Genomic DNA, 144,179 nt, shown 5'->3' on the forward strand with positions numbered 1-144,179 from the left:
CCCACTAGGAATAGTACATGCTGAAGCCTGTGTCCCACATTCCGAGCATTTTCCTCTACTTTTGTAAAGCCTGAATCCCAACTACTTTCCACGCCTTCAGTTTCCCAAAGCATTGCTGTAATATTAGTATTCAGAAAGTCACTTTTCAAAATGTCAATTCAGAATAGGTTACAGAAGTTTTACATGAGATCTTAATTCCTGTAACTCATTTCTTGCTTTGATTAAATCTAGTTCTGATGGGTCTCAGTTTCCCCATTGCCTTCTGCTATTTTTTGCCCTCATGAAAGTAAATTCAAATTGTCAGGATGCAAACTATGCAGAGTTGAATCATCCTTGTCCTTCTGCATCTGGGCCTGGCCCATGAAGTCCTAATGTCTGAAGAGGGAATAACCAGCAATTTTTGTTTCTTTGCAATAGACAGAAGCTTTTCTAGCCTCTGACATTATCTGTTCATTCTTTCTATTTAAGACAAAGAAAACCTATGTAACAGCCATGAAACATCAAGGATAGGACACTGCACATATAGGTGCTCTACACCTAACAAATCATTTTTTTTCACTTTGCTTAGCAATCTGAGACCTCTAGTTTTCTGCTTGCCCATCACTGAAATAACTTGAAAGTTCTGTATAATGTTTGCAAATAAGCATCAACTAGACACAGGAAAATAAGGTACAGTGAGAACAACAGTGATCTGTCCCAACTTACTCAAAGCAATGGCAAAAGTCATGGAAGAAACTAGGAACCTCGAACTCCCATTCCCCTGCTTGTCTTCATCATTTATACGAAAAGCTGTTCCTGTCTGCAAAGCTCCTGCCAAAGAGGTGGCTGCACATGGGCCATTTCATACTGAAACAAGCAGGGACCCTGACTGCCTCCAGTGTCCCCAGACCTTTTGCATTCTTCTCATGGCTTCACCTAGTGCCAAGCTACAGAAAACCTGCTTGTGACTTAAAGCTCAGGAATCTCAGTGTCAGCTCACTTCTGCTTAGCTTAACAGTCACATCAGGATCTGCAGGCTCTGCCTTCCAAACCAGTGCCTGTATCTATTTGATTATGGAGATAAATGCAGAGGTCCTCTTAGGAAAAAATCCTAGCCTGTCTGGCATATTCATGGAATAATCTGTCTACCCTGGGAGGAAAGCATTCAGTAAAGAGTGATTTCTAGATATTCAATAGTTTTAAGCCTCAGTGGTGATGCGGAAGTCAAGGCTTTGTATTGGATGCATCTGCTTCAAATCATCTCACCTAGTCTTACAGGCTGCAGTTGCAGAGATGTAGGTGAGCACAGACAGGATGCAGCACAGCAAAAGAGCGAGCGTGAGACAGAGAAATCAAACGTGATCTGAGATCTGCTTAAAGCCATCGAAACTTCTCTCTGAGCACTCTCAGTCTGGAAGAAATGATGGTCTGGGAGGGGTATAATACAGAAATCGGGAGTGGTATGAGGAAGGTAGATTAAGGCTGAATGCTCCTAATCTCTTCCACCACAAGAACTAGCAGACAAACAAGGATCCTAGGAGCCATGTTCAAAGTAAACACAAAGACGTGGCTCACTACAGGTGGCAGATCTTGGAATTACTGGACAAAGGGGGCTGAACTGATGCTAGACTTGTATTTGTGCTAAATGGAGGGGAACTGTTCGAAAGAATACATCCTTAAGGTTTAGGAAATGCACAGAAAAAATGGAGTCCGGTTGTAAAGGTAACCAGAGAAAAGAAACAAGGGTAAGAAGTGTTAAATATGTTCTTGCTCATTCATAGCTACCTTATACAGCTACAGCTGCTTAGTTCCAGCTAAAAACAGTCTTGAGTGTCTGAACATTTTGTTAAACCAGTATGGCCATTCTGTTTCACTCTTATCACAACTACAGTTTTCCTACCCAACCCTGCCAAAAACTTACCAGAAATAGTTTTTCTGTAACAGGACAAGCCCTGTTGGTCAGGTCTGCAACTGGTGTAATAAGGAGAGCATCACTTTCACAAGTCACAGTGCAGAACACAGAGACCTCACATTTTGTTAACCTGAATATTTGTCTTTGTGTGGTCTCATCACCCACATTGACCACATGACTCCAGGACCTGCCCCACTGCTCAGGGATGTGGAGAGACAGACAGACACCATTTAGGCTTGATATTGATGCACCACCATTCAGTCATGCCCAATAACTAGTTCTCTTCCACAGAAAAATAAATATATTTATTTAATATAGGACTCCTGTAGGCAAACCAGTATGACAAATCAAGAGATCAATATTGACTGTTGATGTAAAGGCAACAACGATGCAGGCTCTTGCATTCCTGCATACACCTACTTCCTAGCTAATGTGCTTTAACCGGATTGTTACTAGCAAAGGAGAGCAATTCATTTTTCATAGTCTCCCTCACCTCTTGGCCTCTTTACTGAGTTTGGCAACCAAGGAAGACAATTAGCAGCTATGGTGAGGTGGATGCATATTTTATGAGTTCAGTGGCAGAGAGGACACAGTCAATTTTCTTTAATGTGTTTAAACAATGAGCTGGGTTGGACTTGAACTGCTGACCCTGTGCAATAAACGACTGTGTGGTATTACCACCCTCTTGAGCCAGCTACTGCCTCAGGAGATTATTTTTATAATGTGACTAATAGAAGTTCTTTGAGAACATGGCTGCTACTATATCATTAATACATGTTTAATCTCTTTGTCAATGATCTGGATGAGAGGATTGAGTGCACCCTTAGTAAGTTTGCAGACAACATCAAATCAGGTGAGAGTGTTGATCTGCTGGAGGGTAGAATAGCTATACAGAGGGATCTGAACCAGCTGGATTGTTGGGCTGAGGCCAATTGTATGAGGTTTAACAAGACCAAGTGCCAGGTCCCGCACATGGGTCACAACAAACCCAGACAGCGCTACAGGCTCAGGGAAGAGTGGCTGGAAAGTGCCTGGCAGAAAAGGACCTGGGGGTGTTGATTGACAGCTGTCTGAACATGAGCCAGCAGTGTGCCCAGGTGTCCAAAAAGGCCAACAGCATCCTGGCTTGTATCAGGAATAGTGTGGCCAGCAGGACCAAAGAATTGATCATGCCACTGTACTCAGTGCTGGTGAGACCCCACCTCAAATCGTGTGTTCAGTTTTGGGCTCCTCACTACAAGAAAGACATTGAGGTGCTGGAGAGAGTGCAGAGGAGGGCGATGAAGCTGCTGAGGGGTCTGGAGCACAAGTCTGATGAGGAGCAGATGAGGGAAGTGGGGCCTGGAGAAAAGGAGGCTAAGGATAGACCTCATCGCTGTCTACAACTACCTGAAAGGAGGTTGTAGCATGGAGGGTGTTGGTCTCCAAAGTAGCAAGTGATAGGAGAAGAGGAAATGGCCTCAAGTTGCACCAGGGAAGGTTTAGATTGGATATTAGGAAAAAATTCTTCACAGAAAGGGTTTTCAGGCATTGGAACAGGCTGCCCAGGGAAGTGGTGGAGTCACCATCCCTGGAGGTGTTTAAACGGCATTTAGATGAGGTTCCTAGGGACTTGGTTTAGTGCTAGAATTAGGTTATGGTTTGACTCCATGATCCTGAGGGTATCTTCCAACTGAAATGATTCTATGATTAAAGCATTAAGAGTGAATCTAAATGACAAGGCAAGTTGCAGAGTATCAAAAACACATTAACATCAGTAGATGGTGTTCAAATGGCATGAGCTGCCTTTTAGCCCCATGATGTAGAGATACATACAATACCTACATGTGTAACAGCCATGTGAGAGTTGTTCTCCTTACACAGCTGTAATGATGACATCGACCAGTGACAAGACAGCTGCATTTCTAGTTGTACCTGGATGAAGACATACAAAATGCAACTGGAAAAAAGCTATAAAACCAAGCTCTTGTACACTGCAGTAAGAGAGTATGAAGCCTTGAAGCAACAGGCTATTTTCACTAATAGGACTGCATGTTATGCTCTCAATTTCATCTTTCATCCTAAATAAATTATTTTACCTTACAAGACTAAGAGTACATGCCATAGCCATCATACTAAGTTCAATTGAATGAGATATTGACTATTTAAGAAGTAACTTTTATTGATCACTTAGAATAGAATATGTCCTAATGATACCGTTCAAGTCACTACTGACACTTTGAAACCTACTGTCCCCTGAACAGTTCAGGTGACTAAGTCTGGATCCTTGGTCCAGTCTGATGCATGTGGGTTTGGCTGTGTCTACAAATACCCATTTGGTAAACTCTAAGACGTAAAATTAGAAGCATTGCATCTTTATTTCAAGATTATTTTAATTAACTAGAACCTTCAGATTTCCTTGAAAACAGCTTCAAAATTAATTTTAAATATGGGGCTGAATCCAACCAACATGAACAAATAGGTCTAATCCTTGAGAAAGTACAGAATTTGAAGCAAACTCTGCACACAGCTGTGCTGTTCCTTTTCCTCCTTCTTACCTATCCCTACTTCCCTTTGATTTTTCATCTTTCATGTCTCCAAATGAGATTAAACAAGATTTAATAATATTATAGGGAATAATCTTAACTTGTCCCCTAGGGCTAGTCTGGGTGACTTAAAATAATTTCCATCTTTAAAAATCTACAAAAGTAGAAGAGATCAGCAGAATAATGTGCAAAAACCACCTGGGGATCAGAATAATTGACCTAACAACATTGACCTTTAATGCTATTTTATTGACAGCAGCTACTGTGTACCCCTTCATACAGCAATATCTAAGTAGCATTGCATCTTTGCAATGGCAGCAGCAACTCCTGGCCAGTGGGCCTCTTCCAAGTGAGCATGAAAGAGCTCAGGATGGCAGGTAAATTACTTGCTGACATGTTCCTAATTAGTCCCGGCAGACTGTTCCAAAACTTAAGCACTGAATAAGATGAAAGGAAAAGCAAAAAAGAGTTAAGGATGGGTGGGAGAAGAGGTGACCTTAATGACAAAAACTGTTTTGAAAGCCATTCCAAGTGGCCAAAGGCCTAAGAACAACTGGGCCAAGAGGTCCTTCTTCAGTTATTTCCATTGTGATGTCCACATACTAAAGAGATAATTCTTACTAAATCAACTTTGTGTTACAGTCAGGGAATTATTAATAACTGAGTCTTATTTAAAGTCCATAGGAGTTTAGCATGCAAACATGGGTATGCATTTATTTAAATGCCACACTAAGCAGAAGTTGTTACCTGAATGATAGCGTCAGAGTTTATAGAATCATAGAATGTCCTGAGTTGGAAGGGACCCACAAGGATCATTGAGTCCAACTCCTGTCCATGCACAAGACAACCCCACAGTTCACACCATGTGTCTGAGGGCTTGTCCAGTCTCTTCTTGAACACTGTCAGGCTTGGGGCTGTGACACCTCCCTGGGGAGCCTGTTCCAGTGTCCACCACCCTCTGGGGGAAGAACCTTTTCCTCATGTCCAACCTAAGCCTCCCCTGGCACATCTTCCTGCCATTCCCTCGGGTTCTGTCATTGGTCACTAAAGAGAAGAGATCAGTTCTTACCCCCTATAGTATATAAGGGTGTAGCTATAGCAAGAAATTTCACAATCCAGCTGACCTTTCCATGCAGGAGAGGGCAGTTATTCGTTAGTAATCTGTGAGAACAGTCCCTGACATGCTGCTGACCCATGGCAACTACCCTGTTTCCCCAAAAATAAGACAGTCTTATATTAATTTTTGCTCCAAAACTTATTCTTTTTTTTTTACATGTATAGCTGCCTGAACACTATTTAAATTGACCTCTTTTTTTAATGAACTGTAATTAGGGCTTATTTTTGGAGTAGGGCTTATATTTCGAGCATCCTCAAAAATCCCGAAAAATCATGCTAGGGCTTATTTTTTGGATAGGGCTTCTTTTGGAGGAAACAGGGTAGCTCTTTCACATATGGAACCCAAGTTTTGCTCAGCCTATACAGTATCTGAGGGATCACTCCCAACATGCAGTCTCTGCACACTGCCTATGCAGGGGTGTAAAAGCACACGTTATTCTGATTGAAATTCATTCCCTGCCAGCTGAACTCCCTGCCTGCAAACATTCTCAGGCTTGCTGAATTCATTACAGTGCACACAGCTAGGCAGCCCTATTGAATTCACAGGGGTTTGCTCCAGAGACAAATGAGGAATAAGTTAACCCACCTGACCTTGCATGGGAGAAGTTGAGGAGAGCTCCCATTAGCTGAACTAGGAAGCACTAACAGAAAACTTGGGAGATTCAGGAAAGGATGGCCCCCTAAATTAATATATCTGTCAAAATTACTTGCCTGGTTTAAATCACATGTGTCAGCATGTTGAAGCTGACTATATGCTAGACCTCTGCTCCTTCAACATCAGAAATCCAACTCATGCCAATAGAGAACCACCATCCCTACCCACCATTCTCCTTAGGATTCCAAAGGGTACTTGCTTTTCTGCTTTTTGCTATGAAGTAGAATGACATGTTAGCAAAAAGCCAGAGAAATCTTTCTACCCCTTGAGGTCTCTGCTTTATTTCTTCTCTTTTAAAGATCTTCAGAATAAAAGTAAAGGCAACCCAAGAGGCTTCAAGTGGTTTTATTTTCATTCACTCCTCATCCTTATTTTCTTGACACAGCTGACAGCAGTTTTCATAAATTAAGAAAGCTAGAGGTCAGTCAAGGCATCAGATAAAGGCTCCTAAAAGCCAGAATTAAGACAGCAACTGATTATATTCTCCAGGTAAATGACAGAGAGATCCTCATCACAGACATTCAAGAGGTTAAATGGCTAAATATGACATCAATGAAAATATGTCAAAGACAAAAAGCTCTGTGACATGCAGAGGGCTGACATCTGGTGACCCAGAAGGCCTGTTTTTTTGTTTGTTTGCTTTTTGTTTGGTTCGTTTGGTTTTGGTTTTTGTGGTGTTTTTTTGTTTTGTTTTTTAATTGCACCAACTTCAGCTTTTCTGTGGAACTGATGTGCCCAGAGCATTTGGCAGGCAATAAGCCACAGCATGGGTCAATCTGAACTGGTACAGGGTAAAGTAGCAATACTGCAACAACAACAACAACAATCTTCCCAAACATTCATTTTAAAATAAAGTTTCATGCACGGCCACTTGTTCTAGGTGAAAGGCAATGAAAGAAACTTCAGCCTTATTCCACCCTCCTTTCCTCAAATGCTCTACCAGCTGCCAGAACTACAGGCAGGACAGATTGCCACTACAGACAGTATCTCTACGGACTAGTGGCATTTGAGGAAAGGCAAGGGGTTTGTGTTTGTTCATTTGTTTTTCCTCTAGTTTGCCAGGTGGGATAAGATGTGTCTGATTTGGCAAAAATAAGCTGGCCATCAGGTCTTATATTTACACAGATAATTCCCCTCTGCCTCCCAAAAAAACTACACAGCTTGTTTATCTGGTTAACGTACTAGTGTCAGCTTAGAACATTATTACTGAGCACTGCAGTCAGGACCCAGCAGTAAGGATTAACTGAAAAGCAACGTGAGAGCTGGCAGAAAATGAGCATAATCCAACCTCTATCAAGAAGCTAAACTTAAATGTTTTTAAACTTTCAGGTTGTTTATTTAACTTTGGCAATCTTTTATTATAATCAGTCCCCCAGACCCTAAGCCTTATGACTCTTCTCTGCCTTCCTTGAAATCATGACACTGACTTACAGGCTGTGAGACACAAAATATAAATCAAAATGGATTTGGTTTTGACTCCTGCTTTCTACTCCTTCAGCCAATGCACCAGCTCCAGCTTCAGATTTTCCTCTCCTACAGCCATGGGCAGCAACTATAGTTCATTTACTTATTTGTTTTTGAAAGGTAGGAAATCACATTTAATCACATGCCTCCACATGTCAGATCTTCAATAAATGAAGGAAATAATGTGAGATGGGACAATATGGTCTCCTTCCAGTACCCAGCCCTTGCTGTTGTCTTTCCCCTAGTTTGCAGCTTAATGAAACATGCATCACAACTAAATCCCACATGCAGAAAACTGCTTTACTGAACTGGATGGAAATTTTTCACGTGGTTAAATGCCTTGATGACTGGTACCATAAACGACATGTCATGGAAAGGAGAAAAAGGCAGCAGACTATGGCTTTTCAGAAACCTGCTTTTCTATATCTCTGGCCAAAGTCTTCACTTCCTCACCAGGCACCCTCTTAGAAACTGTACTGGACATAATTAAAATGCCCTATCAAACATTTTAGGAGATACCTGACAAAATTAAAGATGCTCACTATAGTGATCTGGTGAAATATCTATTTAGAGAATTAAAATCACAGTTCTGGCAAGGTGTATGTCAAGGGAGGACATGGCATCTGTTGTTAAGAGAAGGCTACTTCTCTTAGCAAATAAGAATTAATGCTCTTGGATCATTTCATACCACATTTCACCAGACACAGCCTACTTCAGGTAATGACTTTTGAACATAAGTTATATGCTGAGTATCAACACTTCAGCCTATCATGATGGCCCCAGGTACGCTGCACAGCTAGCTTACTTTAATGGCAGCTAAAAGGATATTTGGTGGCTCACAGTCAGACACATTGCTCAGTTAGGACAATCTAGAAGTGTAAATCACTAGCACAAGCTGTTGTCCTTTATGTTTCCTCCTTGTCCCTCAAAGAAAGAGCATCCACCTTTTTCACTTGTTAAACTTAGAAATTGAGATATCTGGCACTGGCCTAAACTCAGGGACCTGGTTTCCTCGAGAAGTTCACCAGCACCACAAATCCATGGCAGGTGAAAGGGACACCAGCCAAACAAAAGCAAAGGCAGTAGCATGGCCTCTAGAACATTCCCCATACCTACATTTTATCAACCTTCTCAGATATAAGCCAAAAATAAAGATTTTTCCTGATGCCTTACACTTAGCTCACAAAGAATAAAAATATATCAAACATGATGGCAATATGTCTGGCTGAAATACGTGCTGTCATGTTGCATCTCACATACATGGAAAGCCTTGCCTCTCCCAAATTCTATACTGGGTATTTCATTTTCTTTGGTGAAAGGTCATGGCTCATGAATTGAGATGCCCTTCTCCCCTCAGAAACAGTGAAAGGCTCTTTCCCTTCCTTAATCTGTTAAGTGCAGGCTCAACAGAATCCTTAAAGGCGAGAAAAGCAATACCAACCAGGAGGATGGGACGAGATGATTTAATGGGTCTTCACCATCTTTATTTCTCCCAGCTAACCCAGTAGGTGAAATCTATGGGACTACATACACACCTTGGTGATGGGATGATGGGATGCTAATGCTTCATGGCAGATACTGTCTCTATAATTAGAATACAAGCTAGAAAAGAGCCAGTAGACTAACTAATTATGGCAGGAAGCACATGCTTCTCCATTTCCTAGTAATTAACTGGCACTGAATCTTTTTTTTTTTTTTTTTTTAAACAACCTACTTTTAAATTAAAACAAACAAAAAGTTTTTAGAAATCTCACAATTAACATGAACTGCGACAGAATAAATCCTCCCAGAGTAAAGGATGCTGTCAAGCACTCGGGTAACTTTGCCCAAGTCTGAATGCAACATAAGCAAACAACTACTCGTTCCCTTACAAATATAATAACAAAGACTCCACAGAGATTTTGCAGATCCCAGGTCAAGAAGAGGAAAATGGCCAGAAAGTCTGGTTTTGAAAAACTTTCTGACTTAACAGGATTTTAGGTTGTGCAGACACAGGATTTACTTTGATGAGGAATGGTTACAACTACTTATAGTACTGAAAATTTGCTATATATGGATAATAGATACACCGTGATCTAAAGGAAAATAAAGGCTCTTCAGCTCAAAACTTGCAATATAAAGAAACCCGCAAATAAGCATATGTAATAAAGGAAAACACAACCACATGATGGACGATTAGAAACTTTCAGAGCTGGCCTATAGGACATTACCTAAACCACTTTGATTTTCAATTATTTTCTTTCTCATAGAAAAAACCTCTACAGGTGGAAGGAAATAGGACATTCACTGATGACAATAAGGCTATTCCTGGATGAATAAAGGTGATATTTTGCCCACTGTTGAAATTCATCCCTGTTCACCAGCTGCCTTTTTAGAAGTCATGAGTCATACTTGTGCTTGCCAAGAACTGACATAACCAAACAGCTTCCCATTTTTTCTATAATTACTTGGACTCTGAAAAGGATAAGTAGAAAGAAGGAAAGGTACTTTTCCCTCTCTACAGTTCTCTAGGGCACACACCCCAGAGGGACACTCCAGTATGACCAAGAAGTTTGCATGCTCAGATATTGCAGCTATTGAGAAAAAAAAGTCCCAGAGGGCTTAACTCAATGCTTTGAAAGCTTTGTATTTGCTTTAAAATGCATTAATGCTACAGCTGAAATCCACCTGGGTCCTCCCGTGTGTTTCTTGTGGCATGTGAAGCAAACCTCCCAGAGGGAGGCTGGCTGCTGACCTCAGCTACAAGGTGCATCCACAAAGACATGTTCAAGGCACAGGCAGAATGAATATACACAAGTATTGCTGTAAAATCCTTGAGCAGCAGGGATTACCCGTGTCTTGGGAAACCAAGGCCAGTATTGTATTTTGCTTATAATTGTCTAGGTTAGTTTGAGCACATTCATCTGGCTTCAGACTCATAGTAGAGACAGTATCCTTCTGTCTTTATTAACCCAAAAGTTTACAAGTTAGACATTTCCCCGTGTATGTAAAACTTCTTGAAACACAAATAAAAGTGTCTGGTCACCTTGCCCCTAAGTATGAACTTAGGGTATCTTCCTTTTCTCTCCATTTTTTTTTTCTTTTTCCTTTTTCCTTTTTTTCTCTTTCCTTTTTTCCCCTCTATTTTTCCCCTCTTTTTTCTTTCCTTTTTTTTTTCTTCTTTTCTCCTTCCCTTTCATTTTTCTTTTTCCTTTTTTTCCTAGTTTTTCCTTGCTTTCCTAGTTTATTCTTCCTTTTTTCCCTAGGTTTTCAGAGCCTTCCTGCTTTCTGGTGTCATCTGATGGGTGAAGTGTTATTCTTGTGTGCAGGAAGCTGAGGGTCCACTGCAACATGCAGAGCTCACTCATTTTCCACCAGGACTCCAAATCACAGGAATGATATTGCTATGCAGCTGCTAAGCACAGCCCCGCATCTCACGTAGAATAAAACTCTTTGTGCTCTGTGTGTGTGTGTTCTGCCTTTGAAATAAAAATGCTCTGCCCAGTGTTTCAGCATTACGTATCATACCTGCTAGGATGATTAAGGGAGTGGATCATCTCCATTATGAGGAAAGGCTGAGGGAGCTGGGGCTCTTTAGCTTGGAGAAGAGGAGACTGAGGGGTGACCTCATTAATGTTTACAGATATATGAAGGGTGAGTGTCACAAGGATGGAGCCAGGCTCTTCTCAGTGACAACCAATGATAGGACAAGGGGTAATGGGTACAAACTGGAACACAAAAGGTTCCACTTAAATTTGAAAAGAAACCAGGGATTTTCCACCCCCCTTCTAATACACCCCAGGCCTTCCTGGCCACAAGGGCACAGTGCTGGCTCATGCTCATCCTGCTGTCCACCAGGACCCCGAGGTCCCTTTCCCCTACGCTGCTCTCTAATAGGTCATTCCCCAACTTACACTGGAACCTGGGGTTGTTCCTACCCAGATGCAAGACTCTACACTTGCCCTTGTTATATTTCATTAAATTTTTCCCCGCCCAACTCTCCAGCCTGGAGAGCCTGGTCTCGCTGGAAGTTAGGTAGTATGTGTGGTCTTGCTAGAAATTTAGTGTAATGCGATAGCATTTTAGTTTTTATAGGAAATTTCAGCATACAATTTTAATAATAATATAGTTACTGCATTTAATGAGCTGCATTTTTATACAGCTTAGTATGACATCTATCTTTTTCTATCTATGCCTTAGGAAAATTAAGTTTAAATCCCTACTCAGTCATATTGCAGTTGCAATAGATATAGTAAAAGAGCAGATATTGTCATTTCCAGCAAGGGCCCAGGTGATTGTGGTAAGAGTGGTGAGTGGGGCCTGAGGTATATGAGCCACAGCCTCTCAACATTCTGCTCCTGGGCTGCTCTGGTGTTCTCCTGCTCTTTTGTTCCTGTAGTGGTTTGCAGCTTTTGAGGTGTCTGAGCTAGAGAAGCAGAGGCATCTCTTTGAGGTAAGAGCTTCAGGACCAGTTGAGGTTCAGCAGTGTATATTATAGGAAGTATGCTTGTAACTAGGTTTGGTCTGGCTTTTACTTTGCTTAGTAGGTGTGTGTAGTTTTTGTTTTGTTGTTTGTTTGTTTTTCCTTATTGCAGATGTTGAAGAGGAACCTGGTGACTACAGGAAGATTCCTGTTAGCTGATGTGGTGTTTTCTTCTGCTGAGGGTAGAGTAGAAGATGCTCAACTCACCACAGTCAGAGGGACTGTGACTACAGCTGCCAGTAGCTGGCTGGTTACTGGTTAGTCATGGATGTCAAGAGGATTCTCCAAATCTGATGTTGGTCTTGTGTGCTGCTCTTCTTTAATACTGTTCAAAAAACAAATGTTCCCACTGTAGCAGCTGAGGACCAAGATGACACAAGAACTGAACTTCTTGTCAGAGTAGTGGCAGTTTCTGGAAGTTATATTTGGGGTGTGCTCACAGTGGTCTCGCTTGTGATTATTGATATTCCCTACCTCCACTACCTTTTAAAAGGAGTGAACAGAAATGGTGCCCAAGGTTACTTGAGAAGAGGTGCAAGCTTTGTAACTTCTCTCTGATTGAGCTTTCAAAATGTTTCAAAAATGCTTGGATGTGGCCAGTGTTGTAGATTCTTCTTTAGAGGAATCCTAAAGCTCATAATAAAGTTCATCTTCATGGTTGGGCTTCCTTCCAACCTAAAACTAATTAGATCTTGTATCATTTTGTTTCCGTCCAGTAACGTAACTTTGGCAGCCTGTGAACTTCTAATTCAGACAAAACCTCCAAGTAGCCACTAGATGGTGCAACAACGCAAGAAAAACATAGGGCAAGGGATGTAGAAATTTGGGATCCTCTGAGAAATAATTCAATGTTTGAATCACTCTGCTACAAAATCGATGTCCCCATCTTTCTTATAGGCTCCTTTTAAGCACTGAAAGGCTGCAATGATGTCTCCCCAGACCAGTCTCTTTTCTAGGCTGGACAACCCCAACTCTCTCAGCCTGTGCTCATAGGAGAGGGGCTCCAGCCCTCTGATCATTTTTGTGGCCTCCTCTGGCCCCTCTCCAGCAGGTCCATGTCCTCCCTGTACTGAGGGCTCCAGGGCCGGATGCAGAACTCCAGGTCTCCCCAGAGCAAAGAGACAGAATCACCTCCCTGGGCCTGTTGGCCACGTTCCTTTTGATACACCCCAAGATACAATTGGCTTTCTGGGCTGCAAGCACACAATTGCTGGCTCATGTCCAATCTTTCATTCACCCTCAAGGCCTTCTTGGCAAGGCTGCTCTCAACCCCTTCATCCCCCAGCCTGTGTGGATACTGGGAGTTGCCCTGACCCAGGTGCAGAACCTTGCACTTGGCCTTGTTTGCACGGGCTCACTTCTCAAGCTTGTCCAGGTCCCTCTGAATGGCATCCTGTCCTTCAGGTGTGTCAACTGCACAACCCAGCTTGGTGTCACCTGCAAACTTGCTGAGGGTGCACTCAATCCCAATGTCTATGTAACTGATGAAGATATTAAATATCTGTGTACAATACAACACAGCGTACGGGTTCACACTTCTGAATTAGCTCAGATTACCTTTGTTCTTATGAGTGCAGTGATCCAGGATAGAAGTGAGAATGCATGGAGTAAGGCAGCATGGTCCTTGCACATTGGCAGTCAGGCACAAGGGGGTTCCAGCCTCCAGTGCAATTTACTTGTCTGACTCTGGATGTGCAATGCAAGCTCTAGGGGAAAAAAAAAAGGTAGGCATATTGCTACATTGATAGGAAAGGTCATATATATCTGTCATTGCATCTGAGCAAAATAAATATAATTCTTCCTGAATTTTGACAGAATTAACAAGACTTACACATCTATAGCTGGAAGGGATTTCCTGGTATCATTTACTCCATTCCCCAGCACCAGCTATTCCTGACAGATGCTTATTTCTTAACAGCTTCCAATGAAGGTAATTCCACAATGACAGAAGGTAGCATCCCCTCACACTACTGCATTCCCCTTCTAAATATAATTTTTTTCTAATTGTTAATGTAAATATCTCTTGTTACAAACTGATGTAATTGCTTCTTAATTTTATACCTGCACTGGACATAGGCAACAGTTTAATCAACTTCAAGACAACTGAAAATATGCTCAGCAGACTACTTTATTTCCCCTTTCCACTATTTCCTCTTTTTTTTCAGCCTAACTTCCTTCTGTCTTTTCTCAGGACTCAGGATTTCTGAACTGCCTGTCATCTCCATGGCTTTTCTATCAGGTCTCTCTAGCTTTCCATTCTTTTAAAAACACATCACCCCAAACTGGACTATTCCAAAAGTGGAAGAAAACTCAAATGCTAAACAGAAGCCCAGAAATTATCTTCTTTGGCCTATGCCCTGTTATTAGCGCCTTCCAGAACACCATTTGTCTGGTTTGCAATCCTGACACATAACTGACTCACGCTCAGCTTGTGACCCAGGTAACCCTGGTCTCCTCTGCAGCAAGGACTGTGGTGAGCCCTGTGTGAGGGTCTTGAGCTGACTCTGAGGGACAGGCGAGGGTAGATTGTGTCATGCTGTGACAGCAGAGGAAAGTGCCCTGGGGTCTCTATCCACCATCCACAATTAGTTTGCACAGAGACCTGGGTGCAATTAGTCCCCAGAGAAAGGCTTGATCCTACCACTGGTTTTATGAGTAGATCCTTGTATTCATTGGATCACTTAATACAACAAAAAACGGACTGAAACAAATGTAAATGGAGTCCACAGGCAAGGCAGTGGAGACCAGAGATGTCAGACTCATGCAGGTCAGTTTATACACGTAGATGCAGGGCATGGGTCTCAAGACTGTCATACCTATTGCTTTTACCCTCAGTATGCTGAATAAAATACAGAGAAGAGGGTTCACACCACTAATGGTGTGCCTTTCTTCAGATGTCTTCTCCTTGCCTTGCTTGTTGCTCCGACTTAGCAGAGGAGTCATGCCAGTTACTTAACTGATCTTAAACTGGAATCACATATAATCCCCTTTCAGCCTCCCCTACAGTCTGGGAAAGAAAGAACTACCTCCTGAGCTCTGGATTTGCCCCATTTTGAAATAAATGTCTTGGAGACGTAGCATGAATCACCTCCTGAACGTGCAGCCTCTCTCCATTGACCAGCAAGGGAGTCATCAGGACAGCCTGAGGCCAGATGTCCAATTCTTTGATTGCCATGGAAATGCAATCACAATTATTTCCTTAATGATGGGCCAGGCTCTCTAGTCCAGCTGATTACTTTTCCAGGAAAGCACTCATAAACTCTTCTATGCATAGTCAAATTCAGTATATGTATGAAAATCGATAAAGTTTAATTTAAATGCTGAATATCCTCTCTGTTCTCTGTCTTCCACACATCCTCTGCCTCTAGCTCTAGTTATCTATAGCAGATTGTCTTTTCCCAGACATTCCTGGCAATACCTCAATAACCAGCAGCTGGGTCACATTCATGGAGTCACAAGAATGAGACAAAGCTATCAGTTAAAAATGAGATCTCCTCTCCCTGGCTTTCACTCAGCCTGGCATAAACTGACAAAGGGATGTCATTTTTTTTTGCCTGGCCACATTTCTCACAGCACGTAGAAGGAAGTGTAATTTGCTATCACAGCAATTTTTTCCCATTCACACTTGGCTAACCACACTGTATATTTCACACAGATCTTTTCACTCAGCTGCTGCAAGTAGCGGTCCTGAGGTACCAGAAATCAGAGACTATGCTGTCTCAGCCTTTTCAGAAGCCATAGAAATCTATGCTAAAACTATACATGCTTTACTTATCTTATTAAAACAAATGTTTTGGTAGCAAGCTCATGAAATACAAACTGTTGACAGAACAGCTTTGCTGGTAGATTTTTTTGCAGAGTAGCATATGCAATTATACAGCACATATATATATATATATATATGTAATTATTGTTCTCTTTCTGCAGAACTCCATGCAAGAACTGGAGGATCAACGTCATTCCCTCAAAAGGGGAATGTTCAACAGCTACATCTGGGATGCAAACAGCTGCTCTTATGGTTTGAGTCAGAAGATGTCATTATCTAGAACAGGAACAGAAAGCTATTTTATCCATCCAAGCTGTGCTTGACAATTTATCTAACACCACCCTTATTTCCATGAAAAGTACTGTACTTTTGCCACTAGTGGACACACAGTTGTCCATTTCTGACACTGAATTGATCTATTAGTTCCAGTGTAACATAATGAGACAATGGATTGGAAATCATAAGCATGGAAAGGCTTTTGCGTATCTTGCTCTGGTATATTTGTATTTTGTAACTGGAAAAACTAAATTGTGTGAAATTCATTAGGTGATGGCTCCCAGCACCACTAGCTTTTACTACGGCTGAAACCTTTCTGTAGGGAAGTTCTGTGCTCAGTGGTCTAGATTTGGTCTACATTTTCAAACACTAGATGGAGCCAAGGGTCCACACATGAAGAAAAGCTGTCTTTAAAAGGAAAAAAACGTTCTGTGTAATGGCAATACCGGCATAGCTTGGTCTTTGTGCAGTTCTGTGAATTAGTTGAAACGTCTCATTTCTAAGGAAGTGATGGAAAAAAAATCTGTACAAGAAGACAGTAACCCAAGTAAACTCAGAGGTAATTTGGTAGTGGAGTCCACGGGGAGGATAAAAATTCAGAAAAGAACTTTCAATACAGAGATGTTACCAGCATGGGCAGGTCCAGATTCCTTCAGTTCAAAACCATTTATCTGACAATGACTGGTACAAAATGCTTCAAAGAAACCTCCAAGAGCCCCATGGCAAGCAGATTGTACCCTTGTATCAAACTTTCAAAAGATGTGTTTCTAATTCAAAAACGGGTTGAGATACAAAAATACTAGTTGACCTATTTTAACAAATGCAAATGGCTGCAAACTGTATCTGTGCCCACATAATAAGAAAGATGCTAAAAATCTTTAACTTTTTCTAGGTCTAGTGCTTGCTAGAATAGAAAATATGTTTGTCCATATGATAGCCTTACTGGTCTCGCTATATGACCAAATTCTAGGGAATGAAAACCAAATTAGCATAACTGTAAATGAGAAATGCATAATATCCACTGTGTTCTGCTTTACAGCAATATTTGCAGAAAAAATCTGTAGCTATTCTGCAAGCCCGTATCATACTTTCCAGAGGCAGTTTGTATGAGACTGTTATCTGTGAGATACTGATCTTGATAGTTTGCAGGAAGACTGTTATTAAATTACTAGCAAGAAAGGGCAGAAAAAGAAGGGATACTTGACAACTCATTATCATTCCTATTCTGATACTCTTATTGTTTCAAGTTATTGATGTTGTTCTCTTTTCCCCATCCAGACTCTTCTGTTTGCACACAGTTGGAGTTCTGTGGGTAGAGGAATTTCTGTCTGTCAAGGATATGCAAGAGGGTGCAATTATCTTTTTCTAAATCTTGGGGGAAGGGCTCAGTTCACGTAGTTATTTGTCAATACCAATGCTAGATGCTGGTCCTGCTATCAGAAGGGTTATTATAGGGAACTTCTCATACATGTCAGTGTAGCTGGACAGAGAGTCTCTTTTCTCAGTGGAGAAGTAAGTACCAATTCTTAAATCCTTCTGACATGAATCTTTAAGAAGGTTTCTTGGATCCACTTTTGATATAAAATTGTTCCCTGAGAACTGGGCTGTGATGCCTACACAGTTCTGTGTCTCTGTGTCTTTTGTGTCAGCAGCATGTGTGTAAATAAATCAAGTTACTTTCAGGTGACTGGTCTGCAAGACTACTTGTGTGAAATTCATTAGGTGATGGCTCCCAGCACCACTAGCTTTTATTACGGCTGAAACTGCAAGTATCTCTTACCAGCACGCTTACAGAGTGAGGCTCAGTCCATAGGCAACAGAAATGATGTGATGTAGCCCACCGTAAAGCAGACTGAGCAAACAGAAGGTACCATGTCCATGTTGTTTTTACATCTTGCATTTACCAGAACTATGCTGCCTCAGGAAACTTGTGTGCAGAAGCTGTGGTGGGAGGATGCATAGGACAGACAAACATACCGAAGGGAAAGCACAGGATACCTATGCCTAACTGATTATAACATTTAGAGACACCACAAAAATTACAGGAGTTGTGAAGAATGAAGAAAGGTCACTAATACAGAATAATCTGGGTGGCATGGTCAACTGGAAACAGACAGAAGATGACAATCAAACATAAAGTTACAGATCTAAGATTAAAGGATGCAGATAATATTCAGACAACAGGTGAAGGCTGGAAGATTTGTCCTCTGAAGATGTGACACTGGAAAGAATTTGGCAAGGAGTGAGACAGATTGTCTGCTGAGCATTCAGCTTCTGATCTGATTCTGTAGCCAAGAGCACTAATGCAATCCATAAATGTACTTATAAACCAAAAGTGAAGAGGCCTATTTGACATTTGTGTGATTGAACTCCATTAAGTTCAGTGTTGAGACACCAAGCATGTTTAGAAAAGACAATTGCCATTAAAAATTGGAAAATATTTTATAGTGAGTATTTCAGGAATTCGCTTTGTTTTGCTTATGAAACCAATGTAACTCCATAACCTTCAGTGCAGTTCCTCTGCAGATTAACATTACTTCACATGCCCACTGTGTGCACATTTTCAATATCATTTTGACACCGTTACATTTTGCAAAGTTAGGTTAAATATTCTTAAAGAGAGAGAGGGCCAGTGACAGGATGAGAACCTATTACACTTTCATTAGGGATCTAATGGAAATAAGGCCTTTGATTAAAAAACCCGTTGTGAGAATCAGATGCCTCAAGGCTCAGGTCACATCTGCCTGAGCAGCCAATTGCTGTGACATGACTCCCCAAAATCCAGGGAAGCCCTGAGTACATGGGCAAGTAATGCTGACACATGACTACGATACATGTGGTCTGGGGATGAGCACAAGCTGGAGGGTCTTACTGCATTTGTGGGCCCAGTGCATCCTTGATGCCCAGACATGGAGCAGTCCTGCCTTAGGCCCTCCTTCACAGACAGAGTCTCATTTCCTAACATTGTAACTGGAGATCATCTGCCAAAAACTGATTAGCCTCAAAAGGCTAACTTCAATTTCTAGGTGTCCTTACAAAACTACCTACGCAGAATCAACTCAAGTTCAAAGATAAGAATCTGCAAACTAAATGACACTGCTGCAATGCTCAATAAGCAAAACCTGGCCACTAGCAAGCAAAACATCAAATAAATGGTTTTAATTTAACCCTTTTACACTGGAGACAAAAGGTAAAATAACTACATATCCACTAGATATGCCTGAATAGTACATAATGTACAGGTCAACCACATCACTGCCAATATGAGGCTGGAAATAGATTCATCAAAATTCTCCTCCAAAAGCTATCAGGAATGGCTGAGGTAAACAGCGACTGCTCACAGTTCCATGTTCAGGCTCACAAGGGATGAACTGATGGATGCATCTATGAGCAGCCTGTAAAAAGGATGTTCATTCTCTAGACTTGGCAAGCAGCTTTCAAAAATAAAGCATTTTGTGATACAGACCACATGAGTATTTTCAACCTACAATACAGAACTATTATAGAGCATTAAAATGGCTATGAGTGCCAGAACTGTGTTTCCTAACTTTCCCAAATTAAAACTAAACTTGCTATGTGATACAGATCATGCTGAATTTTCATCTCCAAATGTGTGAGTTTTACACACATGTTCACCTAGGAAACTCTGCTTATGTGCTAGTAAGTAGGAGTTAAGCTCAAATTAAGGAATAATGAGATACTGAATCAGATTACATCTCATTTACCAGTTTATAACTATTGAGACATTTTAAAAGTTATCCACATCTGAATTTTTTATTTGAAAAAACCCTAGAGATCTTAGTATTTGCATGCTTTATAGTGAAGTTATAAGGTCTAATCTATTAAACTGTAAAGTGTGATGAGATCCTCAGCTACAAGATATTAGGAACAAATAAGATTTATTTGCAAGTAGAGAAAATCATCTGAACAAAAAACAGATTCCGGTAAATTAATAGGAGGAAAATATACTCAGTTTCACTCTATTAGGATGAATGGCATTCTGCCTGGAATATGAGTCATGGAGAACACTATATTCTGAGTTCAAGAGATAGCTAGGCAAGAAGGAAAGGGGAATAATAATCTGGAGGATGAATTGCGGGAAGAAATATGTGGGAATACACAGTAGTGATATCAATACTGCATAAAGAACTACTTTAAGATGAAAAGCTAAATTGTATGTTATCACATTGTAAGCCACGGAAGTTATAAAAGGTTCAAGGCTTCTGCTGATAGAACGAACCAGATCTCAAAGGCTGGCTACAATGCATGAAAGCGCAGGATGAAGCGTCCTCAGTCTGGGAGACCTGGCTCTGGAAAGAATTTTCAGTAGAGGTTAGATGAATCACGGTCTGAGCTCTCATGAGTCATTGCAAAACCTTCATTAACACTTGTAGACACGAATAAACATTTACAATACTAACTGAAACTCTCAGCTCTCCCACAGAACAATGAAGGATTTGCAAAACAGCCTGGCCCAAAACAAAGCTTTGAAGAAAGTGAAATGTGAGGAAAGCCAGAGACTCCAAATTGAAACATTATTCATTGATTCTATAAAGAATCACAATCACTAAAAAATTAGTGATGCCATTTCCATCTTCTCTGGTCACATGTAGACATTTTATTGGTACTCAGACATTTTGGCAAAATGACAGTAGCAATGCCGGCATCTATCCCCACACACAGCAGTATCTCAGCTTGTGGTGGTGGCAGTTTCCTTTGGCACTTTTTTTGTGGACTACGGTCACTTAGACCTCATCTGCACTAGAACCGTGTGGCATTACTGTCATCATCACCAGCAACTCTACTCAAAAGTAAGGACACCAGAAAGGCAAAAGCATGTCAGGACTGAAATGAGGAAAGATGTGGGGATATCTGAGTGACAGCAGGACAAAGCAGACAAACCGCCAGTGAACAATTACGATAGTACATTTTATCTGTACTGCTTGCCAAATGCAGTCCTATGCAGTGTCATTAACAGAATCCAGTCTTAATAAATGTCATTTGTGTAAAGCATTTGCAGGCCCTGATTTGACACATCTATTACTGATTCTACACAAGTCCTGCTTTGAGTCATCTTTGATTGAATGTGCTCATACAGGCTGCAGTCAGAGCTCCAGATTGTTACTTCCACAGGATTTTTGGAAAAGTATTTCTTTGCAGCAATAACCCGGTCAAAAGATCTATCTAGTACTTTTACACATTATATAGCCTAAAAATATGTTTGATAATGTGAGTTTGATTTGCTGCTATATTTAAATCTGTTCACTTATGATTTCAGCAACAAAGCGATTCCCCTACATACTTCGATGCACTTTGCCTAAATTTTTGGTATCGCAGTGCACATGCTCTCTGAATTTTGGCTTGGCAATGTATGAAGCTTATTACTTAGCACCTCTCTTGAGGCTATCAATTTTATTTAGATACCATTCAGATTTTAAATTTATGGCTAGGCTTTGATTTATGTGGCTTGATTCAATGCCCAATGAAGTCAATGAAAAGTTCCTATTGATCTAAAAGGAAGCTGATTCAGGCACTTTCGTGTGCCTGGTTTGATCTGACATTGAAGTTATTTTCTTCCGTTTGGTTGTTCGCCTTTAAAATGGATTAGGAACTGTCACAGAGTACTCAAATATTTTCTGAATGCAGAGATGTGAAAAAAAGCATTGCTCAGGAAGGTCTGCCCCAGCTCTCATTGAAATCAGCAGAAGCTGTTTCATTTACTGTGGTGGATGCTGAGCTAGAGCTGAACATCAGAACTACATTTACTCCAGGATTTATTCCAGAAAGTGAAAACCTAATGTAAAAAACAGATGGTTTTGCCCTTTCTGGGTCTTTATTGAGTTGGACAGAGGGTAGGATCCCGGTGCTGTTCACAATTGCATTGATTTTGTGAAATGCAATTTGTCGATTTAGGTTTCCAGAGTTCTGTGAAACTCTCAGATTTCATCTTAAAATAGAACGAAAGGAAAAAAGTAAGTTAACTCCTTTTAAGACTACAGAAAAAGGTGGAAAACCACAAATCCTAAAAGCTCAAAAATAAGAAGGCCAAGTCCCTCTTCCCAAAATGATTTGTGGTAAAATGCTCTGATTTTTGAATCAGCTTCTTAGTTTTGAGGTCTAGTCCACTTTGAAATACTTACTATTGTTAATGGCTTTGTTTCACTGGATAATTATTTTTTGCGCCATGACATTTCCCAAAGGCTCTAAACAGAGTCAGCACTCCCATCATGCCAGAGGCTGTCCAAAAAGCCAAAATTTAAAAAGGGGAAAAGTTATATAGCATGTCAGCAAAATTAATTTTACCATGAGCTATTGTGCAAATGAATTTTAAAATGCTGTTTAAACTACAGCATTATTGTCTGCCTCGATCCTTGTATAAAATCAAACTGGAATTGATGTTAGAAGACCTCCTGCAAAAATATCTAAGAATGCATCAGGTTATTTTTTTTTCTAGAGGGAACCCTGTGTCATATACAGAACATAAAATAGCTTTGGCAAACATTTGTATATGCAAATGCTTATGCATATATGAATAGTTATTTGAAATTCCAAGGGTTTGTTACTGGTACAAAAATTATTATTGACAGCACTATCAAATTCTATATATGATCTGTTGATCATCTGCTGCACCCACGTTTCTTCAACACTGAAACTATTGCAAGAACAACTACATAATACAGACTCCTCACCAAATCAGAGGAGCATGGATGAAATTTCAAGGAACTTCTTGCATGTTATTTATTATTCTTTATTTGTCTGATTAACGCCTAAGTCTGAAAGTTGTAATACAATATTTTAGGTTCATCTTTGCTGGAAAATCTTGATACAAGACTAGTAGGAAAAGGAACTTTTGTTTATGGCACCTAGCCTGTTTTGTGATTGGGGGGTTTTCATTAATATTTTCAGCTCTGAAGTTCAGAAGAGGTAACAGTCAACATATTAGAAATCCATGTCTACAGCCCACTGCCAGCCGATTTCACTTGCTACACAACTGATACATGCATTAAGTATGGCAGTACTATCTAAATTTCCATCCATGATTTACTTTCATTTTCTGTACATCTTTACCTGTCATCTACAATCTAAAAGGCATCCGGTTTTATTTCTCAAGATTTTTATGGAGATCTGTGAAAGCTGGTGCAAGTTCCATGCTGTGGAATAACTCTATTCCCATTTTGTAGGTTTTATGAGACAGGAAAATTTTCTGTGCCCAGCTTGAATCATAAGTGGATGGATGAAAGGTTGTAGGGAAACTTTGTGAGAATTAGAACAATTATGTTTTCCATAGCATGCCAACCAGTTAAACCCAGACTTTTGCAAAAACGTTGTTAATACTATTGCATTAGCTAAATTACAATAAAGCATCACATGCCAAAAAACAAAAAAAAAAAGTATACAGATTAAGATACTGTAATATAGAGAAGATCTGTAGCTGTATACATCCATACCAGAAAATACAAACAAATTAACATAAATGCATATCTTACTTTGATGACCATCCTAGGTATATTTCCCTTACCTTTTCCAGTGTATTACTTGTCATGACATTAGTTTTTGTGATCTGCAGCATTAATTCCTGACTACTCTCTAGATAATTGTGCAGATGTACTATATATGACACGACCACTTCAGACATCGCACAAACACAATGCTGACATACCTCAAGAGTCTTCTGTCTAAAAGAAACCTTGGTGTTTTATGCCAAAACTTGCAAGGGCATGAAGTTTAAGCTGATGAGTCTATCATTTCTGACTTCTCTTTGGAGCTGAATGCAAACCATTTCTCTTTTCCAAACCTTGTAGGTATCTATGAGATGATTGCAAATGGTTCAGAGATTAAGTTCAGCTAATTGCTTGAGTAAAAGGAAAATCAATAATGTCATATTTCAGGCGAATGGCAAAATCAGAGAGCAATTGCCGATTACCTGCTGTTTGATGCAGAACAGCCACTGCTGTGCATGAAGATGTTGTCTCAGATTTATAGATATGAACAGATTTTACCTTGTTCTAATTTGGCCAGTAAAGAGCCTGACAGGTTTCCCTGTACACACCAAGCAAGGCAAGCCTGCCTTGTGCTAATTGCTGTGAACACAACTCACGCTGGTGCTGGGAACCCTACGCCAGTTCTGTTAGCATTACAATTTCCTCTGTAATGAACATTTTCCAAACACAGTACAAGATTAATTTCATAATAGCATGGGTTAAAGTGCCAATGTGTCATTAGGGAAACCCTGGATGCTTGATGTGGCCAGATACATAATCAAGACTCAGGAAAACAGGCTGTTTAGCATTGCTCAAAGGCAGCTTCATTTGGACAAAGGATGTAGGGAGGGGCAGCTGGGCCAGGACTGGATTGGGCAAGGATGGGGTCTGTGAGTGCCAGGCAGTGTGCAGACAAGCTGAGGGGCAGGTGGCTTTGCCATGCCACATCAAGCCATGCTGTGCTGGGCCACAATGGCCCAGCCCATGCCATACCATGCTGGTCATGCCATACCGGCTCATTCTGGGCTACACTGGGCTGATAGCCCCTGCCACCTCACTAGCAGGCAGGGGGGTCACTGGGGGAGGGAGGTCTGCCCCAGGAGTGGCAAGCTGTGCTTCAGGCAAGACACCTATGGGGCAGCATAGCCATTTCTCAGCTGCAGGCAAGTCTGTCTGGCTGGCACCATGCTGCTCTTACCTCTGCTACTTTTTGCTCTCCCACTGGTGATTAAGTACTCCTTCCCTAGATTTCCATCTTCCTAATTTCTCCATCCTAGACAGTATTGGAAGAAAGTGTTATCTGTAATGGGAAATTAGTTGTTGAGATCAAGGGTGCTTGGATTTTCCTGGCTCAAATCACTGCATAGAGCCAGGTTTCATTCAGGAAGTTCAGCACCTTCTGATGGAAAGTTTTGAGAGAGTTGTGTATAGACAGCCTTTCCCCAAAAGCGATAAATTTCAATACCAGTCATCTACAAGAAAACTGCGATAATAGGATTGTTTTCTACTTGCTCTCTTGCTAGTCAAGTTGCTCTAAACAGAGGCCCTTTTCCCTGTCAGAAGGTCCTAAACCTAAGGACATCCTGTTCCAGCAGGGCTGCGGAAGAGGACTCTCAGAGCCTCCTCTTGCGCCGGTTTTAATGTCAGACGCAAAGAGGAGGGAGCCATCTGGGCTGCTGGTGCCACTGTCCTGGGGATGCTCTAAGGCCCAGCAGGATCTTCAGGCCAGTTGTATCCCCATCCTGCGATGGGGCAGGAGGGCCCCTGGGCAGTAACCGTTATTTCCTACCTATGAACCTCTTCAGCACCTTCTCTGCCCACTGTCTCCTGCAATATGTGAAATATGCCCTACACATCTGAGCTGTAAGAATTTAGCATATGCCTCCCAAGGTCAGGAAAACCAGCCATTCCTGACACACAGGATGCAGTCAGGGGTTGGCTCATCTCCTCTTTTTTGAACAGCACCCTATTTCGACTTCTTGAGAAATCATTTTTACTTGTTGAGGTACTCTCTTGCTATAATGGCTTATAATAACTCATGGGTCTGCCACATCAGATGCATAAAGAATCTATTTAATGGAAAAAAAAATGTTTATTTTTAAAAACATCCTACTTCCAAAACTGCCCAGGCTTTTATTTACTTTCATCCATTTTTAACAACATGGATCATAAATAATCTGAACTTTACTTCCACAGATTACATTTGAATGCTTTAAAATCTTAATTTGCCTTTGGAAATCCATTCCACACATTAGTTCTACCATTGCTATTGCTAGTTTTTAAATTCTGGATATTCACATAGTAGTAGGTTAGAATTCCTCCTGTTACTTCTTTTGTTGAAAGTATGTCAAAGATAAGCTTTTTAGTAGGGGTCCTTTATGAGTCATTATTTAAAGACCAACTAAAAAAGCTAAAAAGCTATCTCCATGCAAAGAGAAAAATCAACAAGTAGTTACAAACATATTTGTCATTAATGAAATTGAAATAAGAACTCCAACATAGATAATTTTGTTTATCCTCTATTCTGAGAATCTGTTCCAGAGCCACCTTTTAAGATGCTTCCCTTCTACTATGTATGATAACTCAGATCTTGAAAGTGTTTATATGTATATGTTATCTCTGTTCACATGGAATTTGCCTGGGCTAACATGATTAAAGTGATGCCGGTGACAGTGTTCACTGAACCAGGTTATATGTCAGGTCAGAAAGTACTCACAAACAGAGCTCTTGAGACCAAAAAACCACCTACGAGTAGTTTTAAAAAAGGAAGATTCAGCATGTGATAAGAAGAGAGATTTGCAGAGCGCATCCTTTGTACTTAGTCTGACTGTGTTTTCCCTTTCTTTTGCTAAAGTCATCTGGCATTTACCTCTGTTTTTCCTCGGCAAGCTGCTCAGTTCTTTGGCCAGTTTAAGGCTGTGATAATACTTGAACATTGTTAATAATTGGTAAAGGCATTTTTTAGGCAGTACTGCAGTGATGACTTAAGGGAAGGATTTGAATGAAGACAAAAGGAGATAAGATGCAGGGAAGAAGTACATATAAAAGAAAGGTATATTATGGAAAACATGAGAACTGCTTTACTCAAATAATCTCCTTTAATAAATTGCATCTTCTGCTCAGTTTCTGTCATCCAGGAAAATTTTCTTCCTCTCACATGAATGCTCATTCTTTTTTATCGCTGCTTTCTGGGCTGTAGCCTTTTATTTGGGAAAGTAAAAATAGTGATTTATCTAGTGCTTTTACTGTGACTCACATTTCATTCAGGGATCATGGCTTCTGTGTGTCAACTTGATTTTGCTCTCATTGTAATTCATAAATTTGGGAAGAGGTTCCTCTACTGCTGGATTGAAGTCCTATTTTCTCATCCCCTCACCTCAGCACACTCATTACTTGTAAACTTGGGATTCTAGTTTGATTTTTTCTGTTTATTTGATTTGCTTTCTGTATAACAGATCCATGTCATTTATCAAAATATTGAAAAATTACCTTACAAGTACTGTTAGACTTCACATTTAGAAGGGCAAATCACTGTGCTTTGATTTGCAATCAGTAAAACATTTGAACAAATCAAGCTTAATCCTAGAAATCCATCACGTTGTGACTGGGACTGAAAATGGTCAGAACTCAAAATCGGTGAAATCTCAGCAACATTCAGATCCAGGTGAACAGTTCAAGACTGGAAATGTACCTGAGTCACAGATCTGAACCTAGAGTAAAAACCTTGCTTTCTTGATTGGATGGAAAAAGTAAAGTGCAGGTTTGGACGCAAGCCCCCACCTCCTCCTACTGAGTCTTCTAAGTAACCCCACATTTACTGCAGGTTTTTCATTAAAGCCATTTTCAAGGGTTGGAATGCACACATGCATTTCCCATTCAGCAATTTTCTCTTTAGCTCTTTGGACTGTACAGCTCATTTGCTGCATCATAACCGTAAATCCCTTGAGACCAGAGTTTTCTGCTCTAAAGTGATATATTTCCTTTCCAGTCTAAGCTCATCTCTGTCCTTTTAAGTACACTTAGCGATGCTGTCTTGATGAAGGTCATGATGAGATGATAACCACCAAGGATACTGGCAGGTCTTTCCTTTATAAGCACCACTTCTTACCCTTCTTTTGTTAGTTATTCTCCAGCTGTCTTATGGAAAAGATGTGTTTTTCAGAGTCTTGGATGTTGTGTTGAATAAAAGCAAATAAAATGGGAGATAATAGTAGAGCAAAGAAGGAAAAAACTGCTGTGAGCTTTTAATGCCCAGCAAGGTAAACCAGAATAGCAAATACTCATCCTTCAAGGGGTATGTAAAACAGTGGCTTCTTAAGAAGGTAGTTTGAGGAGCACAAAATGTGAAAACAGGTGTATCTGCGGCATAAAGCAATCCAGAGCTGGTCACTCTTGATATCCACCACAAATGACAGTCATGTTTATTTCTGTAGCTGAAAGCCGATGGCTTACTAAGGGGCAAAGCCGCTGCTCTCCTTCAGGCATTCAGAATTCCCACTGAAGTGAACGACTACAGCAGGAGTATTGCTTCTGTAGACACTCTGCAAGTGACACCAGGGAAGTCAGACAAGCTACCCAAACTCAGACAAGCTTGATCCAAATTTTACACTCACTGGCTTAATCTTGAAATCCTTCCACAACTGAAACATTTAAACAAACCAGATGATTTTTTTCTCTTCAGTAGAACATCCTTTTTTTTTTTTCTTTTTTCTTTTTCCTTTTCTTTTTCCTTCAGCCACACACTTTGTCTGTACACATCCTGCTTAGCTAAAGTTCTGTCCTAGTACTTATTCCACATGTGAATCCTTGGCAGCTTGAATCATTTGGAATGTGCAAAAATATACCTGCCTGCATTCCTCCTCACCAAAAATCCTATTTGTGATCCAGACATGCAGAAACTGTGTCTCCAAGTAGACTGATTGACAATAATTTGAATCACCGTTTTAATTACGATTGAATTTGACAAATGGAAATTTCTGACACAAAGCGTTTATAATTTTCCATTCCCATGTCTTTGTTGCTTCCACAAAAAAGTTGGATTCTTATTGATTAGTAATCTAGTGTTCATTCATAGCAGAATGTAGTATCTACATCAAGTTGGGTCTTCTTTATGCTAATCAGTGACACATGTTCTCTACATACACAAGCACTTATTTAACATGATGTATTTATTCAGAATTCTAATGTTTATATTTTATGATGCTAGAAAAAGGTAGCTGATATTTCTTAGAGCTGATTTCTTTTTCATTCCTGATTAGTGTTAAGCTATATTTAGGTGCAAATTTGAATGAAAATATAATAAGGGCATTTAGAGTGTTAAAGTAGTGTTTTATTAGCTGAATAAAATCAGGTTAAATTCCTAGCTATAGCAATAAAAAGTCTTGTCAAAACAAAATTTCCATTTAAAATGTCACCTTATCTTCACAAACTGAACAATTGTTCCTGGGCATCTCATCCTTCACAATGTCCAAGGTAATTTTATTCTGAAACTGGAAGAAACAGAGTTTCTCATCCTCTTAGTATCTCAGCTCTAAAGCACCTACATGCACAGTATTTGACCCACAACTACCATGCTTTGTGCATCTGACTTACCAACCTTTTCAGAATTTCAGAGGCAGTATTGAATTTCCTACTGGCATTTACAGGCAGACATGCAGGCTTGAAGATCACAGCTCAAGAGCCCAGTGTCTACAGTTTCTGATTTGCACCTATACTGCTGTGACCATGGGCAACCCCGTAGAGTTGGCACAGAAATCCTCTTCAGTCCTTACTTTATTTAGACTTCACCTTTCCTTCTAGGATCGTGCCTACTTGTCATTCAGCACTTACACCCTTTATTTTTGCAGGTATGCATCAGATACTTATGAAGAAAGTGGCTGCATTATGCAAACTTGCAAGGGAACTAGATGTACAACCAAATCTGTGGAATGCTATACTTCAGGTGCAAGAGGCAAGTCTCATTTTCAGGACTGAGACTGTATGGTGATGAACCACCCAAAGGCTCAGAATCACAGCCAGCAGTGAAGTCTTGATACTGTGGTAGTGCTGTGCCTCCGCTGAACCATGAAAAAATGGCAGATAGCTCTGCAGTGTCTCCCAGCCTGAAGAAGTGGAAAGACCTCCTGGTAGCAGCTGCAAGGTAGATAGGTGAAACTCCATCTCCAACCCAAGTTCTGGGAATACCTTCCCCGTCTCTTCAAACTGGAACACAAAAGGTTCCACTTAAATTTGAGAAGAAACTTCTTCTCAGTGTGGGCAGCAGAACACTGGAACAGGCTGCCCAGGGAGTTGTGGAGTCTCCTGCTCTGGAGACATTCAAACCCACCTGGACACATTCCTGTGTAACCTCATCTGGGTGTTCCTGCTCCGGCGGGGGGATTGGACTGGATGATGTTTCGAGGTTCCTTTCAATCCCTGACATTCTGTGATTCTGTGATCTCATAGCAGGCAAGGGTCTCTTACAGACAACAGGAATAGTGCCAACGATTGATTGCCTGAAGTTTGTTTATACCAGTAACAAAGATTATGACAGTGATTGCAAAATAGTATATTTTTTCAGTAGGAAATTAGGGTTTACATAGTATGATTTTATTATAGTTTATATAGTTATTTGCAGCTTTTTAATGGCAGGGTTGTTTCATGCCACAGAAATGCTATCTTTTCTGTCACCATTTCCCAATCAGACTTCTTAAAAGCTTGCACACTAAACCACTTACCATGATCTACAAGCAGAAAGAGATTGGTAGGAGGGTGTTCTCTGTGAGAGGTGCTTAATTGAGGAGCTGGCACCTCACCCTGAACTGAAATAGCCTCACGGGCATGCTGCAAATATTTTCCTATTGCCCAGACTTCTCAGTGGGGAGGGACTTGGCAGGAAGCTAAGGTCTGCATGAAGAGTAGATTCTGTGACCTGTTTAATTAAGATCTAACCACCAAGCACATACATTCTACTGGCAGCTGCTGATGGCACTGCTGGTCATCTGCTGGGTTTGCCAGATCAATTGTGTAAGCAAATCAGGGATACCTGTAACTTTCAGACTGGTGTCTCCTTCTGGAGAGAAAACAAGATTTCTCACAAGTGAGGAGATATTCTTTCTGTTGCAGGGGCTGAGACTATCAAATAATGAGCATACTCACTACTTGAAAAAATGGTTCACATACCAAAGAACCAAAAATAATAAGAATGTTTGGCAGTGACCCTACTATATTCCTACTGTATTCTGAACTGCAACAAATACATCGTGATACTGGGAATTGCTTTGTAATTGTCATAGCAAGGCTAATAATGCACAGTAAAATATGATCTGTTTTCATTGACAGAAGTCTCACAGAAAAAGCAGATTTTTCCATATGCTGACCACAGAAGATTGTAACTACAATTATAAACTACTTGGACTGAAATAAGTGGGTGCTCATGTAACTCTAGAAAGATAAAGACTGGGCTGAAGAGGAGGAGCAAATGGGTTCAACAATAGCTGAACTGCAGAATGTGAGGTATGTACTTCACTGGCTTATGCTAATGGGACTGGAAGTCCTTAATGTCTTCTTTGAATTCACCCCAGAACTGTCATAACAGTCACAGCTGAGTATTTAAAAAAAAAAAAAAAAAAGAGAGAGGGAGAGAGAATTCTACAAAGAAGAATATAGTAATGGTAACTAGGATATAAGATACTATAAATAGCTTGGAGATGTCTAATTTTTAACGAGATTACATATGGCAGTGTACAATCATTTATATTCACTAATAGTCAGGATAACACCTTTTTAAACCCTCAGAGCTTTAGAATTGCTAGCCCAACACTCCTCATTAGCACTACGCTTACGGACTTTCCAAAGCACTAAAGAAATGCTTCCAGCTCAAGAGCTCACTTAGTTACTCAGTGTTAGAATTTGACAGCATGTACCTGGAGTGCAGTAGGACCATCTCAGTGCTACTGCACAAGTACTGTCAGTAACAGCAGGGTTTGGAAGATCCTACTTTCCTTCCTCTAGTTTAAGAGCAGCTTACAAAACAGATTGCTCTTACAGTCACTGAAGCTCTGAAATCTGCTGGGGTGCCCACAGCTGTAGAAGTAAAATAATTCCTAGTGTTAAATCATAGTGCTTGCTATTAAGAAGTCAGAAAGAGCTACACAGTCCCGGAGTATCACTGTCATTTCCCTCTGGGGAGATTTTAGGGGATTTTTTTGAGCCAGCTCCTGAAGTTAATTTTGCTAATAACCCAGATACCATGACCTTGGTGAAGTCACTTGTAGCTAGCCCCACAAAAAAGACATCAGTGTTTCAGTGCTTTATTGTTAGGCCAACTCATGTGCAATGAGATCTTGAGCATTAAGATGGGCACTGTGGCTTTCCTGCACAAAAGCCTGTGTGGTGCTGGATGCCGAAGGACAAGATCCTAAAAAAGCAACAATCTGAGTGAGAAGCTACCTAAGCTGTATTAAGGTCTTAGTGCTTAAAGGTTGCTAGGTATCAAATTCCCAAGTCTTCAGTCAGACTTTCACCAGGAACTTGGTTCTAGAGATAAAAGGCAGATCCTTCTTATAGGAAAGAGGAACACACAGTGGGTGATATATGGGTTTTCTGATTAATTGAAGCACGTTTAAATATTGACTACCGCAAAACAGCAGTTCATTTCAGAGCTGTTCTTAGAAATAAAGAATGATACCCCTGTAAACTTTTATCTAGACTTATCATATTTTAGAATAATAAACTAAGATAGAACATTTAACAAATCACCTTGTGGACATGTATGTGTGGTATTGCTCGGCATTGACAAACAGCAGGACAGTCACCAGTGTCGTTCTTGCAGTCTTGCAAGAAGATCCAAAATCCAAGGAAGAATTTTCTCAGGCTGATCAACAGTTAAATGGAAACAGATACTAAATCACAGTTTGATGGCACTAACAGTAAAAAAAATTGCCAGACACTGATTACTGTATTTGTTATGTTCATATTATGTTTGGAAAATCTGTACAAGAGAAACAGCTTTGTTCTCTCTTCTCGTTAGTACCTTGCAGTCTCCTAAAATTCTTGCTAAAGGATAAAAGTATTTAATTAATAGCTATCCAACAAAAAACAGACAAGGTGTTCTCTCACTGTTCACAGCATAATGCCACTGTAACATTTTAATAGCTGGAATCTAAAATGACCTACTCATCCCCACATCCCATCCTAACTAACAAAGGTTACAGAAAACAAACTTAACTACATGTACCTGAAGACACTGGCATTATCCAGATTTTAGTAAGAGCTGGATGACCACACACTTTTGAGGATCCAGACCCCTAATCCTTGTTCCCGAGGATTCTGTCCCACTTCATAACATTTTATGGATTACTTTCCAAAAGATACTTTGATTAAAAAAAACAGGTCTGCCCAGCCAGCATCTCTCCTATGAATAGCCAGAAGATACAAGACTGATGTAATCTGCTTCTACACTGCATTTTTTATCCTTTCTGGCTGGCAGAATGAGGGTGCAAACTAAAATTGCCAGCTGGCAGGCAAGACAAGTATGCGACAGGACTTCAGAAACTGCTGCCTGGTAGGCTGCCCTTTGGAAGTCATAGCCCATTGTAAAACCAGTGAGGCAATTATGTGCCCATTCCTAAAAGACACTAGCAGAAATTTGGTTAAGTGGACTACAAAGAAATATGGCCAAGTGGCTTCAGAGAGCCATTCATCTCCACAACTGCCCCTTTCCTCCACATGAATGCTCCTACATCCTGAAATTAGGATTCTCAAATACACAATAAAGTTACAGTGCCTTCTGCAGGATTCAAAGAGGACAAAGCTGTGTTTGTTTAGCGCTCAAAAAATATTTTTAGTCCTCTCCCTTAACCTGTAAGAATTTCCTAGGACAGATTGGAAAAGAGTTGTGTCATACGATTATATATCATGCAATGTGTATATTACAGTAAGTCGGTACTGCACTATCAGCTGATTTTTATATACAGAAAATGCTCAGTCATCAGCTAACAGGCTGCCTCATTCGTACTGTGAAGGTAATTTATTTATCACTAGCTGGAAATTCCAGCTCAGAAGTCCCGTTTGCCACTTTCTGAAGGGAATATAACATGATGCTGTTTATGAAGATCTCTGGGATCAAACAGTCTTTCCAGATCCTTAGGCACAGGGAAAAGATCAGCAGCTATTGCATCACTGTTTTCCTGCTAGTGGCAAGCTGAATTTTTATTAAAGTTTTATTGGAAATAAACCTGCAGTTACAGTAAATCAGATGGAACAAGTGGCATTTTTTAATAAACCATCACTAATATGCCACATTTTGTGCCCTATTCATACAGTGCAGTACCTTATTACACAGCTTGATGTAAGCATCTGTTCTCAATGAAATCAACTCAATGGGAATTAGGTCCCTTGCTCCCTTTAAATATTCGCATCTCTGAACCAAACTAGCGGCAATACTTGGAGAAAAATACACTATTCTACCTCAAGAAGAGTGGTAAAATCTGACAACCTGAATTTGAATCGGAAGTTCATTCTATAGCTGTTTGGGTTTTTCCCTATCAGATTGATTTATTTCAATACCTGCTCATTCTTCAGCATTCTTAGTTTTACCGATTTTATAAATATAACATTTTTCACATGCAAATGTACTTTGATATACAGTTGTGTGTTCCTCAATGCACTGTAATCCTGTTGACTCATCTTCTTGAGGAAACATTGTCCTACGACAACCTGGATATGCCTTAATATTTGGCAGAATTGGGATAACATACTGTAACCCACAGGTATCCAAAAAAGAACAAGTTAAACTGATAGTTTTATATATGAAATGTTCAAAAAATATCCCATTTCCTGCCTAAGTTTAATCAACAATGAAAGTTGAACAAATTATACAGATTAAGTGTTTATACAAATAAAACAGCTGCATAGCCCAGAGTATTAAGTACTGGTAGTGGAACTTATCTACATACACATACATAAAATGTTATGGAAAACTGTTTGAATGGACCTCAAGGGGAAAAAAATCCTATATGAAAACTGCGGTCTACTTATTTTCTGAATTAACTAATTCCTTCATTAAAGGGGTTCTTGTGCCAAACTCTTGTCTTAGTCTGCCCTGGTCATACAGGTTCTGAAAATATTGCAGAGACAAAAGACACACAGAGACAATCCATCTCCCAGCAATCTACATATGCCAGAGGTTTTTTAAATGAGCTCTACCCCTAATCGGACATCAACCTCCTCAGCAGCCTTAGCAAAATCAGCTGGATGGTTCTTAATTATCTACCTTGCATGGAGTTGTGCAGGAAAATGAATGCTTACTGAGTGCTCAATGACAGAAGACTACGCTTGCGCTCCACACACTTTTACTGTTGCTAGTACTACAATTTCCTCCCTCAATCTAAGCATTGATTTTTCATTACAAATACAAAAGCAAGAATAAAGCCAGAGAATACGGCACTTTATGGTAGAGCAGCCTTTATAAAATTGCATTTCACAGTTAGCATGTGACAGGCGCACTTGTCAAAACCTGGCTAACCTATATATTCACCTCCAAATAATCTTCATAACCTTGCCATTTATAGCCTTACATTGGAAAGGATACAAAACTTTTAATTATTTGCTTAAATAAAATTAACCCTTAAAAAAATTGTCCCTGGCACCCAGCTGTTTCTGGAAAAAAAAAATATCCAATCTTCAGAAATATTTTATAGAATAAAAAGGCATGGAAATTGCAAGCTAGTTTATATCCTTCATATTTGTACGATCATTTGTTTTTAATTTAGCTAAGATAAATAATTTCTAAAGTCTTGTCTTTTATAATGAATATATGTGACTGTCATTAAAAGCTTTGATTTCTTTTTTCCCATGTACCATGTATTGTTGTCTATTTTTTCCTCAGTGCAACTACCAGTTCTCAAAGTTCAGCAGTAACCTATGTATGCTAGCCAGGTGCAGAGAGGTATTTATAATAGGAAATTTGGATAAAACAGAAAGAACTGAGGGCAAATATGATCAGCAAAATTTTAAGAAATCAATTGCTTTCACTATTCTTTACAGTTTTCCTAGAAGCTTCAAAGATTCATTCACATAGTTCACTATTTATAATGTTGTAGACTCTGTGATGGACATTAGATTTGAACACCTTGACTCCTAAAGCTTGAATTCTGCTGCCTTCACTAGCAAACACCTTTTTCTTAGCTAAGGAAAAAGGGCAGGCACATGGAGCATCTGTGCCCAGAGCCTCCACAAGGGCACTGCAGGACACCACAAGAGTGGGTGCACGATGCTCCCTTCTTCCTCTTCACTGCCACACTACCAAATCTATGTGAATCTATACTGATCTACTCACCTTCCACTATTCCTAACGTAGGCTGGGAAATGAGCCTTCTTGGCAAGTTTCTGAATGTAGATTTGACATGTTCTGATCAGAATAGCAGCAATTAACATTGCTAATATCTCATTATCCAAACAATGATATATTTTAAGCTGAGAGCAACTTATCTTTCAGTCACTGTTTATGGCACTCTTTGAATTCAGGCTGACACCACTGAATACACAAAACATACCTGACCTTTTAAAGATATCTGTGAAACCCTAATAAATAAGGACGACCTGAAAACAAAAACAAATCTGAAAATCCATACAACTCTTCCCTCGTATCACTTTGGCTTACTTCCCATCCTTTAGGAAGCAATGATTTTGGAAGCCATAAAAGGAAGCTACTCATCACTGATATGTCATAACTTTCTCAAAAGACTTCCATAGAGAGACCGAGATTTAAGATGGTGGAGTAAGGTCTTTGCGCAATCCAATTATGATTCGAATATCTTAATCAATAAAATATGACAATTGGACTGGGCTAGATGCCAACTCACTGACAGCCATGGCTTTTGCCACACATAGTTGTAGTTACACTGATGTGTTACTGAACAGTAGTAAACAGAACAGTAAATGTCCATGACTCAGTCTGGGAGCTGGATGAACTTTAAATCTTTACCTTCTATGGCAGCAAAAGGAGTAACAGAACATTAACAGCAAGGAATGATTTTCTTAAGACTCAACTGATAAATGATATATTTAAGATGTCTGTGATGAGAAACATTAACCAGTAAGCAATTGTGTGTTCTGTGCATTTGCATGTGACCTGAAACAGTTAATAATACTGATAATTAACCATAACAATCATGATGAGGCAGAAAAAGAAAACCTTCAACATTTGTCTTCCCAGTACCACTTGGCAGACGAGCATATAATAAGTGCATTTGCTGGAAGTGCTTATGCTTAATGAATCACTAGCATTGCTAAGTTCAGTCTCCATCTTTCAGTGCAAAGAGAGACAGAACAGAAGGAGAAGTAATTTCTAGAGGTTTTCTACTGGAAATATCTGCTTAATTAGGTGGTTATTTGGCTTCAAAAATCTACTTGCTGGTTATTGCAAATGAATGGTAGCACTGCAAAAAAACCCCCAAGTGTCAGAAGTGTCTTTATGAACCATGTGAGAAAGTAATCTTTAGCAACAATACCCACATGGAGAATAGTCCATCCAGCTCTTCCTTCAGTTTCCTGGCAAGGTTTCAAACAAATTCTTCCAGGTTACTTCAATACATGTGTTCCTGTTGCCCTTCAATAGGTGAAGTAAACACTCCTTGTCAACAGAGAACTCAGGTTTTTCTGCAGGCGTGTACACCTCACACAAGTTCTGTGAAGTGAACTATGGACCACACCCATAAAAGTGGATGAAAAATCAATTTCTGATTAATTTCAGATGATAACTTCTTCCACAAAAGCACAAGTCTGAGAGGAAGACACATTTATAATTCTCACTAAAAGAAACATTTGGTTCTGTTATTTGTAAGGGCTGCCATCACGCCCTATCAGATTGTCCAGCCAGTTCTGCTGATGGGGAAAGCAAAAATAGTTTTGCCTAATAGCAAACCTCAGCTGTGATACAGCACTGTGTCCATTCTCTCATGACATTCAGGATGAGATTTCCTGTCACCAGTATTCTGTCTTGTACCCTTCCACATTTTTTTTTTTCTAAATCAGTGATCTGGTAAGATACTGTAAGCAAAAGAGATACCTGCATGATCCCATGCTGACCCAGCACTCACTGAGCAGACAGTTCTCTTAAGCAACTGGTAAGTCAGTGACAGGGCGGCAACATCCCAAAAACCACTCTTTGATTCTCCAACATTCAAAGCAGACAGAAACAGGCCCATCCTTAGGCCATATATACTTACAGGAGATCAGGAAGCCCTGTTTCAATACAGCAAAGACTTTATTAGCCCCAGAAGGCCCTATGACAAACTAAGTTTTGCCATACCCAATGTAAAGAGCAACAGCTCCTGCTCTTGGCTTACTGTCTTCCAATGAATAATTAATCTCTCATGCTGGGGATTCTTTCTGCGGCTGGGAAACTTACAGCTTTGTGTTAAGAAAATACAGCAACGTGGCAGTCATTGCATTACTTTATGCAGCTGCTTAATTCAATCCATTGTTTTTTAATTTTTGCACATATTTCTTATGTCCATTGATAATACAAAGGCATCAGTCATTCCTGCCCATAATTTGTAATGGTGAAATGGGCAGAGGGTCCTGGCCTAAGTGTCTCTGGGCAGCACGATGTTCCGCTAGTTCAGAACTAGCAGAGCACAGCGTTGCCAGCCAGGCAGGGAGGTGATTGTCCTGCTCTGCTCTGCACTGGTACGGCCTCACCTGGAGCACTGGGTGCAGTTCTGGGCACCACACAGTATAAAAAGGATATAAAGTCACTGCAGAGCATCCAGCAGAGGGCTACAAAGTTGGTGAAGGGTTTGGAGAGGAAGCCATATAAGGAGCAGCTAAAGTCACTTGATTTCTTCAGCCTGGAGGAGACTAAGAGGAGACCTCATAGCAGTTTGCACCTTCCTCAGAACAGGAGGAGGAGGGGCAGGCACCGAACTCTTCTCTTTAGCGACCAACAACAGAATCTGAGGGAATGTCAGGAAGATGTGCCAGGGGAGGCTTAGGTTGGACATCAGGAAAAGGTTTTTCACCTAGAGGGTGGTGGACACTGGAACAGGCTCCCCAGGGAAGTGTCACAGCCCCAAGCCTGACAGTGTTTAAGGAGAGACTGGACAAGCCCTCAGACACATGGTGTGAACTGTGGGGTTGTCACATGCAGGGACAGGAGTTGGACTTTATGATCCTTGTGGGTCCCTTCCAATTCAGGACATTCTATGATTCTAAAACTGGAGTATCTGTGCAGTCTGAGGCGCTGCAGATAGACGGGCTGATGATAGCAGTGATACCACAACAAGCTTGTAGGTGCAATGGATTTACAATCTGAAACCTGTACATCTCTTATTTTGCTAAATAATAGATTTTAGAGCAAGTCTGGGCCATACTCAAGAAAAACTGAATCCAAAGTGTCTGGTGACATACCTGTATATAAGACAAAGACTTTCTTGCTATCCTTCTGATAATGAAGGAACAAAATAAAACTAAAAGGGGAAAAAATCCAGCACATTCCCACAGGTAGACAATCAAAATAGCCCTCATGCTTTGGAACAGTATTGCCCAATGACTCTCCTGGGTGGTCCTTCCTCCAGCTTCTGCAGCAGAAAGAAGAGGGTCAAAAAAAAAAAATCACAGTGACAAATGGTAAGGATGGGGAAGAACGTGAGAATACCTTGATACAACAAGGACCCTTCAACTGTTCCTGTTCAGTTTTCATCTGACTGGCTGCCACAGGTACAGTACCATTTTTACAGCTAATCTGTTATTTTCTCTCAATAATCTGCATCAAAATGCTGCCTATACTTAGTTCAGTAATAGCTCTAGCCAATAAACTTGCAGAGACAGCAAGGACAGTATAGGAATTCAGCAATACTGAGGAAAATTCTAATCCTACTGAATTTGGCAGCACAAATCTCTTATGTAACCTGTGATTTAGAGGACAGTCTGATCATCTGGGAACATTAATGTGTACTTCTCAGTACATTAAACAAAAATGGCAACTTCCCATGATAGAATTTCTTTTGTTTTTCACTGCATATGTCTCAGGAAAGGTGTCCTATGCTCACAAGACATTTGTAGTATCAACAAAAACGCTTTTATATGATAAGTCAGTTATACAGAAGGTATATTTAAGTTTAAAATCTAACTTTAAGTGCTTCTTTTTAAGATTGCCTCGAAATGTGGTGCATCTCAGACATGCAGAAGAGGGCTTGTGATCTAAATTCAAAGCAATGGTTCTCCAAAACAACATTGGAAAATGGGATTTTCTGAAAGTTGGCCGTTATATCAGCAAATTTTACAGATCTCAGAAACTGAACCTCTCACAAGGCTAAGGAGGTTTGAAAGCTACAGATGGAAGATCCTAAGCATGTATAAACCACTAGAACAACAAACTGCTGTTTGTATCAACTGTTAAAAAAAAAAAAAAAAAAAACACCATCCTCCTTTTCCAACAAAATTACATTCTAACATGCAAAAGCAGCTGCCCGTTAATAGCATGCAGGTGCATGAAAGCTCTATTCACAAAAAAATTATGAACAAAGGATCATATTATTTAAATCCCTGTTGTTCTTAAATCAGTTACAAAATGAGGTAAGAGTTCATTCAGTGCCAATATTTATGGAGTGCAGTAAACATTCAATTCATACCATGTATTCAAGAATTACAAACAGTAATGCTTTTGAAACAGTCTTACTGGAAGACAAGAAAATAAGTTTTATTTACAGAACAGCAAATATCAACCTTATAGAAAACACCCATAAAGGGTGAAGAGTTCAGAGAACACTGGAGAATCTGTCACCTGAAATCACCACACAGTCTCCTGACAAACACTTGCTGCCAAACTTGAAGCCAATTATATACATTCCCTTTTCATCTATACAAAGGACATGCCATAGAGATGTACACTAATATTAGAACTCCTTGATGTGTTTGGAAAGAAGTGGCCACCACCATGTGGAAATAACTTTGTAGGCTGCCAGCTGTCACCCACTAGCAAATCCACATACCTCCATTCAGTTGTTAAGGTAGGTGAAGCTTTTAAAACAAAAAGCAGCAGCATTCCTTTCTTCTTTTGGGGGCCCCAGCTCATTCCACTACCCTGACAAAGCTTTTTAGTAGATCCAAAATGCTGAAAAGAATTACCATTTTAGCAATTGCAGGATGTCAACACATTTCAAACAAGAAACTCTGGTGACAAATGCTCCGTAATGGATAGTTAAGGGTGACAGGAAATGTCAGACAGCTCCCTCTAGAGGGTTACACAACTAGCACAACCATAGCATGGCAAGAGCTAAGAGAGTAACTATATCCCCAGTATTCTTTATTTGCTGCCACTAACACATAGAAAGAACAGCGATTTTTCAGTCTCCATTAGTCATGCAGTTGTCTCAGTAATAAGATATGAGAATAAAAGGAAATCTAAACCAGAGTATCTATTCATAGGGAAATTCTCATTAATAGTCCTCCTGTTACAGTTGAAACAAAGTTGCAAAAGCAATTGCCAAGAGGAGACTGCTGGAAGGAGTAAACACTTAAACAGGTCTAGTTAATACCCCACCATGGATTAAGAGTATGATTCTTGTGCCTTAGAATGCATGCACAGTGAACACTTTGTAATTGCTTTCTTATGTAGAAATGAACCAAAGGACAAAAGAAATGCAGAGCCACCGCTCAGCCTCCAATGTTCAGAGAGGCTCACTTCGAGTTGTATATCAAACCAACACTGAAGAGAAGGCAGCCTCTTTTGATCTTTCAAATTCAACACGCATATAAAGCAATTACATCATAGAATTCAAGAGCCAGTTTCAAACCAAGTATTTAAAAGCCAGACTAACTTAGCAAATGATGAGACTGAAATCTAGCATTAGAAATTGATGCTCATTATTTTATTGCCTTGGGCCACCACATGCCGTATGTTAAGTCTCCTCAGAGGCTCACAGGGGAGCAGCTCATCAGTCTTAACGCCAAAGAGAGAAGTGGTAGAGTAAAGCTCCAGGTTTCCATAGTTTAACAATTTGTGATTTAACCAAATCTACTGGAGACAGAAACAAAATCTAACAGGACAATTGCATTAAAATTTGAAGAGCAATATTTAGATGGGAGGATGTAATAGTTTGGGGTGAGAGTAATTATAAATACCTATAAGCATAGAACTAAAAGAAGGTACTACTTTAATGAGATGATACAAGCTCATATTTTATACATCAGACAAGCAGAAGACTCAAGATACAGCAAAAGAATAAAAGTGTTAGTATCAAAGATCTGTGTTATGATGGTAACATACTTTCAACCTGTCCACTAGGATCTTCTCATCCACTTTGAACTGTATCAGTTGCTACAAACCATTGGCTTTAAATATCAATTAACCTTAGTGACAAAACAACAAAAATATTATGTACATTTCTAGGCAAACAATCAGGCTGTTTTTATCTCCCCTGTCATTCCAAGTAAAGGTATTATCTTCCAGAAAGTAATATTCACAAATTATTTTAGAGAAAAGTTACTGTACAAAGACACAGAAGTTCATAAGAAGACTAGTCAATACAATTAGACAGAAGTTTGCTTGTAGTTCTTTGTATCCAAGACCTTCTTGCCACACATTGAGCAGATGCCTGTAAGTACACAAAGGGTGTGTAAATTATTTTCAAAACAATGAAAGGTTTTCTTCAAAAACATAGTTTCTATGTTTTTGTAGAGATCATTTTCAAAAAATTCTTCAAATGAGCTCTCAGTGACAATCTGTGCATTTTCTCACCAGATATTGCAAATTCAGATTTAATGACTCCTAACGCAAATTAGCATTTGCAGCACATGTGTAATACCGCCACTTCAAAAACAAAAACAAAAACCAAACCCACAACAACAAAAAACCCCACACCTCTATTTTGAGAGCATTATGACTCACAACATTGCCCAAAGCCTCTGCAATTTGCTGGAATATTGGAAGAGAGCCAGGGAAGGCTCCCATGTAGCAAACAGGTAAAAATGTGATATTATTAAACTCTGTAAATCCTGTAGCCAAACTGAGGCCCAAGAAGGACACAAAATTGCTAGGCTAAGAAAACAGTCATCAACAAACTGTGTGTTAAATAGAAGATTAACAGGTTGGCAGCTTCGGACAATTGAGAAAGTTGAGAATAAATACAGTTTCATAGAATTAAGCTATTCATATACCAGTAGAAGTGAGAAACAATGGACACCAAGAATACAAGAGAGTTGATGTGAAGATGACCACAGATGTCCCAGAGAACTTTGACCTAAACCCAAAGAATGGCAAGTCAGAAAACTAGAGCAGCAAAAAGAGCACAAGTTTGGTAAGGGCAGAGGGGTTTGTATCAAGGTTTCCCTCTCCTCCTAAAGCAGAAAGGTGCTAAATCTTCTGTTTGCTAGGGCCACATCTCTTTTTACAAGATCATTCATCAGCAGATAATAAAAATGTCAAGTGGCAACTATTCCTGTTAACTATATCATGTGCTGTCATATATTGACATCAGAACTGGACACATATCAGAACTGGACACATATCTAAGAATCCATTAGGAAAGGGAACAGCAGGGAACATGTCACATGAGTTACTTTGGAGAGCAAAATCCAGCTCACAGGCTGTTCACTTCAGGTCTAAATTGAGAAGTATTAACTTTAGATTGCCTCTCAATTTCAAACATGCAACAGTGGAAGCACTAAGCCATATGGTTGCATTTGCTTCAAGAAGCATGCCCCAGCCACATCTTTGGTGGCCAGAATTAGAGTCTAAAGGACTTAAAATTCTGAGTTTTACAAAGAAAGCAAATTCAATCTGCAAGGATACACAAACAGACAAAGATGAAATCCTGAAGCCCACCCAAACCAACCATAAGTTTGAGAACAAGATTCTACCATCTGGGATTCAGGCAGCCATCTGGTGAGCATGTAGCAGCTAGAAAAGGCCACTCTCCTACAGCGGGCTGCTAAATAGCTGGCTCAGTGACATGGTGCGCATTTATAGAACAATTAAAAGACATTTCATAAACAAAACTTACTACTGGTTAGCTGTAGCTCTACATGTAGCAATTGCTCCGCCCCATGTCTGGGTGCTGTGTGGATTCCTTGGTATCAACAATGTAACCGACTTCGCGTTACTTTTTCCCCCCTGCCCCAGGAATTACAAATTTGAGTCCTTTTGTTTATCTGCTCAAAACCACAAGACTATTAAAAGTTTTATATCCTTAAGGCTCTTCATGAAATTTGCTTGAAATTGATTCTTTTTTTCCCCCTCCAAAATTTTTGAACAGTTTTTAACAATACTGAAGACTGTTATGAATATGGGAAGATAGAAAGCTTCCACATAAAAGCAGAATTTCAGTGCAGTCATTCATATATAACTCATGTACAGGAACATTTTATATATTATGTGCTGCACAGTGCAGTATCTTGCTTTCTAGGGACAATTGTATCTTTTTCATTTGTCAGTTTCAACTTAAGACAGGCTTGACTTACAAGGCATCAAGTACTTCATAACTGGACCAGAGACTCTTTTTAAAGAAATTAACCTTTCAATGGCTTAAGATACTGAATGCATAAGAATAGATGCAGGCACAAAGACAACCATGAGCACAATTTCCCTTCAGTGACTGTTTCTTAATTGCTTTTAAAACTCTGTTTATCTTTTTCTGTTTGCCTTTTATTCTGCGGGTATTCTTCTTTCCTTAAGCTAGCCTTTGTGGGCTTTGGGGCAGGTGGTGTTGGTGAATTTTTGTTTTGTTTTTTTCTTTTTTGGGGGGAGGGGCGCAGAAGAGGGACTGCAACAAGCAACTGAGTTTTCCAAAATCTCATTAAAAAAACAAAAACAAAACCAAAAAAAACCTAACAAAACAGAAAGATCAAACTTGCTAGATAACAGTTTTCTATGCAATTGCCAGGATTAAGCTTACAACTATCCTTCCAGTCCTACGACTTTAAATACTAGATACATTTTAAAAGCAGCAGAATCATAGATGACTTAGGTTGGAGGGGATCTCCAGCAGCCTCTACCCTCTCCCTGCCACACTCAAAACCACAGCCAACTTGGATGGGGGTGGCTCAGGGCTTTTCAAGTCAAGCTCTGACTACCCCCTATAGACACTCCACAACCTCTCTGGGTCCCTGTTTCTCCATTTTACCACCCTCATGGTAAAAACTGCTTTCCGTGTATGCAATTAGAATTTTCCATGTTCTAACCTGTGTACATTTCCTCTTATTCTATTACTTTGCACCTCAGAAGAGTCTGACTCCATCTTCTCTATGCTTTCCCATTCGTAGTTAAGGATAGCAACTAAAATTCATCTTAGCCTTCTCTTTGCAAGGCAAAACAAATTCAAGAGTTCCACTTGCTCTTTAATTTCAAACCAAACTGGGGTAATTTGGTACTCAGTGAAACTCACCTTTTTTATAGGCACATCCTTGACAATAGTGGGAGCCTGGCTGATGGACAGAACTCTTACAAATCCGACATATTGCAAATTTGTTCTTTCCATAAGGATCAAACCTGGGAAAAAATAAAAGTATTTTATTTATGCACCTTGAAATAAAGTATTTCCTCTGCCTTGCCTTAAAATGTCTGAGCCAGAGGGCACAGGCAGAAACCCCAGCAAAAACTATAACTGAGAAAAGAGACGTACAAAGATTATTTCTAATAGGCTACCCAAAGTCTACAGGAAAGCTCCTACTTTCTCCATTAAGAGAGATTTCTTGCATTATGGAGAAAAACTTAACAAAAGCAGAACTAAAAATGTGTCTTTTTATTAAGACACTAGAACTTAAACATCTTCCAGCAGCACCATGCCCCCTTGCATAACAGAACATCCCCTGGAGATTAAGGAAATGCTCAAGAGATTGTACTGGCAACCTTAGCACATAAAATAAGCCTTTCTGGCTCACCTTGGAATCGTTAAGGTTGGAGGGGACCTCTGGACATCATTTAGTCCAATTCACCTGCCAAAGCAGGTTCACTCAGAGCAGATGGCACAGGAATGTGTCCAGATAGGGTCTGAATGTCTCCAGAGAAGGAGACTCCTAACAAAAGCATCAACCTCTAGCAGTTTTGGTGAGAGTTGCAGTAAAATAGTTGCCCACGCTTACAATTCAGCAAAAAGTACCCATTAAATATGTTTTGACATACTTTTACCAACTAAACAAATGTCATAACCACCTCAGAATTATCTCTTTTTTAAAAACGTGTATTTTGGACAAGTTCTGAGTAGATGCCCAGATATGCAGCAAACAGGCCTCAGTTACAGCAAACTAACTTTTTTAGCCAAAATCAGTACTAAATGCTAACCTTGCTTTCTTTGAGGTCAATGCCTTGTTTTCATTTAACTTGCGACCACCGCTTTCTACAACAAGAACAGAATCACAAACCAGTAAGCTTCCCAGTTCCAAGCATACTTTAAAAAGCTCAGTTTACAGTTTTTATAAGCGTGCAAATAAAGTCGCAAAGAGAGATAAAACATACAGCACAGAAGCACAAGACAACAGAATACTTTACACTGCGCTCTGTTTGTGTATCATTCCACACAAGGAGAAAAAAAACAGGCAAGTTCAATACTGAAGAGCTCAGGGTAAATAAATTCCCAATGCGTGGAACTACCATGGGAAGGAAAATACAAGGTTAAAAATGAACCTGAGTAACTATTTCAAATTTTAGCCTCAATATCATAAGACAGCTCAAGGTGACCAACTTTAAAACACCTGCAAAGCGAGTGTTAAACCTCCCCAAGATCACCTGTCGTGTTTCTTGCACCATCTTTCCACGTATCGGGAGTGATGACCGTCCCGAGCTTCTTCTCACCTACGTAAGCAGACATTGCAAAGGCAAAGAATTAAATCTACGCGGCCTTAACACTCGCGACAAGCGCGGACCCCAGGAGAACGCCAGCCCTCACACGGGCCTTTCCCCACCCGCCACCCACGGCCCGCCCCACACGGCCCAGGCCCGGGGCTGCTGCTCAGCTCAAGAGACGGCCGGTACCCCCAGGAGCAGAGGACCCCCAGCCCACTCACACTTCTCGCACACCATGGCGGCCCCAAACACAACAAACAGCCTCTTCCGGGACCGCCCCGGAACTGACCGCTGGGCGCCGCCGGTTTCCGTTGCCGGGCGGCCCCGCGCGCGCACCGCGGCGGCGACGCTGCGGTAAGAGACGGAACCGGCTCCTCATCCACCCTCCGCCCTCCCAACCTCACACCCGCGCCCCGACCCGCGACAGGTGTCAGGAGGCCGCCCCGCCGCTGTCCCCGGGCTGCGGAGGGAGCGGCTGGGAAGGCCCGGGGCCGGCGGGGGCTGAGTCGGGGAGCGCCCCCGCTGCTCTGAGGGGGCCGGGGCCCAGTGCTCGGAGCGTAGCGCTGCTGCGTCCCTGGGTTTGGGGCTAATTTATAAAAGAATGACGTTTTTCTGCGGTCTACAGCTTCCTCACAAGGGGAGGAGGAAGAGCAGGCGCCGAACTCTTCTCTTTACTGACTAATGACAGAACCCGAGGGAATGGCAGGAGGATGTGCCAGGGGAGGGTCAGTAACAGGCTCCCCAGGGAGGTGTCACGGCCCCAAGCCTGACAGTGTTCAAGAAGAGACTGGACAAGCCCTCAGACACATGGTGTGAACTGTGGGGTTGTCACATGCAGGGACAGGAGTTGGACTCGATGATCCTTGTGGGTCCCTTCCAACTCAGGACATGCTGTTATTCTATGAAAATAATCACTTTCACCCCAAAGTAAGCTCAGAGCTCTGTGTGTTGTGTCTAGGAAAAAAAAAATCTTCTCCTGTAGCATTTGTACTGTTCTAGTAACAGGCACGACTCGCTGTCTTGCAGGTGGCTGGTGAAGAGGGAACACCATGAAAGAAGCAGAAATAAGGAGGCTCTTGGCTGCCAACCTCCTCTGTGTTTTTTCAGTTATTCTGACAGCGGTTGTTCCACCTTTCTTCTGGGATGGATTCACAGTTCTGGGCACACACCTTGCGTGGCTGTGTGTTTGTTCTGTTTGTGTTAGTACCCTGAATATAATCTTGCACTTAGTCCTTAAACCAAATCTGTCTCCTAAGAGAATTTCGTTTGCTCACAAGGTAAGAATTTTATTCTTAAATTGCTAGCAGACAATACAGAAGGGAAGCAAATTATTTCACTGAAATAATCAAATAAGAAAGAAAGCAGACAATTTTTGGTGGTTAATTCTTGTTTTTTTATGAATCAGCTGTATGTAGCACCTTTTGAAATAAGTTTTCCAATATTTTTGTGACGTTAAACTTCCTCTACTTGTAAATAACCTGTTCAGTGAGCAATTCTGAGCGTTTGCTTTTTCCTGTCAATATATTGTTGTTTGTAGTACCAGCTATTGATCTTCCAACAATTTGCACGGTGGCAAAAAAATCAGCAAAATTGAATGGGCAAAGAACTCATTTAATAGTCCAGACCTGACTTTCAGTGTTATGAAGAAACATTTTTCTCACATGTAGTTATAAGTTTCTAATAACTTTAAAGGAAGAGAAATATTTTTTAGAATTTGAGACATAAGAGAGAGACGAGCTCATTAAAATTTAAACCAAGTTTATAAATCTTAAAAAATGACATTAAAGTATTTAAATGGCCACATTTCCTTGAGTGATGAAATTTGCATACAGAACTATCTAAATCTGAGATAAATCTTTGTAGTTTCAGTTTGTAACACATTAAAGGTATTAATCCAAATGAATTATGTTTGAAAACAGCAAATTTGGAGCGGTGCACAACTTGTTCAGAAGCAGCGTTCTGAAGTCAAGGGGGATAGTTTTACACTCCCAGCTTGCTGAGTCAGGCAAGATTCAGTGCTCTGATGTGGCGATTCTTAAACATCCAAGCAAACATCCCTGAAAGCAGTATCTTAGTCTACAAAGCTTTTACGTGTTTTACTGACTGAGTGGGATGTAAAATACACAAAGTCATTATGGAAAACAGGTGTCATCTGTGCTTTAAAAATGAAGCAGGCTTTGTGTTCTGTGTGAGATTTCATCCCAGCCTAGCATGAGGGATAAATATTAAAAAAAAGTACCCAAGTGAAATTATGAATTTCCATTGGTGACCTGATCAGAACAGATCTAACCAGAACTGTTTATCAAGTGGCTATACTTCTACGTGGTATAGTGAGTACCCAGAAACAGTTATTTAAATTCAGAGAAAACTGTATGTGTTTTGCAGGTTTATAGAAAGTCATGGACATTTCTCAAACGGATTTAGAATTTAAGGTGCCAAGTTCAAAATGTGTTTTTTATTTAATGTAATTTTAAGTGTTACCTTTGTTTCTGAATGTCTTTTTTTTAATATTTCATTTTTTCTTGCTTTAAATATTTTTTTACTTTCTGTGAATGTTGCCTTTTAAAGAATGGACATAACACTCAGATGTAAAACAGAAATGTAAAAATACACAATAAAATTATCTATGATTATCTTGTCATTTCCAGTTGTATCTTTTGTATATTTGCTTTACTATACTGGAATGCATGAAAAAAATAGATGGAATATGATCATTTTTAGTTAATTATTTAAAGTATTAAGCATAGGGATAACTGTTTTGAAATATGCCATGCTATTATCATACTGTGCTGTAGCTGAAATTAAAGAAATAGGTAGACTACAATGCTACTGATAAGGTATAGACTATGTATGCTACTTATGTTCTCTTTTATTTTGAAAAAATATTCTGATATTTTATTGCTCTTTTTTAGATATCCAGATTTCTAAAATGCTGTGTATACTTTTTCATGTCTTGCATACTGTTTCATGCGATTATTGTTCTTTATGGAGCACCTCTCATAGAGTAAGTCAGAAGACCCTTCTTTCCCTAAACATTTTAAGGGGCAGTTCTCCTTACAGATATTGGTATAAGTACTAATACATCTCCCGGCACATTGAAAGTTAAAGGATAAGCTCCTGGCTGGGGGAAGAAGGGTGGCTGTGCTGGCGTTTGGGGTTTATTTGTTGTGTGTTTATTGGTTGTTTGGTTTCAGGTTGTTTTTTTGTTTGTTTGTTTGTCAGGGGCGGGGGGGAGGTGTGTTCTTTTCTGGATGCTGGCTCTTAAAATTTCACAGAATCACACACAGAATCGCAGAATGTCAGGGGTTGGAAGGGACCTTGAAAGATCATCTAGTCCAGTCCCCCTGCCGGAGCAGGAACACCCAGATGAGGTTACACAGGAATGTGTCCCGGCGTGTTTTGAATGTCTCCAGAGAAGGAGACTCCACAACCCCTCTGGGCAGCCTGTTCCAGTGTCTGTCACCCTCACTGAGAAGTTTCTTCTCAAATTTAAGTGGAACCTCCTGTGTTCCAGTTCGCACCCTTTGCCCCTTGTCCTATCATTGGTTGTCACCGAGAAGAGCCTGGCTCCATCCCCTTGACACTCACCCTTTACATATTTATAAACATTAATGAGGTCACCCCTCAGTCTCCTCCAAGCTAAAGAGCCCCAGCTCCCTCAGCCTTTCCTCATAAGGGAGATGCTCCACTCCCTTAATCATCTCTGTTGCCCTGCACTGGACTCTCTCCAGCAGTTCCCTGTCCTTCTGGAACTGAGGGGCCCAGAACTGGACACAGTATTTGGACATGTGTTGTTCAAGACAGTTACAAACAACTCCTTTTACTTCAATATCTATGTTAAACATATGGGTACAAACATTTTTCCAAGTTTCATTTAGTCATTTCCCCTGTAAGATTCTAAAAGACACATCTTGCATATTTTTCATCCTTCTTATATTAGCATTTTAAATTTTAGGAATGATTAAAAAAGAAAAAAAAAAATAAAAAGGAGAGACTTGAAGCAGCCAGGTGTCTCTGAGAGAGATACTAAGTTACCAAATAACAATGGCACCATGTAGTTTGATTTCATGGTTGCTTTCACAACATCAAACCAGAAAAACAAATGGAATAATGCAGTAAATATTCAGGTGAACTTCAGTTCAGAACTAATGTTCTGTATGAGGTGCACCTGTGTTTTTAAAAATGCTACAGGTATCAGACATTTAAAATAATTACTGCATTTTGGTCTTTGAGATAACAGACACCAGAATTCTTTCCATCTTTATTATTCTGCAGAGTAAGAGGAAAATATTTTTTTTCTTATGTGTGAGGTTTAAGAAAGCATGCATGTGTTCACAAGTTGACGTGGAGGTGTTGTTTGGGTTTTTTTTCCTAAATCTTGGAACTCTTACAAAATTAGTAACTACCTCACTTAATTTTGTAATATTCCTTCTTTGTAGGTCAGTGACTGAGACATTTTTGTTTGCAGTTCTCCTGTCTACCTTTACTACTTTACAATGCTTGTGTATGCTGGGACCAAACATACAAGCGTGGATACGGGTATTTAGTAAAAATGGGTAAGTTCTATTCTAAAGTTTCTTATTTGACCAGAATAGAAATGGATGGAATTGATGTAAACAATATATCATGGAATTTTTTGTAAAGAAAGGAAACTTCTGAATTATGGGTATTTTTCATATTTGTAATTGGAAGCTTATGAAAGCTTTTCTGACAAAGAAAATTGTTCTTTATTTTAGAGACATTGATTCAGAAAACTGGCTTTTTCTTTTTGGTGTCCAGACACTAAATCTCACTTTATATGTGTTTGAAGAAAGTAAAGTTTCAAATGCACATTTTACTGTGTAAAACCATTGTGCAGTCCGGTATAGTGGTTGTCAAACAAAGAGGAGACCTGAAACTGCTCTGTACAGGGAGAATCTCACACATCACCCAATAGTACCTTCGTAAATACAGTTTTAAAAGTAGGAATAAGGAGCCAAAACAAGCACTATTTTAACAGTACTTTTAACTGGAACATAATGGTGAAAATTATATATAATTTACTGTGGTCTTAAGTATATAATCTTTACCCATGCTCTTTTTCAAATTTCAAAGAAAGCTGGTTTCAAGCATTATTTTTTTCAAGAGTACGTTTAAAGTAAAATGAGCCTTTTAACCTCATTTTCACCTCAGTGACAGCCATGACATCAGCCTATATCAAGGATAATGTACTTTTCAGAAGTTTTCTCTCTCTTCTGCCTTTTTTCCACTCACTAAATAACAGGATTGTTGAAGGACTGGGATGCTGAAACATAAAGAAGCCCCAAATATGCTTGAGATTTAATAAAAAGATGTTAGCATTCATTTGCTTTTAATAGTTCATATGGATAAAGTCTTATCTCAAAAGAGAGAAGTCATATAACACTGCTAACCTATAGAGTTACTATAGGTTTAAACACCTAAAAGTTTAAACTTCTGTCTAGAAGGAGAAAAGTAGACTTTTTGTAGTAGTTCCAGGTATTGACTTTTGGTTTATCTCAGTTCTCAGCTTACTGAAAGATATCTTGAATCCTTATTCTAGCCAGTTATGCTTGTTTGGTTTTTGTTTGTTTGTTTGTTTTTTATTTGCAGTGGAAGGGTTGAATAGACTTTAATAAAAGCGCAGAATTGTTTAGCCAAAACAGATCATTGCTGATTCACTTAGTCATCTTTGGAGGCTTTGCAACTGGAAATAATAGTTGAATTGAAGAAACAGATGCTTGACAACAGATGTCTTTGTGCCAGGTTAGGTTTTGAATGCCTGTCAATTTCTTTCCCAGACTAGATCTTAATGTTATTTCAGCAGGAAAGAGAGTTGTCTTGTTTTGGCATTTTTGCTGTGACAACTTGTACACACTTCTTACTAGGGAGCCATATGACGTTATCTGAATAAAATGTCTATTTAATAATTATGTTTATTTAGACTGGCTTTTAAATGAAAGAGGAATATGGTAGCAAAAATTTTTATGGATTTTAGCAAGCTGCTCTTTTAAAAATAATCCTGTGCTTTTTCATTTGACCTCATGACTGAGTTGGAACGTCTCACATGTAGGTGTGAGCTGAGTGTGGACATGATGTATTGAAATGTTGTCTCAACTATGTGGAATGAGGTGGGACTGGTTGAGTGGAGGAAAAGGATGGTTAGGTAAGATTGACACAGCTGTTTGCCTTGAAAGAAGGTTTTAGCAAATTGAATTGTACTGGAACAGCAAGCTGGAAAGTCTGATTAAGTTTATAGCTTAGAATGAAAAAGGAATGTGTTTTAAAAATAGCTGAATACAGTTTAGACTTCAGTAACCGCTGGCATTTAATTTTCTTACTCTTATTTGCCTGTACAATATTTATATGACCAAAATGTGCTTGTGTTATTGTTTTTGCAGAAAGACAGAGAAATACATTTAGAAAAAAATGTTTATCTTGATATCAAATGTAAATAAGTAACAGATACTAATTACATAGATATTACTCTCAATAACTTTTTACTGTTTTAGGTGGTCTAATGTGAAAATACTGATGCACATAATATCTTGTCACAGGACTATTCATAAAGTCACATTCAAACAACTCGTGTGTGATCTATTGCATCGTAATAGCTATGGTACAACTGAGTCAGTCTGACAAATATTTGGGGGATAATCTTGCAAAGTGTTTATTTTTTTCTGCAGAGATGCTTCTCTTTCTGCTTCTACTTGCAGCACTAGGAAGTGAAGTCACTGCTAGTAAAATCTGTTTTGAAAGGGTTACTGCAAGATCAATCTTTAGGTGCCCGTGCCTCTAGGAGGTAGATTATATGTGCTGTCTCGTGGTAACATGTAAGCTGTGACACTGCAGGTTTATTGTTGGTATTATAAAGCTTAATTTGTTGGTGGGGGAGAGGGGAAGTGTTTGCTTGGGTGTTTTTTTCTGTATACGTGAAACAATTGCATGAAACACAAGACAGAAAATTGCCCATGCTCCACATTTTCAAACTGAGTGCACTTTTGAATTAGAAATGTCAACTTAATGGGCCAAATAGAGGTTTTTTTTAATTACTTTAAGAAATCTGAACAATATTTTCATACCCACACATTTATAGTCTATGTAAACATAGAATGTTTGAGAAAAGTAAGTATGTGTATTCTACATCATAAAAACTTTGGTTCTAAGTCAGGCTGTAAATAGGGCTCTTTTCACTAATTCTGCCTTTGGGAAGAGGGGGGGCATGCCAGCTATCTCTGGACTCTGACATCTGGTGTTGTGACCAATGTCGTGACACTGATCGTATGCTATCGTGCTGCCCTAAGCAGACAGAGGGAAATAAAAGCTACAGGAGGGGTTATTGGAAACAGGTGACATTCTTTAAATGACTTTTCAGTAATTGTTGGCTAAAATAGCCTCCTTTATAAAAGCCTTTAAAAAACACCTTTCAGTTGCTGATTTTTATTGCTCCTTTTGGAGACTGTTTATTTCAAATCACTAATCTGAATAATGGTGTTGAAATTTCTGGTATAACAGTAATTAGGTCACCTGGGTAGGAAATAGATTTTATTTGGACCTTGCAAAAAAAATAGCATAAAACCGTAACTTTAGGACTCCTTCCAGTTTTAATTTCATGTATTTTATCACTTGTTTGTGAACTGTGTACTCTTACAGACTTGGAAATGTCCTTTGTAAAGGTAGGTGTCATCAAATACTAAGTGCTGTTTACTATTTCAGTCCTGCCACAGCCCAAAATTCCAGATCTTGTCTATCCAGGAGCTGTCTTAGTAAATTCTTTAATGTTAGCTTAACCTCTTAATTCAAACATAATTTAAAGCAGCACTTAATTTATTGTATTAAAGGGGTAAATAATTACTTCGGGCTTTAAAAGGCCTTTGTGCCACTAGAGAACGTTTATTATTGTAGAATCATTTCAGTTGGAAGAGGCCCTCAAGATCATCGAGTCCAACCTTAACCTGTCTTAAATATTACTAGTTTTTCCTGCAGAATGATCTTAGTTGTAGTTTGTTTGTAGTTTAAAAATAAAGAAACTTATAAAACTCAAAGTTTATAAATGTTTCTGCAGGTGTTAGCCTCATATAAATGAGGGGTTTATGTGATCGTTTAATGGGCTAAATTATACCTACAAAAATTCCAATGGGTGACATTCCGTGAAGAGAATAATCAAAACGTTTTTCCTTCAGAATGATGTTGGAGGACAAGTCAGGTTGTACTTGCGTAGGCAGTGTCCATGCTCTGGAGTGGCTGAAGGTGCAGCTCAAATGGCTGCAAAACTGCCAATGGCTGTTCTTCACTAGAGCGCTGTGCCTTGCTAATTCTGTTGTTTTGGTTTAGTTTCAGTCTGATATCTCCATATGGTGCAGCAGTATGTGTGTAGATTTACCAGACAAGATGTCTTGCAGAGTGCGAATGTACCTCAGTCAGTCCTTGGCATATTCTGCTGGCTCTTTTGCTGCTTTGAGGCTGGTGTGAGTGTTCTCTTCCCTGTGCTGCCTCACTCTCTCCTCAGTTATTCAGCTTCTGAAAATAATTTACAAGCATTTTCTATGTGCAGACTCCTGAACAGTTCCAGAATTAAATCAGGACCTTTCCCTTTAAAAAATATATCAAGCTGTTAGGATTGTGAATTGAAATGGAGCGTTGTAAGTTAAAAGGATGGTGTTATTGTAAAATAAATAGTTCTGCTCAAAATGTCAGTGTTGCACCATAAATATTATAATCTTTATGACCTTTATTTTGCAAACAATGGAAAATATTTGCTTTACGCTTGTGAGCTGTTTGGTCAATAGCAAATGCAGTAGTGAGTTAGGTGTACTCAGAAATAAAGTCAGAAACTTTAGACTCTTCAAAACAAGGTGTAGGCTTAAAGCTTTCATGTCATGCAACATAAACAGCACATGTGAAGCACATCCTTCTAGTTTTAGCCATAAAAATGCATATCTTTTTTAGTTCTGTTAGCTAAAGCTAGGCTTGTGTTTATAATCTGAGATGTAGCAAACTGAAGATTGAGATCTCTTACTTTATGGATTTGGGGAGGGGATTTCTACCTGGTTCTTCTGTCTCAGAGTTGTCCTCTACTGTGTTCTGAACTTCCACTGCTCTTGTTTTTCAATTGGTACCAAGTACTCAGATGTTCATGGCTTGAGAATATAAAAGCAATCACTTGGTAGGTTGATGATGGACAATGAGTGCTTGTCTGTTCAAAAGAAACCAAACATTTCCAAAACTTTTGAAGTCAGTAGTGGTAGAAGGCCATAAACTGAGAACTGAAGTCATTAACATCTCTTATGATACGATGTGTGTCATGATTGGCAATGTCACAGTTCTTCAGCGTGCAATAGATTTATGCTGCAGCCAGTGTACTTGAAGTTTGATGCAATGTTGCTGAAGGGCTGCAACATGCAGGTTACATTTATGTGCAATGTTTCTTTTCAGTTGATGGAAAGTTGCATTGGAATATTCACATGGTGGACTTCTATTTTAAATTTCAAGTTGTCGTAGCCATCAAATAGCAACGTGTTTACACCATAGAATACTTTGTGACTGTACGTGTGTTTTGATGTCTGCTTCTCCCTGCAATGCACACAGTATCATGATACTTTAATTTGCTCAGTCAAGTAGTAGTTCAAGCTCATTAGGAGCATTTCCAGGTAAATAAACGAGCTTTTGCAGTAAACGTCTCAGGGGGAAAAAAAAAAACCAAACTGAATGTGTGGTATAGAAAGATTATGATTGTAACTGGAATATGCAACTTACATTTTAGTTACAGTTCGTATCTTTTATGAGAAACCTGCATGCTATTTATCAAATATATGGATGTTTGTATCTATTTGTAGTCTCAAAAATCTTGGGAGAAACTGGATGTGACATTCTGACATGGCAGCTTCTGCTGTTGAAATCTTGTAACATACTGTTTTTACAGAGCTACTTCCATCTGGGAAAGCAATCTACAAATTACTACCATCTGCAGTATATTTGGAGCTTGGTTTGGAGCATTTCCTATTCCTCTTGATTGGGATCGGCCTTGGCAGGTTAGTATGTACACCTTTATCATAAATATGAAAATATTTATTTTCTAGAAATGTATGCTACACAAAATTGCTCTGAGACTGTACAGGTATATTGGATTTACTCATAAGCTGTTCCTACAGGGTTATGCCAAACATTTTAAAAGTCATTGAAAGCATCTGTGCTTACAGTGTTAGGCCGTGAAATGCAAAATTTTTACCTCCATTTTTAATAAGTGCTTTGTTATAGATTTATGAGTGTCTGTTGCACGGAAATTTTATCAGGAAATAGAGCTGTAAGTTCTTTGATAAGAAGAAGCTAGAGAAGCAGGAAGAGAAATGTGAAATAAAGATGGCTCCAAGATTGTCTGCCTTCAGTCTGGTAGCTTTTATTGTTTATGGGTAGGGAAGAAAAGATGCTTTCCTAGTGCTTTAGTTACCTTCTGTCTTCCTTAAAAGCACTTAACAGAATGCATTTTAAATGGATTTGGATTGATTTGTGGAAATGGTGCGGCCAAAGCACAGTACTAAAAAACTTACCTTCTGATTTCAGAGGAAGGCAAGCCTTAGCTTTGTAGTTGCACAATAAAAAATGGGAAGCTGGCATTGCAGAATCTGTGTTTATAAATTCAAGTGTCAGTGCTGTGTTCTTAATATTTTTGTTGGCATGAATAAATGATTCCATTAAACAGTCTGCAGTTGCCATAAAATTATGACACTTGGTTTTATTTGCAGTGGAAGGGTTGAATAGACTTTAATAAAAGCACAGAGGTGTTTAGCCAAACCTTCAGTGGAGGTTTTCTTTCCTCAGGTTACCAAACTCATACACTCTCAGGTGAGTAGTCTCTACCAGGCCTGTTCTTAAGCAGATGGTTTCAAAGGTTTTTCTCAGGAATCATTGTAACAGGCAATACACTTTTCTCTCTGATATTGCAGAGATGTTGTGGCTTACAACTGCAATGGAAGTTGTTTGTCACAGAACCACACAGAATCACAGAATGTCAGGGATTGGAAGGGACCTCGAAAGATCATCCAGTCCAATCCCCCTGCTGGAGCAGGAACACCCAGATGAGGTTACACAGGAAGGTGTCCAGGCAGGTTTTGAATGTCTCCAAAGTAGGAGACTCCACAACCTCCCTGGGCAGCCTGTTCCAGTGTTCTGTCACCCTTACTGAGAAGAAGTTTCTTCTCATCCATAAGTAGCTAACAGCTTGCTTTTATGCCACCAGCCTTTCTTTCCAACCGTGTAATGAGATACTAAAATTTCTATTTAAAAATAATAGAGGAGTAGGTTGATGCTTTAACTAAAGAAATCAGGTTTTCTTCCCTAAAACCACTTGGTTTTACTCTTGCAAGAAGTTTCACCATCAATCCGTCATAGGTATGTATTGGCACTGGTTAATTTTTGGGGGACATGAATGTAACCCCAAATTCAAGGGATTCATTGAAATGCAATCTCGTATCTTCTTGCGAAGTGTTATTCACTTTTCCTGTTCCAATGAGAGGCAAGCACTTTTTTTCTTGCTCAGCTAGGACTGTAGGATGGCTCATCACATCTGGCAGGTTTTATTTGATTCCCAAAATCTGAGAGTTTGCTGATATGCTGTGTATAAAAATTTCACCTTATATGCACCAATGATATAAGGAAAAAATCCGTAGACTCTGATGAACAAAACAAAGACACTACTAGATTATGACAGATACTTTAAGTACAGTTAATTTTTACTTTATTTGTTCATTCACCCATCTTCCCATAGTAGGACACACAAGTTGGGTAATTTACTGGCTGCTTTTTCTGTTTGAAAACTCTTCCAGGTTAATAGAAACCAAACATGACTGACAAAGTTAAGCTCTATAATCTATACTTAGACATCTAAAAAGATATTATATGACTCCTCAGATCAGCAAAGCATCTGCAGAAACTTCAGATACCATAACTTGTCACTAGCTGTTCCTGGGCATGAATGCGCCCCAGAGAATTCAGGCAGCAGCAAAAACTGTATGTCTACATTAAATTTTTCCTTCACCATCTCCACCCTCATTTCTGACATACTCCTGATACCAGAGTTGGCAGGGGAGAGCTTCTGACTATCGATTCCTGCATCAAAGCAATTTTCCTCTGCCTAGAGCCAGAGCATTTGCTGCTATGTTCTTTCCCTTAAGTTCCCTTCATTTTTCCATATCCCCATGTCTCCATCTTTTACCTTGTAGCATTTAAAATAGTGGGGTGGGGGAAGAATCTTGCTTTCCATTTTGGGTCTGAACTGCTCAGTTGTTACTTTAATCATCATGTGACCAATTCAAGAGCAACCACAGAGAAGTTTACTTACGAGTCCTGCAGGCTGCCACTTCAATGATCTTTGAAAACTGCAGTTTTAAGTGATAATTTTTAAAGATCTGCTGTATAAGGAGATGGAAGAAGTTCTTGTTAAAACGTAATGCAGTTTTAAAAGTCAAATTATCTCGGCAAAGCAACACAGTGAAGCACCAAAATGGTAACAAATCTTCAAAGCGGAAATGAACCTCTTTAAAGTAGTTTCTTAGAGACACTGTTCCCAAGTCTCAGATGTTTCCGATCACCTATTGATAATTTAATATTTTTGTGAAGATGATCTCTTAAATATCAGTCATGAAGGCATAAAAGAAGGGGGAAGGGAGGGGAAAAAGTGTCCTGGCCAGGCATTTTCAATAGGTGCCCAGGAAACACTGCTTCCCAATTTAGGCAAGCTGAGATATGTACGAATCAGGTTCTCTGGAAACACTGAACTTCATGCAGGAGTTGATATGAATATTTTGCCTTTCTATCCCAAATGATCAGTATGGATTCAACAACACAGGTGTTGAGCTGCACATAGTAGCTCTGCATTGCTCTCTCAGAAATCTTCAGAGCCAAGAGATGTTTCTGGTGTTCTTCAGAAGTTCGCTGGGGACTAGCAATGAAACCCCTTTTTGCAAGAGTAGTCCTTTTGCTACCTGACATCAGGTGATTACAGAAACTCATAGTCGATTCTTCCACTGTAGCAGTGAAAGAGGAGAGGTGCTTTCTGTGGTGTCTTCAGCCAAAGGCAGGGGAAAGAAGAATGGCCCTCATAAAGGATTCTGCTGTTGTTGCAGATCTGCTTAGTTTGGGAAGAAAATCTTTACTGCAGATTGCCTATCTCCTGAGTGACTGAACTAACCACCAATTTATTGAACATAAAAATACCTTTATATAATGCAGTTGCAGGAAGAGGTTATTTAAATATATATATATATATATATATATATATCCCCAAAAGACATGGCCTGTCAGTGTTTTGTATAGAACCTAACCCAGCTGGTATGTTTATGGGAACACTGATGGATTAAGTCTCAAGCAAGGTCTGAAAAAAAATCATGTAGATCTTAATGTAGGCTTAAAAGTAATCAGAGCCCAGTCAAAACCCAGTTACTTCTAGGCATCTGCCTGAATAACGTATTAAGTTGTCATGCTTTTGACATCAGCTATTTCTACTATTAGCCTGAAAGGAGAGAGTTTGGGGATTACAGTTTTGGATTTACTCTTCTCAGATTCAAAAAGGGATTCAAATGGAATAGTTTAGTGTTTGGACTCCAGACCAGGTTTTGAGATAAGAACAGGTTTTATTAGTGTTTAGACTTCTTGTTGAAAGAAAAAGAATTAAACTCTCTAGTGGAAATGGTTCTGCTCTAGAACAGAAAATGTGGTTTAAGTCTTACTATTATAATTTTAGAGAGCAGTGTTAAGGCCTTTAAGCCCGTTTGTTGCAAAATCTGGTTCTGATGTTTCTATTGGTTATGGTTAGTATTTGTGGTGTAACAACGAGTTACGGAAACACAGATGCATTTGTAGCTTTAGCTTCAGACAGTTCTTTAAAGAGTGTTGTAGACAAGGTGAAATTTGTACTACAAGATTTGGATGCGTCAACAATAGCTGAGAAATTCACTTAACAGAGCACACCAAAGGGTTGCTGCTGCTGCCCTTGTGCTCTGTTTGTGGCCCTGAAATGTCAGAACTTAGCAAAAACATCTGACATCCAGCAGGTGCAGAAATGCACTACAAGTTTGGAATTAAAAATGCTATTGCTGTTGATTTAGCTCTGTTAGAACAATCTAATATAAAGTGAGGTTCACACAAAAAGTAAAGCACTGTCTTGGTTTATTTTTCCACTTCATCAGGACTTAGCACTTCTTTAAACTGTTGACAATTTCAGAGTGTCCACAGTCTACTTTTAAATTGACTGTAGTCCAGTTCAGAGAGTGCAGTATATAAAGCCACTTTTGTGAAGTCTGTTTATAGCAATGGCTTCAAATGCAAATGGCCTGTTGTCACTCACCTGAAGCAAACAAGAGGTTGAAGGAAGAGACAACTGAGGATGCTGGAATTCCATTAAGAGTATTGAATGAAGCAGCCCGCACTTTTCTGTGAGGCACCTGTTGTCCGAATTGCCACACTGATACATATGGGAGTTCTTCTGATGTCACTTTGTTGCTACTTAAGGGAAAAAGCAATTGAGGGCAACACTAGGTTCATTTTTTGCTAATCTATTTCCTAGTCCTTAGCTGTTGTATTTGGATTAGCATCTTTTCGTGCAGTGTTAATTGAACTGAAAAACTCTATAGTAGTCATCACTTTACATCATGGTTGAGATTAATTGGCAGAAGCTGAGAAGTTTGTAGTACCATTACCTATATCTTACCTGATCAGAAAATCATGTCAATATGTCTTGCATATCTTTCACTACAATTTGTTTTTACTGTTAAGTACTTCAGACTTCTATGGAGTAAACTTAGTGTGGAATCATCAGGAGGTTCCAATTTGTGTGCTAATGGCTAAAATCAAAATGCTACTTCATCCTAGAGTATCATAAACCAAAGAAAACCTGGTTCTTTACAATACCTCTTGTGACACGCAACAAAACTGAGATAAATACAGATGTCTCAGAAAATCTTAACTTTATTTTCCATGTTTATGTTTGAAAAATATTGCATACAGGGGATACTCAGATTAGTGGGCCTGTCTACACTTAAAATAATGTAAAATGCATTTTTTTAGCATACAACAATCTTTATGCTAAGTAAATATTACTTAATAGGAACAGAATGTTGGTTTGGAAATAAAATGACATTAATTATCTGAATAATGTTTCAGAATGGAAATGAAAAATACATAAAGCATTTCTGTTAGAAGTATAAAATGTATTGCTGAAAGTCAGTTGGTATCTTGATGATTGGTTTTCATTATTCTGTTGTTCTTAAAGTAACTTTTAAACATAATTTGGCCATGCCTATTGCCACTCTGCTAGTCTGGGAGCCCTGCTCTGTGCTTGTTCCTGGCTATAGGTCTGCAGAGTTAAGCTTATCTCAAAGGTTAAGGTAGTTGCCTTACAGGAATGCAGGTTAGTCCCTACAGTATTTAAATTGCTGTCTTTAGAAACAAACAAACACACCCAAACTTTTCAAGACTTACTCTGTAAGATATTAATATCTTATCTGCAAGATATTAATGTTTTTCAAGTGTCAGACTGGTAGAATAAATTTGCCAATGTTTTGAGATTACTATCTAATTCTTAAACAATTTTTAAAAGAGTTTTCAGCACTTAATTATGACCATTTGAATAAGGCTATTCTAGGTGATGTTCAAAAGACGAAGGAATTGCACATCCACTTCTTGTTGCCTCTAGCCCTCTGATGTGCAGTGGGTATGCAAGGATTATGGTGAGTTATGGCAGTTGTAGCAAAAAAATAGAAACTAACTTCCTTTGTCACGGTTGCTCAATTTTTTCAGAGTGCCTATTTCAAGTTGGTGGTGTACTTTTAATCACCGCATGTGATTAGGATCCTGGCTTCATGTGTCATCTGAGAAGTGGCACCTTAAAGCACACCCCCACTGAAACAGAACAGGATCGCTAGGGTGTTACTAGACACATTGTGACACATCCTTTCTCTGCTTAGCCTGAGGTACCTGAGTTGCAGAACAAGATGGTATAATTAAAGAGCAAAACCTTATCAGCATGCTTTCTAGGCGGTGGAACTAGTATTCCAGACACCCCATTCACCTTTGACAGCAATGACTTTTGGAAATTGTGAAGTTCCTGGGTTTATTCCATGTTTTGATAATAGACTTTTCAAACATGTTCCTGGGTTTACTGTGTGCATGCCTGCCCATCCATTTGTTTTGGGGTATTTTGTAGCATAATTTTGATCTGTAGTACCTGTAACTAACGATAAAAAGTAACTTTGAAACAATATTCTGCTTACGTTGTTTTCATATCATTAAGGAAAAGTGATATTGATGTATTCCCACTTCATACTGGATGCTGCAAACATAATAGATAGTGCTGATATAACTCAAATGAGTTGATTGACTGCCATGTGATTTAGCCAATATGACTGTAAATATTAGCAGAGATACCTCTCAGACTTTTGTAACCAGAAAAATAATCTGGATAATCTTGGGTATAGTTCTTGGTAGTTACTCAAGTAAGTTGAAATAGGACTATAAACTTTCACACTATTTATTCCTCACACACCTCAGAGTGTTTCCTTCTTTCTGGTATTTGCTTTCGGATCTACTACCTACTGTGAAAGTTCTGCTGTAAAAGAAGTTGCTTTACATGAGTAGAAGGGATAGTATCTAGTGTTTGAGTCTTTTTCAACAGAGGTAGAAGCTTGTTCCACGTTAGTGTGGTTATCATTGTTTATTTAATGATATGTTTTCTTAATGTAAACCTTCATGGTGAGATCAAAGGCAGTTATGCTTGCTATAACTTTAGATCACAAATCCACAAAACCAACTTCTAGTTACAAATGCCAGCCTGAAAAACTCACACTTTCTTCTCCTCAGCATGTGCTTGTCAACACACACATTCTGTACAATGTGATAAGACACTTTTAGTTAACATGTGCATGCAACCAAAATAGATTAAAGGCATGTACTGAAATTTTTAACACAGTACAGACTAAACAGGAATTTAAGGCATGTTAGAAACAGGGAGGGAAAGTAATTGTGCTCATTTATTCAGTTTTAAAGTGAAACAAAAACTATTACATAGCTTTCTAATCGACAGTCAGAAATGGGTCTTTTGAAATAGTAAGCATACAAAAAAAATCAGGTTTAGAAATATGAGAAAAGCACTAATCTATAGGAGGAGACCAGTTTACTAGAAAAAAAGTAATTACAGGAGATTGCCTTGCATTTGTATAATTAAACTTCCAGCAGTCAGCTGTTAACTTAATAGTATCCTTAAGACCTTCATTAGGGTGTTGCTCCTTTGACCTATAAGAATCTGGCCTTTATGTCCTTATCAATGTCTATGTAATTCCCACTGCATGGGATGCAAGTTACAGACTTGTAATAAATGACAAAACTGTCATGCAATCAGAATTCTGGTTTAACGAGCTACATGCATAGTACAGCAGAGCCAGATGCCTTGCTGGGATCCTGCAACATGCTCTGCTTTCTGTGCAACATGCTAATAAGCATTCTCACATCACTTCATAGGTGTTCTAAAGAGCGCTGAGGAAACTAGCTCCTCTGTGTCCTGAAAGGTTAGCAATTCCTATTTCGAGTCCTTATTCTTAAAATGAGTTCTAATATATACTAGAAAACTTGCAGTTCTGCAGTGACTGTTCAGCAAGCCTAAAGAAATCTCTCTTAAGTCCTAACAACTGCTGCCAGCTGAAAAGGCAAAAAGAAAATTTAAACAAATAGCAGAAGTCAGGATCATTTTGCATTAACCACTGGTCATGCTCTGTCCCTTAAAATACCAATTTTGTGCTTGTTAAGCACGAAGGGGGAGATTTGTTTTTGCCAAGCTGCTGTTCAGATTCCTAGTAATCATATACAGGTTGTTAAAAGTGCCTTTTTCTGCATGCTTTTGATATGTAAGCTAACTCTTCTTGTATTAGGGTGTGAGGATGGTACCTGATGCTTCCCAGCTGCTGGGACAAACAGGGCATTTCCTGACAGTTTCCTGAAGAATGTTCTGTCCTGTCTCCTGCACTCCCCGCACTTTTCTCTCCAGATCCTTCTTCCCCCTCAAAAAAAGTGCAGTTAAATGATGTTGCCCAACATCTTATTCCTCTGCTGCTGACCCAGCCTAGACATGACATCAGTACTGGGGTAGGATATGTCAGCTTCCTCAGCATAAAGTAGGAGAAACTGCGCTAAATAGTTCTCAGGGGACGAGGAGTATATTACAAGTTGCATACTTCAGACAAGCAGAATGCAATCTCTTAGAACAGGCAGACAATTGATATTAGCTGCTTAGATTTTTATCACCTAGGGGCAGTTCATACCAAGTCAGGGAAGGTAAACCAAGTTTAAGAGATGACATAAAAGACAGGGCAAAAGCAGACCAATCAAGCAAGTCAAATTCATTTAAAAAGGTCCAGTGGAAAGTGATTTGGTCTCAGAAAAATGAGGCCAGAAGCTAATGCAAAATAAAGCAACCCACTTTCATAGACAGACACAAAGCATATGCAAGGGCTGTTATTTTAGTGGAGCTGATGTGCTTAAGAGCCACATCTTAATCTGTAATCTTTGATAACTTGCAGCTTTAGATATACCCATGGGTGCATCTGGCTGTATGTAGCTTAAAGGCCAGCAGTCAAGAATAAAAGGTGCAGAACTAGTCTAATTACTCATTTGTTAGAGGCTTTTTTTGCCCTGCCTTGAGGGTTAGAGAAAATAGCATAAGGACAGCAACGCTCTTAAGTCCAGGCTTTTAGCTCCTATAGTTATGGAGTTTTCAAAAGGCCAATCAAACTGCCTTCAGAACTGTTTTGGGCCATCTGACCAGCATAACAAGAATGAGTACCTGGCCTACTTCTATGCCACTAGAAGGGATGAGGTGGTGCTTATTTTCTGTCTCATTCATAGAGTGTTTTACAGTTTCTTCCCTTTGCCCCGTCTTGGCCAGCTGCCGCTGGTGAGGGTTAGATTTCAGAGGTCAGAGACTCATGTGTTTGAGACAGCCTGAAATTTCTGTAAGGTAACAATGATTTGTAAAAAGCAAAGCAAAAATTGAATATTTTAAAGACAGACAGAGGCATAATTAATACTAAAATTTACATAACTGTTGAAAAATCATGTTCCAAGTTGTAGTTCAATCAGATAAAAGAAGCTACAACAGTCAGAGATCATTTTAATCGTACCAACAATTGCCCACTATACACAAAATAGCAAAGGATACAGGGTCAATGGGTCATCAGGGATATTGACTCTCTAATTAAGAGAACATGAAAAATTTGGCATCCGATGTCTACCTATACTTCTGAAAAGCAAATAGGCAACTACAGATTCACCTAATGTAGGTAAAGTTTAATGAAGGATAATTGATCACTCAGAGAATTCGATATAAAAGGACCACTGAGTTATGAAGTCTCTGCCCATAGTTTTGTGGGTATTAGAGTGGTATTTGACTTCATCAGTGAATAAGAAAGTAGGACTCCTGTTGCAACTGAATGTTACTGAGTGAACAGCTGGGGTTGCAGGGGCTTTTTAATTGTTTTGTCCTTTAGACATGTGTAATAAGCAAAATGCTAGAAATAACTTAATTACATTTCATTGAAAAGCTGAAAAAATCCACCTGAAGTGTAAGTTTAGCCAAGGCCACAAACTCATGTGAGTTTTAAATATACATAATATCTTACCATACCAAAGCATCTCAAGGCTTTTTATAGAAGATCTATAATACCACTGTTAAATGAATGAAAACAAGCAAGTCTTTGGTTTGAGAGGCAACAGCCAAAATATTCAGCAACAAAAAGAAATCGCAGAGACAGAATGTCCAGAAATGGAAGAATGAAACAAGGTCAATAAAGAGTACCTAAGGCACCTTGTTTACAGTCATCTTTGCTACACTCCTTAAGACCTCCAAATAATATATAAAACTGCAAATGCTAAGGAATGTGAAGATGAAACAGCTGAGGATAAAATACATTACTCTTATTCCTAGTTAAAATTCCTGTGATCAAAGGATGTGAATAAATATATTTTTTCCAAGCAATAATGAAGTACAGAGAATCAGAGCTAGAATAATGAATGAAAGGAGGAATTAGTGCCAGTAAGTTCATTTGATATTCGTGAATTGCAAACCAAAACGAAGGAGAAAAGAAGGCTAGACACTGAGAAGTGGATATTTTCTTTAATAATGTCTAGTGCATTTCTCAGTCTCAAGTACTATAGAAGGTGGAATTATCCCCCTTAATTTAAAAATTAAAAAAAAAAAAAAGGAAAATTTTGAAGGGGAATGGGAATTCAGTTTATTCTACAATAAATATTTTTAATCACCAGCACAACTGAGACTTCCATCAAATGCCATATGTAGTTGACTGGTAATGTAAGCTACATCTGAGGACAGACTGGTTATGTTTTGACCACTCCTCCCTGCAAATCAATACCAATTAAAAAAAAAGGAGGGGGGGATCCCATTACTTCTTTGCCTCAGTACTAGATGGTTTGTGAAAGTGAGTCAGCTGTATTGAGTAGGTTTCCCTGTTCTTATACTAGGAAGTAGAGTTTATCATTAAAGCTCTCTTTAACATAACTGGCTTACTACATGTTTGCTGAACTGGGGGCAAGATGTTCAGTAAGCTTCAAAATTTATATTCCCTCCCTTCTGCCAGCCAGAGGGAAATTGATCCCTTTGCCTACTTTTCAAGACAAAAAAAAAGAAAAACCTTCTATCCATCTCAGTCTCTGGCCTTATTTGAATATTAGTTCATTTATACACACCTCTAAAAGTTTCAGAACACCATGAGAGACTGGAAGGAGAAATCACCATCTGTAGGTTTCCAGATGTGTGCAGCAGAACAGAAAGTCAGCTTAGCTGAACACTTTAGGGGATATAAATACTGTAATGTTTTTCACGTAGTTTTGGGAATATCAAACTAAAGTCTGCAATAGCCAGAAGCCTGGTTACATTTTAATGCATATTAATTAAAAACTGTACAACAGCATTTAGTGTCCACAAAGATGATTGTTACACTTTTTGGCATTATTTGGAAAGCATGTCAAGCTTTAAAGTAGAATAAGACGCTACTGTCTTTCAGTACCTAGCTTACACTGAGAATTTGTGCTCACGACGTACAAAAAACCACAAAGGCTCTCCTTGTCATCTGCTTTTACCTTGTGTTCTCCCCTCAGGTATGGCCCATCTCCTGTTCCCTCGGAGCGACCTTTGGCTATGTGGCTGGTCTGATTATTGCACCTCTGTGGATACACTGGAACCGGAAGCAGCTTACATATAAAAGCAGATAACTGGAGCAAAGAGAGACAAGGTATTTCTTTGTGCAGATTCCATACAGACTGTGCAAAAGTTGTTGTTTTTATAAGATATATATATATATATATGTATAGTCAAAGCAGAAGACTATCCAAATTAAATCAGAGTATTTCAGGCCAAGCATCTCCACTCAATAAAATCATATAGATGCCGTTTCAACATGGTGCAGTTTTTGCTTCCTCTAGACTATGTAACCCTGAGAGATTGTACCTTCCAGTCTGAATAAAATATTTCTAACAGATGTTGTGGCTTCTTATTACAAGTTCGTTGCGTTTGATTTTATTCCTGTGGAATTCACCAGCTGTAGAAGGCAGAATCATGGTTTCAGCTTTCAAACTTGTAACAAGTTCGCTGTGTACTTAATGCATTGTATTTAAATTCCGTAGAATTTCACAGTAAGCCTGGCCATTGTCAAATGTATCTCACGTGATCAAACAGCAGTTTATGCATCTTGAGCCTATTCTTTTCTTCACTGTGTGTTTCTTTGGAGTTAGAATGGCTATAATAGCTTCATCAAAAACGGTCTTCAGTCCTTTCTGTGTTAAAGCTGAACATTCCACATAGCAGTAGGCTCCTATCTGTCAAGAAAAAAGTTCATTCAATAGCAATATTTTTCAGCTGCTCAGTTCTATCGGCATTATTTTTTTTCTATAGTGACACCACAATGTTTGGGTGCAGTCTAGAAAAGTCATCTGAGTGTACTTCCCCCTGTAGGATAAAAGATTTGTGTTTTGGCCAAAGATCTGGAATGTACTTAAGTTGGTTTGGTTTATAAAGGGAGCATACTAAATAAGCTCTTTAGATTAGCAGTGGGGTCCTAAGGTATTTTTGATAGCTAAACAGCAAAAAATAATTACAGAATTACATGACTGATTTATGTTTCAAAAATAAGGCTCTAAGAATAAGTGCCCTGATAAGCATTATCCATGCAGTGTGTTAAAATGCTAGTATATTATTCTCAAATAATGTCTTAAAGATGCCGCCAACTTTTTCCTAGAGTAGGAGGGGCCACTTCCAACTTCAATCACTCTGTCATTTTAATTCTCTCTGACTAATGCTCATGTAGTTTTTATCAGTGTCTACACAGAAAGTTAGAACTATTACTAACAGGGAAGTGCTATTGCACAGGTCTACTTGTTAGCTGTATTCAACAGTATAAGCAAATACTGTTAACTGGTAACCAGACATAAAGTTTCTATATGTTGACTGGTAAAAGAAATGGGTGAAGTGGTAAAGGAAGAAGTCAATTGGAAATAGGCTTTTCTGCTTCTTTGCTACTTGGTTTCATGTAGGAGTATCCAGTTTACCTCTTTCGCTAACTTCTGTCCTTGCTCCACAGATATGGGCTTCTCTTTCATATCATTCAGTCTTGCCAGAGTTTTTGGGTCATCGCGAAGATCGATCTAGTAAGAAAGATTGCAGTCACGCTGGATTGCTTTTTCTAAACAAAAGTCAGCAGACTATATGATACCCTCTTTGTAAAGCAGAATTATTTATTTAATGGAGTATTACATGTATAAAAATGGATTTATGTCATGATTCAGATTGTGAATCCTTCCTGATCCAAAAGCCCTGGCAATTTAAGCTGTGAACTACTACATTTAATCCAGAAAGAACAAACATTTATCCTGTAATTCAGCTCTTCAATTAGATGTGATCATCTCAGAACACCAGAAAGGATATCCAGCAGTGGAAGAAAAATTAACCCAAACATAATACCAACATGTGGGTCACTTTGTAATTTAAGCCCAGTCCACTGCCCACAAGAAGAAATTGTCTCACTTTTCCTCTTGCACCTTTGCTTCAGCAAATATTGGATATGACTAATAGCTGCAGACCCAAGTAATTCCAGTAACATGAGTATGAACAGTTTTATTTCATAAGTCTCATGACTTTACAGAAAGTCACAGAGAGATGCAGCCCATCTTGCATATATTTTAACAAAATGGAAGTCGCTCATTAGAGGACAACACATATCCAGGTTCTTCTGTCACTTGTTAGGATTGTTCCTCCAAAGCCAGAAAGAGATGCTGCTCAGGTCCTGTTGGGCCTGAACTTCCAGCACACAGAAAAGGCACCATACAATGATCTGGGTTGTTTAAATTAAAGTAGAACAGAACCAGATGTACCTGTGTTCCTACTAGTAAAAAGGGAACATTAGGTGCATATTCCTTCAACTCCGGTACCCACTCTTCCTTCACATTTTGAAATGAAGCAGGGTTTACCACTGAGAAGCAGATAAGGAAGACATCGGTCATAGGATAAGATAAAGGTCTCAGACGGTCATAGTCTTCCTGAGAAAGAAAAATTCTGTTATCTGAAATATTAAATTGTTGCTTACATTTTGTTAATTTTAACAGTTATATTCAGAAACTGTATGTATATTTCAGGAATACTGATGAAGCAAACTTTCTGAATGTTTACAACTATTCCAGGTTAGTATGGCAGAGCAAAAATCTGCATATAAGGGTAATTACATGTGAATATAAATAACAAAAAATGCTGTGTGTTAATACTGGTGGAAAGTTACTTCTGTACGAGAGTATGCAGAAGACTACCCTTTAAAAAGTTTTCACTTCAAGAAAAAAAAAGAAAGGCTTATGATTCAAACATACTTGTAGATCAACGATTCCCATTTGTTTGACCAAAGAGAAATACACAGATGTGACTGCTATAGGGCCATCCAGGTTATACAAAGGCAGGCTAAGTTGAAGCTATTTAATGCACTTAAATTAGATGTTCTCTTTTGAATCATATGTAGAGATGATATTTAAGTCCCTCCTTAGAATTTTCTTTCTGTCTCTTAGAAACCTTACCGTCCTGTTGCTAATGATGAGGGCAGACAAAGTAACAACCAGAAAAGACTCTTGTCCAGAGTGCTTTCTGTAAGCAAGCCCAGCACAGAGTGGGGAAGGAACAGAAATTAAAGATCAAGAACACTGTCAGGTGAACAGTAATGCCCTCTGGGGCAAAGGGGAGAGGGAGGTAGCATGAAAAGATTGTTATTTGGGTTATTCAGAGACATAGCATTTAAAGCCACCAGTCCTACAGCCAGGGCATACAATATCCAGGCCACAGAGGCACACAGGAACATTGTCCCTACTGTAAAACAGACAGAATCTCTCTAACAAGAGAGAAAGAAAGTGGATTTTGCCATGGTTTTTAGCTAAGAGCAGGAGGGAGCACTCCCCAGCTTTTCTCTGCAAGGCTTCCTTTTGGCTATGGCAGTGAACCAATGCCCTACCATTCCTACCTTAGGCTTTGTGGTTTGTGGGTTTTTTTAAAAGAAGAGAAAAAACAACAACAACAAGAAACATAGATAACCAGGACTGAGCCCAGGCATTGCAGAGACAGCGAAGAATGCTGGTTTTATGCCTTCTTTTCCACGCTAAACACCACTTCAGTATGGCTGCTGCAGCAGCCTCCCTCTTGCCTGAGCAAGGCCCCCATCTTAATTAAATCTCACAAATATTGGAACAATCTGTTCATTAAGTGTAGAAACAGAAATGTAATTCAACTCTACGTTTGAAACAAGACGGAAAATTACATTTTCGTTTCCTTGGCAACTGTCACATAAGCAGATTATTAACCTATAGTTACACCCTCAAAAAAGTCCTTCCTTGATTGTTACATTTTAAAGATGGCATCACTAGAATTTCAGAAAACGTGTGAGACCTCCCTTGGAGCAGGTTCTGCTAGACCCGTCTTTTCATTTGGAAGTCAACAGCTGCGGGAAGAGGCTGCTGCCCTCGTCGTGCCATGGACAAAAGAACAAGCACTGGAGGAGATTCTGCATTAGCAGGGAGGCCAGTTGGCCAGTTCTCTTCAGTGTTTATTTACACAATATTCTGTTTTGTAACCAGCATTCTCGTGTGCCGTTTTGATTATCCTCTCTACTGCCAGTTGTATACTCTCCAGTCTCCTCAATAAGCTGGAGCATGTTTAGCTGTAAACATGGGCTCCCAATTTCACAACCACAGTAACTGATACTACTGTGAAATCACAACATTGGACAGGCCTTTCTGAAGCTCAGTTGTCTCCCTGCTGGTGTCAGGCTCCTATCCTGTTTCAAAAAAAACAACAGTAACCATGTCTTTTCCATATCTGTGGATGTTCATCATAGAAGGCAGAAATAACTTTAAAAAAAAATCACAACAGCAACTTGAAACTAGTTAACACTCTTTTTTAAAGCATGTATTTTATGTTTCACTTCTACTACTGAATGCAGTTAGATCCCGCTGAGGGTTGCTGCTCCCTTTTCTAGGGTGGAGACCAAAATCCTAAAAGAAGCTTCCCAACTGCAAATTAGACTAGTCCCTGGAGTACAAAATGTGCATGCAAGAACACACAGGCAGATCTGTCAGTTGCTTTCAAATTCAGCTCTACTAAATCCTATGCAAGGTATTACTGAAAAGATTTTCTTAAAAAAAAATCTAGTTTGAAGTCATAATTTATTCCTACTACCAAAGAGTTGCCTTCACTATATACAACATTTTCCAAAAACCTCACACCTGGGTTACAATAATTAGAGCACTGTCTGCACGGAATACTGGAAAACATTTCATTGTCACCAGGAATTACTGTTCGTCCACTGACCTTAAGATACCTCTTAGATTATCCATTTCAAATTACATACAGACTTTTTATTTATATGAAATTCTAATCATTTTCTGATCTTGAAGACAAGCTACATTTGCATAGTTTGCTTCAAAACCTTCATATTTAGTTTATCTTTTTAAATCCCACTGGATACAAACCCCTGTGCATTTGGGACTGCACCTCGCTTCCCACGTGCTCCTCAGCACTCATCTGGGAGGGAGCAACGTTACCATGTTTTAAGGCATGGAAGTCGCTGAACTGATTCCTGCCCCTGCATCTACTTATAAGCTTTTTGATCTACACCCTGTCCCATCAGCACTGCACAAGCTGTGGGCCCATCCTGTGTAATTAAGAAGTTAAACTGAAGGCAAGTACAATGTGATTGGATGCATCATGTACCACGGCCAAAGATGTACGTGGTGTTCACTACAGCAACTTCACTGCATTTACACTTACTTAAATTAACAGAGAATTTGGCTATACCCACCAATCCTGCTGCCTGACACAAGTCAGTGCTGTCAGGCTCTCCTTTAAACCTTGTCTTTGCTACAAAAATTGGCATTGTATTGATACTCATAATGGTAAATAATTCTAATAAAGCCTCCTTCCACATGATTAGACTGGTCCTGGGTCCTCCTAAGAGACAACGTGGCTTAAATGTTGCCTACATCTAGCAGGCCATCTGTGCTTAAAGACTTCTGCTCCCCAACAGTCCTTCCAAAATAACAATTGAACCTGAAAACTTTCTCTGATGTATCTGGTTTAAGGAACTGCTGTGCTTGGTAGAAGAATCTGAAACACCAAATGAATTTAGACTGAATATTAGAGAAGCCTGGAAAAATATGATTGCTTCAACTATAATTTATTTCCTGAATCCAGTGTAAGGGAAATAAATGTGGCTTATTCTAAAATTAAATGCAGTGGCAAAATCTAATTATACTAGCCAGTCAACATAAATTCCAATTTGAGTGCATGTACACACCACGCTGTATAGCAATTAGACTTCCAGTCTAATTGGGGGAGGCACTGCATGTATATTTAGGCATTAAAAATATTTTAAAAATTTAAGTGGAATATTTTAAGAGTGTGAATAAGATGGGCAAGGAAGCCACTAAGGATCAAAATATGCAGTACAACTCTCAAAAACTCCAGGCTATAGTGAAATGGCTCATTCTCCATCACACTATGATCTTTAAAACAAAATTGTTTGCCGTTTGCTGAAGCAAATGAATACAGATAGAAAAACATGCTGAAAATGTGAGAGTTAAAATAACTTTAAATAAATTTGACACGAGTACATTGGTTTAATTAATGATCCCTATAAAAGATATTACATTGCAGCAGGACCCTCCATCATTTGTGGCAGCCCATGACAGCTGCCAATAAAGAACAGACACGGGAAAGGACATGAGATGGAGGAACTAACAACTTGGCTTCTCAGCTACAAAGTGGGAAGGACTGGTTTTTGTTTTGTTTTGCTTTGCTTTTAAGAGGGGAGAATGGAAATTCATACCTTTCAAGTTTCCTTTCACCCTAGTTTTGATATCATGCGGCTAAGTCTAGCATTGCCTTTATCTCAGCTCCTTAGAATCTCTCCTTTAGGTCTCTTTTTCCATGTTACAGCACCTAATAATCTGCCCTTCTGAGTTTTCCTGCTGCCTTGTACTTGAATACTGAATCACTGATTTTCACTGTCTTTTGGGTGTTCAGGTGAATTTGTTTTAGCATGTCCAAAATTTGGCTATTTCTTTTCCTGACATTTACCTGCTAAAATCAGAGGTCTTGAGGAACTTTATATATGCAGACTGGAGAATGGTATTGCAATTCTGCAGAATGATATTCATTTCAAGGGTTTGCTCAGACCGAAAGTAGAATGCAATGCTGTACTTCAAGCTGTACAATTGATTTTGAACCAATATTTTTTTCCCCAGTCCATGGGTATCAGCTGAGAGACACAGCTAAAACCACACAAACTGTATTCCTACCTCTGCCACTGACACAGTACGTAGCCCTGAGCAAATTATTATGCTCTCTCCACTTGCATCTTCCCATCCATAGAGGTTTGCTAGCTTAATAATGCATTAGTCTTTGCAAAAGCCTTTGATGTACATAGCTTATGTGCAGTGGGATGTTTTTTAAAAAAATAAACTAAGGCAAAGAGAAGTCTAATAATTTCTGGACAACCTTCCTGACCCACAAAAAGCATTATTTCCTTGTATTTCTTAGAAAAGTGAAGAGGTGAAGGCACATTTGAGATCACATAGTACTAGAGGCCCTGCAGCTCCCATTTTATGGTATCTCGCTCTTCCCTGCTCAAGTTAAAGTGATGGGGACAGAGACCCTCACCCTCTCTCAGAAATATGAGACCACAGGCCTGTTTCTCCTCTATGGGGGTCTCTATACAGTTTGGAGAGATGAAAGGCAATTAGAGGGGTCACCTTTGCAGTCAATACCTTCCCATGCCTTGACCAAGACTTTTGAGGAAATTCACACCTCTCAGATCTGCTGTTACAAGAATCGAAGATGTTAACCTAGATGTGTTTGGGTTTTGGTTTTGGGTTTTATCTTCCTTGCAAATATGAGGGCTTGTGTCTTTAAGAAAATGAGAGAAATCAAATTCAGGTATGTCACTAACATTGTGGCAGGGGCCCCGAGCAATGTATGTCATGCTTATGTTTTAATCCAGGCCCAGTGTTTTGTCCACTGATGGAACCAAAGTAGTTAATGATTTTATGTGTTTCGCAGCTTAGGAACGCAATTTTAATGATACATCTCCAGTTATACTGACATACTCTTATAAACAAAAGGATGTGCCTATTTCTTTTATATTCTGAGACAGTATAAAGTAGATGGGAGAGAACAACATAAACCTTGTACAACTGGAAGAAAAACTGGAACTTAACAACTCTAGGTTTGTGATCTCTGTGTTAGCAACCATGTGTTGCTTTCATAGCTTACAACAGCAGTCGTAAGAGGAGGTTCTCACTCCCAGCCATCTGTTTTTAGAGGGGAAGCCAAAAATAGACATCAGGCAGAGTTGCCAGAGGAATCCAACCTTCATACAGTGAAGGGTAATCACTGCTGCTCCTCAGAAGGTCTCACTGAGCCACACATACGTAACGTGCTGGTGTCCACAAAGCCAAGTCCCAACCAGAAGTTCAAATTTTAACCCATTTCATAGTAGGGCTTGGTAATGACAGTCAAAAGTCCTCTCTCGATATGAATTTCCATGCTTTCAAAGCTGTCATTCAAGACTGCTTTTTCTATAGCTTTCCTCTCTGAAAATGAATTTCCGTTTCAGAAGGCCTCCTGTAATATTTCAGAACACATAACAAGTGAGCCATAATAACTGTTGTATCTAATATATGCCCCAGGGACTGAGTAGCAGCCCACAGTTACCCCAGTGGGCACATCCTGCCATCTCCCCCAGATTATTTGGAATTCAAGGCCGACGTGCAGCTCTGCCATAAGCACCAGGCAAAGCCTCCGAGAACAACCGCCTACAGACCAGGAAACGGGGTTCACCCTGCAGCATCGCCCTGTGGTTTCTGATCCTGCAAGAGAGAGCCTTGGGTGGGGGAAGAGAGAGAGGGAAGTGGCCTGTACTGCCCCATGCCAGGCACAAATTGCTGCCCTGGCTAAAAAATCTCTGTTGGTTTGTTAGGGTTTTTTTTTTACCATAAGCCTTTGGAGAGTCCCCAGGACGGTGGCTTCCTGGCACTGCCACTCAGCGGGCACCACTAATGCAGGACCATTTGGCAAGCGGCAATTTGCCCTGACGCGGCATTGCCACAAAACGACTGCTTGTCCGATTCTGCAACCCAAGGCCTGTTACGCTGATCGCTACATTTGATTTTTCAGTCACCTACAGCCGTAGCCATCAGGTTCTGAACACGCAAAGTGAGATGTGGTGATTATTCCCTGGCTGCAGGGGAAAAGTGCCTTACAGACCCTCTGTCTCTTCACAGGCTTCTGGGGATGCAGCTTGCATTGCTAAAGAAAGCAGAATTGTCCAAGTGCGGCTTCTTCGCACAGGTTTCCCAGGGAGTGCAAAAAGCTGCCAATTTGGGCCCAGCATCTATTTTTAATTTATAGAAATGGCTGCAAGAATGCAGGGTAAGTGCTCTCCCATTGTATTCTAAAAATGAAGTAAGCTGATCTAAATCCATCTCTCAGTTCCTGTGAGGAGGACTGTTCAAAGGCAGTATGAATTATACATTGAAAAAGCCTAGGGTTTGTGAATTACAATTTTTTTTTTTTGACAAAACTTTCCTTCTGGCATACTTGAGGACTATGCAGCTGCTTACGTGTCAGAAAAGCTTTTCTGTATAGAGAGAAATAACTACCTGGAAGATGGAGCCTAGTAAGATGGATTATAGAGCATTAGAGAAAAGAGGACAGAATATTCCTTTAATTATACATACAATTGACTTTAAGTGATCAGAATGGATCCCAGTCTTAATGTGGGATTAAATACTGTTCAAATCCTACATTTTGCCATGTGGTGATGCTAAACTATTTGCCTCGACAGTCTCAACAGAATGCTCCCTCTGTCACCACAGGAACTTCAGCTTGCTGGCTTCTTTGTGGTTTTCTAAAAGTAGAAGTCCTCGAATTTTTTTCTAGTAGTCATTATTTTAGCATCTGTAACAAAAGAACATGGATTCATCTGACTGCAAACAGTATTGGCAAGCAGTTTCTCTTAAACGCCTTATACCAGTTGCTTATCCACTATGGAGCTCCTAAGAAGTGGCAGAGCGCCTGCTGTGGGCAAAGCACTTTCATCCCTTTCCCGTGAGAAATCACGAGGCTGTGGGGCGTTTCAGTGCCAGCTCCCTTCTCACTGTCAGTAACCTTACAAACAGTGCTCTTCCCATACAGCATTTCCACTTTCTCCAGGAAAGCAACTCACCCCAGTTTTGTTAACTGCAGCCACAAACAATCAGGATTTTCCACTCTTTCAGATATGGGCAATCAAAGGAAAAAAAGTAGAATTCACCCTTGGTGCAAGGGATCCGGTCGGACCCTCTGCTGAACCTGCTCTTTGGAAAGATGGGTTCTTTCACTCTGTTTTCTACAGAAGAATATGACCATCAGTAAATCTGTTCTCACACAGAAAACAGACTATGGAATACAGGTGGTTTAATGTGGTTTATCTAAATAATATCAGGCATTAGAACAGGCTGCCCAGGGAAGTGTTTGAATCACCATCCCTGGAGCTGTGTAAAAGATGCATAGATGAGGTTCTTAGGGACATGGTTTAGTGAGTGTTAACGGTTGGACTCAATTATCTTGAGTGTCTCTTCCAACCAAAATGATTCTATGTCTTTTCATGTACTAACTATATAAATCCTGCTCCAGCAAGAAAGACTTTTCAGTTAGGTATGCCGTTCCCTTTCACTTTTCACAAATAAACACCAGAAGCACATTCTTCAGTCCAGTGTTGAGTGACAGCTTTGTAAGACAGAAGACTAAGCCTTCGCACTGAGTCTTCAAGATTAATTCCAATCACGCATCTTCTCAAAAGACAAAAGTACCAGAATACCGGTGTTACCATGTGCACATGGAATAAACACGTCACAGTGAAAGAGTTTCTGGAATTAAGGAGTTCCTAAGAGTCTTCTGCACCTTGTTTTACGTCAAGTCCCAATTTATCAGTTCCCATTGAAGAATGTGGTAAAACACTCAACAGTTTCACTGCAGCAGATGTTAAGGAAGTTGAAAAACTGCCTATGTTTTGTTTTGTTTTTTTTTTCCTAATTGAGGAATATGCAGCCATCTCACTGCCTGTGCCTGGGCTATCTGTTGGTCATAACTAAAGATGCAGCCCAGGTCACGCCTGGCCTCCAGCCCTTACTGACTCCACTCCTGCATCCCAGCTGGAAACCAGACCAACAAGGAACGAGCGTTAAGTCCTACGGATGATCTTTCAGCATTCACAGCTACATCTAATTTAGAGCGCAAGCTGCCTAAGGCACTTTCAGTCTGTGTTTTATTCATTTGAAGCAATAAGCTCACCTAGGATGCTGATAGATGTTCCTTTGCTCCAGAGAGTAACGCTGCCACCTGCATTTCAATACACACACCAGCGAGTGCCATCCATGGCAAAGAATGATTGCACACGTGCCATGACATGGACGCAGCATGGAGCAGGACTAAAACCAGCTGAGGACATTAGCCACTGACAAGTCAAATGACATAACCTCCTCAGAACTGCTGAAAGCGTCATGCAGCGTTCAGACACATTTTTGTTAACACAGATGATCCAGTCACCAATCCAAACCAATAGACTGCTCATAAAACCACAGAACAGAACAGTAAAAAGATACAGTTCCACTCCTCTCTACCCTCATTTGGCATTTATTCTAATTAGAGAAGGGGCAGTTCTCTTAGAGATGTAACTGATTATTTGGAAGTTTTTGAAAAACATCCTGAAGCTCTGTCCCAAAGCATCCATTTTAGTAATGTTGTTTTTTATAATTCACAATAAAACTACAGGATTTTGAATTGGTGTGCTTTATATTATTTCTTAAAGCTCAGGTTCCTAGAGTCTCATTATTATATAAAGAAAAAATTACATCCTTTTCACCTTTAAATGAAAGATAAATTTCTAGTACCCCACAGATAAAGAGAAAACTCAAATACATGAAGCCCAAAAGCTTCAAGAAAACTCACATCCAGCAAAGGGCAAATTCACAAACCATTTTCATTTCCTAGGTTTTTTAGGTACTGGTATTTAGGTATTGTGGATAGGAATAGCTGTCTCATCATTTCAAATGCCTGGGACTGACAAAACCTCAGTATTCATGAAGTAGGTTTTATGTCCACTTTGTCCATATGTTCTCAATAAAGGAACTGGAACAAAGCTACTGAAGTCAGCAACACGGTGCCACTAACACAGCTTTGGTTCAGACCCTCGCACATGCTGTACATCCTTTTGCAGTGCAGGTCTGCACTATGGACACAGTACTCTACATTATATTCAGTTTGTTATAAGATGTAGTTTGGAGGCTGAATCAGGAGTAGGCTATACATGAAAAATATGCAAGTTTTATACTTGTGATATTTACCAAAATATTAAGAGCTCTTTGCAAATGAAACTGATTTCAATCAAGAAGTCTGACTATGGACCTGCCAAAAATTCCCAGGGTCTCATATGTTCTCTATCAGAGAAACTGCCAGCTCATGCCACCTTACCCAGTTGTCCCATTCCATCACTCTCACCTCCTGCAGTACAGCTGTAGATTATGTGTTACTCAACCAAGTGCAGGTGCAAACTCCATCTTAAAATGAAGTCAAGAAGTGAGAGGATACATGATAAAATTGTGCTGAAAGAGCGATAATTGCCACTTATGTTCAGTGTTGTCTTTTTAGCTGGTGATGTTTGTTTAGCATCAAAAGATGTCACCGTACCTTGAAGAAATTATAAATTAGTAAAATCCAGAGAGAACTGTCACAATCTAAAGGGTATCTACTAACTCCTAACCCAAGAAAAAGGGATTTTTACTTGACCACATAATCAATGTTTAGCAAGAGTGTCTCTACGTCAGTTGTCTCCATAAAAATGTGCTTAAAAATTGAAGTTTCAGAGAACCTCTCAAATACAGTTTGCTTTGCCATTAATGTACCCTTAAGTTGGTGAAGACATTCTGGATCGACATTTTTCTAACACAGCCCTTACATTTGATTTTAACATAACTCAGTGCCACTATTCAGAAGTGCTGTGGGGCTTTTGACAGTAAAATCAAAATACAATTGTCTTGAGTTTGCCACATATTTAGTGAATGCTTTTGGAACTAAGAGAGCCTGAGACTCCCCATCTGGTGATAACAATACCTATCTTTCTAGGAGAGACACAACACTTTCAAAGTGTGAGTCCCAGCTCACAATGAGGTGTCTGAATGTAAGCTTTGCACTGGGATTATTATTGTCAGAAGGCCATTTTTAAAAGCCAGTCTGAAGGTAAGAGTCCCTTTCCTTCTAAAGAGAAAGCCTGTCTTTGCTTAAACACTTCTCAAAGAGAACTCTTGACATGGAGGTGGTAAGCCGAGGCACTTCACCTCCTTCTTTTGCCTTGAAAAACTTCAATGCTAGAGAGGGAATCTAGGCACTTCTAAATTTTATCTGCAAATATCCAGTTGTGGCTGCAGAGTTTTTGAATTGTCATGGCTGGCGCATCCTTCGACAGGGAGCAGCTCGGGCTGAGCCATCCCCAGGCCAGCAGGCCAGCCAGGAGCGAGCCCACAGCTACCAACGCAGCTGGGACCATGGCAAGGGAGAACGCATGTGAGACGACGGAGGCACCGGGGACAACAGAAAGGGGACAAGATGTTAATTGCTAACATCTCATTTTTAGATCTGCCAAAATGATGCTATAGGTTTACAGCTGTACAATAAAGTGTGGCAGGCTTTGCGTTGTGCAAGACCATCCTCGCTTGTTCCAGGCTTGCATTTGGCATGACGGGTGCACGGTAGGTGCACCTCAGAAGGAGTAATGTGGTCCAAGGAGGGACATTTCTATTTCACAACAGACCAGCCAAAATGACCAGCAGCTGCCTCTTCTTTCAGTAGGAGACTGAAGTGGTGCCTGCTAGAGCAGGGCTACCAACCAAAGCTGAGACAAACAGCCAGCAAGGAGTACAAGGATTACTGCTATTTCTTGTTTTATTTATAGCAACCACCACAAGTTTGGTGACCATCCATTTTAATAACCTCACCTCCACCCCTCTTTCCCACAGGCACATTCACAGTTATAACCATTTGTTTTTACACCTGGCCTTAACGCAGACAATGGTCTCGCTAATACCTGACTTAGCTTTACGCACTTGGGCAGCCCAACCAATTTTAATATAAAATTGCTTTTAATATCAGAGCCTCTGTTACAACAGGAAAAATCAGTGTATCTGAATTAAGATGGCTGTGGCTACAACCAGAGTAGCCATCAGTATCTGAGTTGAGAGGAACTAAGAAGTGACTTGTTCTGCTCTTGTGCTTAGCATGTTTTGCAGCTACTGTTTTGGTGACAGTTTAGCAGGCACTGAGAGCTTTACTGTTATCAGACCTACAGCTTGTCCTACACGTATTAGGGCCTTTAAGGCAGAGAAATAAAAATGGAAAGCAGAGGAATGCAGTTTGCCTCAGCTCTGTCCAACCAGGCCACGCTAGTATCACAGCAGTAAGCAACGCTGAGGGATATAAATGTTATTATTAGGCATTGCACCATTGCAAGATTCACTCTGCTCCTTCTGTACCCTGATCTGCGCTGCCCAGCTGGTGGCTTGGTGCCAAACCTGCACCAGCCAGCCACGCTGTGCCTCAGCATCTCTCTTCCAGGGGCAGCAGGAGCAGCACAGGCTCTGCTCCTGCATCCTCCCTCCAGGTCCTGGCAATCCTTCACAGCAAAGACACATGAGCAGAGCACCTGTATGTGGTCAGGACATACTGGAGGACAGGGATCACACCATGAATGAAAACTCCTCAGCAAAAGAGACTGAAAGGAGGATGGATCCCGACTACCATTTTAAGCAGCAGCCTTCAGTATGGAGTGAAATCCCCAAGAGGTAACTCCTGTCTGTCCTCCCACTTACCCCGATCACTTAGGACATGGCAAGGGGACACACAGCACACCTCTTCATTAGTGTTTACAGACATCTCTCTAAAAGTTCTAATATCAAGTGAAGTGGCAGTATTACTTATGATAATCACTTGTCACTAGTTGAAAAGCACATGGTGAAGTTGACAAACCCCTGATGAAGCCACAGCTCCCTTTCTTAGGCTGATTTTGCCACGTACCCCTGCTCCACAAAGAGCAGTACTGGTGCAGTTATTCTCTGAGAGCAAGAGACACTACTGCAAAGCCAAAGGCATCCAAGCATCAGCATCATGAGCACGTCACCTTTAAACTTCAGTCCATTAATGCACCCAGCTCTGGGTGATGTAGTTCCATGTTCCGCAGTTCTCACCTTCCTGGGGAAACCACAACCCACTCCCAAGCCACCCAGTCTCAGAGCATGGCTATGTGCAGCAGCCAGGCGACAAGAAGCCACGGGCTCCACCTCTGGGAGGAATTGCCAGAGGAATGTCCTCTCGGCCACCACCTGCACCGAAGTCCCCTCCACCTCCCTGGCACGGGAGCCTGTCTCCACAGCTGCAAACCCAAATGGGCTCCAAGAGCCTCCACTGCACAGCAGCTGTACTGGCTATTTTCTGCTGAACCAGGGCCTCGATATTGTCAGCCAGAGAAAAGCCTGCCTGAATTCACATACACAGAAAGGGGGGAAAGGAAAGTCTGTCTGCCTATAGACCAAAATTTGTGAACTGCTAGTGTCATTTTTCCCTGCTATATACAACCTGGAAAAAAAAATGGGATTTTAATAGATTTATTCTCCGCTCTCTTAAAACTCGCAAAGATATGAGGCATTATGTCATCAGTATAATTGCCACATCTGATCCTGTGTGTGTTGTGAAGAAGTGAGCTAGAAATGAGTACTGGATGACATGAACTCCAAAGCTTGCAACTCCTCTGCCAAAGCGAAGTCTGTCACAAGTTGCTAAATACATAACCACGCAAGTTAAAGAGATGCACAGGCTGGTATTTCAGGGAGTTGAGCCTGCTGTGCACCAGCTAGAAATAAAAAGATTGTACTGCTACAGGCTTCATGCATGGATTTGGAGTAGGTCACTGTCTGAACCTACACTGACCCCCCCACTCCTCTTGCCCCCAAAATGAGATCTGTAGATTGCACCTATGCACCCCATCCAGAGCTGGGAGTATAAACACGCTGAGGATTGTGAACTGCTGAGATACCACAGCAATCACACACTGCCAAGTTTAGATAAAATGATACTGTCAGGCCAGTATTTTACAGTATAACTACTCGGGAGTGATAGAATTAGAAACAAAAGCACTGATGTATGCTGGCACAGAAATCCCCACTTTGAGCAGCAAAGAATCTGAGCCATACAAAACTCTGTGCAAGCAGTAGGCATGTACAGATGCAGAGAAGACACCATCAACTCGTCTCTTTTCTGCTCTTTACTATATGCATTTAAGCTTTAAAATAAGCTTTCTGTTACCACATAGCTCTGGGAAGGCAGGCTTGTCAGCATGCCTTCTGACGAAGTAGCTGAAAGAATTAAATTGCTGGGTTGGTGTCTTCACACAGACACCCCATGAGCATCTCCTCAGTTGTGCTGGATGTTGGGATGGGGGTCCAATCAGCAGCCCCAGAGGTCTGCCAGGTCCCCCAATACACTGAAGTGGTAAAGATTTTATCAGCACCGCAGGTCTGACTAAAAGGGGAGTTTTGCCAAGACCAGCTCTATTTGTAAAGGTAGCCCCACTAAAACAGCCTACGTGAGCTGATACTGAACTAGGCCAGCTAGATCTGGTCCTGGGTACATCAGAAACTGTTCTATAATTCAAACTTAAGATTTCAGCTTCTCAGAATCTGGGGAAAAAAAATAAAAAAGCTTACCTCAAGTTTTTACACATCTGGATATACAATTTCACACTGAAAAGTTTTTCTTAGTATAACAAGAATACCTTCGCTTGCTGTTTGCTGCAAACTGCCCAGTTTACCCTACTAGCTTTTGAGAAGGCCAAAGGTCACTTGGTTTTGTACACAGTACATTCAGGTAGAGTGGGATACCACAAAATCACCTTAGTTACAGTTACACAGAGTTAACAACACACACTCCCATTTATAGCGACCAGCCAGCACAAGCAGTTTGAAACAGCATGCACAAATAAGCTATGTGTATGTGCAATATTGCTAGGGTTGCTTTTGCATTTTCCAATGCTTATTATTAAAAAAAATATATAAAAAAAAATAGTTGCATCTTATCTAAATGCTTTATTTGCCTGAGCACTAGATCCTCATTTTGTAGCATACTTAAGCAATATTTAAAACAAGATGTGTTTTGAACCATTTACTACTAAAAAAAGAGGACTATGACGGTAATAAGAAATGCACTTAGCTTGTTTTAAATTTGACTAGTTTGTGTTTACGTCAATGAGATGACAATCATGAAGTCAGTCTTTTTGGGAAGAGCCCCAGCCTTCAGGTATCAGGTTTCTAGAAACAGGGCTGTTTCCTACAATTCTCCTGGAATTAATTTTATTGCTGATTTCAGTTTAACAAAGACATCAAAGATGGGTTAAATGCTGGCTCCCTTACTTAAGGCTGTATGCAGATGTAAAAAGGTACACTAATTTAGGCAGCAGTTGTTCAATTAAGTATAGGAATAACATGGTTAAAAATTACAGCTTAGCTCTATGTGAACCCAGTGGGATTATCTTACTGGTTGCTCTTTACAACAAGGAAGCACGTCTGAGGTCATGTGAGACCAAAACACATGCTCACATTGCAACAAGAAGTTTTAATACAATAAATACACAACTTTACAAAAACCCATGCAGCATTTCCGTATATGCTCTGCACCTCCCGAGGTCGGGCCCTTCACGAACTATTTTGTTTCGGATAAGGCACCTCCCGAGGGCTGGGAGTACTTGAACCCAGGAGATCGTGCTCAGCCCCACAGTTGGTGCCATGCAAGTTGAGCCAACCAAGGAATGACTTGAATAACGGAGCCCTTTAGAAACTGCTACACCAGTGACCCCTCTGAAACATCAAGCATTTTATCCATCACTAAAGTTACTTAAGATACGTGCTGACATAACATCTTTCACAACAGGCTGTAGTCATCTTAACCAAATGAATCACTTGAGTTGTCTGGGATAGCGGAAGAAACCCAGGTAGCTGCAAAGGCAGCAGCTGAGAATTACATTTTATTATTTTCCACCTTTAAGTTGAACGACTCTCTCTAGCTATTTAAGAGCTGCTAAGCATAAACCAAGCAAGCTGTAGCAGTCTGGGTCTCTATCCGACCTGAGGCATTTGAGGCAGCAAGTTCCCTCCGTGCTGCAAGAGGCACATTTCCCCACACCCGAAAGCCGGCGGGAGGGTCCCCGCTCCGGAGGGTCCGACCCGGGGTGATGCCCGGCCCGGAGCGCTGCGGGCGCTGGCACAGCCTGGGCCGGGCACATCGCTACCCCAGCGCCGGGCCACGCTCCCTCGGAGCCCGGCCACGCACCGCTAAAAATAAAGCCCTGGCCGCCCTCGGGAATAAGGGCTGGATCGATGTTTTTCTTTTAAAGCTGTTTTTCTATCAATCGCCGCCCCCCCTCCCCCATCCAACCCGCCTCTGAATCACCCAGCCCGGACCGCAGCCCTGCAAATAACTTCAGCGCCGGGAGCGCCGCGGGGACGGGGAAGGGGCTGGCGCCGGGGGGACCGCGGGTAGCGCTCGGCACTCACCTGGCCGGCGGTGTCGTACAGCCCCAGCAGGTACTGCTTGCCCCCGACGGTAACGCTGACTGCGAGGGGGGAGAAACAGAGCGGGTGAAGGGGGGCAAACGGCGGCCGAGACCCCCCCGCCCGCCGGCAGGGTAAGGCCGGGGATGGAAGGAGGGAGGCAGGAGGGCTGCTGCTGCTGCTGCTGCTGCTGCTGCTGCTGCTGCTGCTGCCGCCGCCGCCGCCGGCCGTGCACCCCCGCCCGCTCACCTGCGTAGTGGTCGAAGACGGTGGGCACGTACTCCTCGGGGAAGGCGTCGTTGGCGTAGCTCATCAGCAGGCACGTCTTGCCCACGGCGCCGTCCCCCACCACCACGCACTTCAGCATGACCGCCGCGCTGCCATGGGCCATGGCCGGAGCCCGCCCTCATGGCCCCGCAGGCGCGCCCCGCCGCGCCGGGCCCCCCGGCATCGCCGCTGCCGCCGCCGCTCAGCGGGCGCCCCCGCCGGCCCCCGCCGGGCGCGGCCCCCCCGCCATCCGCCGCCGCGCTGGGCCCGGCGGGAGCCGCCTTCCCCCGGCCGCGGCCGCGCCGCGCAGGGGAAGCGCCCGCCTGGGCGCGGGGGCCGAGCGGAGGCGGGGAGCGGCCCCCCGCGGGGCGGGGAGGAGCGCCCCACGCGTGGGCCGGCGGCGGAGAGAGGGGGCCGAGTGGGCGCCGGCGCTGCAGGGCTGGGACCGGCGTGCGTCAGCGGCCGCTCGCCCCGGCCCCGCCGGCGCACACACGGCGGGTCCCGGGTCTGCCCGGGGAGCGGGCAGGGTCCGCAAGTCACTTGGGCGCTGCGAGCAGCTGCTGCCCCGCGAAAGCAGCGGGGACTCGGGAATTCTCCGGTGCTGACCCCCTTGTCCGCCCCGGCGCCATCGCCCTGTACGTGCAAAGGAAACTTTGGTCGTGTCCTGTGGCGTTAGCCCGTAACTGAGTCGGTAAGTATGAAAATAATTAACGGGACGAGAAAGGATTTTTTTCTATGCTGAGTTTTATTGTCTTTGGGTCTGAAATTCAGCAGTGGGCGTGTGTATAAAAACACGTATGTCTATGGTTTAAATAGCCCTGCACACCCATTTGAAAGGGTAAAGGACCGGAGGACAAGATCTAGAGAGATACTGCATGAAAAATGAGTGAGATCATGCTCCCACTAATGTCAATGGCAAAAATTCCACCATTCAGTGACACTCGGATTTCACCCTAGCAAGCTGTTTCCAACTTCACATTTTCAAATGGTGTGAAATACACTTCCAGTCAGACAGAAGACAATTGCCTTTTCTAGTCTGTATTTGTTGCACATTTATGCTATAAGCCCTACCCAATTATGACAAAAGCTGGCATGCAACGGCGCAAACCACAAGAAAACCTCTGTGATATAGTTTGTGTTTTTATTTGATCTGACATGCTTGAGGGAGAAAATAAATGCAAATCCCACATTGCACAAAGCTTGTCTGAACGTTCAATAAACCATGTTTTCAAATCAGGGCAAAATAGAAAAGTTATTATTTTGCAAGTTTTTCAGTTTAGTCAATCAAACATTTAATGCCTTCTGAACACATAGGGGGAAAGCGAGACATCCAGGACTGTTCTGCTCCTGTCTTCTCCTAATTTATCCAGAGAGTGTCAGCCCAAACCCAGGAGCAGACAGAGGCTGCCCCAGGAGGTATTTCCTCAGCCCTTTGGAAAGCTGGATTTACCAAAAGTCTGCTGGCAGCCAGCGCAGGACTCAGCGCACAGGTATCCTGGAGAGCAAATTTTCCCTGAGCAGGTATGTCCTGCACGAGCACCTATTCAGGATGTGGTTTGGCACTAGCTCTAGGAAAACCGCTTTACAGTGATCTGGCTCATTCTGCCTGAGGTTGGAGGTGCTCAGGTGCCCATGAGGGAGTTGAAAGCATGCAAATACTCAGTGGCCCAGGTGATATCCATTTCCTTTTTTGCTGTCCTTGCCAATGTATACATTTAGGAGCACCCAACACTTGCATCCCTGGGCAGCAGCACCTGAGGCCACTGCCTGTGCAATCAATGGGAAGTATACTTCCTCTGGTCTGCTGCTTGCTTAATTGCTAATGTTACTTCTCAAATGCTGTAATCATCATTTTGAACTTACACAATCTCAGCCAAATGATTCTCATCCAGTTCCCCGTTGCTCAGACAATGGATGGCCAATTACTCTGCACTAAATATTTAGAGAAAATGAAGACAGGGAACTGGTAAACTGAAACACTTGCCTCTGTTCTCCTCACCAGCCTGGCTGGTTGCACAGCCACAGGGAATTGTGCAACTGCAGGAGTGCAACCTCATAAAACCTCACACAAACGCTGCAGGCAATATGGCTCTGTGGCATCACCTGCAGGGGCATAGGACTGTAAGCACGCAGGTGGCTTCATCCACAGTGTATTTCTTGTGCTTGTTTTTCACCATTTGCACATATCATTTTCCAGCAAGCACTCACAGCAGTGCACTAAGGAGGGTGGAACAATCATCGAATCATTTGGGTAGGAAGAGACCCTCAGGATCATTGAGTCCAACCATAACCTAACTCTAGCACTAAACCATGTCCCTAAGAACATCATCTTAATGCCTTTTAAATACAATAAGAAGAATATAATCACTGAGAGTTTCTGGAAATTGATTTGTTCTCTTAAACTCTTCTGAACTTCAGCAGCTCCCTAAGAAAATGTTAGAACCTCTGCTGGTGTCAACCGACATGGCTCTGTGGAGGAATTAAACTCTGCTCTGTGTTGGCACAACGAAGAGCTTACTAGACATCACATCCATCTTTCAGATGGATTGACAATCTGATCTGTGTAATACACTTCCATGTTTCACCAGTACAAATATAAAAAATGTGTTAATTATGTACCTGTGACAAATGTTATTTTAAATATCTTTAATAAAGACACTGATTCTAAAAACTTTTCCCTAAATTCTTTCATAAGGTAGTAAAATAGATGAGCATGAAATGATAAAAGGAAACTCTTATCATCTTATTAATATTTGAGATGTATTTTTATTTCTCATTGCTTACTATAAAGTTATTAGGAAATGAAAAACAGTTCAATCTAACCTTTCACAAAAGCTTAATTTCTAGGGACAGTCTGTGACTAATTCTAGCTTATGCACTGAACTTTAGTATTGCAAAGGAGTCTTAAACAGTTCATTTTTTCATTTTAGGAATCAAAATGTTGCGTTGTAGGACATCTGTAAGACCTCTCTACACATATGAGGCTGAGCACTGACTGGGAGGAAGAAACACAGCTACAAAAGTTAAACATATATTGGGAGGGATTTCTGGGTTGTACAGACTTCTGCAAGTGAGAACATGGAGTGGGACTGTGAAATAGAATAATGAAGTCCTTCAGTGAAGTTACCAGCAGCAGGAAAAAATAGAAGAGAAAGTCACAGAGTCAGGCCTTATTAAGCAGCAAAGGACCGGTTTGGTCTGTGGAACCAGGGAATAAGTGTTGTTAATCATCTAAACTCAACATTTTTTGAAAAGACAAGACTGTCCATCTCTATTAACATCTCTGACCTCAAAATTTACACAATATGGTTATTTTCATCGGTTGTGCTGGCACTCTGTGTTGTGAATACTCTCCAGCATTTCTCTGTCCAAATCCTCTTGTTGCCCCTGCCAGATGAGCTGTGGTGCCCCACTTGGTCACCGGATTGATGTGCATCTGCTAGAGACTGGCCATGTATCTCACTGCAGAGGTGGGCATCTTCCCACATTGGGTGAAATAACTGTGGGAGTAGCCAGTATTTGAGGAAATACCCCTAAAAATGCCAAGTCCCAGCCAAAGCTCAAAGTGATGTGTGAAAAACACTCGCATTAGTCCCACAAAAGTCCATCAGAGGATGCATTTTTGAAAGCATCCCTGAATGTTGAAGATTGGAGCCATGGTTTATGATTCTCTAAAAAAACTTCTAGACTTAAAAGGAATGTTAAGCCTTCAGGAAAGTCAGTGAAAAGGGCAATGTCATCTGAATGCCCTGTTTGCAGCATATCATCTTTCAGAGCAATCAATCACTCATTTTGGAGCAGAGCTGTCCCTAAGCAGCGGAAGGTAACACACAAAGGGACATAACGCAAGCCTGGCTTTCAGTCGGAGTGATTTACTGTTGTCATAAATGGTGAGAACACCATTTTTGCAATTTATGAATCTGATCATTAAAATTTTTCTTCTCTATCCAAGATCATGTAATGCAGAGGATGTTTCTGTATCCCAGCTAATACAGAGGAAACAAATCAGTTATTTCTAATGTGCCAAAAATGGATAGGCAATTCAATAGCTGCAGATCCAATTCTTTCTGAATGTCAGTTTCTATTCTATCCCCCAAATTTTTTTAATCACTTACAAGAGCTTTAGTCCTAATTGCCTCTCAATTTAAAGGGTCCTGACTGTGTGCTTGCTTCCCTCCCTCCTAATGTGTTTCATGAACACAGTGATGTCTCCAACCAAAGGCGTGTTGTATATAAAACCAGAATAAGACAGGATGGTATATTTTAGATTGTCTGCTGTAGTCGTCTGCTTACTAGACCACACTGGCTCTTCACTGTACCTGTAGTGCTGCTCTTCTCGGAATGGGGCTGAAAGTCGCAAGCAGGGGAAACCTCACTTGTTCTCTTCAGGGAGCAAGATAGAGTGGTCCACTATATGGAAAGCTCCTGCTCAGGTCTCCTTGAGTTGTTTCATCTTACTCTCTTATGCTGTTACAGCTTGTGATACTTTGTGAATCACCCTAAATAATTTCCTTCTTTCTTTTGGATGGATGCAACTGAGATGGGGAGCTTCAGTGGACTTCACACATGGCTTGTCAGTAGCGTAACAGTGGCACTGGAACCAAAACCAGAGCCCATTGCTGAGAATGAGATACAGTGTTTTAAAAATAAATTTGGCACTAGGCACTGGAAAATGTCACAATCACTACTCTCTGTGCTTTTTCTTAATAACTGTAGTGCAGGACCTTTAAAGATGGTCAAACCCTTTTCTCTGGAAAGGCAGCTCCTTTGAGGTGAATACTTTTTGAAATCATGTGAATTCCATTAAAGTGTTTTAAGAAAAGCAGAAAAAAAATATTCTGGCAGCTTCAACACATCCAGTTTTTATACTTTTAGAGCAAAACACTTTCTTTTCTAAATCAGTATGGTTTCCCTTTAAGTTAGCATAGTGTTAGAATAGTGTAATATAAATGAAAAGGTGACATCATTAAACATATCAATCATCCTCACTTTTCTTGTAGAAGTTTTTTTTTAAGGGATTTCAAAGTTTTCAGGTTGCATTCCTAATTAGGACAAATTTTTAAAATGTTCATGGAACTGAATTTTCATCATTTGCACAGCTTATGCACTCCATCATGCTCATGACATGCTAAACTATGTTAACATTGTATGTTCCCTTCTAACTCTTAATCTCTTTTTTCCCTTGAAATGTCATTGTTTGACAGTGTTTTCAGTCACGAAGTGCCCAGATTTCAACATCATCATCCAAGTATAACCACCCAACAAGTGCTGTCCACTTCTGAGCTGCAGTTCTCTTAGATACACATCCCAAGAACACATCCAATTTTGCAGCAATGCTGTATTGCCATGCTGTTTTTAATAATTACTGAACGATAGTTTCATGTCCTTCATTAAGGTGAGTGTTTGATTTGATTAGGAGCTCGTCAAATACAGAATGGAAAACAGCTGCTCTTCTGAGGAGTTCCTGGTGCAATCCCTGAAGAAATTCAGCCAGTGCACAACACAAAAGGAGAGCAAGCGAATGAATGAACAAATGAACTCTGGGTTAAAATTGACAGGGTCAAGCTGATACTAACTGTGAGTACATGCTTATCTTTCCAGGTTTTCTGTCTTAAGAAATAGCTGTTAATTGTGTTGGTTTTCTCCATATGTGTGTCTTAAGATCTTATTTCACTTTTTTCTGTTTGTATCTCAACTTCTCTAGGGTTATTTAAGCCACACTGACCCATGTAATAGCTACCAAGTTAGCATTTGCTGCCAAATTCTTTCAGCTTGATACTTATCAGCCTCTCTTACAAAATTAAGAAAGAAATACACCACCACCTTACTACAGTTAGAAAAGAAGATTCCTTAGGGAGAAAGGAAGGAAAAAAGAGAGGGAAAGCTAAAGCAGGATGTCCTGGTTTTGTTAAAAACAAGACCAGTTTCTCTTTTAGTGAATTTTCCTTTCAGCTACATTCTTCTAAGTAACTGCACTTTTCTGAATTTGGCTGCTTGTTTTTGCAGACAGCAGCTGATAACATAGCAATGGAATGCAAAATACTGATAAAAAATGCAAGTCCCATACATGAGAGGGGTGTATTTGTAAGAAGGGGTGAACAGAACAGGTGACCAAAATTGACCCATTGAGTCATTCACCCTATATAAGTGAGGGATCACCTGAAGAGGACCCTGCCTGTCGTTCCTGTGATCTAAAGCCTGGTTCCAGTGACTCCTGAATCCAGGTCTGGATTGCTGTGGAGTCCAGCCCAGGACTTCTGGGTGCCTGCCCTGCAGCTGCTGGAGCGGTGTGAAGCGGGGAAATCCAAGGTTGGTTTTGTATATTTTGTATTATTTTCTCTATTTTATTAGTAGCATTAGTAAAGCAATTTTTAAAACTTCTTTTTTTTTTTTTTGCAACTTGCAAGTCTCTTTCTCTTTTTTTCCTCCTATTGCCTTTTCCTTGGTGGGCAGGGCTGGCGGAGTGGGGAGGGGGTTGACAGCATCTACCACAGTTTATTGTTGTCCTGCATTAAACGGTGATACAGGGTGAAAAGTGCTCTAGGAAATGGGAAAAGATGAAAGAATGGGAAAGTGATGGATAGGAAAGTAGGGGTAGAAGATTTAAAAAAAACCCACAGTCAACCGGAAAAGGAACAGAAGTGTCTGACTCAATTGACCTCTGAGAAGGTGCTTAATTTCAAATATGAGAACTCCACAGATCCCGGTCCATGCCTAAAATTAAGCTTGTGTTTTATTCAGGCCAATGTAAATTATGGTTTCCTACACAAGAATTTAAAGCACCAGAGAGGAAAAAAATCCTTCGAAATCTTGTTGAGATTAGGGCACCTACGTCCCATAGGTTTCTTGAAAAATCTGGGATTTCAGTATATAGTATTAAACTATAAAATAAATTAAGCTAGAACTCTTTAGGTGCTATTCCCTCTTCAGTGAAGGAACCTGAATAGAATAAATCTCTACTAAGCTATTTAGCCCTGGGCTGAGCGTCAAAAAGAAGCAATTCTCTTCCTCAGGCCAACTTGGTGACAATTACTTGCATTTCACCAGACATTCTACTGGAAATAAAATTTCTGTCATGGTGGGGCTTTTTTGTACAGCTACAGTCACCACTGTTCCCAGGCACAGAAGAGAGGACTAAGCAAGCAAACACTTCTTCTAAGCACTTGATGCTACCTGTATGGCTGCATACATCCCCATAGTATTAGAATATCCCTTTAATGGTTGCTAGGAAATATACACTTCTGAGTCCTACCAGTGCTGAAGACTGTATAGTCTGGCATGGCTATTATGTACCACGGTGTACCAAAAAGGAGGGTGAAAGGAGATCTTGAACCTTGGCTCAATACCAGAGATCAGAAAAGGTATTCCTGTTACAGGAACGAGGCAGGATTTGCATAGGGAATACCAGCTCCTCCTGATATCATGTATTTTGGAACAAAACTAACCCCCTGAAATGTCTAGTTCTGGGAAGTGAAAATTGAGCGTTGCTTTGTACATTACAAATTATCTTCCAGTTCTACTAGGCTTACTGGAAGTTAAGAGCATTGCATGATGAATCCGTGAGATAAGAGGTTTCCTAGTTTGTCCTTTGCTGTACACCAGACTTCCAGAGGGCACCAGGATCACTGCTCAGTTGTGTCTCAGTTTGCTGCTCATGCCTGTGATTATCCCAGATGTCGCGCCTGAAGGGCAAAATTAAAGCTTTAGCAATCCCTTATTTTAGCCAAATGAAAACAATCATTCAGGAACCAAAAAAACCCCACAAACTGTAACCCTTCAGCTAAATGAAATTGTGCCTGAGCCTACTCCATGGCTCTGGGATTGGCAGGCATGATCTGGCCATGTCCATGACATTAGTGTCTCATACCCTGTTGGGAATGATGCCTTGTCAAAGCTGACTCCTGCATGGCATTGATGAGTTCCCCAGGATAGACCTCATGTTGCTCCACTCGAAACTACCCCCGAAAATGTTCTAGGGATGATGTCACAGTGCTGACAACTGAGACTTAGAATTCAAGAATGTACCTTGTCTTTGTTTAATTTACTAGGATAGATGTAATCATTGCAAGGTCTATGTGTTCCGAATCTCATTTTTACTGATCTGTATGAATTCCAATGCAAATTATTTCCCTGGGTCCTTACCAGTATTTATTGCTGATTAATTCTGGTAAATCTGGTAATATTTACCTCCATGCAAAAAGCAACTAACCAAGCAACAAATCCTCCAGCTCTAAATATATATACATGAAAATATACCTCTTTAAATTCCACTTATTACAAATGAATCTGTGCTTAAAACTGACCTCTGGGTTCTCCCCAAGCTTTGACAAAGTCTGGATTTGAGTTTGAATTTTCATGAAGTCTGGACTTCCTCAGATTCTTTGAAGCTGATTCTTCATCTGCTTGATAGACAAAGTAGCCCCAAAACTAGCTAATCATCCATACACCAGTAAGATTCAATTTTCAAGCCGAATGCTGAAGCAAACATCTTCATTGATTTGAGGATGTTTCACACACAAATATATAGCCATATTTTAACGCATGCCAGTTACCAGATTCCTAGTGCAGTGCCTTGTGAAGTCCAGTGTCATGTGGAAGTAAAGAATGGTGATGGATGGGATCCTGGGACATGGGGGTGGATGGCAGGGAATGGGAGAAGTGGATGGGACGGCAGGGAGCCCCACATCCCCCCCACTCAGTCCTGCTCTAGGAATGAACCCACCCTACACTAGGGTTAGGGTTTAGGGTTGGTGTTAGCATTAGGGTTTAGGGTTAGGGTTGGGTTAGGATTAGGGTTTAGATTTGAGTTATGTTAGGGTTTAGGGTTAGAGTTATTGTTAGGGTCCCTACATTTTCAGTTTTCTTTTTCTTTTGTTGAAGAAAATAGATAATGAAGGTCTTCAGCAGAGTCATGTAACAGCTCAGGGATAAAGCAAGGCACAAGCAGCAGGACACTGAGCTGCTGGCTCTTGCAGGAATGCTTGTGCTTCAGCCTGGATAATCAAAGTAATGCTTGCTGTATCCAGTCATAGGTTCTCAAGCAAAGGCTTTCCTGGAGCTGAAACCGAATCATGACTGAAACCCTGTTGATCAAAAGCAGAGAAATCCCATCCCATTCTGATATGCTATCGATAACAAGGCTTAACTGGGATCTTGCTGCTCCCAAACATTACCACTGGAATTGGTAGTCTATGAATAGCTGCAAATTGCAGATGAATTAGTGAGACAACTCTAAAAAATACAAAAATCTCTGCACTTTTAAGAATACTCTGTTGGGATAACTCAGCAAGTAATTGCTATTGTCATTTCATGCATGGCATAACTTGCCATGGGAGTAAGTGCTAAAGCTGGGATTTTAATTCAGGACTTTTAACTCTCAGCCAGCCTCAGCTTTGGTCTCTATGTAACAGTGCTATGACAGAAAATTATCCCCATGGGGCCAATTGCACCTTTGGAAATTTCCAAGGTGGGGCTGCCCTTCATGCTGAAGTGACATTCAGCTGTCGAGAGCAGCATCCTGTGCCTTCCTCTCAGGACCTTCCTGGGACTTGCATGATCCAAAATCTATGCAAAAAGTAGTGGACAGGCTTAGGAGGACACTCGGTACCCCTGGAAAATCTCCAGAATGTTATATATTATTCCAGGCTGTTCCATGCTCCTATGGAACCACCCTGCCAGAGCATGCAGAGTGGCTTCTGGAGCAGCAGCGGGGCAGAGACAACCTCCTGACCTCCTTATTGCTGCAGCATCCTCTCACAGATCCCTGGAGGACACTTGAGCTTGCAGCAGCCCCATTGTCTGCAGGGTAATCCTGTGAATGGATCAGGGAGGCATTTCTTCCCCTTACGGCCCCTCCTGAAGATTTTCGTTGGGAAGGGATGATCTAAGCTCATGTGACTTGCGATTCAATATTTTTACCCTAATAGCAACTCTAGTGCACTTACCAAGTGGAAAAATAGAGTTTTGCTTCACTGTCCCTGTTGAACAGCTGCTTAATAGTCCGTACAAACTATATCTCTGTCCAAATTCAGGCTTCTCCTTTAAGCAACTTACAAAGTAGCCTTCTGGAAATGCCTTCTGCTTATTGAAATGCCAGGCTGCCCTCATCACTGGGGGAGGAGGGGAGAAAGCCGAAATATGAGGTCATGTTCTAGTCATGTGACTGCTGCAGCATCTGTCAACTGTGATACAATTACTGAGCCATAACTGTGCATTTATGACATTCAAACCTGCTCAGCAAAGCCCCTCCTTCGCCGCTGGTGCCTTCACCCTTTCTCTTCTTAAGGATCATCTTAAGAGTTTTCTAAGCAAGCCCATACCATGAATCACAAAGCATACATTCTGGTGGTCATCTGTTTTACCAAATATTGCAACGTACCACAAAAAATCACATTCTAATTAAATCCTTTCCCTGTAAAAAGCTTGAAGGCAGTCTCTTGGGTGGGACTGTTTGGAGCGGCAAATTTAACCTCTGTATTTCAGGAGAGCTCTGAGCCTGCTGGGCTGAGCAGGAGTGAGCTCAGTCTCCTGCCTGGAGGAGATGGGGGTTTGAGACCCTTTTTCCACACTATCTGACTGCATGATTCTCACTTCAGCTGCAGTGTGGCTGTGTAGGATATACAATCCCTGGATAAAGTAGCTTTTTTTTTTAATTTTTTTTTTTTTTTAGGGTCTGTTTTTATGACTACAAGAATAGCCAGATCTGTTGCAGATTATGTTAGAAGGTGCAGCAGCACACCGGTGTTTTTTCTCTCTCTGTAGCCTGCCTTCAGTATTGCAGACTCAGAAGCATTGCAAGCACAGTGCGGACAGATTCCCATTGTTTATGAGCTTCCATTTTTATTTGGTGAGCCACAGCAGAGAAGAATGGCTATTGACTGTATATTAGGTAACCCCCAAATTATTAGAACCATATATCTATTTAATTGCAGACGGTCAAGCAATATCCTGAAGGTTTCAAGTAGTAAATTCACCAGAACTGTACAAGTCCTTATAGATGAGCTCCTGTATGACACAGATTAATCACTATAAAAAATGTATTAGCCAAGTGCAGAATTTTTAGGAAAAATATAAGAACGTTCATGCCATACCAAAGTTTAGCTAGTTCAACATCTTATGATCAACAGGGGCCAAGGTCAATACTCAGGGAATGTTTGTGTCCAAAGAGTGTTTCTTCTCCCAGAATATTGTGGCACCTTTTGGCGAAGTCAAACAGTTTCCTGAGTCAGAGGTTGCATTTGAATCATCATATTTAATAGCCAAGGATGGAATCATGCTCTATAAACCTTTCCAGTCTTTTTAAAGCCCATTTATCCATTTTTGCTGGCACAACAACTGATGGCTATGAGTCCCACAGCAGTATTGAGCACCTTGTTAAAGCAATTGTTTTCTGTTTAAAACCTGCTGCCTGTTAATTTCCTTACATTTCAGTTCACATCAGTTCACGCTTATCTCATATGTTAAGCACCGTAAAACTATTAGTCACATTTGATGAGTTATCAGCTGATGCATATACATGACTCTCTCCCCACTCAGCAGAGAGTCAAGGAGAAAAGTAGGCAAGCCATTGAACTGGTGGAAAGAGGGACCAGGATCTTTGCTGGCGGCATTTGGGCTGTCTCTGACATCGATACTGGTGATGTGGGTTATGAGTTGTACTCTGTAGCTACCCCACAATACCAATCACATACCCTCAAAGAACAGAAGAACTCCAGTAAAGGGGGAATGACGGAAGAAATCTGTTAAAGGAAGGATGCAGAACCTCTAAGGCTCTTGTAGCTGTTGATTGGAAAGCATGAAAAAAAAAAGGAGAAAAAGATCACTGACAATTCCCATCAAAGCTTTGAGTCACTTCTGTTTCTGCAGGTCCATTGGCGATAAACTAAAGATATTCAGCTCTAAGTTCCTTCCTGTATTCTCCAGCGTGAAGGAGGATGCTTCCCCAGGTGCCAGTGAGCTGAAGGTTAAGGCAGGATAAAGATTACAAGTCAATGAACATACTGAAGTGTCCAAAGGATGTGTTGGCCAATAATGCTTCAGGATGGAAATTGCAATCACTGGGAAATTTGTGATCCTTGAGTAAATTTTACAGAGCCTACAAAAATTGGCAGAGGCTAATTGATTAAGATAATATATGAGAGAGAGATTTTGATGAATGCTCGCAAGGGAGAAGTTGAACAAGCCTTGAATACAATATGCTAGCAAAATCCTTAGTGACTAACACAGCTCTGATACAAGTATCAGTGACAGCAAGAATGACACCATCCTTTACATAGCCAAATTTGAATCAGCCTCATCCAATGCTTTAGTGTTTTAATTAGAACATGTGGTATGACTGTGACGTTTGCAACCAACAGGGGACAGGAATTATATCACACCCCTAGACAGAAAATGGAATTTTATGTCTGTAGGTACTTGATATAAGAGAAAATTCAAGAAAAAAAAGAACAGCAGAAAACAAGGGTGGGTTTCATATTCACTCCCAGGTATAGCTGTCTACTAGGTGGTATGTAAAATGTAGCGTGGAGGCTGAGGTCACCCCCATAGCATTTAATAAACTAAGAAGTGGTGTCAGGCCCACCTTCTCACTTTGGACTGTTAAGTGCAATTCAGCCTGCAGCTGCGAGTTCTGATTGCATCAGTTCGGTGTGTGCTCTTGTGTCCTCTGTGTTTCTCCTTGTTCCTTCTGACTCTTCCTTTGCCCTCTGCATTCCTGCAGCACCTGGGTTGTTCTCAGACTGAAATCTCCTTGAAGAACGCAACATCTTACTGTAGGCCATACTATGATAGAGCCTCCAACTGCAGCAAGGTTGTCATGAGCTATATTACTATGAATACTTTTGTTTGTATATATCTTCTTTTGCGTTTGATAAATAAGCTGTGCAATGAGAGAGGTTTCCAGATGCAAGAAATTCTCTGAGAGCTTCCTTAATGGAAAAAGCATTTCATGCTTGAAAGAGCATAGTAACAAGTTGGCACTGCATCTAAGCCTTTTATAACAGTTTAATTCACACCCTCTCTCCGAATGTAAATTAATCCAGATTGGAAAGTGTTGGAAATCTGAAGCAATGTATGTAATTTGGTAGTAGTCTAAGGGTGGGGAAGGAAGAATAAAATAAAATATCCCACTCAAACCCTTATATGAGCGTTAAACCAATTTTTAAAGCCTTCTGTCTTGAAGCTAATAGTGCTGCTAATCCCAGCAATCAGAAGCTGAGAGTCAGACCCCAAATTTCCATCTCCAGACCTGCTGAAAATTTCTCTAGTGTTTGAAACTTTACAGTTCACCTTTCCACCTTTTCTTCATGATCAGGAAATTTTAATGAGACCAAACTGAGTTAGAACTTATGAAATTTTGACTCTAGAGCATGGATTTTGAGCAATAATAAACCTCCCTATGTTCTTAATAATATGGCAGAAAAATACAATTATTGCAAAAAATAATTTGCTATGCATGCATAAGGAAAATACACACAGACCTAGTCACATTTGGAAATGCTTTGCTCCATTTGCATGGATATTCTCTAAGACATTTAATTTTTTTTTCTTTTAACAATATTTTCCACTCTAATGATGGCTCTTTAAAAACCAGGCCACTTCCCATTAAAATGTTCCTAGGCATAGCTGGCAGAGCCCAAAGGCTGGTATCCCGCAGCCAGCCAGCAAGGTGGCAGGGCACTTGCATAAAAGCTGCCATTAGCAAAAGCACTCCTGGTTCTGCTAGTGCTTTTTGCACTTAAATCTTTCCCCCCCTCTCTTGAAAGGACGAGTGGATCAGTCTGAGATCCCCTAACCTGGGAGCTCTCTGGGGGTCGAGTCCATGTTTGTACAGGTGATGCAAATGAGATTGAAGGTGTTTTGCTTACTGCACATTGCCATTTGAGAAGTGCACATTGTAGCAAACAGGACCGATTTACTGTGGCTACAAGAGAAGTAAATTAATGAAGACACCAATAATTCTGCAGTCCATGTGTTAATGCCACACCATTGCATGCAAGCACACAGAACTGACTTACACAAGGAACATGAGGTTTTTAACTCGGTCGAAGTTGTCTGTGATTTTGGAGTACTCTGTAAGGTCATTCATAATTATTCAGTGTTACTATCTTAGGCAGAAGGTGACCTATATTACTTTCTTCTGATGTCTTCATTCTGTGCACTGTTATTTCTGCAAATGCTTATGTGCCTAAATTCCTGTCTCTTTAGGTTTCTCATGGTCAGTATGATATTAAGATCCACACACAGGAAGCACCAACTTCTTTCATCTTTTCCGGCTAGAAGACAACACAAGGAATGAAAACATTGGATAGAATGTCTGAAAACATTACACAGAATTTTCTACTGGCTTTTTTGATAACCTGAATCAGGATGACCAGTAAAGGAACTGGGATTTGCTTGGAGCCAACAGACTAATCTAGAACAACTCATCAAGCTTGAAATTAAAAGATTTACAACCATCACTCCCAGCATTTTGACAGTCATTCTAGCAAATGAATGACTGTAGTACTTATTTCTGGGAGATGAAGGGGGCACAGTCTGGAACATGTCAGAAGAGGTCCAGTTTCATTTTAAAAATTTCTGAATTCAAAACCAAGCTCATTTTGACTTGGAAAGAAACAGCTCTCTGAAAATATTTTGCCTGGTTCCAATCACACTTAATCACTGGTTGCCACAGAAATCTTCCTCAGGGGGAGTGTTGGAGCTTTCTGTGCTTGAAATGCTTTTGTCCCTCTCTTGCACTGCTCAACAGCACACAGACCATTTAAAATTTATTTCTAAAGCAAGATTTGCTTTGTTTGGATTCCTCCACTGGCCAAATTCAGACATCACAGAAGCTGATGCAACTGGACTGACTCATGACACCACTGAATTTTTTCAAAGTCTATTATTATAAAGTAAGATCTACATCAGTTTTATCTCCATGAGCTCTTATTGCCCAGCATCAACTGTCGATTTCTGATGATGGTTTAATGGTTGGAAGGAGCAGTGAATTTGATAGCAGTGCACTTATGCATATTCATGATTACGTGAACTGCTGAGGTGTTTTCTCATTCCTAAGTTGGCATGATGACACCAGTTTACAAATGGAAAATGTTTCTTCATGTTATTATTTTTTTTCCCTGAGAGTTAGGAGCTGAGCTCTGTTGAAAACTGGTGCAGTATTTGTGGCTTCTAACAGTTATACATACCTTTTTAAAAGCTAGTTTCTCCCTTTATATGTGCTAAAGAAGCCTGCTCCTACTTAGATCAGTGTTTCCTGACTCCCATTAAAAACAGAACCCATGACAGCAATAAGGAAAATAGCAAAACGGTGGTGAATCCCACTGCCGGTATAAAAGAGCCAGTCAGCAGGAAAGTGTTCAAAACCAAACCACCACCCCCAACACACCAAAAAAAAAACCCCACCCAGCCTGCCATCCCCTTGTGCATCTGGTCCTTACTAGAAGCCTCAGGACTCCAGTAGCTTCAGACTGTTTTTTTCTCATCTTGAATCACGGACAAACACATTGCAAAGATTCTCTCTCAATCCAAATGTTGAGGATCACAGGAAAGAGCAAAGTTCAGGTCCTTAAAGTTTCTTTCTTTCTTACCAACTGAATTAATTAATGCAGAGTTAGGATTTCCTAGCAGTAGCTGGAGCCCTTATAAAATAGCAGCTTCAGCAAAATTCAGACTTTAGGAAGCCAGGAAACACAGAGTTTAGGTCAATATTCAGACAACCTTTATTTTTCCCTCCTGGGAGCCAGTAATAGGAACAGGGAACTGGCAGTATTTGCTGAGCTGAGTATTGCTGTGTCAAATGGTACCAGACTTAGTAAACTATGATAGTAGGCAAGATGGGAGACCATACCTCTCAGATGGGGCTTCAGCCTTGCAAATATTGTTATTTGGTGAGTAGCGGGAAAGAGAAAATGTAATTATTATGGAATTGTTTCTAGGAAATTGGGTCAGAGCATGCATGGCAAGGAAATGTGACTGTAAATACACCCCGCATTTCCAAAGTGAAGGTGTGCCTGTGCTGTAGTAGTTACATACTGAAAGACACTCACTGAAAAGATGAATTATTTTGATTACAGATATACTGAGCATTGCTATAAAGGTTGGAATTAATATTGTTCTATTATTCTCTGTATTTCCTGGTTTCTCAGTGGTTTGAATTATGCTGAGCTTGACTTTATGGAAGCAAGTGAGCAATCTTAACCATATGTTAGCAAATCTTTTCAGCAAAGTAATGTTTTTAATAGGGACATGTTTTTTGTAGGTCTCAGACATTCTTTAGGTGTTTATGGTTACTATTGCAACAACAGCACTACTGAAATAATGTAAAGGGAGGCCTGTGACTCTGAAACCCTGTTTTATCCAGTGTTACGTGGAACAGGGTAGTCACCACTCACTGAAATATTTGGAGGATGAAGGTATCGGCAGTGTGATGAGAGAATCCTCAGAAGTTATGGTTCCATGATGATTACAATACACACCTAAGAATAAAAGGATGGATCTCTTCCTTCCCCCCTCCCCTTGATTTCTTATCAGGATATACATAACCCCATCTGAGAAAATTTTCAGCCATATCAAGCCATTAGCATTTGAGAAATGAATAGCACTTGCAGAGTTTCTCTTTGCTCTCTGATACTCTGGTGCTAACAGCAAGCTTGACAGCAAGCCACTTACATCCTGGGATCCCCTGCATATGCTAGATTCCCCAAGTCTGGATTTCCATCCTCAAGTCTGTTTTTGAAGCCCCTCTAGCATTATCGATACACCAAATTATATTACAAGGTCTTGAAGAGGGTAAACTAAGCCTAAACCTAACCCTAACACAACCCTAACCCTAATCTAAACCTAACCTTACCCCTAAACCAATCCTTACCCTATCCCTAAACAAAACCTAACCCCAGCACTAACTCTAATCCGAAACCCTAACCTAACTCTAATCCTAACCCAACGCTAACCCTAACACTACCCCTAACCCTACCTAAAACCTAACCCTAACCTACCCTAATCCTAAACCCTAACCTAATCCTAAACCTAACCCCAAACCTAACTCCAAGCAAACCAAACCCTAAGCCTAACCCTAACCTAACCCTAACTCTAACTCAACCCTAACCCTACGCCTAACCTAACCCTAACCCTAAACCCTTACCCCTAATGTTAACCCCAACCCTAAACTCTAACCCTAATCCTAACCATAATTGTAACCCAACCCTAACCCTCACCTTAACCCTAATCCTACCATAAACCCTAACCCTAACCTTATCCCTAACCATAACCCTAACCTAAGCTTAACTCTAATCCAAACCCCTAACCCTTACCCCTAACATTAACCCTTACCCAACCCTTACCCTAACCCCAATCCTAACCCTAATCCTTACCCTAACCATAACCCTAACCATAACCCTAACCCTAATCCTTACCCTAACCCTAACCTAACCCTAACCCCAACCCTTGGGTGACCAGCATGTGCAGTGCCTCTCATCCATGGTACCTGAGACCAGGTGCCCAGGCGTTCATGCTCTGCAGAGCTGCAGGAGACCACCACCATATGTTGGATTTTTTTTGTTCGGTCCTTTTTTCCCTCTTGCCTGAACTTCTAGGGCAGAAACCTGCCTTGTTTCTCGGCCGTTTTCTGTGTTGGGTACATGACTGAGAGGGGCTGCTGGCGCGGTGCTGGGCACCATGTTGGGTGGGAGGCTGTGTTTGGCCTTGAGTTTTCCCCAGGGACCTGCACAGCAGCTGCAGTCACTAACTGTGTGTCCCTGAGCACTGAGGAAGCTGCCCCTGTGATGTGGCCCAGGCAGCCCTCGCCATGGCTGATGCCAGGAGATAGGCAGGAGGGACATGGCACCCATAGCCCCTGGAGAGGGGGCTGGCTGGTGAGGCCATTGCCCTTCTTGTCATGGAGAGAAATAAAAGCACTTCAGAGTGTTGCAGGGCCACCAGCAACCAGCCAAGAGCTTCAGCAGCCCCCTGTGATGGTTCCCCATGCTGGGTGTGTGCCCAGTTGGAGAGCTGCAGCGGTGCAGAGACTACCACGCCAGTGTGGGGATTTCTGGGTGTCTTGAGGAGCCCCAGCTCCTTCTCAGTGTATCAGAGGGCACCTTCCCAGTGGAAACCACATCAGCAACAAAGGACTGCTTCTCACACTACAACACACCAGTTGCTGAACAGGTAAAATAACATGATGATAAATATGCATCATTCCTGTTCCGAATGAGCCTACAGCTAACTCCTTCCAAGTGCACATGGCTGAAAATACAGCTCCCAGCATTTTACCAAGATTTAATTCCACAAGTACCTTTTTGCACCTAGAGCCGGGCCTGTGGCAATGTGTTTTCTAATAAAACACCAAATTAAGTGTGAGTGTTTAAGAAAAATGATCTTTTAACCAGCACCATCATTCCTCAGATGGTGCTGGTGGTTGTTGTTGGTGACTCTGAGGCTGTTGGAGAAAGGTGATTCACCCCCAGTTTTGAACAGGCCTCCCCCTCTGCTGGGCTGAACTGACAGACAACGGGCACAGAGCCACTCAGCTGGCACTGGAGAGAAAGCTCCTGTACCTTCTGACCCCTTACATGGCTTTGGAGCTGTGTTTGAGCTGAATGAGACTGGCCCAGAGCAGTGAGGATAGCAAAGTGGAATCAGTCATGGTTTGAGGTATTGACATATTTGTCACAGCATCATCCCTTGGGGAGTCTCACTTTATCCGTCTTCTTGCTAAACCTTTCTGAAAAGCGTTATTTAGGCCTTTTTGTTGTCCTATATTGTTGAATGAAAAGTTTTTGGAGACAGTCTGTATTCCCAGTGTTACAAACATTGACCAAAACTTCTAGGTTTCTACAGGTTTCTGCCATACATTTGTGTGCCCGTAAACATTTGAAAATCCAGCTCTTAGTGTTTAGCTTCATTTCTTAACTTTCTTAGTACTGGTAAATTAAGCAATTAGCAAATTACTGTTGTTTAGTAAAATGCTTTTAGGGTGAAAGCATCAAATAATCTAACATATATTCTGTTGTATTCACTTGACACTCTCAGCCACTTAAAATTAGTTTAAAATCACTTTTATGAGGTAAAGAAGGTGAAGGTCTCTGTGTGAGCCCCAACTAAGCCATGAACATTCAGGAGTAAAGAAAGGTTATTTTTACAAGTTTCCAGTAAACCTACATGGCTTAAGCGTAGACCATCCATGGTTTTATAACACTTACACACCAGACCCCCTCCAGTCAGTCTAGGTGCTACGTGTCCCTGTAACTGAAATTTTATTCTGGGAGTAGACTAAATTACAGTATCATTGACAATTTTTCTAGGGCTTTGCAATTTTCTCTTTTGACTTGAACTGGGAATGAAATTAAGCTTCCAAACTCTATTTGTCTGCTCACAATCTGCCTAATCAAAACAGGAGATCCTCCTGAACATTTCAATGCCCAAGTTGCTCGTAGGAGTCCCTGATACATTTCTCTTTTAAATTTAGCACTGCCCAGAATAGTAACTCTTACATAACATATACACAGCAAATACGAGACTTGCTATGATTTCAGTGAGAGACTGCAGATTTCCTGCCTTGCAGGATGACTAAAGCAGATAGCATTAGAGTCATCCCTCTTATAAAAAAGCTTGAGCAAATGAGCTTTTTCTTACAAAGCAAGGGATAATGTTTCTCTTAGGCATCAGAACACAGCTGACAACCAAATGGACTGCGACAGAGCCTAGCTCCTCTCATGTATCTATGAGTGGCATTGTGGCCTCTGTTTACCTCAAAACACACAGGTGTGTTTGGACTCCCTGTTCCTGAGGGTAAAGAGAGACAGCAAGGCAAGAATTTGCACTCCGTTGTGGACAGGCCATTTGGTCTACTTGGAAAGGGGAGATCTTAGACAAATACAATCTCTGTTTATTCACAGCCAGCATGCTATCTGTGGAGCTTATACTCCACACAACATGTGCCATAGATGGGAGATCTTGAAGGAGCAAAGAACACGAATTAGACCTTTCTGTCATAGTATGTTTGGCAGTGGATCTTGCAGAAGAAATTAGATAGACTTTCAAACCATTTTCACCCCCTCCTGCCTTCTGTTTTCTGTAGCTCGACACTTCCCATAACAGTGAACTGCAAAGCAATTGCAGAGCCCACACGTCATATGCGTGTATCACAGCTGGAGCTTGATCCCTGCCATGCTTCACGGGTGAATCCGTGAAATATTGGATCCTCTTGAGTACTTGCTCTCTCTCTTTCAGGCTGACGCCCTCTGGAGGCTGTAGCTTACAGGGCTGTGTAGGAGTCTCCTGTTCTGGAAGGCACTTCAGCCTCCCACAATCACTCCAGTGCTGTTATACTGGAGGAAGCAGCAAGGGCCTTTGCTGTGCTTAGTCACATTGTAGTAGTAGTCATGTGGACTCTTGGACAGGATTTCATTTCACTGGGACACACAGATAGAGTGTCCTAGAACTGCTGGCACCTTGCATACAGAGTGCAGGCTGGACAGTATTTGGCCCGGTGTCATTTGACGAGATTATTTACACAGAGGAATTTGCTTAGCTAAGAAACCTGCATGGAAACAGAAACATGTCAAATAAGCAATTACCCCCATACTCAGAGGTTTATGGAGATCAATCATACTGACTATAGTCCCTGGTATTTCCTGGATTGCCTTAGAAATAAGAAACCTACCAGGAAAGACATTAAGGCATTATTAGATTAGCCTTGCTTTTGCAGAGTCACCTTGGGAACTTTTGATCTGATAAGAAGTCTCTCTGCCGATTTGGTAAGGTGCCATTTTCTTGTAGGTGTACATGATGACACAGACCAGGCAGTGGGGTCTCAAAGGAAAAGTATCAGTTTCATTAAAAGGATGATGTAGCACCAGTTTAGCTGTGTGTCCATTTAAACCTTGCTTATCTCGGTGGAGTTTCCCCCAGACTAGTATAGAGTATGCACGAACACACACAGGGCACTGTTTGAACTAAAGCAGTGTGATGCCATATTTTTAGCTAAATCGTTAAAACTCTTCAATGAATATTGACATCCCCACGTGTGTCATTTATCTGTCCCTCAGACCCATAGCAACACAATGATCCTGCTTTCTTGTCTCTGTTAGGAACTAGTCTGTGAATGTTTTCTGTGCTGACAGAAAAGGTTGGGGATTCAATGTGTGGTGCTTTCCTCCATGCTTGCTTCCCTACAGACCCTGGATATTCTGGACCCACAGAAGTAGGAGGCAGTGGTTACTGGAAAGGTAGCTTGAATGCCAGGCATTGCCATTCACAGCCATGAATGTACCCGTTCTGCTACCACAGAGTCCCAACCATCTCCAGAGCTCCTAGATTTTGTGTCTTTATTCAGTGTTATGATTGCTAGTCAAAATAAAATTTCCCTAAGGGGTAAAAAAAAAAGAAAATATAAAGAGGAGCCTGCCTTTCTGTACACCATAGACTATCAATAAACCCCACGGTAAGGAAGGAAGACTCCAAAAATTATAAATGAGAGATCTAGCTTATTACAGGTATCTGAAAGTCTTCCTACAGTTCAGGCTGCGGCTGCAAGGTTTTAACAGTGAAGGATAGTTGGGAATTGGGTGTATTGAATTCCTTGTTGTTCATAGTCTCTATGACAACAGACAATGCCTTCCTAGAAGTTTGATCACTTTTCAAAGGAGAGTTATGGGCTTGAAAAGGGCATTCCTGGGTTACTTTATTTGGTCAGTCCTTTGGCAGAAGTCAGACTAAAAGATTGCAAATAATATAGCCAAATTTAAACTCTTTGAGACAGATATTTTGTTTCACTAATAACAGGGAACAGTGCTATTGACCTTGCTAGGAGATTAAGTTGTGTGTGTCCAATAAAGACTGCTGTACATCTGCTGGTGTGCAGGCTCCAGCAAAAACTTCAGCATGCCAGTTTCCTGCAGTCTGGGTCATATTCTGGGAGACTGCAGAAAGCTAGCAATTTAGGATATAAATCAGCAATAAACTGTATAATCCAAATGTAGAGGTTTCATTTAAAATAGAAATTGATTTAAAGGGTTAGATTAGAAGCAAGATTTATAAATAGTCATGTGGAAGACATTTAAATAATACAAATACATTTTATGGAACACAGCACCAGAGTTCGAGAAATATTTAAACAAAATACTTGGATTGAGGGTTTTGCCAAAAAACCCTTGGAGAATTCTTGGAGAGTTTAATTAGGTTCTTGTTGGTGTTATAAATCTGCTCTTAGAAACACTTCCAGTTCTCTTGCATATGTTTACAGGGGCCAGATAAACACCTGGGGGTACTCCTGCTGAGTTAAGGTCACCTTTATGCAGAGACATCACCATGCTCTACTTAGCAGCATCAGAACAGGACTTAAATGATGCATAAATCTTGAGCTCTCCAGGAGTCATTTTCACTCTCTCTATACAAGAAGAAAAGCAAGTAGTTCCTTTAATCCTGTGTGGCTTCTCTGTTAAAATAAGCCTTGATACTAATCCCTGGCTATCTGGATTTAAACTGACATATATCCTACGGCTTCCAATGCGAGAACATCCGAGTTACTAATGTGCCCTTAAACCCAGTGTTTATGTGCTTAATCACACCAAAGGACAGAAAAGTCATTATTCTTCTAGTGTTTCCCTAATACTGCAGTGGGTTCCTTCAAAAAGCCAGGCAGTTTTCCTCACATTATTTCCTTTTGCTGCAGTGTTTGCACTGTTCCCATTCTGGCTTCAAAGAACATGATGAGCAGGGTAAATACCACAGAGCGACACATCAAGGCAGTGTTAGCAACTTGTGTAACTACATAACTTACAAACTGGCATTTGCACTTGAATTTCACAAAACGCAGGTGGCTTCACTTCTATGATTTCTAGTCTTTGATCCTAATACAATTGTCAAGCTTGACCAAAAAGAAACATTGGTAAATGATAAAGCATCCATGTTTCTGGTTTATAAATATATATATGTTGGTAATGTGTCAGAACAACGCTCTTGTGGTGATAATTTCAGCAATGCCACTTCCTGTATGTACTGTGCGTGTTTTATCACATAAATATACCACCAGCGTGCACCTCCTAGTGTCCCTGAAAGTGCAGGGGTACTGAATGAGATGCTGCTGCTCTGTTTGAGTGTAAATGACCCAAACAAGCTTGGCCTTCTATGCTATAAAGGGTAACAGGGTGAATGCTGAACAGGGCCCAAGCCACTACACTGTGACTTGAAGTTGTTTATGGTTGCCAGGGCTCAGCACTGAAAACTGGTGCTAGTAGAAGCATTAATTACATGAAATCCATGTTTTATAGGCCTCACACATTAACCTCACTGGAGTCAACCTGAGAAGAAGAGAACAGAGCTGAAGTTGTTGAAGGGATGACCAAAGGTCAAGGACTAGGGTCCACAAAGAACCAAGGTGGTAGCAAGTAAGTGCTCTTTGTCAAGGACCAGGAGTTCCTCAGCCAGGCAGTGCTCAAAGTAATTACCAGCTCCTCTTTTTTTAAGCATCACAGTAAGCTTCAACCCTGCACTCTTTACTCATTGGAAAATAAATATTAACTATCTGGGAGATGGTATCCCATTTACTCCCTACCTCATGCTTTGTCACGAGAGGAAGGAGGTGATCCTGGAATTTCAAAAGCTGTTGCAATAATTCTTAGATTGAGCTGGAAATACTTTCTTGAAAAGAGAGATGCACATTTCTTCCAAAGCTTCTTTTGGAAGCTTTCATTTGTTCTGTTTGCAGTTCAATGATTTTTGCTTTTGGAATGTTGGAAACCTTTAAAAGGATTCAAAACAAAGCATGTTTGGACAAAATGCCATTCTTGTCAGAAAGGAGAGGGTTTTTTTACTAGAAGATGTTTGCCCCCATCTAGTTCTTACATTAGTGGCTGGCAGCAATTGAGAGCTGCAAAGGAGCCAATTTCTGCCCTTGCTAAATTGTAGGAGGTAACTCTACATTTGAAATGTACATACCAGAAAAAAATAGGAAAATCAAAGACAGTCTGTTGCTGTGTCAGTTCCAAGAGTGTCTCTGTTTCTTGCGACATACCAGCTGATGATATGTCCAGCGAATACCGATATATAAGATGGAAAGTGGCAGATCTCTAAGACTATATCACTAGTCCTCAGGGATTTCTGGGTACATGGTCACGAGAGATTTACTTCTGCTTATTATTAACTGATTATTTGATCCAGTTGTCTGGCAAAAAAATTAACAGCACCAGATATTCCATATGTAACTGGTCTCTGCAGCACAGCATTTTTATGAGGATCACAGACAAGTGTGAAAGCAGAGCACGCACTCTTTCATGCTTTGGTCTCTATGCTATCTCTCAAAAAACCTTTTAACTGCAGTATTTGACCATTTGGCCCTTTAATACCTGCTGAAATTGTCCTGAGCTATCTAGTTTTATGATCCTGCATTGTCACTGTTTAAGCTCTTCTGATCAAACGGTTATTACTATGGAAAGAACCAACTCTGTGTTTCGAAGTATAAGACAGAGCAAGAGATAAACCAGTGGCTTTAATCATGACATGTGCCTTTGGAAGCAACAGTCTGTTTGGCAACATTTATAGAATTTCTCCAGTTTCATCTTTGTTAAAAACCACAGCTCAATGAGCACTTTGGTGATAGTCAAGAGATGTCCCCTGCCCTGAAGTCTGAAGCAAGTTGAGGTAGAGAACGTAAGTTTTAGAAGTTATGTGCAGTTTGTGAGTGTACCCACACAAGGGAAACTGGATGTTTTTGATCAGCTATGACTCAAGATTTATTTAACCACCTTATTTCACACGAAAATGACCTCCTCTCTCTTTTGACCCTGTGGCTCTGCAGTGCCGCAGAGGTAGTAGGACAGAAGAAGGGAGCGAAACAAAAACTGAGCCATAAAGAATATGTATTAAAATGAGAGAAAATAATAGACTTCAACAAACTCTCATACAAACACAGTATTTCAGACTTACTGCCTCCCTGAGACAGCTGCAACTTTTACAGTGAGAAGTGCTATTGTTATAACACATTCTGTGAAATTCAGTTTAAAAAAGAGCAGCTGCCATAAAAGCCACTGCACAATATTTGTTTCTTCTCCCTCCCCCTAATGCAGGGTGCTTCTCAAAGAACAGTGTATGTACCACGACTGTATTCAGGACTGCACCCACAACATTTTTAGTGCTACAAAATCAGTAGTTTCCCCACCTTTGCTAAGCTCAAGGATTCAAAAATCATAACTCAGATTTCAAAATCATGATTGGCTTAAAACTCATGAGAATTTTGGTTTTTTAAGCAAATAAGAGCCTTAGAGCTCTTTCAATCATCATCTGGTTTCTGGGCTTCAAGTCTTGTTCTGGACTTTTCATAATTACGAGAGCTGGAAACTTGAAAAGAAACTGTTTATTGTGTAATCACAGGACTAGCGGCTGTGATTTACAATAAAATCTTCAAGAGCCAGCAGTACTGGTTTTGATTTGTATATCCAGCTTTCACAGTGAAAAAAAAATATAGCCTAGAGCTGAAGAGGCACTTAAGGGACCTTATGCTCAGTTACTCAGTTCCTGTACTTCGGGCGGGGTGGGGGGGAATGACTGGAGACAGAGAAGCAAAATTAACTGAAGTTACCTTTGGATTCATACTCTGGAGTCCTGCAGGGGCCGCAACAACTCTTAGTGTGAGCCAGAGCCTCCCCAGGGCCGGTGTCATTTGCACTGTGTCTCTTCAGGCCCCGTGAGGCAGAGACTACCCAGGGCTGAGCGCCTACCAGCTCTGCTCCTCATCTTCCCTGTAGGCTGGAGCTGTCAGAAAAGCCCATGTGGAGTTCCTAAACCAGTTCGTCATAGCCCAGAATGCCCCCTGGAGCAGAGGGTACTCTCAGCACATTACTTATCTCTGCATGATGATGCCAGAACAGATTTCAAGGCAGGGAATACCCAAGTAAAATCTGCACTGCTCTTAGATGAGCTGGTTGAAATATGCCAATTAGCTTGTATTTTCTTTTTAAATATATTCTCTAATGCAAGTTCCTTTTTGAAATGGAAATAGGAAAAAAAGGTTTCCTGAAAGCCAGAAAGTTATGATAAAAGTGAAAAAAACATTGCTGAAAGAATATTTTGGTTTAAATTTTGTATACAAGAAATCAAATTTTTAGCCCATATATATATTACACACACACACATATGCACAAAGTCTATACTTAAAGTAACTGTATTTTGTTTAAAAAATGTAATGAATCAAAAATATGCTGATATTTTACTGTATTTTGAGATAACTGGGCTTTGAATCAGGATCTGTTTTAGTAATGAACATATTTGGACACCACACTCAAATGACTTTAGGAGAGTTGGACCAAGGGTTGGACTCGATGATCTCTGAGGTCTTTTCCAGCCCAGTCGATTCTGTGATTCTGTGATTCTGTGAGTTTATTGAAGAAGCCCGTGGTACTCTAAGGAGTGAAGCCTCAGAGCCATGCCTGTTAGCTTTCTTACGCTGCACAGTCTTCACCATTGGCTGCTGCTGTGAGGCAACTGCAGAAAAAACTACTACCTCTGGACTCCACAGAAGCTTTGGGTTTGCTGTTTTAAAGCAACAGGAGGTGCTGAGTCACTTTGGTCTGGTGTAAGAGCAGTGATGCAAGGCACAGGTTAGCCCCCAGACTTTTGAAGTAGCCTGGAAGTGGGTGTGTTTCCCCTGGGAAGGTGTAAAGTCTTGCCATCCAGGTAGGGGCGCCATTAACAGTGGCATCTGATAAAAAGAGTTTCAGTAAAGTAATTATTTTAATGGTGATGGCTAGTTTTGTATTTTCCTATATTTATCCTAACACATGTTCTCCGCTTTATACATACAATCTCTGACACGAGAGCATGCCATTGAACAATGCCACCAAGCTTTCCTGCAGAACAAGAATGAGCTCTCTGTGGACACCAGAGCTCTGCTTAGGCAAAGCAGAATTTGAGCTTGTGATTTTGTATCAAAGGTCACAAAGGGGTATCGGAGCACTAACAACAGTTTAATATCAGTGTTAGGCTGATGATTTTGAAACTTTGGCTTAGGTGACTTGCCTCAAACAAGTAAAGGAGCCAGAAGAATAAGCAAAGTCCAAGTTCAGGTATTATAGTTCTGAGGTGTATTTACTACTCAACAAATCTGATATCCAGTTATGATGGGGGATAAATAGAAAGGTTGAGATAATAGATGTCAGTTCTCTTTTTAAACCTCATTTTAAGGTCAGAAGAAGACTATAGTGTAATAACCAATTATATTTTATGAAGGATTAAAAATACCATAGTTTCTAGATTGTTCAAACTCATGAGTTATTCATTGCTCTGCTAATAACCTTTCAAACATGGCCTGAGAGGTATGTGCTGATTCATGATTATGGTTATTGGCACCTTCATAACCTTAATGAGTAAAAGACATATTTGTTGATGTCTATACATATGGGGGTATGTATACACACACACACACACACACACAGAGATGTATATAACTTTACCCATTTTTATCCAAGAGTGAGATCAGGTTCTTTGTTTACCTGCTAAAATCTAGATTTCCTATGCAATGCTAATAAAAATCACAAATCTGTTTTTTCACTTGGTAGGCTTTGCCTTCAACACTCACTCCAAAGTCCACAATTAAAAACCCACAGATGATCCATGTTTGAGTGAGTCTCTGTCATAATTTAAGCCGCAATGATGCACACAGCACCCCCTGATTTTGTTTTGTAGTCAACAAATCTGTTTGCTCAGCAAACTGTATTCTGCCACATCCTGGTGGCCACAGATCTTTTTCTGCTTTATTAAAACCACACAGGCTCAATGACTCAATTTGAGTTCATTCGTATTACCCGATTGAATAGCTACAGTACTTGGCATCACCCAGGGGTATTGCTTAAGAGTTGTCTAAGCCAATGGCTGTAAATGAAACTAATGATCTAGCTTTCCCTTTTAAACTATTTGAATATAAATCATTTTGTGAACTCAAACAAACACAGAAAAATTAAATTCTGAAGATCACTTAAGACCATAAAGCCATATGGTCTAAATTTTCAAAAATAGCGTAGGAACTTTTGCAACACTGTATTAACAGTGTAGCAAATGTCAATACCAGACTCTGTAGGAAGGGAAGGTGATTTTATTGTAAAATCAAAACCTGAAACAAACCAGATGTCATTCATTCACATGTGTTCTCAGAACCGTATGCAAACACCAGGATGTGTGCATCCAGGCAACCTGCGGAGCAGTCAGGCACTGGGGCTGTGTGTGCAAGTATTCAAGCAGTCCGTCCGGCACACTGGCACCAAAACACATATTCAGGCAGTCAGGCCAGCATTCCTTGCAGTGATGCCGAGGACATCACCTACAGTCCTGCTCACATCAGTGTCCTTTGCAGGTTGATGACCATGTGCTGGTTTTGCATGCCCCTTTTTGTATTCTTTTGAAGCTGACCGTGATCAGTCTGTCCATTCTGTCTCACCTCTGGGAGTAACCAGGATTTACTGTCCTTTGTCTCTCAACATGGGTGTTCTGAAGAGTTGCACATGTATGTGTGCCAGGGTCCTGATGACTTGCTAATGTGTCTGCCATCAACACTGGCCATTCCTATAGCCCTTTTCTGACCTTATCTCCCTTTCAGTACCTCCACACCCAGCCAATGCCCATTCATACCACTGTTAGCATTTCTATTACAGTTCTTTACAACACTACAACTGTAAAGAAATAATTTTCCCATACCATTACATTTTCTGAAGATTGAAGGTATTTCTCCATTTCACGCCAGATGAAACCATGAACTTTCCAGAAAGCAAAGTTTTTTTGTTTCTTGCTTGGTTGGGTTTTGGTTTTGATTTTTTCCAGAACAGCATGCTTATACTTTCCAGATGTCTGAATTTGACACGGACAACTAAAGTTTTAAGGCAGGTAATTTGGTCAGAGCGAAAAGAGACCATTAAAGATGATGCAGGGACAGGTGAACTGAGTTCCTCACTGCAATATTAATGGGACAGAACAAGTATGTTCCAGATGTAGCTGATAAGTCTAAATATAGTAGCAAAAGTACTCACCTGCCTTACAAGAGAGACTTGTTCAAGTTTACATCCTGAATCCAGAAGGCCACAAGTTCAAAGACGAGTCTCAGACACCCTAGAAGACCACTCATCAGCTAGCTCAAAGACCAGATTCTTGCTGCCATTCTCAAGGCCATATTTATTTTTTGATTCAAAATAGGAGTGGCTCCAAAAGGAGAAGCTCCCATCCTAGAACCACATATGGATTAGGACACTCACCTAAGAGACGGAAGACACAACTTGTCCCTTCTCTAAATCAGACTGTTTTCTCACCTCTCAGACGAGGTCCCTGTTACTAGACTACTGTTATTAGGCTTTCTGCTGATTTGTGAAGAGCCGTTACTTGGCTTTGTCTTCTGAGACCTCATGGCTCAATAACCTGTATAGAGAAACACACCTTTGATACAGAGAAGTCTTTTGAGGTGCTCCTGTTTTCCTGTTCTTCCCGTCAGCTACTTTCAGCTAAGTCATGAGACTTTTAATATATTTTCAAGCATATAGCATGTTACCCACATTTTCTGCCTTCATAAAAATGTTTATGTTTCATAGCTGCAAACAGAAAGTACCTAAGCTTCTCTATGTTTAGATGGTGAGTCTGAGTGAGTCAATGGCTCAGGATTGAGTAATGTCACCATAAGACAGGGCCCTTAAGTATTTGCTATTGCTTATTTTATAACATGGTTTAACATGGCCCTCATGTCTGAAAACCTTATATGATCACTTAGAACCTGTGGTTTCAGTTGTTGTGTCTGTTGTTATTGGCAAGTATGCCTTATTTATTCAGACACCTAGGGACTTTAATGGCTCTCAAACAAGAAATGTTCAGACATCAATACAACCTAGACTGTACTCTCTGAACAAATAAAAAGCACAGTTTGCACCTGTGATTAAATGTGATTTAATTTACATTTATGAGCAATTTTATTTAGTAGCTCAGTTCCCATGGTGTATCTTAAAATCTAATGTCCCGCCTGGAGATAATGAAAATCCAAGTGCAGCTGCACCACTTTTTTGCTGGTTTTGCTGTTCTGGGTTCCCCACCCCTAGCCCAGGAGATTTCTCTAAGTCTCTGATACCATCTTTCCCCTAAAGCTCTGAGCTGCTTTTATCCCTTTGACCACTGACAGAGGGTACAGTCCTGCCCGTCCATAAAAACTGAATAGCAAACCATTGCTTAAGGTAGCACCTCTCCTTCCTTCCTGTTGCCACTAGTCAGAGAACAGGGCACTGAGCTGCCTGCCAGTCCCCAGTGTGTCAGAACTGAAAACACAAAATGATGCTTGGCAAGTCTTCACTGAGGCTGAGGGTCGTCCAGGGGAGCCACAGCAGGGCCGTCTGCCCCCTTTGCTTGCTCTGTCAGCAAAGTTGCATTCCCCAGTCACTGGTAGTGGCTGCACTGGGGCTCACTTTTCCTCACCAGCTGGAGATAAAGCTGAAGTTTCCACTGCTAACAGGTGTAACTATGGCCATTCCAGCCCCAACGCAACACTGAGGAAACAGCCTCCTAATCAGAGCTCTGATTTGCTTCAGTGCACACTCATCACACCAGGAAATCACCAGCTGAAAGCAATTAATGTAAAGCTGACCCTTTCCCTATTACCATTTTACCTTGCTGTCTGGGTTCCTATGACAGCGCAGCATTTATTCTGCTTTTTGTAGGGAAATGTACCCAGAGCAGGTTGTTATTCACAGCCACGTCGTCATGACTGTAGTTCATCCCTCATGTTACGTTGCTTGGAGAGTACTTTGCAAGTGGGGCTCTTGGCTAAGACGGGGTAATTTAGAACAGTCATCCTAACACAATGAGATTGAAGAGATGGGAAACTGGAAGGAAGAAGAAACCAAGCTCTTGAAATTAAAACAACAACAAACCAAAGACGCACAGCTTTTCAGATTTGAGTGAAAAACCAATTCTACTGATGAGGGAGACACATGCCTTTTAGTTTCTGTGGAAAGATTTCACTGCAGACATTTAGAGTTCTTGCATCTCTCCATAAGAGCCATATTCCTGTGCCCTATCTTTTTCACACGCCTAGTTCCTTTGTGACATAGACAATCTGCTTAGCTTCATGTTTTTCTCTCCTGTTTCTTTCCCTCCCAAGAGGGAGTCTGCCACAGGCTGGTTGTGTATGCTCCAAAAACTGTCTCTCCTCCTCCCAGAACAAAAGTTAATTTTTCCTTCTCCCAGTAGAGTGGTCAAAAGACTTCCCTCGATCAAAGTGTGTTCCTTTGAGTCCCCTGAACTCTAAACATCTGTGTTTTCAAAAGTCACTTCCTGCTCTTTGTTCCTTCTTTTTTTGCTGGGATTTTTCCATGACACACTCCCAGCTCTCACAGACCATTGGGTGCAAGGGCATCCATACATTTCTTCTAAGACAGTCCTATTTAAATGGAAGACTATTAATGTCAGTGACTCACTTAGACTTTTTTTTCCATTTTCAGGGAGTTATATGACCCCAGATGTGGTAGTAAATTGCTGATTCACTATAACCTTAACGTTTCCATGATAGAGCAATTTCATAACCTTATCTAGCATTCATAAATTCCAAATAAATTAATTTTCTTAAGTGTCATTCTTAGCTATTTAAGACAAGCTTTGGCCTCACGCGAGCTTATGGAACTATTTGATGCAGGCCTAAAGACAAGCATGACTACTGCCTAGAAATATGGGGAAACTATACTGTATGTTTCAAAATGTGAAGCCTAGAACATGTGAGAAAGTACACAATATATGATGCTTCAGTGCCTTGCATTTGACAACATTTATAAAGCTCCAGGGAGGAGGTTTACACAACCATTTCACTTGGTGGTTGGTAGCAATGGTGTAAATAACTCAACATCAATGGTACAGAGTCCAGCCCAGAATTTTTTTCTGACATATATGCTGTGTCAACATGATGAATGCCTCACAGAAAGGAAAAGTTATAATGAAGAAAAGCCGTGTTGATGTCTGCAGTGGAAAAGAGGTTGCTTAAAGCCATTTTCTTCATTTACCCTATTTCATTTCCCAGGTAAAGAACTGAAGTGTGGAGATTTTTTGTAGAAACATAAATAGACAGTATCAAAAATTATGAGGTGAAGCTGTCCAGTAAGTCACCTGTAATAAAACTGCACATATACTAATGCCATTCCATGGGAATTCTTTACTCTCCAGTAGACTGACAACCTTTTGTGACTCAAGAGGCAGTCACACATCACGAGACTAAACTGAACTATTAGTTTTCCAGTGGGGAAAACTGACACAAATGAACTCACTCGTACAAATCCTGTAGCAAATCAATGAAAGAACTGCGATAAACTCCCAAGGTTTACCCAGCATCAGAGAAGAGAGTCTGGTTCAGCTTGCCATTGAGTGGAGCACTGTGGGTATTGAAGGCCTAGAAATTTAAGGTGTTGGGCTCTGCTGGGTTCTTCTAATGCTGAAGGGAACAACCTAGGTGTTTAAGGAACAGAAAAATAAACTGCGATGGAAAAGTGAAGTTATTAGAGAACCCATTATAGACAAAAGTATTATTTGCTGTATACATTTGCTGTATCCTTACTACAGATGAGCGTTCTGAGAACTGACCTTTGTTATGAGGTATGTGCCTACACAAGTAGACAAACACTTTTCATTTGATAAATTCTTAGAAGCCTGTCTCTGGGTTTTGCTAGATATTTCTTCTGGCCCAAGTTTAGCAAAGGAAAGTGTCTGCTTTTTCACTAGACTGCCTATATTTACATGATTGTGCTGAGAGCATGGGTAAGTATCTGGGAAGTATGGGCCAGGGAATGAGGGCTGATGCAAAGTAATAGGCTTTTTCATTTTTGCTGCTGGTTGAAGGTAAATGAAGACTTGCATTCACAGTGATAAGAAGATAATTTAAGGTTACTGTGTTTTGCTTTCAGTTCTGCCACTTATTCACATGGCCTATTTTTCAGTCACACTGTTCTTTCACTTGGGGACAACTCTTTCGTTATTGTAATGTCCTCAAGTGAAATACAGAGCCACTTCAAGGTTGCTCTGACACAGCTGCTTCTGATTATTTTCTATTATCCCCAGGATATAAAGAATACTGTATTACAGTACAACATAGGCCACTCCCAAGAAACTTTGAATGGGCCCTCATCCAGTCTTAAGCAGCGGATGGTTCTTAAAGCAGGTATAGACCCCTTACTTGTTGGTCTAGGAAAGCTTTCTACATGGGTGTTTGCACTCCAGAGCTTCTGTGTGCTGCTAGCTCAGCCCAATGGAGCTTTGTGGTCACTGGAGATAAAACCTTTATAATAGACTCAGCCTCTCACTGCTTCATTCTTCTTAGCTCAGCACAAAACTAGTCTAGCTTTTTCCTATGTGATGGATATGTATCTGGTATTCATGTTTACATAGCTGTTGGAGATCCCTGGATAAATATGTTAGAAATGTCATAACTATTTATGTATTTACTTATTTGCATCATTTATCACTGTGGTACCTAGACACTCTCAGCCCATTTAGGCAGACTGGAAAGGAAACCTTGCTCAAGTCCAGCTCCACTGCTACTGCAATTATCTATATAATTCTGTGTGAACTGACAGAGCTCTAGCTAGCTAAGTATTCAGTTTTCTTCCCCCTCCTGCTTCCATATAAAGGCTGTTGCAGGCTATCACTGTCTACAGGAAAAAACAAACAAACAAAAAACCCAAACTGGTTTCCAACCAGAACCTATTTGCAACCCATTTACACCTTGATTGATTGTGTGCAAACTTTTCACCTTTGGCTTACATAGTTCCTGTCCCTTTCTCAGGCTTAAGTCACCCAAGGTATTTATGCAAAGCGATCGTATCTGCCCTTAGTCTTTGTTTTGCAAAGGTTTACAGCTTGTCCATTCTCTTTAAAGTCTTCTCAGTAGGCACACTAGTCCCACTTCCCCCGTGTTTCAATGTGAGCGACCAGAACCGCATGACTGAATCAGAACTGTATGGACAATAGCACCTCAGCTTTGGTTTCTTGAATGCACTTCTACTGTGGCATTTCATACTGGAAATACCTAGGATCACTTTTTTTTACAGCTGCATCAGACTGGCAGCTCACAGCCTGGATCCTTCCTTCTCACTTCCAAACTGATGATGCCCCAGTTTATAACAGAAACTGTGGTTATTCACCCCAAATATATGGCCTTGGGCTCATTTCCATTGTCTCGGTCTCCGCAGGCCACCGCTTCTCGCTGCATGATGCCCAGCTCCTTGCGTACGGACTGCACACCGCGCCCAGATTTCGTCTGCCGGCTCCCTCTGCTTGTGTCACGGCCGCTACCGCGTTCCGCGGCCCCAGCCCACGCCGCTGCCTCCCGGCGGCCCCAGCCAGGGAGCAGAAGGGAGCGCGGCGGGGCCGGGCCCCGCGGGCCGCTGGCAGCTCCCCCGCGGCGGCGCGGCCCGGGCGGCTGCCGGCGCTCACGTAGGCCGGGGGGCGGTGCGGCGGCCCCAGGAAGCGGCGGCCGCGGCCGCACGTAGCGGGGCAGCCCGCGGCGCCGCGCGGGTCACGTCGGCGGGGCCGGTGCTCCTCGCAACGCCCGCTCCTCCCTTAACCCCCGGCGGCGCCTCGGGGGCGGGCGGCCGGGGCTGCGGGCGCAGGCAGCCGGCGCGATGAAGTCAGGCTCTGGCTGCCGCTGGCTGCCCCCCCGCTGCCGTTCCGGCCGCCTGCACCTGCCGCCGCCCCCATCTGCTTTGCTGTGGTGCCTGCACGTGTGATCTGCCCCGGCTCTGCCCCCAGCCCGGGGCTTGGCTGCTCCGGCCAGCGACCCCCCCCAGCCACAGGGATGGCGAAAGCAGGTCGTCACGTGTTACCTGGAATCACAGAATCACAGAACGTTAGGGGTTGGAAGGGACCCTGAAAGATCATCCAGTCCAATCCCCCCGCTGGAGCAGGAACATCCAGATGAGGTTACACAGGGATGTGTCCAGGCGGGTTTTGAATGTCTCCAGACAAGGAGACTCCACAACCCCCCTGGGCAGCCTGTTCCAGTGTCTGTCACCCTCACTGAGGAGAAGTTTCTTCTCAAATTTAAGTGGAACCTCCTGTGTTCCAGTTTGTACCCATTGCCCCTTGTCCTATCATTGGTTGTCACCGAGAAGAGCCTGGCTCCATCCTCCTGACACTCACCCTTTACGTATTTATACACTCTCTCTGGGAGACCAGAGTTGTGGTTGAAAAAAGACTCAGCTTGCTGTTACCAATACCTTTAGAAAATGCACAGAATTTTCACATCAGAACAGCTGATTTTCATCCAGAAGCCCACTTTAATGTGTCCTAATAGATACAATAAGTTCCAAAAATGGATTTTATGCCAGATGCATTCAGTAACTAGCCAATACATGGGTTTTATACACAGATACCTGCCTCTTTTCATACCAAGTAAGCTCTCAAAAAAGTGGCATCTGGAATATACAGATTCTTGTACTTGAAATAGTGAAAAGTATTTAAAATTGATTGCCAGTTATTTTTCCAGCTTTGTTATCCTAGTATCCCATAGGGACTGCTTTGCCTCATAGGCATTCTAATGAAGGCTGTTTGAATCCTCATTTTATGGTTGTGGATAACTTATGTATGCTAAACCACATGTCGTTTCCTCTCTTCTTATAGCATCGTCATGCCTGTCACCCTAAATCTGCTGCTTAATTCCTTCCTGTCCTCATGGCACTGCTCCTTTTAATTTTTTCTGTCCTTTATTGTAGCAGCTTTTATCCGCTTTTCCTGTTACTGCACACTCTTCCACTATACATGCCAGCACCTGCCATTTAGCTCATTTCATCACCCAGGGACGTGAATTAACAATGGAGGAGCAGCAAGCTGGTTTCCTGTCCTGACAGAAATCCTTAATAACATTTGTAGGACCTGATTCTTGGGTCTGCTTCAGCTGCCATTGCTCTGCAGCTATAATTGTTGGGAAATTAACAGGGTTCCCTGCTCAGTGAAGCAGGGTCTAATTTTAAGCAGATCTGGCTGCTCTGAATCATTCTATAGACCAGACTGGTATCCTTTCTACCCACAAGATTTGAAAAATATAGGAAGGCGTAGAATGACCTGTGCCCAACCCTGATTCCACACCTGCCATTTATTGCCGCATCAAAGTTTAGCCTTTAATGGATTGATATTGCACAAATAGTCATCTTAGAGCTCAGTCTATGTGGCTGGACAATGTTCTGTGTTTGAAAACAATTACAAAACTGTCAAGGTTCACCAGTGCCTTAGGGCATCATAATAAGGGACTCCAGAAAGACTTGTTTGGAGAGACTAAATTGGTTAGTTTCATTTTTTTCCGTGCATGTTTGTCACGTGTTCTGGCTTTAGTTTTCAAACAGTTAATATTCTTCTTGCTTCTGAGTTTCCAAAGTGCTTACAGAAATTTTTTGGTTTAAGTATGATCAGGTCCTCTCAAACTTTTACTCTGCAAAGAGAAAAGAAGTAGGATCTGTACATCTCACCACACAAGAGGTTCTTTTAATAGCCAAGGTGTTTGGTAATGGGCAGGTGTTTCTCTAGAAACACATTTGGCTATTACAGCAAGATGTTTCAGCTTTTGTCAGTGTCTTCACTCTACTGTGTCCCCAAAAGTTTGCAGTCTTGAAAATAGCTAGGCATTCATGCTGCTCAGTGCAAGACGCCTATTCTTTATAACACCATAAGTTTTGTTTCAGCCACAACTTAGAGAGAAATCATAGGACTGGACTGCAAAAAAGGAATGGTAGGTGTTTATAATTGTAGATAATAATGTGATTATTGTCTACACTAGGAAGCGCGTGCATGTGTGAAACTTCTCACAGGATAGCTCTGATCACAGTTTCTGTGTAAGAACATATTTTTTTCAGTGAGATGACAAGAGAAATCCTCATCAGTGGCTTTGTTCTGAGAGAAGTCTGTATGACAATATGTTCATAAAACGGACTAAGATGGACATACCAACACCTGACAGCATATCTCTTCACTCTTTAATGGCAGAGCACTCTCACTGCCATCCGCGGTCCTCTAGATGAGCTGTAGTTACTTCTTATGCCTGGTAAGAAATCTTTTCAGGGCCAAAATCTTCAACACAATTAGGGATCTTCTTTATTGCCCTCTGTTGAAATCGGGGTTATTCTCTCAGGAAAGCAAATTAACTGTTTGGGTTTTGTTTGTTTGTGTGTGTTGGTTTTTTTTTTTTTCAAATAAGCCAACCTGTGTGGGGAGACCAGAGTCTGTCAAGGTCTGCTTACCATTCCTCTTTCTTCTAGGATTTTAAGAAATATGACAATTATGAAATATTTATCCTCAGTTACACCCAGCAGAGAGAGATTTTAGTAGGCAGCGAACAGCTGAATGGACCCAAAAGTCATGGAGGTGGTGGAAAGAGAGAGTGACTGTAGAGATCTCAGAAGTCACAAAGACTCCCACAAGGGAAGAGACAGATGAAGTTGCAAAGGGATGATAGGCTTCAACAGTGGGTATCTTCAGTGAAGGCTGATGTTGGAGAGGAAGAACTAATAGCAAGCAAATAATTCCAAAAATTTTAATTAAATATTAACAGAGTCAGTACAATAAGAAACAACTGATGCTTCTCAGTTAAAAGGAACAGCAGTAGATGAGGACTGTGATGATGAATTAGTACAAAACCAAAGTGGTCTGGTCTTGGGGCACATAGATATCCTGTAATGTTTCAACAGGCTGTAGGAACAAGAGAGCAAAAATAGATGATACACAGAGGAGGATTTAATCAGGTGGGCAAATCCAGTGAATTCTTTCTGCCTGATGGACAGTTGACCTCCCATCTGAATTACAGCCTTATCCAGCCTTTCATAGTTTAAGGGCAAGCACTTGGCACTGACACTTGTTGTGATCCACTGAAAACCACTAGAACTGCATGGGAGAGTGCCAAGGAATTGCAAACTGATGGCTTCGCTTAGTTAGGGAAACCATTCAGCTAGTGTTTGATGGTGTACACTAAAAGGTCTCTAAAAGACTGAATATTCTGGCACTGAATTCTGCCTTTCTTGTGCCTGAAGTTATATTTCTGCTCTAGTAGCATAGGCAGGAACAGCAGTATTCTGGACATTTTTCTTTAAATCCCAGATGATGAGTTAAACCACATATGGTTTCTAGGAACTTGTATGTGGAGTCACTTGAGGTCATTGCTGCTACTCATTTTTTTACTCCTTTGGAGACTTGCTCTTAGTTCATAGCCCAGTCACCCAGGAGAGACTTCTGGGACTTAAATTCAGCACACTGCTCTAAGACTGAAACACTGTTCTATTTAACTATTGTAAGAATAGCATCATGCTGTGTATTAGGTAGCTAGCAGCTGCTTTAAAGCTGCATGAAAGCTAGGAATCTAACTTGAGACTCTGGTGTCCCTGAAGAGTTGTTCTGATTCACGTGAGAATTGAATTAGACTACCGTTAAGTTTTCCTTTGTGGTCTTTGTCACTGGTAGACTACAACCGTTCATGAAATATATATCACAGAAATTCCATATTACTACATATTCAAACCATTTCACAACACTGCTTTATGAATTCGTTATCCTATTTTCATACTGAGTCATCCTTGAAGGCATTGCATGACCTCAAAAGACTTTCTTGATCTGATGACAACTGGATAATCCAGTACAGAGTAAAGTTAGTAGCCGTAATGTTATTAAGGTTCAAGTTATAACTCTGCTTTCTAAAGTATCTCTAAATATGTGATATTGGAAGACAGGCTATGGACATTCTTGTACAGCTCTTCGTCAGATGTGCCATAACAGATTTCTTAGTATCACCTGCTCCACTTTGCTTTCAATTGGGTAATTGTTAACAAACTGTCACTTGCTTGAGACAGCCTATAGGGGTTTTTTTTTCCAGTCAGCAGCTTGGATCTGCAGTCAGTTGGGTCTGCAGTCAGTTGAATCTGCAGTCAGCAGTCTGAATAACTGAGGAGTCATTACAGACCTAGCTGAGTTTCCCCACAGCTGTGCTGCCATCTGGCCTGTTTCTTTTACATCATGCTCCATGTCTCATTATTCTTTTCCTATGAGCTGTCCTTGTGTCTATTAACCATCACAACTGCTTGTTTTCCCTTGCCTGGGATTTGGTCCTCTAATCTCCTCTTCAGTTTCTTCAGAATTTATTGTCACAGGGTATTTTTGAGCTGACTGAATGAGTATTCTCTTGCCTCAGAAAAAAATGCGACCCCTGTAATATAGGTTCCAGCCTCAGCTGTGTCTTGCTCATATTCCACTCCATCCAAATAAATTTTGGGCTATATAGTCCAGGCTATGTATACAGAGCAAGGAATTCTGGAAAGATGAGTGTATGTAAACACACCAGAGGGAGTGTAGGAGAGAATGGGCTGTGGGCCTCTCCTCCCTCCAGAGAGTATGGCAGTATCTTCAAGGTATCGCATGGCTAGTGAGCTGGAAAGGAAAATACTGGAGATCTTTTGTGTAGTGAAGCTGCTTCTTGGAGGACACTGATGAGTCATCAGGCATCTGGGAACAGTGACAGTTTTGAGCAAGGAAGGGAAAAGGACTTGCTTCCTTTAGTCAAGTCTCAGAGCTGAAGATTGTGGTGGGTAAGAAGAAGATTCCTCCAGCTCTTCTGGACTAGAGGGAAAAGGGGATCACTGCTTGTCTGGAGGAAGCCATGGTGACGAATAACAGAGGAGCTTCTACTGGTTTCTCTGCTCCTTTGTCTTTTATCCATTCTCTTACTGATAAGGATAAGATAAAGATAACTAAACTGAAGACCCGGTTCCTGTCGTCAGGATGGAAAAGGCGAAGGGGTCACAGTGAATGAAACAGAGAATAAGATAAAAGTCAAATTTGTCATCAGTACAAATCTAGTGAATGGTGTTGTGCAGGGTGCAGATGTAACCCAAGGCCTTCCCTTTCCATTCTTGGTACAGCAGGAACCAGTCATAGGGAAACCAGAGTCATCAATATGTCTGCTCTCTCAATATAAGAAAATTTTAGCTTATTAAACATTTTTTGACTGGAGTTACCTCTTATTTTACATTCTTACTTTGTGGTTTTTGCATTATTCTGACTATTTTAGCATCTCTAAGCTCTGTGGAGTAGATTGTGAGAATATTAATGAGTTTACTGACTATAATTTTCACAAACTTAACTATCAGTTTAAGAGGCTCTTGTCCCTTCCCTGGCTTGAAATGTCTTTCCCTGTCATTTGTGCCAAATGCCAAATCAGCAATGTGGAACTGAGCTCTAAGTGATGGTACAAATGTCTGACAGGGTGACTATGGCAGGCTTACCTTCATTTTCTCAAATTGAAGGTCACTTGTACTTATAAGCAGTTAAAAAAAAGCTAGAGAAACCTAGACTGTTTTCTCTCCCACCTAGTTTGTCAAAGTTTATCTCACTTCTGAGTCCCTTTATATCACATGGACTGTTCTGCTTTGGACCTTTTCCTGTCTTCCAGGCCCTGGATCCTCATGACTAAATCTTTAAAGTCTTTCTTGTTGTTTTCAAAAGAGAACAATTTCATACCAACTACAACTGGAGGCATCTAGTTAGAGTTGCATATAAAGTTTTAAAGGAAGAACCCTTGGGTACTTTCATCATCATGTGTAAACTTGCATAGTTCTGTGCCCTTCCAAAGTGATGTCAGTTGAGGTAAGCTAACGGATGTTGTCTGAAGATCTGGTTGTTTAACAAGTAAGTGCAGGAAACCCAGACAATTTATACTTGGCCATTTAAAAAGGTCAAACAGAAAAGGTAAACTTTCCCTGTCACACGTGTTAAATTCTGTTGTAGTTCTAAGTCTGCATGAAAAAGAATAAGTAAACATGAAACTGGACAGTATTACTCTTACCATTGAGAAGCAGCCTCTGTCTCTCAAGCCTCCATTCTCACTGCAGAGGACTTCAAGAAGCCTGTCTGAGGTCAGCTCAGTGCCCCGCGTCCAAGCCCAGTGCCAGGCGCAGGTACCAGCTATGCTGACCTCCCTGGCCATTTTGCTGCCCTCACCACCCACCCTCTGCACCAGGGTTGTCCCTGCAGGGTTGCAGAGCCCTACGTTTCTCCAGCCTGAAAAACTGAATGACATTGAGTTACTTAAGACTTGGTTTAAAGCTGTGATTACTAAGCCATCTTTCCTGTTTTCTCTTCTGCCTGTTTCCTGCGTTCTGTGGTGGAGGAGATGCAGTTTCATCCATGTGATTCTGCATGCCACAGAGTGGTCTTAGTTCACCCTCCAAAATACTCATGATTAACCAGAAGACCTGGAGAAGAAAAGGCTTAAAAAGAAAATTGAAGAATGTGCTGGTGAAGGTCTCCTGGGTTCTGATAGGGATTCTGATAGGGTTCTGATATGTCACATATCAATCATGAGAGGTCAGGCAAGTTATTCACGGAGGTGTTTGTTGGCAGAACAACATAGACTGGTGTTGTCATTTTATCAAAGAAAATCTAATTATCACAGTGATGCTACCTTGTGGCAGTCTTCAAGCAGTCTTTAAAGCCTTAAGAAAGGATCTTATGTTTAAAGTAGTACAATGGTAAAAAGAAAGCAAGGTGGAGCTGGAGAAATAAGTAAAAGGCAAAGTAGAAAATAACAGTAGTGTTTAGCATAGACATGAGTGGCAAGAGGACTGAAGGCAACAGAGCTAGAAAAGTGGAGGTGACAGTAGCCAAGCAACAAGATTATCAGCCCATCAACAAACACTTTGGCAGTCTCTCAGGCAAAACATGATAGTCTTTGCAAAGCTGTGGAGGAAGGAGTGGTAAGATTTAAACAGAGCCAAGATATAACGCAATCTGGGAGGGGGGATGAGGAAGGATGGTGCCCCGCTTATGCTTAGTGAGTAGGAAGATGATGCTGTCATCCCTGATAAGAGGAGAAAGAAAGAAAAGGGAAAATGGGAAGAAATTTGAGCCTTAGATTAAAATAACAGACCAGCAACAAATACTGAGGTGTTGTCATGGTTAGATAGATGGTGTTTTTAAGTGAATTTCACAAAGTGTTTCTAAGGTACTGATTCCTTCATGCCATTTCTCTCCTCCCTGGGAACTGAACAGCTGAGCACAAATGTACTTCTGAAATACCTGGTTACTTTGTCCCATCCTAGAGTCTCCATTTCTTATGAACAGTTTTAATAAAGAGAACAGAAAACATCAAAAGAAGATGAGCTGTGCTCCCTTTTGCAGAATATGAAGTGAAACAGACCTAGAGAACTGAACAAAGAGGAAGTAATTGTGAGAACTGATCTTCATGGGAACGGAGGCAGGAAAATATCTGACAGGCAGGCAGCTTTCTTTTGTAATAGATGTTGGGCAAAAAGAAATCCTGTAAGAGCATGTATCTGGTAAGCCCACAGAAGGAGACAGAAATAACTGATAAGGGTGCTTAGACTACTCAAAGTCTGTTTTTTTCCACAAGGAAAGCTAGAAAAGCTCAGACTTTGACAGATGTAGTTGTTGGATAACTTCGTGGACGTCCAGAAGAAATATACAAAGAACTATTAAAAGAGGAACAAAAATAGTGTCAAAGCTATTTCAGAAGAGCAGAAGAAAGTACTCAGTAGCACCACCACAATGTACATATAATAGAAATGTGAATATAATCAGCAAGCAGACTCACCCTGAAGAAAGGGATATGGAAGCAACTGGTAGGTGCCAGCCATGTCCATCATTTTAAGATAAAAGTCATGTGAGGGCATAGTGACAGAAGGCTTACAGTAGATGTGAGTTGCCTCATGCACAGCAACAGGAGTGTCATGCACGTGAGAATATATGGAACATTTGAAGTGCAAAATGGTTTTCACTGTTTCACAAATACACCTCGCAAGTATACAGAGAAACACAAGATAGTGTCTTTTAAAGGATGCAGAAGTACCGTAGTAAGGCACAAATAATTTGAGATAGCATGTAAGGAAGTACGGCCCATTCTTAAACATTAACATTACTGGTGTTGGCAAAACTCTCAGGATACAGAATATATCTATTCCATATAGCTGGGGAATATAAAGATAAAAACACCAAAACTTAGGTTTCTGTGTAATAAATGTGTGCTAGCAAAAAATGTGGGGTGGAAAGGCCTTGAGTAAAAGCTGGTTAGGTCCCAATGACAGTGGAGTCGTTCGGAGGATCGCACAGTAGAAGACATTTTTGGAACATTCCCTTAATGTTTCCGAAAGTGTATCTCCTCTGACATTGCATCACTGAAATCTCTAAATGCAGAGCCTGCCATGCATGCACTGAAGTAATCACTGTTGAGGAAGAAGCTTAAGAAAGTATAAATTACAGCATCTGACATATTTGAGAATGAAAAAAAAAAGGTGGAGGACCCATTGCAATGCAAAACAGGCCAGCCCTTTTATCCATAGGTGAAGGGTGTAGGCCAGACTTAATTGAATAAAATGAAATTTAAAGGAAGAGATCATTTATACTGTCAGTTTACTATAAGAAGCAGGTGCTAGAAAAGCTTGTGAGTGGGAGGTGTCCAGAACAGCAGGCAGAAGCAATCATGTGGGGTTGCTGCCACCCGCTCAATTTGGATGGCATTGGTTCGTGCACTGTACGCAGCAGGTGCCAGATGCTCAGTGTAGATGGCTGCTGTTCCAAGCCAGACAAAGAGTCAGTTTTCAGGACTCAGGTGGAAAACAGTGTTTCCAGGGAATGTCTTATTGATCTATCACCTACATTAGACTTACGCCAGAATAAGAATGTGAAATCTTACCAGCACTGATAACATCCCTGTAGACATCAGCTGAGCTAGTAGGACAGAGCTTGTGTAATATGGACAAATTTAGGACAATTACTTAGTGAGTCTCTGGCAAAATACACTTCTTCTGGTGGAAGCCTTTTTCTTCAATTCAGTGCTTACTGGATCAGACTTTGACTTGCTGATTCTTTCTCTTGAAAGTAGTGTGTATCGGTCTTTGTGGAAAAAACATCTCAATATTAAAAAAACATTGGCAATGCTTTTTAGAGTGCCCAAAAGCTTCACTAGTGGTTTGAGTCTAGGCAAGTAAAATTTTAATTGGAAATAAGTATTTTCAATTGACTTTGTGTGACGAACTCAAAGATAAACAAGGGACTGCAGACATCTTGCATTTTTAACAATGGTGCTAAGAATTTTTTGTATGAAAATGTCATAAGCAGTGATAAAAGAAAGGCCAGATAAAATTTCTCTAAGTGTATATATATGAAAGTCATGCGATACTGTATTCAAAGAAGAAGAAAATGCCCAATAACCTTCACGGCCTAAAAAAGGGACAGTAGAGAATCTGATAAATTGCATGAAAGCATTTAAAATAATTTTCTACAGAATTCATTTTGGAGAAAGAAGAATGTAGCCTTTTGTGGGGGGAGTGCCCTACTGTAACCGAATCATTCTCAGAAGGTTTAGAAATAAATCTTCTTTGCCTCTCCACCATGTCTTACATTTTTGACTGACAGTAAATTACATAGGACTGCTAAATGCAGCAGTGGCGCTGTTTGAGGATTTTTAAACTTTTGAAAAACTGAACTGAGTGTCAGCTCAGTTGTGGATCTCATTAGATGATCACATGGCTAAAAAATGGAATAGGCTCAGTTGTTCTAGTTTCATTGTCCAGACCTCCACAAACGTTCTCTTCAGTTTGGACAGCCTGAGGTCAATCCTAACAACCCAGAAAAATAAACTGAATTCTGAGAGCTTTGTGTCAGATCTTCATCTGTTAAGAGCATTTCGTCTTAATCTTGCCCTTTAGCCCTACAAGATCCATGTGCTTTGTCATCTCTAGCTGTATTGATGCCAATACCCAATAAATTGCTTTGGCACCTCTATTTTTTTAGCTGATGAGAGCCAAACACCTAAGCTGGTTATTTGCTCCTGAATAATTATACTCATGAAAGATTAACGTGATCATAGAGATGTCATTAAGTGCCCCAATACTTTTCGAAATCTGCCCCCTAAATTTGGAGGCAGATATATGAAGGAAAAAACCCAGAAAGGGACTTAGGAACTATAGCATTCAACAGTAACTCAAGTTGCTGATAGGTATCCTGACACTTCAAGATAGCCATCTGAACCTGCTAAGGGGAGGAACAGACTTTGCCTTGTGTTTATTCAGAGGTAGCTTTTTGCTCTCCTCTTAGGATTCACATTTACTGGAGGTGAGGGCTTCAACCTGTGACATTTTTCAGAAAACTGAAATGTAGAATTTGGATTTGTTTGAATCCTTCATCTTATTTGGAGTGGAGATATAAATTTACATCTCCACATCTTTCCAAGTGATCAGTCTAATTGCTGGATTGGTAGCTATTAGGACTGTCAAAGAAGGAGGCAGCTCTTAAGGCTCTATTTTGTGCAAAATAAACAAAATACTTAATAGACTCATGTCAACGGGAGTTAAAATTTGGATGCTCTGTTAGGCAACTTGGAATGAGGACCTGAGGACCTGATGGTATAAGGCCTTGAGCAGTCCATATCAGGTGATCACTCTGATGAGCTAACTTTCCTCAGGAGGTAGGTGAAAACTGAAGTCATCCATGAAGTGAATTATTCTCAGCAGTCTGAATATAATTTTTCAGTTTTAATTTGTTTTTCTTCTAAACTTCAAACATTCCTTCTTCAGAGTGGAACTCATCATACTTTGATAACCTACCTCATCTACTTGACCTTCCCAAGAAGGAGTGTTTTGGCTTTGTCTGTGAATATGTTTGCACTGTTGGCATAATCCTTGATCTAATTTAAAACAGGCTAAGAGGCTTTCTAAAGAATGTTTTCTTAAGTAAGGAGATATTAGCAAAATGCAGAAGCATCTAACAACTGAGCCAGATGTCATATTTCCTTCTGTGTCTTGCCCAACCTTCCTTTTCCCATCCTTGCTTACTGATTTGTGGGCTATTAGCATACCTTGTCCATACATTATTCTCATGGGTTATGTACAGGTAAAATCAATGACCTAGTCACATTGCTTTTTCCCCTTTCTGTAAAATGTCAGACTATATGGATAAAGACTGAAAGGCCTCTGACACTGTTCATAGCAACAAGCTCATCTAAGCTAGCAGAGTACCCCTCTTCCATTCTTAAGAGCTGGCACAGGTTCCTTTCTCTTTGGTAGGTATTTCCTTCTGAGCATAACTTTTATTTCAGCTTACTTCAGATACTGAGTGTGAAACAGCTGTGACTCTACTTCCAGATCTCTTTTCTTCTATTTTCTTTTTTATCTCCTGTTACAACTGCCAGCATAGAACCTGCTGGTCACATACTTCTAGCTGTTATATCTCCTTGTTCCGGTATGTATTGATTTGAAAGCTTTAGCCTTATCTCTACTTTCTGAAAACTCAAGCATAATGCTAACACATCACTTCTTCCTCTTCCTCCACAGTAGGTGATTGAAAAACGTGAGATTTTCAGATCTGACTTATGAGACACTGAGTTACTGGGTATGTTTGACTCCTTCCATGACAGAAAATGCATGTACACAGAAAAAGACAGCCCTCTTTTACAGCCTCCTACTGTATTTCTTCACTGCTACAAATTGGCATCTCAGCTCAGTATGCAAACCTGCACCACTCTCAAATCTCACACATCTCCCTTGTTCACACATCAGCAGCCCACATCCTCCCATGTCCTGAGCCAGACGTGCAGCTTCCAGCACAGACTGGGTTCCTGCAGCAAGCGCTGCAACCGAAGCAGCCTGGAGCCACCAGCACACACAGATACAAGCTGGTATTAACTGGTGGGCTGAAGGTAGCTCCCTTTGTAGAATGATGGTTGAAGTTTAGCTTAGCTAAATGTTTCCCCACAAAAGGAGCTGGAAATTGCTTTTCCCACCTGAAAGTGACTCTGAGCCCATGATCACAAGAGTAATTTGTCCTCTCTGGGCATCAGCTCCAGTGTTGGACCATTCTGACTTCTGCTCAGAGTTGCCCTGGCTATGATCTGTGCTCTTTGCCTCTCAGCTTTTTCCCTGTGTGCCTCCGAGAATGATCTGGCTGTGTCTTTTTTGCCAATGCCTATTAGGTAGTTAATACAGCAAGTAGATCTCCCCATAGATGTTTCTTCTGTAGTCTGAACAAACCCAGGTCTCTCATTCATGTATTTCAGTGCTGTAGTCATCTTAGGACACCTCTGCTGGACTTCTTTCAGTTTGACAGTGTCTTTTGCGTACAGGGGAGCTCAGACTGCGTACGGTACTCCAGATGTCATCTCAAAAGTGCTGAAAAGAGCAAATAAGCACTTCCGTTGACCTGCTGTCTACACCTTTGCTAATGCAGCTTAGTATGCCACTGACCATCATCCCCCCTGAAGGCATATTGCTGACTTGTGTTCACCTTGTCTGCAAACACCAAATATCCTGTTCACCTGGTGAGCTCGTGGCCATGCAGCCCAGTGTTGCAGCAGCAGTTCTCTGCTCTCTCACCAAGACTTTTTTTTCTGGGTTTCAATTTCCTTTCCATGCTCTAGGTAAGATACTGCTCCTTTAGCTTCTTCAGTTGGTGGGGGGGAGGGGAGTGAGGAGAGGTAAATTGTGTCTAAGAGTAGTTGATGAACTTCACACATCCAGTGATGCTGTTGCCTGGTTCTGGATATTGATAATATATTACGTAGCCACCTAGACAATAGAGGCTGTAATTAGGCATCCTATTCACACACGTACACACAAAGCTCCAGACACAGCCTTTTGAATGGAGAGTGCTTTGCAGAAAATTTCGTAATGGAGAAAAGTCTCCCATAGGCTGTTCATGCCCAGTTACATATCCACTCCAGAGCGGTCTAATTGCTATTTAACTGGAGACACAGAGCATGAGACTATTCAGTGCTGTGTGTGCTCCATCTCCCATTGTAGCTGTATTGATGATAGATACTTCCCTGAAGTTGTTAATGTCTTTGTCTATATAGCCCAATCCCTTCATGCTGTTACATCTGGCTGTTCAAACCTATTGGCCATTCCTGGACTCACTCCAGAATGGTGTGCCAAGCCTTATGTCAGAAGGATACGTTTTCTTTGCCGTTATTGTGTTGCCACAGTTGTGTTGGCAGCAAGAATGACAGCCACAGCAGATCACTTCAGGGTGATACAGCACTTTTCTTCTTCATTACATGACACTGTTGTTTTTTATAGTATTGTCTTTAATACTGGTGTGAAGGAGGTTTGACTGTGTTATGATGATCAGCATAATTCCTGAGCTGTGCTGTATAGGCCATGATATGACCTTCCCCTCGTTTCCTTCCTGCTCTTGCACGATGTTGCCATTTGAAGAGAAAGCTGCTCGGAGCAGCAGCAGCAGAGAAGCTGTAGAATGGGGCCCAGTCTTTACCACCTCTCAGTTAACACTAGAAGAGCAGCTGTCATGTGCCTCAGAGATATGTTGAAGGGGCAACTCTAGGAGCTGTTTCTTAGAAAAAGGGTGTGCTTGGGCAGCTTTTCTAGAGGTTTTAGCTGACGGAGAATCTATAAGTATTTGCCTTCAGGGAGCAGGAGGCAGATAGCCTGGAAGATAAAGATGAGTCATGCTGGTAGAAAACCTCAGCAGGAGTTATATTAAGGACTATGAAGACCTGGGGCCAGCTGGGGAGGCTGGATGGTCTGACTAGCTGGGAGAATGAGAAGGGAGCTGAGAGACATGATATTAGCAGGGTTACACTCTGCCAAGGGGATGCGTGCCCTGGGATGGTACAATGCTGGCTTCCTCCCTATGCACTACACACAAATGCCAATTGAAGACAGAGTCTGCCTTTCAAATCAAGTGTGTCTATGTTCAGTTAATATTTCTTTGCTCTTTTGCTCCTCTCTGAGTCATCTATTATTCTTTGTTCCTAGAGCTTCTCCATAAGGGAGTTCAGTCTTGGTGATATTTGCTTTGTTTTTTGGGAGCAATTGCCATTTAAAGCTATTTGTTAGCTTGCTTTCTTCATTCAGTCCATGTATTTGACTTGTTTCTTCTTTTGTATCTTTGTCCTGCAAGGATTCTTTTTTGTCTTGCTTCTCCAAAACACCAAATGTCATCTCCCAAATTGTTCTTTGTATGTGTGTCCTGAATTATCAACTTCCACCCATCAGACTTAGAAGCACTCTTGTGCTTCCATTGCTCTTACTGTAATTGTACTTCCTTTTTGAGAAAAAAAAAAGTCAGCTAGTGTAAGTAAGAAATGTGCTCCGTTTACAGAAGTAGAGCTGTGCCAGGAACAACTTGGGCTTTTAACTGAATCATCTGACCTTGGTTTACATGGTAAGGTCCTGGGAGAACAGACTCATCTGCATATTTATATAAAGACAGACATATTATTAATGTTCAGTAAAGTTAGTCATACAGAAGAGAGCACCATCCCAAAAAGTTTATAGAAATGTCAGAAGTGTATGCTAAAAATAAAAAAAGAAAGAAAGTAGTCTTGATGGCTTAAGAACCGATTTTTTCTCTTTGAAGGGATAACTTTTTTTTTTTTAATTTGGGAAAGATTGCTGGTAACTGAGAAACATATTTCAAATGCTAACGTCATGCTGAGACAGTTCTGACCACTTAGTATGAGATGGAGCAGGCTGAGTAACTAGGCTGACATTTTAATGTGAGTGGTATTAGTGTGGGGGTGTTTCCAAGTACAGCTGTCATCATGAGCCAGTTCCCAGGGTAGGAGGAGAATAAGAGCAGGTATCCAAATAAATCAGGGTGTCAGCTCTGTGATGGTGTCTCAGTCTTGAGCACAGGTCTGATTGCTAACAGCATGCTTGGTACCTCTCTGTTCTCAGAACACTGGAGATGGCTTCTTAAATCGCTGTGTTTCCATCTGTCATGGAAACTAAGCACCACACAGCCACCCGCTCACTCTCCCTGGTGGGATGGGGGAGACAATTGGAATGGTAAAAGTGAGAAAACTTGTGAGTTGCGGTAAAGGCAGTTGAACAGGTAAAGCAAAAGCCACACATGCAAGCAAAGCAAAACAAGGGATTAATTCACTGCTTCCCATGGACAGGCAGCTGTTCATCCATCTCCAGGCCAGCCAGGCTCCATCATGTGTAATGGTTACTTGGGAAGACAAACGTCATCACTCTGAATGTTCCCTCCTTCCTTCTTCTTCCCCTGGCTTTATATACTAAGCACGACATCATGTGGTATGGAATATCCCTTTGGTCAGTTGAGGTCAGCTGTCCTGGCTGTGCCTCCTCCATACTTCTTGTGCACCCCCCGTCTTCTCACTGGCAGGCCAGTAAGAGAAGCTGAAAGTCCTTGACTACTTAGCAACAACTAAAACATCAGTGTGATATCAACATGATTCTCATTCTAAATCCAAAATGCAGCACTATACCAGCTACTAGGAATAAAATTAACTCTATCCCAACTGAAACCAGGACACCATCTCCTTCCTTTCTCAGTGTATATGCTAAATTTTCTAAGCAGAGGTACAGTACACTCTCATTTTAGTGAATCGTCTCATGTGAACACAGATATCCTGAATATTAAAAAAAGAGATTTGCTAGCTATTGAAAGTGCTCCTACCCATCCAATGAATGCAGTAAACTGTGGTTATAAAGAAGAAAGTAGAACTACTTCAAACGTAAGACACGACCCAACCAACATCTACATAGAAAGAAATTATATTTTGTCGACTGATTGTCATTCTCTGAAGGGATCCTATATTCCAACAGATCTGCAGGCAGTTGTGAAACTCATGTAGGCATAAGCAATGGGAGAAACCACCTTCTATAGTGATGGCCCAAAGCCAACAGAAGAAAGACCGCATTCATCTTTCAGGACTGGCCTTTCCTTGGCTTGGACTCCATCGATGACCCAGAACCTAACCAAGGGGTTTAGAACATGGAATAATTCACTTGGAAGGAAAAATTTCATTAATTCTTCAGTGATGGATATGTTGACTGCAGTGAAAACAGCAGCAAAAGTAGCTCAGGTTTTGCAAATAATTGTATATTTATTCAGAGCTTACTTCTAATACCTGGAATAACTGCAGAAGTTCCTGTCAGGTGTTCAAAAAAGCTTTTTCCTGTTTTAAATGCACTCACAGTTCTCAAAGGTCCTATACTAAAACCCAACCACCAACTCCTTACTCAAACTCTGGATATGGTTGAAGTCCTGTTTCTGACTAAAAGCTGCCTTTAAATGCCATGACATCAATACTCTGCTGTCTCAAATCCTGTGATGTCAGTTACATCTGTCAAAAATTAGTATACAATTTCAGGAAAATCAAAATGGTGGTACATTTGCTGCTGGTTATTGGTACTTCTTGGCTTTTTCTGCCCACTCAGAGAAGTCAGACACAACATTCACAGCCTTTTACTCTCATCTTTCAATTATCTTTCAAGCTTAGGCAGCTTGACAGCTTGGCAGCCCTGGAGAAGCCAGGCTGGACCTTTTCACCAGAGCAAGTGGGGTGGGACCCCACTTCAAGAAATTATCTTTGCTGGAGTGTAGTTAGAATTTTAACGAGTACAGACTAAAGTCTGAAATTAAGGAAGCTCCACACTTTGGGTCTAACGAAACAGATCTCTCAGTGTTCCATGAAATACTGATGTAAGAAGTTACCTGTATTTGGGGGGGTCTCAGTGTTATCTGTCAGGTAAAAGAGCACAACTTTGTCTGTAGTGCTTCAGAATCGTCATGGAAGAAAATGAGGTTTGCTAAACTATTCTAGATTTTAATCTGATCCTGGAGGGATTTCATACAATCATAAATTATTATAACACCCATATCTTTCAAACAAATCATCACTCAGAAAATTAATTTGCCCTAATGGATCACAGAAATATTTATATTTCCTATTCATATTTAATTACATACAAATATATTAAAATATTTTTGTATGTAGATATATATGTGTTCATGTGTGTTTGTATATGGTAATTAAATCTTACAGGTGAATAGGTTAGCACTGTTTTAACAAAATGGAAGAGCTCTTTTCTTGGTGCACAAAGAAAAGAAACCATAATAAATCAGCCCACAAAAATGAAGTATCCCAGTGATGACAGAGAACAGATGTTGAGTTTATTAGGCAAGCTGTAGAAAGACCAAAAGAATGAGTTTTGCAGTAAAATTAGACCAGTTTCTCTCAGTACAGCTTAAGTAGTATTGCCTTCATTATCCAGTGTGGGTACAGCCCATATGTTTTGTGTTTATATTCAGGAAATTCAAATGTATACTCTAAGTGATCATCAAAATTCACTAAAAGGAACAATGAAGCACAGTCAGCTAGGATAATTTAAAAGGGTTCATTGGAATTTATCAAAAAAATATATAGAGGAGGCAGCTTAGTCTTTAAAGAGCTTGGGAATGTTGGCAATCATCATTTTTTTGACCATTATATTTCACAAGGGTTACATTTATTTTGAATCCACTGAAATGTGTACTCTTTTGTTTCATGTAAGTTTTGTCTGACCAGAAAAAGAGGGCTTTGGCCATTTGTCTGGAATTCTACATGCTTGGTGTCCTGGAAGTTGTAGTGGTGTTGCCCCTATACACAGATTGACTGTCCAGTGCATGCAGAAGACCTCCAGTGCAATCAAAACATGAGAGTGATTGTGCATGTGTTAGTTTTTGTATCTACTCGGGATTTTCCTGTGCATGCTGTTCTTTCTGGTATGATTGCCCCTGTACATCAGTAACTTCATAAATATGTCTGTTTTCAAAAGCCGATGTATGCAGGAAAAATGTGATACTTGTTTCCTCTCTAAGACAAATTTTATCCTGTCTAGTGCTGCACTATTTGGAAGATGAAGATATGAGCAAAGAAGGATGGGTGCACATATAAGACTGAAGATCAGGCGTGGGTATGTCCATGTGGGTGTATTAGCCAGTGACTCAATTCCCCATATGTAAAAAGGAGATAACTCCACTTACGATATCATTAATTCACAAATTAACCCAACTGCATAAAGAATCTATGGAAATACTGTGTGTGTGTCACAAAGGAGGTACTCATTTCCTAAGAGACGTCTATGGAAAACTACCTAACTACTCTGGCAGCCTAAAAGCTGCAGTCTAAGGAAAGTATTTTGCCAGCCTTCTCCCATTTTTCCAAACAACAGCGCTATGATTCAGAGTATTGGAAGGTTGTCTAACCTGAGGAGACTGAAAGAGCTGGTGTCTACATACAAGTCCATTTGCTGACCCTTTCATTTATTAAATATTATGTAGGAACTTCCATCACTTGAGTCACTTATTAAGAACATCTTGATCTGAATTTGGCCTCCCACATAGATGCCTATATGAAACACACTAGGCTTTACAGAGAAATTATCTTCAGATATTGAAATACGTTGTGAAAAGAGATTTCCTACTCAGTCGTGAATGTTCCTCACTCTCTAAATATATACAGTTATCTCAACTGTTACATACCCTACTGTTTCCTTGCAACTATGGAAAATCATATCAAGAAGGAAATGAAAGTAAATTTTGCAATAGCTAGCAATAACTGCAGCGCAAATGACGGCAAGAGTATACCTTCCTGCTGTGCATTAACTTCAGCTCTGCTGGCAAATTGACAGCAAGTTTGGAGAGATAAGAGGGAAGCAAAACAGGCCAAAAGAGATCATCATTTGAAAATGGAACTAGCAGCCTCAGCTTCTTCGGGTGCAATGAAAAATGACATTAGCTTCCTCTCTGATTTGAATGTGAAGGCAAGTATTTTAATACAATAAATCAAGAACAAGAGCATGAGAGATGCTGAGAACTTCACAACTCTCCAAAGTACCTGTCCTGAGTCTGTCTGCAAAAGACTGATAGGAGTTTGGTACATGGAGGATGAATGATTTTGCAAGTAGTTAGTTACTGTAGGAGGTTCACTGCGTATTTCATGCCTACAAAAGAGTGTCCTATGCCTCCCACTCGCCTATTTAGTCATTCAGCAAAACTAGATGGATTTCCTAACTGTACTACAATGTTTGGTCCCTGGACAGAGATTAAAATCCTTTTTATAGTTCTTTAAGATTTATGGGGATATACATTCATTCATGAGGATGTCTTGAGACTATCTGAAGAAATACATCATTAGTAAGCATTTAAGGCATCCTGATGTCTGCATTGTCTGCCAGGAATTCATGATACTGAACTGCAATAAAAGCACAAAGTTTGCCGAAGCTCCATTTCAATGTCTTCTTAGAAAATACACATTACTTTTGGAAAGCATAAGGTAAATATGCAAGTACACATGTACACACAAATATCCTACATCCCTTCTTGCTCTTTTTCTAATTATTTGAAAAGTAAGACCTGTGTTTAACTAGGTAATTGGATCATTGTCACCAAATGCAATTGAAAACTCTTTAATATTGTCAGTCAAAACTAATGATGGAATTCCAGAGCCTTGCATGTTATTCTTTCTTCGGTGTGCCTTGGGATTTGAAAATCCAGCTATAAACTGACAAAACACTTGATGAATGATGCAATAGGAAGTGGTCTCAGTAACTTCATTAGTCTTTCTTATTTTCACTTAATCTGTCATCCAGCTCTCCACACATCACCTACTGAGCAAATATACTGACTTAGCACTAGTGTATATGATATATGGATCAGGTCAAAAAGCAATTGAGGTCCCTGTGTTTATTTACATGATACAATATATAATCAATAAATCCTTTTCTGAAAGATGCTATATACAGACTACTAGTAACTGTAGAAGTTTTTTCCTCCCAACTCCTGAATAACAGAGAAGAAGAAAGCTTTCTTTAAGATTCTGAAAGGGCTCACATTACCTTATTACAGGGACATCCTTTACTGTATCATGCAGTCACTGTGAGCTTATGACCAGTCCCTGCAAGGGATTCCAGTTTATAGATGGGAAACTGAAGTACTGGCACATCTGCAGTAGGGAATAGAGGACAGTGTTGAATTTCCTGGGCTAATTACTTCAGTGGGTTTCAGTGCAACGCCTTGAAGAGAAACTATCCAGGAACACTGAAATGGGATAGCTATTATCATGGTGCTTTTTCTGTTCCAATAAACCTGACTCCTAGAAAGAGCTGTGCTTGGGCACAGGGACATTCCGGGAGTCCACGCATTCTGACAGAAAGCTTCACTGCAATATATGGATGTATTGACAAGGCAGAAAACAGTGACAAAGTAGGATGGTCTGTGACAGAGAAGAAGGTAAGCTCAGTCCCCCTTGAAGCACCTGGATACTGCCCCAGCAGTTGAACAAGGAATGTGGCAGAGTGTGACCTTGCCAACAGCAAGCATCGGTTTGTTGTGGCAACTGGGCGGCTCTGAGGTCAGCCAAGGGAAGAACCTCTGTGGTCACCATGTCCTGGCCTTTGAACTGGGACAGCTACTTACAAGTTTTCTGTATGGAAATCCCGTGATGAGGAGACTGTTGCCTTATGCTTAGCCTGCTACCTGCCCTGTCATTGGACATCAGTTACCCATGGTAATCAGCTTGCTTTAGTTTCTTCCTCTTCTGCTCCTCTTCCTCAAACCCAGTAACAAACAAATCAGTCATCTTGCTTGCCTAAATATTTTCTTAGATGTGAAATCTATGCCTTATATCTCTTTTATGAAGTGCAGCAAGTACTATGAGTCTGGAAATAAGATGTTAAGCTCTTGGTTCACAAACTGAAATGTCTGCCTAGCTCCAGTCAGTTAAAAGGATAGTATTGACTTTCAGCTAATGATTAGACATACCCTACAACTTGTGATCTGACTATGCTGGAGGGAGTAAGAAACTCCCCAGTCTAAGGTAGATTTTCTCTCAAGTTTTATTTCCGTGGAAGAAAAGCCATCCTTCTTTGACCTGCAGGAGGATATTGATTATTTTACATTTTAAAGATGTGTAATACACTATTCTTACTTCCTGGGGGCCCCTAGCTGACTCCATGGGTTACTGTAAAGGGAATTGCTGACAAATTCTCATTTTAAAAATCCTACAAGTGAGATTTTCAGAAGATCTACCTACAGAGCCATATCCAGTGATTTTTTAAATTCATATCTAGACAAGGAATATGATGGGACGTAAATGAGAGTTAAGCCCCTGGCCACTTTCATATAGGCTCCAGTATGCCCTGTGTGCATGTGCACACATTGTTCTCAGAGCCACTCCCTTTCATACGTACGGGTCACCTGCTTCATTGTCAGCACATAGATATCCTCATTCTGTTCCAGAACATCCCAGGAGACACTTTAACATCAGTGGAGGTCTCCCGTGTTGACAAAGGAACTCTCTTTGCTGAACACTAGGAAATAGTAGGAGGTTTAGAAGGACTCAGTGACCTAGAGGGATCAGAATATTCATTCCAACAACTATGGAAGAGCTTGAGGAAAATCAGGAAGATATTCATCTTACTTTACAGGAAACCCAGAATAATGACAACAAGAAGCAGCAGCGTAAAAAGATGGTAAGTGGAAGATATAATTCTTCCAGATATAAAACTGCAATGGATCGTGTAACATGTAGATCAACCAGGAAACTGAGTGAGCAAAGGAAAGAAAGGATCATGAGACATTTGAATTACTTCTCAGAGGTGAAGAACCTCAATGCCTCCCATTTCATGGGTTAACATCAAGTTCACAGGATGTTAAATCCTTTTATTTGGTCAAAAGAGCCATAGTGGCTGGTTTAGATCAACCATGCCATAATATTTTTAGAAATTTCTTTAAATTTTCAAATTGGAAAATTTGTATGTAGTGGATATTTCATATTTTGTAACACAATATTCAATGGAAAATTTCTTTTCCAACTCTAGGAACAAACTTTTTAAAAGGGAAATAATGGATATTACTGAGTTGTTATACAAATAAGTGAATAATCACTTGAACAAATTTTCAGGTTTTACATGAACGTAATCTATTTTCATCTATAAGTTTAAATATTAATTTATCCTCCCTCCCTCCAATTTATAGCAGGGAGCCATCAGAGACATGACAACATCATCTTTGATCTCAGAGAGCATGGCACATTTGGACATGAAGGGAGGAACCAGTGCTTTGCAGTCAGAAGTATCCAGCAGCACAGAGGAGCTGGAACAGCTCTGTGACAAGCAGGACACAGTGGCCGATATTGAACTTGAGAGGATGCGATGGGATTTTGTGCTGGCGAAACTGAAATACGAACATGAGGATAATGAAAAGCAAAGGCTTCATGAAGAAAGAATGGAGCAGATTCATCAACAGGCAGTAAAAAGATCGGTAAGTAGGGAAAGGATAAAGGGCTGAACACAATAGAGACTGAAACGTGCATTCTATGTTAAGCAACTTGTAAGGTTTAGTTCTTTTGTGTGTTGAGTAGTACTGTGTCTTAGACTTGACTAGGTGATCTTTATAGCTTGTACACATTCTTAAGAAGAATGGAGTTGAACTATGGTAACATTCATTGCTATAAAATATATTGAAGAACAGTTAACTCACAAATTAAATTCATTATGTAAGCATCCAATAATTTATTTTTGTTTGCCTTATTTTCCCCCCAAACATCAGAGAAATTTCTCTGAGCACCAATTTGATCTGCTTCCTGCTTTGACAGTGGGATCCATTTCCTAGCTTGGAAACTGTTGAGTGACTCAGATAACAAATACATGAACAGATGAGTGGATTGCAGAATCTACCAAAGTAACACAAATTTTTTTGGCAATTAGTCAGATTTTGCAAGCCTGTGTTTTGTAGAAGCAGCTGAAGTAATAATATGTTCAGGCATAGGAGTCTGTTGTTGACAGCAGTCCAGCCTAGAATAGACCATTCTATTTGGCAGAGTTTAGCAAATGAGACAGCTGCAAATCTTGGTTGTCTGGGCTCTTCCTGATCACACTGGCTGTCTGTGGGCCTGACTCTCTTCCAATTTAACGCAATTTATGACTGGACTGAGAGAGTAAGAAGAGTGTCTGAATCTAAATCATCAGTGTTTTAATGGGACTTGCATGTTTATCTTCTCTTCCATATTCTGTACTCTAAATCAGGACAGAATAGAAGGATGTGTTTTACACAGTATTTGTAGCATTTGTGTGGTAGTTGTACATATGAGCTCAGATCATGCACAATAATGGCACCCGGCTAAGCACCACAGAAGCCCTGAAGTTTTTCATATGCATATGTTATTTTTTTTTCCATATAGCTAATTCATAGGCCTGGGTAGGCTCTCACAATTATGTGAAGTAAATACCATTCCCATGAAATCAACGAAGTTATGTCAGAGAAAAACAGATGAGAATCAGGTCCAATATATATTTGGCTAAATGACTGACATGCATTTGGACTAAGGAAATGAACTACTGAATTGTCTTTTTAAATTAGAACTTGAATGTTTGTCTATGAGTGTGTGTAAATGTATGAAAAAGACCATGCAGTGAGAAAACACAGGCAACAGTTTGTGCCACAGATGTAGAGATAGATACATAAGAGCCTTACCCTGGGTGTGCACCTACTTCACATTAATTGCT

The 144,179-nt window shown here is 40.8% G+C and overlaps 3 protein-coding genes across 6 annotated transcripts; 1 reads left to right on the top strand and 2 right to left on the bottom strand.

Annotated features, from left to right (window-relative positions):
- Positions 1-41,759: 41,759 nt before the first annotated feature.
- CRIPT (CXXC repeat containing interactor of PDZ3 domain) lies at positions 41,760-46,730 on the bottom strand. The gene is made up of 5 exons (XM_080342794.1): positions 46,623-46,730; positions 46,345-46,410; positions 45,901-45,955; positions 45,005-45,108; positions 41,760-42,217 (listed from the first exon to the last, which is right to left on the bottom strand). The coding sequence occupies exons 1-5, from the start codon at positions 46,636-46,638 to the stop codon at positions 42,153-42,155; spliced, it is 306 nt and encodes a 101-aa protein (XP_080198920.1). The 5' UTR covers positions 46,639-46,730; the 3' UTR covers positions 41,760-42,152.
- PIGF (phosphatidylinositol glycan anchor biosynthesis class F) lies at positions 46,718-67,925 on the top strand. 3 transcript variants are annotated; one of them, XM_080342792.1, is made up of 6 exons: positions 46,718-46,755; positions 47,428-47,678; positions 49,314-49,405; positions 50,841-50,957; positions 56,321-56,429; positions 67,555-67,925. In XM_080342792.1, exons 2-6 carry the CDS (start codon positions 47,451-47,453, stop codon positions 67,666-67,668), a joined length of 660 nt encoding a protein of 219 aa, XP_080198918.1. In that variant the 5' UTR covers positions 46,718-46,755; positions 47,428-47,450; the 3' UTR covers positions 67,669-67,925. The 3 variants fall into 3 exon arrangements, with proteins under 3 accessions (XP_080198918.1, XP_080198917.1, XP_080198919.1); XM_080342791.1 differs by lacking the exon at positions 46,718-46,755 and adding an exon at positions 47,062-47,126; XM_080342793.1 differs by lacking the exon at positions 46,718-46,755 and adding an exon at positions 47,237-47,328.
- A 190-nt stretch (positions 67,926-68,115) lies between these two features.
- On the bottom strand, positions 68,116-85,999 carry RHOQ (ras homolog family member Q; the record flags this gene model as incomplete). 2 transcript variants are annotated; one of them, XM_080342739.1, is made up of 5 exons in its annotated part: positions 68,116-68,271; positions 69,001-69,096; positions 69,823-69,987; positions 85,612-85,670; positions 85,858-85,999. In XM_080342739.1, 5 exons carry the CDS (start codon positions 85,997-85,999, stop codon positions 68,116-68,118), a joined length of 618 nt encoding a protein of 205 aa, XP_080198865.1. The 2 variants fall into 2 exon arrangements, with proteins under 2 accessions (XP_080198865.1, XP_080198866.1); XM_080342740.1 differs by having other exon boundaries at positions 68,235-68,267.
- Between the last annotated feature and the right edge of the window lie 58,180 nt (positions 86,000-144,179).

Source organism: Nesoenas mayeri (assembly GCF_963082525.1).
Source record: "Nesoenas mayeri genome assembly, chromosome: 3".
NCBI classification, from domain to species: Eukaryota; Metazoa; Chordata; class Aves; order Columbiformes; family Columbidae; genus Nesoenas; species Nesoenas mayeri.

What these genes read in the sequence shown, in the direction of transcription:
- CRIPT (XM_080342794.1), bottom strand. An exon ending in TGGTGCAAGAAACACGACAG is followed by an intron (nt 45,956 to 46,344) that starts GTGATCTTGGGG and finishes TTCTTGTTGTAG; the next exon opens with AAAGCGGTGGTCGCAAGTTA. An exon ending in AGGATGTGCCTATAAAAAAG is followed by an intron (nt 42,218 to 45,004) that starts GTGAGTTTCACT and finishes GTGTACTTACAG; the next exon opens with GCATCTGCTCAATGTGTGGC.
- PIGF (XM_080342792.1), top strand. Translation starts at nt 47,451, where the DNA reads ATGAAAGAAGCAGAAATAAGGAGGCTCTTGGCTGCCAACCTCCTCTGT. An exon ending in GAATTTCGTTTGCTCACAAG is followed by an intron (nt 47,679 to 49,313) that starts GTAAGAATTTTA and finishes GCTCTTTTTTAG; the next exon opens with ATATCCAGATTTCTAAAATG. An exon ending in TATGGAGCACCTCTCATAGA is followed by an intron (nt 49,406 to 50,840) that starts GTAAGTCAGAAG and finishes CCTTCTTTGTAG; the next exon opens with GTCAGTGACTGAGACATTTT.